Source organism: Danaus plexippus (genome assembly GCF_018135715.1).
Source record: "Danaus plexippus chromosome 3 unlocalized genomic scaffold, MEX_DaPlex mxdp_34, whole genome shotgun sequence".
Taxonomy (NCBI): domain Eukaryota; kingdom Metazoa; phylum Arthropoda; class Insecta; order Lepidoptera; family Nymphalidae; genus Danaus; species Danaus plexippus.
In genome coordinates, this window is record NW_026869846.1 from 2,255,232 (window position 1) to 2,399,410 (window position 144,179).

Consider the following 144,179-nt stretch of genomic DNA (forward strand, 5'->3'; position numbering starts at 1 on the left):
AATCCTAAATATTAATGGCGGGCGAAGGTGTTGAAGATGATCCCAATTTAAAAGGATTTTCTCGATATTTTAATAGTCAAACAAATAGAGGACGAGCAAACGTAAGTCAACATTTTCCTATCTTAATAATTTCTTAGTCTTCTACTTTTTCCAACATCTCAATAAAATATTTTATGTAGACAAAAAAAATGGTTATATTGTTGTTTTGTAGGCATCTATGGCCACTTTTGCGGGTATTGCCTTATATTACATATATCATAAATTCTTCAAAACTAAGAAAAAGAAAACGCAAACATGAAAAGCATCTGATAAAAATAAAATAAAATATAATACAATTTAATTTTAAAACAAGATTTACCTTATTCAAAACGCACTCTTATCGATCAAACTGTCAAAGTGACATTCCTTGATAACCGATTAGCAGATCTGTACTTGGCAGCGGTTGTCCGTCTTCGTTTTCTTGGTTCCATAAGTTATATAACTTGTTAACAGGTATTTTTTTACGTATCTATAAAATAATAATTTCTGAATAACTTTTATGTTTGTTTGAAGATTTCGTATAGACTGTGTTATCTTTAAAATTTAAGAATGGCTGGAGGCGACTCTGTAGATGAATCCCAGTTGAAAGGGCTGGCGAAATATTTCAACAGCACAACAAACCGCGGACGAGCTAATGTAAGTTTACATTTAAAATAATTTTAAATATATAAATAATCTTAAATATATAAATTTAGTTTTCAGTTCGCACCATTGCTTACGTCTTTTTGGAACTAAAATGTCACTACATATATGTTAAGGGTTATGATTGATATTACATTCGTGAATGTTACATGTATCTTACTTCTTATATGAAATTGTTTTAATTTCCAGACTGCAATGGCCACTTACGCAGTTATGGGTGCAGTAATATTATACTTCACATTGAAACCCAAATCAAAATCAAAATGAATATAAATTATTTATTCTAAGCATTTTATTTGTTTCAAAGTGTTTCTGTTAAAATGTAATTGTATAGCAAAAGGTAATAAATCTTTTAAATCAGGATTTGTTTTTTATTAACTAGGGATTTTCTTTGATGAGGTAAAATTATATAAAAGAAAGTCATATTAGAAATGTTTATTTTGTTTGACAGTAAAGGTGTAGAAAATAATGTGACAGATATTAATCAGATACATTCAGATCTAGAGTCAATAGTGTGAAATATTGTTACATTTGACAGACTAAACAATTTTAACAAATTGAAGATTTCCTCATCTACCAACTATATTATAACAGCGTAGTCCCTTTGTGCTGAACATCATTTATAAAAACTTATTCTAATTGAAGCACTAGCACCAACACTAATTTGAATGTGCAATAGTCTAAAGGACAAATCAGTTGCATACCACTTTTTTTTATTAAGATTGATTCTACAAAAATATTGTGTCCCGGTTGTCATTTTCAATACTCTATTATAAAACTATTGCAAAAATGTTCCTTATTTCTTAAGAGACCTAATAAGTTATATAAAAAAAAAAACATTAAAATGACTATTTCAGCGTAAGCATTAACTTGTGTGCTTTACTTTTGCAGATAAGCCCATAATACTGTAGATAGTAAGAAACTTATATAATATAGTTAAAATCAAGCCCATCTATGAATATCTATACCGTGACTAGCTTTCTTGTATGTCCTAACAAATGCACCTTCCTTTATAGTTCCTATCTACTATATTTTTAACATATAAAGGCAATCCAAGCTTCATCACAACATTAAAAGCTCTGATAATAAATAATCAATATATTATAACTCAAAAAGTTCTTATACATACAATACAATTGAAATTGTCACAAGCCCACTCTCATTCGGATACAATAGAATATATAAGAGTCAAATATTTCTTATGTCATAAACAGACAATATTGTTTTAGTAGCAGGCGTCTTTTGTTCTTGATAACATCACTATCGTTAGTCATTATTCTATTCATTAAGAAAATATACTTCTCGCATATAACTTGAAAAAAGTATACACTAAAAGCTAGAGATTACATCACTTTCATGCCAATAATGGAATATTTCATCGTTGTAAAGTTTAAAATCATTGAAGTATGTTAAGGCGTATACCAGTTACATAAGACATCAAGCACACTGTCATAAAGCAGTACCTATTTTATGGATGGAATGCTTCAGTGTAATTATCTTTGGGAATACCACAGACCTAGTGTTTCATTGGTTAAGCTATGAACAGTGTCATTTCTCTCCATGAATGATACTATAATGTTATTTTATTCGAGGGTTGCATCATAGTCATATAAATATTCGAGATTTAAATCTGTCAGAATCGTGAAAGTTTTGATTTTTCTTTCCATTATCATTGTATAAGCTGCGGTTAGTCTGTGTTTTGAGTTAGAGGAATGTTGGTCCTCTAGTGAGTGAGTAGAGAGCCGGGGGTGCGGTTGGTAAAGGAGTCGCGTCTTCCGAGTCTGATTCCTCCGAGGAAACCCTCTCGGCCGCACTGAGAGCTACTCGGGCGTACTCGTCTGTATCAATGCTCTTGCAGAAGTGGATTGCGTACCTTAGAAATTAATGTTTATTAATATTTTTTATTTACATTTAAAGCAATTAAATAATAAGGTTCTACCTGAGTTTCTCCCGCAGTACTGTTTTGCATGAATATCTTGGCATCTTGAGAAGGAAGAAGCACGTGTAACTCTCCGGTAAGAAGTGGTCTGGTGGCTGATATTTGTCAAGTACCTTAAGAAAAAATTTTAAATTTATATACATAGACATTTGTTTCTGCCACGCTAGATTATAACTCAATATTTTTTATATGTAAATCGTGAGTTTAATCCTCGTTTATATGATACCTGTAGTACAAAGTCTCTTTGGCGGGGATCCTGCGGCGCCCGCGGCAGCCTCGTTCGACCCCAAACAAAACGTAAAAACAGCGCACGTTCATTCCCAGACAACTCTTCCATCACCTCCCAGAACCACTGCACCAGAGGCGCATTTGGTTCTATACCTATAAATGTTGAAATAAAATAATAAAAAACGGGAATTTTTCCGAAAATCTTAGATTCATTTAAATGGGGACAAAAAATCTTATATATCATTATAAGCCTACGATAGTTGAGTAGTAGTAATAAATCAGTTACAGTACTAGATATATTGCTGAAGTTGAAATCTGTTAGCACTTTTAATACCTATTAATTGGATAGACCGTTTAATACAGTCAGTATATTTTTTTCCTAAAATAAATTTAAGTACCTTTATAAGTGGCGGAGGCTCGTAGCGCATGTACGGGTATATCCGGAGAGCCGCACACTAGCGTTTCCAGCTCTGCAGCGCTGAACAGCGCTAGCAGCGGTGCAGGGACCACACGCGACATACCGTCACGTACTGCGCGGACTTGTTCCTCGAATTCATGCAGTCTGTATATAGTTATTATGTTTATATTGTCTGTGACTTAATGGCCATGCGAACGAACAAAAATATCTTTTTTTTCAGGAGATCATCAAGTTATGTTCACATGACTGACATTAGTTAAAAAATGCTTAAAAATTTACTTCGACAAAATTAGGCAGCCGATTTGAGACGAAAAAATTTTTGTTTTTTTTTCTATTTCTATATAGATATATGTGTATGTATGTGTGTATTTATACCAAGTTACTCAAGTTATCTGTTACCTATAATGTAAGGCCAACTGCACATATTCATCCTTGTTGTCAGGAGTGACCCGCTTGTGTCTCGTTGAGAGAGGTACTTCGTGGCCAGCAGCAGATGGTATGGAGAACGGCAGCTCGAGATTCTGTAACTCCTTTATTAAGAAACAAGTAAATTAATATATTTTGCTAGATACGAGCCTTGATAGTGTAGAATTTTTACGTGAAGAAGGGTCTCAATACAAATAAAATAATGGAAATATAAGTAATTGTAAAATATTAGCTTATTTCCTATCATACTTTGAATGTGTACTCACATAAAACCTGTGCCACTTATTAACTTTCAAACAAACAAAGTATAGAATACCTCTGACGGTAGTTTGGAAAGCCCTACCAAAGGTATCTCAACTCCTCTCCTCCTAACTCCTTCCTTTACGAACCGATTTCGATGATTTTTTTTGTTGGGAAAGAGATATCCCGTAAATAATTCCTAGTTAACGAAACTGTTTAACGAAAATTTAATAATAGTGTCTAAGAGAAATAGAGGGGCACCTTCGAAAATTATATATCTTTCGTAAAACGTATAATACTCTCTGCTTTCCGCGTTTCCTGGATCCTAAACTATCTTCATCCGTCTTAAGGTCTTATATTGTCTCGTGTAAGTGGGTTTGGTTTAATTTTTATTATAATTATTTTTATTTTATTAACAGATTTAGTGATTTCTTTTAATACAATAGTTATCGTAATTTTCAATTAGTTTCGTAAATAATAAGTGTATCAAACTAGTGTATAGATTGTACTGCACGAGATTAGATCAACATTTTCTGAGCCGTTTAAAGGCCGCAGTACATATTAAAGTATTCCTATTTCAATTTCCCACCTTGTTAGTGGCGGTCATATCTCGTATACAGAGCAGTGCCGGCAGGAAGTCCTTGTCGACCTCCGCCAGGTCCTGAGGTCTCAGCGGCTGACCTGCCAACTGACGCCAGACGCCCTCCGCCAGCGACAGAGACAGAGGTGAACCCGTGCGGATCGCAATGCCCATAAGTACACCTGAAGTTATATGCATTTTATAGTTGACGATATGCGGAACTTGAACCATAGACTAAAAAAAAGCATAATTTCAAGTGACTATTATCATACATTTATGTATGTAACTGGATTTTGTAAAAAAATTTGCATCCATAATTCGAATACATAACACCGAACCGTCATAGGGATAAACTCGAATACTTTCCTCTTAATTATCATAAACAAGTTGATAGATGACAGCTGAACGAATACTGAGAAGAGCTATTCCGAATATAGATAACCAAGGATTGTATTCTAGAAGTTAAGGTATAAAGTCTCGGTGACGTCACACGTCTGTCGCCCATACGGTAGGGGAAAATCAATTATCTCACCCAAAAATCTAAAGCAATTGAGATGTAGCGGTGTGTTAGCTGTAGGGTTGAGCAGGAAGGCGTCTCTGGAGGCGCCGGCGTCCCCCCGGCCGTTGGGTGTCGCCATCAACAGCGGCAAGGAACCGTTCTGCAACTCCTCACACATCTCAGCGATACTCTCACTGTACCCACCGCCGCAGTCGTCTACACTCTCGCCTGTGAATCGATAAAAATATATAAAAGTTAATTTTTAATAACTAATACAACTAGTGCTTTATAAAGTTTTGTTAAAGGTTCAGAAGGTAGGTGGAACATCTTATTCGACTTTCCCTTATGACCACCAAATTAAATTAAATCGTTTAATTCACAACCGTAGTAAATATTTATCGCAACATATGGATAACTTCCTAATTTACCAGCTCCAGATCATGGAAAATTATTAATAAAGAGAAACTTATTTATTACCTCCAGGAATTTGACAATATGTGCACGTACCCACAAACTTGACTTTCCACACTCTATGCGGCAGTGCGAGCGCGTCCTGTGTGAGCGCGGGCAGACGGGCGACCATCTGTCCGAAGACGGATCTCATCCCGGCCGGTCCCGCCAGCCCGCTGCCGCCACGCCGGGCGCGACGTGCCGCCACGCGGGATAGCTCCACCACTGGACCGTGCTGACGCTCGCGGACCATGGTAGACATTATTGCCTGATTGACATATTTGAATGATTAATGAATATATTGCCAGCTGGCTGTGTGAATACATGGACGATTGTCATGTGCTATGGCCGACCAACAAGCGTTAGTTGAATGAGATGAAATAAAATGAAACAAGAAATAATAGTCATATTCTTCTGCTTATTGCAATCCCAACAAATTCACATTAACGTCTTTAAAGTTAATTTTTGTATTAAATATTGCGCTGTTATATTTTTGTAGCTAACCTTTTGTAGCTTTTAACAATTTTTTTTCTGTATTCCTGTTGTTTAACAATTCATTAAATTATTTTGTTTTATTGTGCATATAAAATTTGTGTGGTAATACATATTTTACCTTTCTAAAGGCAGCTTCCTTGACGCTGTAAAATAGTAAATTTCGCAGTTGGTCCAACGGCTCGTCCAGAACTAACAATGGAAGGTTAGGACAGACCAGCTCGGAGAATTGATGCAGGAGAACCTGCAAACATAATACATTACGAAGATTAATACAAATTTAAATGCATTTCTTTTCAAAAATACCAACTTGCTTCTAGTTTCAAACTGAATGACCAGAAATTTTCTACGTTTGTCAAAAAGTTTTTGAATGCTTTACTTTAATATTAAACACATATATATATATATATATATATATAAAACATCATACCAATCTATGACATATAATGTGGGGTGGTAGGTCTCTCAACAGATGACACTCTAGCGGAGGCTGCGGCGGAGGACGCGGGGCTCGGGGCGCCTCCACACACAGCGCTACCGTGTGAGCACTGCCGCAAGCCACGCGGGTCACACGTTTACCCTGCGTATTAAATGCATTAGGAACTCTTGACGCTTATTCTTCAGTGGCGTGCACACCATAGATGCAAATAAGCACTTACATAACTTAACCTTATAACAACTAAACCTATATTGTTTAATTCTTATTTACTCCCTTTTAATCATACATTACGAAATACAAACGTTTACAGATATTTAAAATGACATTTGGTTCACGATTTGTTAAAAGTGCCATCTATAAACTGGAAACGAAACGAGAAACAGAGCGGCGGTAAGCACGTCTACTGGGTGCTTATTTTCCATACGAATAATCTCAATCTATATACAAATCTACAAATTTCGTGTTTGTGTGTAAAACCTATGCATGTGTTGTATTCGAGAGACACTGCTTCCTTTTTTTCGTTTAAAATGTCATAGAAAGTGCGTGTCAAATGAAACGGGACTCTCTGATTGGTCGATAAACTGTTCATATATTTTTTCGCCATTTTATTGTTATTGAATATTGTCATTTGTCTTTCTAAGCACAAGTGAATAAGTTTAAATTAGCTAATTAGTAAATAGTGAATTAATTTATTAACGTTTTATGGAAAATAATAACTAGTGATGCGTGTTTAATGAAATTAATTACGAGTACATTTTTCGTCGCTTGAGTTTTGAATTTGTGGTTGTTGTTTGTTGTTATTTGATGATACAATTAAAATAATTACAAAGGGAAGGTGTGTGACCAGTTGAGACGTAACTAAAAGAAAGGTAATGTTATTCGTTTTAATAAAGAGTATTATGATAGTTTTAATTAGCTAGCAGGTTGTGTACTCACAAATAAGTTATTTTGATTTCCTTGTTTGTTGTTTTCAAATAATAATAATAAGAAGGTTTGGATCTCCACTGGATATTCCGATTTAAATAACTTTTATAAAGCGGTGATGAACAAATCGGAATTGTTTTAAGGTACAGTCGTGGCTCAGAGGTAGTTGAGAGATTAATAAAATATATACATGCTGGTTTTGATAGGACTACTGTAACTTTATGCGCGAATATTATCAATGTTGAAATGAAACTAATATGAGTTTCATTTAAATGAAAAATTGCGAAAGATCTCATTATTATTAATGGTTTAGAGGAGGAAATTATGATGAAAATTGATATTTTTTTTCAAACATATTCTGCTTACCCTATCCCCTATCTCTGTGCACGCCACTGTTATTCTTATTGATTGCCTTTCTATACTAAAAAGGAGTCATTGACACATGGCCACAGTAGTTCGTAGAGGTTAGTATACATTTTTTAACATGACGGTTGGGTTCCTTAAAAGTAAACACGGCACTGTACAACTCGTGTTCGAAACGAAAAATATAATTCTACTTATAATCCAGTAGTCTAGTCCATTGAACTGTTAAACATATTTTTTTTTCGGATTTTGATATGGTTGAGATCATTAGTGAGAAGTTCTGTATATCTCATGGCGGCACAACTCACAATGTAACTCACGCCGAGTGGTTATAATATTAATATTAATAGCATGCCATCAACGCTTGGATGTTTACTCAAAAGACAAGTAATTGTGCACGTAACTATATCATTTTTACACTTTAAAATGCCGATTAAAATCATAATTTTCTATATTCTATTAAATTGACATAAAACAAACTGTTTTATAGGGTCGGAATAATATTTACCTGTAAGGCCATGAGCAGTCTCGGTCTCTGTGCGGCGAGGGTGGTCCCGTCACCAAGTTGCCCTTCGTCGTTGTCACCCCAAGTGTAAACCTCGCCGGTGTCAGTGCACGCCACACAGTGCAAGCTTCCTATAATATAATCATTAGAAATGTACATACATCATAACAATTTAATATGAAAAATACTAGACTGATTTACTATCCTTTACATCAATATATTCCAAATTTGTAAATAATCTTTAATATATAATATAAGAACATGAGATCGGAAAACAAATAAAAATCTAGCTGAGTTTTTAAGGAATTAACTCCCGGATGACATGGAACGTAATTAATCACTATCAGGTCTAAAAACATTACTTTTTTATATTATACTTATTAATAAACAGAAATTCCCCGGCTTCTGTTTGCAAAAAGGTACCAAAATAATGCATAAGAGGGCCAGTCGATCTAGTTATACATATGGCCCACTGTATACTCACCAGTAGCAATAGACACTATCATCTTTCCTTGCATTCCTGTGACACGCATCGGACGTCTCACGTGTTCGTAACTCCCGTGACCTAATCTATGGTAATCGCCTTTTCCCCTAAAATGTACGAAGGATTTAGTTATATTTATAGTATATAAAATAAAATTTTAATATTCCTTCATACCAAGTATAAACGCTGCCACACTGACAGAGAGCGACGGAGAACTGCGAGCCGCATTCCACTTTAATGACTCTCAGTCCTTTCAAACAGTCAATTCTCATCGGCAATTTACAACCTTCTGAACCACCTCGACCTGTAGCAGCCAAGTAAGCACGGATTAGAGTCACATATTAACAAAAACTATTAATATAATTAATACGTTTTTAAAGGACTATTTGTCGCAAAAACATTTTAAGGGATTCTAGTGAAAAGTTACCATGTTGGCATAGACAATTTATTCTGGTATACATTATTAAGCCATCGCTTCAGAAACGTTGCAGTGACAAATTTTTGTAAGCTTATTATGAAGTGATTATATAACATATTATATTTAATAATTGACCTAATTTTCCATAATCTCCGTCGCCCCAGGACCATACATTGTCATCATCCGTAATACACAGCGTCTGAGCATCGCCGGAACCGCAGGCAACGTCTATGACACGGAAAGATGATAAAGCTTCCACCTACAAAGGAAATTCTTCCGTAAGGTCCTGATCAATACTTATGTCCACCTTTACTGGCATTATATTATAAATTATTTCGTCTTATTCAACATTATACATGAAGAAATAAAAACAAAATTTATTTAATATTATATAAGAACTCATTCATATTGCCTCAGATTCTGTCTTTTTAAATACGGTAACTATAACAGAAGGTCATAAACAATAGTTTTCTAAAAAACTAAATGTGCTTTGAAGATAACATAAAAAAAAAAATAACGAAACTTCACTGTGCGGCAAAATATGTTGACAAATATTGTTCTTATTTATCTTTTAATTGACAGTAAAGCAAGATTTATATATATATGTATTTCTATATTAACATATAATATACCAGTTTAGGTATGAGTTGGTCCTCTGAGTCTCCATGACCCAATCTTCCGTATCGTCCTTTGCCCCACGTATAGATTCTTCCACGAGCAGTCAGACAGGCGGAATGGGCGCCACCACAAGCGATGCAAACAACTTCCAGGCCGGACAGAGCTGTTATTAACTTTGGACGGTCGTAGCTCCTGGAGAAGTAATATAAATAAAATAAAGTCTGGAATATAGGGTAAAGCGATAATCAACTACATGTTTGTGCTGATTTATTCAAGGTATTCCCACTGATGGGTGCTGTGAAGTGGCTGTCCTAATCGATTAAAGTAAATTGTAGCTCCCATCTATTCAGATCACAAATTTTCCTTAACATTGTTATTAAACTACAACCCAAAAGGAGTGGACATACAAAACACCAAAAAAATTTGAATTATCCGATTCTTATATTTTATATTTTGAAATCGAAATTGTTTGTAGAGACATACTAGAGTTGCTGGCGTTCTGCTCTTATCGATTAAAATTTCTTTCTCTATCAACTTTTTGTATTTTAATTCAATCATTAAAAAGTTAGTACACTTACACTCTGTTACCGTGGCCTAGTTTACCATCCTCCCCCTCCCCCCAGCTGTACACCTCACCGTCCGCAGATAACGCCAGACAATGTTTACCGCCGGAATTACAAGCCACCTGATAATAAATTATGTTGAAATACACAGAGCACAGAAAGAGAAATAAATGTATAGTATATTCACCTTGGTAATAAACACGTGCTGTATGGACGCTAAAAGAGTTGGCTGAGACACTGAATCTATTCCGCCAATACCAAGTCTACCACCGGCGCCGTAGCCTGAAAATGAAATAATGAAAACCGTAATAATATATATAGCGTCACCTGCGACTGTAGACCTCATTTAATTTATATTTATGACGTAGAAGATATCAATATCTACCGGTAGCATAAACCTTCCCGTCCGGTGTTACGGCAAACAGTGTTTGCTCTCCACCAACCAGCTGGACGGGGTTCAAGGCCGCCAAAGCGTGACACGGCGTAGGGGTCCGTACTTTAGCCCCTTCCACTCCTCCCAATTGTCCACGATGGTTGTGACCCCAGCCGTACACAGCACAACCACGGGAACCACCATTCCACCACCCCGACCAATCCTCGGGACGCCTGTTTGATATTGTTACATCATTACTTAACTGATTACGAAAAAGAAAATAGTAAATAAAAAAATATGACGTCACTTACCTATTCACCCAATGAAGTAGTTGTTCGTCGTGTTGTCTTGTTAGCCTACTGTTGTCCTCCCAAAGGTTTTGACACTCCGTGCCACTTTCTTCCGTATTATATACTCCTAAATCAGCTAATCGTTTACGAACATCGGCTAGGAACGGCGTGGGTAAAGGTTGCCGTCGTATGAGCGCGTCTGCCGTGCGAATACAAAGACAATATCGCTTGAACCACGACCAACGAGCCGCGTCCAGACCGCTGCAAACTCGACTGTCGATGCGGAGACCACACGCTAACCAAGCTAGCTCCTATATTATTGAACAATTTTATTATAATTATTCAAAACACCACACAATGATTAACTATGACTTAAGTTTTCGACAAAAACCTTAAGATAGTGAGAGTGCAGCAAGTGTGTGCCCGTGCGCAGCGCTGGCTCTTCATGCTCGTACTGCGCTTGAAGCAGCTGTGGCAGCGCTTGGAGGGCTACAGGCGGTGCAACATCACCCGCCGCACCACCCACGCCACAAACAACACCGCGCAGTCTCCTCACGCACCACACACGACCTCGCCATGCTGATAGTTGGAGCCACGGTTGATCAAATATTCGTGTCAATGCTCTGACAATAGTAAATATTAATCGATTGCACACTTACATAGTGTAGGCATTTGTGCACATATAGCCAAAGCCTGGGCCAAACGCGGCGCCAACTGGTGGTCGTTCGATATCGCCGTGAGTAGGGGACCGTCTAATAACCTCCAGGCCAATTCTACAGACGGACACGACAGTACATATCGGTCTGAACCACTTTCCTGTCAACCAAGGCCATTAAGAAATACCATGGAACAGTGTATGAAAAGAAATGAATTAGGTTTATTAATACCCTAGTATTCTTACCATATTAGAATGTGACGGTAGTATTGGATGCACGGTGAACCTCCACCCCCAGCCATTCACCGATCCATCACTCGTAAATCTCCATCGCAATTCGTCACCTGCAATAATAAGTACATTTAAAAACCATTACTGACACTTACTTCATGGCAAAGTTGAGTAAAAAACAACGTTACTCAGAACCTCTGTATCGAAACAGATAGTCTAAATTATATTAAGTGTAATATTAAGTAAAAAAAAAAATAGAATGAGAGCATTAAAATAGAAAGACTTTTTTCATTAATTCCAGGGTCTAGTTTTTTTTACTGAAATAAGCAAACAATACTGGCTTCTTAATATAATAGAACAGTCGAATTAGTCTTAACATGACAGTCCTTTGACAAAATGTGGGCTCTACCATCATTATAAATCACTATTTAAACCATTAAAACAAGTGGCTCTACTTCTGTCCTACCCTCCAGTACTTACTGCAAAATAATTTTAAATTCGTATTAGGACAACAAAAAATTTATTAAAGTGTAATTATATCAATGCATTTCATAATTATCTTAATGATAATATTAATCATACCATTAACGATGATCTCCTGCGCCCAGTCAGTGGGTTCCCTACCAGATCTCGTGGCCAGCACTCGACCAGCGCTGTCCGAGATCGTGAGAGGATCGTTTCTTCTCTCCGTGGAACAGCCCTGCTCGAACGACACACGCAGGGACTGAGCGCCGGGGATTTTAACTACGCCTGGAATATAATTCACAATTATTATTATAGCCCACCTATGATTTATTAAAATCATATATTGAACAGAAACTAAAGAAACAATATCCTACAAACTGTACGACAAAATACATTGTCTATTAATTGTATGACTACTACTTACTAATATATGTGCTCAAAATAAATTGATGACGTCAAAGGATAATGATCTCTCTCGTTATCTCACTACGCCCACATTTAGAGGAACCACGCCCCAACCATTCTTTTCCAAATAAGACTGCCTACTTAACTTTTAATGTTGGAAGAATAAAAATGACGCTTTGTTCAGGCGAGTTTGTTAGCATATACTTTAAATTGTATTTTGGTGACGGAAAAGTAAGAGATAGTTTTTTTATGTAAAGATGCGGTAAACGAACGTGTATGTTGTCACGTGATTTTACACAAAATACAGTGGCCTTGATACCGCGAGGATACAGCAAGTCCTTATATTCGGTTTTTCTGAACTCTAGGCTAGATCACTGAAAACTTTAATTCAATACGTACTGTAGTTATTCTGTAAGCGCAGCTTACATACTACTGTCAAGTTCAGAACGTAAATAACTAAATATACATATAGTTAAGTATATCTGGTACACACTGACCGGATATATCAGTATCATCAGCGTACGGATGCGGACTGTCCACAGTGACAGGGTGTGGAGGGGCGCGCGCTCCCCCCGCCGCCGCCTCCTCCAGCTCACACACGCACACCTCGACAACCATGTCTGCGACCGCCGGCTTGCTGGCACACAACGCTGAGAACATATATATGAATATTTAATTTACATTTTGCTCACAAGTCACAGCTCAATTGTTATAATAATGATAACAAGTGGTCCTATACCCATTAGAACATCAGTAATAATTTTAACTGCATTGGCCGAATCAGGTACTCGTCCGGCAGCGGCTAGTTTTAGCAGATCTACGAGGGCTCTGGCATCAGATTCTCCGAGGTGTGAAGTGAAATCATCCAAGGCCAACTAAAATGACATATGATTTTTTTTATTTCATAGCAATAAAGTTTTGTGATATGGCTATTAATTATCAAATATAGTTGAACTCAAAATTGTCAAAATTAATATGTATACATAATAAAATTACTTTTGGTGCCTCAGCTTGCTGCACGGTCATAGTTGCTGCAGCCACAGAGACAGCGCTGGACGACATCACAGCTGAGTGACGAGACGATATAGATCCGCTCAAAGGACTGCTAGCACCGCTCTGGAATGTTAAAATTCGCTATAAAAAATATGTTACAGACTAATAGTTAGGGAACGTATGTAATAATTAACTTTTTATTTTTGCTTTTATACCAAAAAAACAAATTCAAGATGATGTTGAATGTTGATACAGCATAGGAACAATGTCTCAGAAAAAAGTACTTAAAAAGTAAAAGTGGAATAATAAAGATCATAGGACATACAATTTTCAGGGAAACCCTACCTTTTTACGTATGGAATTGAATCACCAAAATAAGTTTTGTAAAATATAAGCTTAGGTTACTACTGTTAAAATGTTATCAAAATATTAAAAAAACAAAAATCTTGTGTATGGTCTATGTGTGAACGTGACGAAGAAATTAGTCTGTTTGAAACCGCCTACTAACGATTTTTATTAATAACCATCAATACTAACTGGTAATGTAGCTCTGTCGGCGGGCGCCTCACCCCCGCCGGTACGAGCGTCCGCTTCGCCGTCATCGTCCTCCGAGTCCAGCCCCACAATCACAGGAGCTGAAGTAGAACACGCTTCATGAGCACGGAGCGCTTCTACGAGGAGACTGCGAGCCTGTTATCATAAAAAAATATATGGTTACCTCAGTTTTTATGCATTTTTTTTACTTATAAGTAAGAATTCAGCTTTCAGATGGTTGAGTGATAAGAATATTTTTTTTGCACCAGTATGAAACAAACTAAAACAAATCTAGTTGTAAAAAAATATATTTAAAAGAAAATAATAAGCCTGCTGTTTTTTATGCTAGGTGTAAAGTAGGTGTAAGCCAACCTGTGTTATATGCAGGGCTAGTAGAATCAGAGCGAGTGCATGTTGTACGGCGACTGGTGGTTCCAGTGTGAGCGCTGCCGCCGCCAGGGACGCACGTGTTCCACTCGTTTCCTCACACACAGGCTCATCCAAGTACAAACCTGGACAAGAACGATATTAGATAACTTATTAGTAAATATATAAATTAGAGTTATTATATATATTGATAAATCGAAATCATAAAACTCCGTTTAAATATACGAATGTGACAGACCAAAGGTAAGCGATAATTACAGAAGTCCGTTTCAAAGTAGAGCACGAAAACTTGTAGCTCTAAATATTTCTTTCTAAACAAGTACATTTTTACCAAACAAGTCACGTTATTGGCGTCATCAAACGACAAAAAGTAAGGATAATTCGTTATAAATCCACACGTATTAGATGTTTGAATTACCAAGGCTATTGGCTCCCAATGGATCCTTTAGAGCGGGGAATGGTAGAGGTGTGACATGCGGTGCTGGGACATCATTGTGCTGTGCCGGTCTCAGCGCCCAGGCGGCTGAGTGTGAGGAGCCGGCGGCGGCTCGCTGCACTCCTTCCACTCCCGCCACCAAGGCCGGCCTACGGTTCACACACGTGGTACCATTGCCCTGCTGGCCGTGGTCATTATCACCCCAAGCCCATACCTGCATCAGATTAACGTGTGATTTATAGAGTACAAATACTTTATCAGTATTTTTATATATTACTAGCGAAACCAATAGATATTGTCAGATTACTAGGCGTTGTTTTATTATTATTATTTAAAATTTTCTCATTCTTCTTTTTGTCTGCCCGTTATCACGGTTGCTGCAAAGAAACTGAAACGTGTGTAGTATGTAGTTAAAAAAATAACTCGTAATCCGAAATGTTACTTCCATTTAAATGAATACTCGCGAAAGTCTTAGATCACATTAGACATTGTCAGGTTATTTTAAAGTTATAATTCCTACAAGGGAGTAATTTATAAATAAATTTTGGTTTTATTTTGACAATTTTTTTTTAGATTATTCCTAAATCTCTTTACTATACGTCACCTGGTTTTCACTAGTGACAGCCAAACAGTGTAACGCCCCCACAGCCACGTGTATGACACGACGACCGCGTAAAGCTTCCACTAGAGTGGGACGGCGAACGTGCGCGTCGCAACCGTGACCGAGACGAAAATAGTCTCCCTTGCCCCAAGTCCAAACCTATAAGAAAAAATAATCTATTAAATATCAAACAAGACGTGATACTCTATAGCATGGCAAGGTACGAAGCGATACAAATAATATATCAGCTGTAACATAGTAAAGGGAAGCATTTATTATATGACAAGTACATGTACCTCTCCGTCTCTAGTTAAAGCCAAGCTGAATTGCGCGCCACATTCGACCTGAGTCACTCCTAGCGAGTTAAGTCTTTCGACGTTCATCGGTATCGCGCACCCGTCGGAACCTCCTCTGCCTGTTTTTTAATCCACACATTACATATCATAGTGACTGTCCCTATTTTTTAATTTTAAAGCGAAACATTGTCAGTTTTTAATTTATGTACGTTAACGTCCTCGTTACCTAATTTACCAAAATCACCGTCTCCCCACGAGAACACCTTGCCGCATGCTGTGAGGGCTAAAGTTTGAGCGTCTCGTGACCCGCATGCGACTTGAATCACTCTGTAATTGGCCAATGCTTCGACCTGAAAATTAAACTCTTATAGATTATGTCACCAGACATTATAATAAACTGTTGGTATAAAGCTAACCATTTTCGGTACTAGTTGTATGTTATCATCTCCATGTCCCAATCTTCCGTACTCTCCCAACCCCCAAGTATACAAGTGACCTCTTGCGGTCACACAGGCGCTATGTGCGGAACCGCACGCTATACTGATGACACGTTCTCCGGCCAGTGACTCTATGAGGCGGGGAGCTTCCAATGTAATGCGATTACCGTGACCCAGCTTACCGTCTTCGCCTTCACCCCAAGAATACACCTGGAGTACACACAGAATGAAACAAAAATATAAATAATTGTATTGAATTAACAAAGGTTGTGATACATTATTACCAAAAAGTATTTAGAGCTTCCTCTGGTAATGGACATCTAAACATTCATCACGGTTAAATCGAAGAAGAATATACCTTTCCATCAGCGGTGAGGGCCAGCGCGTGTTTCCCACCGGAGTGTACCGCTACGCGTCTAACAAGAACGTGGGAGAGGTATGGGTTGGCGCGAGGCGTGGACACGTTGTTGCTGTGGCCGAGACCAAGGCGACCATTCGTGCCTTCACCACAAGCAAACAGCTACACAAAATGTAATAACATTAAGTACAATATCTTGAAACTTCCATGTTAAATTTAGTCATGCCTCTACTCTATATTGCCATTCAAATAACAGCGATGGTTACATAACATATGTGGATTAATTAATATGTGGATTAATTTGAATACCTTTCCATCGTGAGATACGATAAACAATGTTTTAGATCCTCCTGCTATGTGGACCGGCCGCAACGCGCTAAGAGCTGGAGAAAATACTGGAACCTTCACCTTAGAACCTTTCACACCGCCCAGTTGGTCCTTGTCATTCAGGCCCCAAACAAATACCTGGAAATTATGTTTATTAAATCACTTTTAGTTACAAAAAAAAAATCGCCTCATTGATTTGGAGGCATTTTTACCTTTGGACAATCATTTGGCAGTGACGGAGGATTGTTGTCAACTGAGACTGCGCCTGTTGGATTATCTTTTTCAATCCAATCTTCAGCTATGAAATTCATACTCTAAAAAAATTTTATTAAAAAGCAGTCGTATAAATAAGTACAGCCAGTGTTAATTTAGATTATTTAATGTATAAATATACATTTACCGCTAAGATTTCCGAATACAATGGGTTTGGTCTGAAACCTGTTATGTAGAGGCCATGGACGCGACAATCAGCGTTGACGTTCCTATTTTGCTTGATACCAATTTCAATGCACGGATAGTACTGAAAACGATATCATTGGTTACAAAAAAGTCGTGTGTTATATTGATTATCAAGAAAAGTAATGTTGATACACTTAGTCTTAGAGCGCACTCGACGAAACTGTTAATTTTATCATCACTTTTAATAGATTTAATTAATTAAGAATTCAAGTGGTATTCCAAGCTTCATCTGATAACCTGTTTACAGTCCGCCAATAGCTGTATCTGTGCGAGATGCGTGGGCGGCCTGTCTCGTGAGGGGGGCGCGGGGGTGCAGGGCACAGCGGCGAGGGGGGCGAGGGCCGAGTCCTCGAAACTGTTCCCCGCGCGTACTGACAACGCCGCCGGTCCGTGAGCGCCGCCCGACACGCCCAGACCGAGGCGACGGATACGAACGCCGCACCGCATCTCAACACGGATCCAATGCTGAATGGAGAGAATATGTTTATTATCGCGTTAGTAACAAGTTAAGTTAATAGTGTCAGGGGTTTTTTTATTTTAGTTTCATTTTAATTGAGAGTTTAAAGTGTGTCCGCACTCGTTTTCTATCTCTACTATCGACTAACTCCAATAGAATAAGAGTCGTTCACTATTTCACTGAGCAGTGAAAGATTTTTTAATACAAATCACGAAATTTTACTTTTTTTATAATATAGTTTAATAGTCATAGGTTAAATTCTTGCGTCGGCCCAGGTTCGGCACATTTTAGGGGAGGATTACGTTTCGCAATAGACGACGTTAAGCTAACTCGATTTATCGAAATACCTGTCCAGTTCCGCTTGAGCTCTGCCAATTTGTATGTGGCTGTGAATCGAGGAGACGACGAGCTCCCGCACCCGGTCGGCAAGAAGATACACGGACCGCGCGCACCGCACCGCGCCAACCGACCGTACACCCACCAGCACTCTCGCCCCACTCAGCTGGGATAGAGCGAGTTCGTGGGTGAGTATTATATAGTTATATAATTTTAAGATCGTGTCCTTGCTATACATACATTGGTCCGTAACTAATTCCATCTCACTAACTTGTCCCGTCCAGCCGGGTTGTTGTGGAAAATCAACCGTCAAATCTCTGCCGTTACTTTGAATAGCTAAAAAATTCATAAATATAAAATGTAATTGCTTGTTCAAAATTGCCTTGGATGAATGCAATTATATAAAGAATATTTATAATGCCAAAAACCAGAACGCACCGGTGACGGTTCCCACGCTGGAGTGGTCGATGCAGCCCCACTTGTAGCGCGGCTGAGTGACCGCGGCCCGCACACGGACGCGGTCTCCGGGGGCGAAGGGCGGAGCACCCGACACTACCTCTGCATGGGTCGCTCTGACGCCCGCCACACGGCCCACGCCGCGCCACTCAACCTGAACCATGTTTCTTAAGTCGTACTTTGCATTATATTTACTGACATAGAATTTGCTTGCCTCCAATTAAAATTAAAACGCTCGTAATATAATTCGCTGTTTAAAGCATTTTTCTTTGGTAAATAAGGATTTCAAGTTTGCAATTACAATTTTTTGTTGCGAATTCACATCCAAGTACTGTAACGAGAACCATCAAACCAACGATAAAAATGATCGGAATGAGTGTAAGAATTCTCAATTTATAAAGCGTTGATCCAAAGCATGGCTTTGACTAGGATAAAATATCAAATTTTAAACTAGAGTGATAAATAATATAAGTGCAAAATTATCTTAATATTATATATTTTTAAAATCTATAATATCTACAATCTTAGACACATGTACAGGGTGTTAAGACTCATCGATTGCTATATTAATTTGAATTTGGTGAGGGGATAGTATGAAAATATCAAATATCTAAATAAAAAATACTACTCACGTGCAAGAAAACATTCTGCTTTATATCACGCTCTACTTTTTGGACCTGTCCAACATCCCCTAGAGCGATCTAGAATAAAAACAAAATGATCTATGTTCAAAGAAAAATTACCTAATTAGGGATAAAATTGGCAAACACTTACATTTTCATACGCCTTGCAGCACCTGACGGTCATGCCCGGTGTTATGATGTCGGATAGGTATTGTGCGTATTCGTCTTCCGACGCAAAACAGCTCCGCCAACGGTAGGGAGTCTGTTTCTTTTCCTGCTTCGAGGTGGTCGGCTTTATTTCGTACACCGTCTCATCCATGCCCTGCTGGGGCAACTCTAACAGATATGCAACTAGTGCCTCAACGGTCGGCAAACTTGTTCCACCTAAAATATTTTGGAAAATATTTTTATAGCACATCTCGAAATGGTTGAATTTAATGTAAAACTAATAAGGCTGTGTTACATTAGAGTGCGAGTTTCTTTTTTAATCAAGACGGCTTTTAAAAATAACTATAGGTTATAGAACGTAGCTTCAGTATTAATAATGTGTTCAGAATTCCAAGTAGTTAAAAAACAGATTGTTAAATATATTATCATTGTTCAGTTGTCAAATCAAACTCCCCTATAGGTACAGAGTTACATACATTTGCTAATAGATTGTCGTGAATCTTGTGGTATTATTCTCTCACAAAATATTGGCCCTAAGATATCGTAACATCTGATATTCCTTTCAGAGTTCTTAGCAGAAACAACGGACAATTCGTCTACGTTGTTATCGCAAAATAAAAAACATTTTAAAATGGATACCTAAAGTCTGGATAGCTCCATAAACAGCGTGTCTAGAAAATCCCATTTCAATAACCTTTTGTACTTGTGAAGAATTTGCCCACGTGTTCAGATCTTTCCTCGCTGAAATATAAATTTAATAGACATTACAAAAGTCTATTAACAAGAGTCTTAACGACACACATAAATGTCTAACACTGACAAAGTGACGCGGTGCTGGTCGACGGTCCCATAGACACTTGCATGATATTGCTCTTGTCTATGATCGGCAATTCTGGCGGAGAGTCAAAGTCTTTTTCGTCCCCTGTGAATACAGTAATTAAGATAACTTTTTTCATCAACATAAATTGAAAGACGTTCTTAATACTATTGTATACATTCAATGTTTTGTTAGAGATTAGGATTGTTTCATTAAATTTTAATGTAAGCTTATTAGTTTTGACTTGCCATAACAATACTACCAATACTTCTATTATATGTGATTATACCTGCAACATGTGCGGCCAGCTGCTGTACTATAGTGAGTGCGGCTGACGCCAGGTCTTTGGGTGAGTGTGAGGCGGCCAGCGGACTGGGACGAGTTGCCAGAGATAACAAACGACGCAGCAATGTACCCTCAGTGCCAGCAGTCCCGCGATCTGCCGCTCCTGGGTGTATTACATATAAATAGTATATAAAAATTATAGGTACTACGGATTGCTTCACTTCCTAACAAATTCTAAAAAACGTTACTGTTGAAACGATACAGGTTTTATAAAAGTCCTGCCATCTATATTACAATATAAATGTAAACAAACATACTTTTTAATAATTTTACTTCATTGTAATGTATATATAGTTTTTTTCTACAACTCACCACTGTGATCTGGAGGTTGCAATAGAACCTTCCTTAATCTGGTCCTGGTCGTTAGCAGGCCCCTCACGGCACATAATGTGAGCAATTCCATTTGTTGGCGTCGAAGTCCGTATACGTCGACTTCAGCTAAACAAACATCACAACTGTTAGTACTATAGAAAAATAACGTTGAGAGGAATAATTCTGGAAAGTGATCGGTTTTTTGTTATCACAAAAATGTAACAATCGGATATAAAAAGAATAATATAAATTAGGACGTTTAGCACAAAATAAAATTATTGATAATTGAACTACAAAAAAATTATATTTGTTTTAGTGCCTCAAAGAAAAATAAGTCGATAACTTATAATAGAATAAACATAGGTAGTATGTACCTGGCAAATGATGAGGATGCATCGGTGAAGCCTGAGGTCCGGCTCCGAGGAGTGCGGCACAAACCCTCAGAGCACTTTCACCACCACCCAGGACCTGACTGAGACGTTCACACTCCGCGCTTTGTACACTCGTTAAATCCACCTGAGGGATATCTAGCATTTAACGCTTCATATAGAATACAGATCTTGGAAAAACCTAAAACTTCCATAAGCTCTTAGTAATATAAAAAGATAGACTTATACTGGGAGCTGCTTGGTCTTTGCGAAAGACGTAAAATATATGACTTAATGTGATATAGTTTTGATAGAATTTTATTTGTTAGAATCTTAGTCGTGAGCTTGTAGGTACAATTATAATAATAAACTCAATGTATAGGTAAAATATTCATATATATATGTGTGTAATAAATTTGATAGATTTGTGTAATAAATATCAAATAATTATTATCTTCTAAGCCGACTTTATGAACAAATTAACGCGGCTCAGAACTAAAATGACCAAAGAAATTATTTTAATGCATTGTACCTTCGACAAAGTGTTGTCATCATGTACAAGAGTTATTTTGGCTCGTGACGACAACTGTGTCACAATAGCGTTCCTCGGGGGTGAACCAGCGAATACGCGCTGCCCTAATCTTATTCTCCACTCCATCCCGCCCACGACACCTAAAGCTCCAGCTAGCACCAAAGTTATAATAGATATAATTATTTGATTACAACGAAGAACATTAAAAAAATATTTTTTTACATACCTATTAGGCACGTGTTGAGTGAGGGGGGCGCAGGTTTTAAAGTCTGATTTAAATCTTGACTAGTATGCGGCCACCAATGCCAGTCACTTGTTATCTGGAAAAAAAAATCCACTCTAAAACACGATGATATAAGTTTCATATATTATATAAACCTATACATAATACTAGCAATACCAGCGATCTCGGAAAAGTTTGGAAAAACCGTGAGTTCATTGCAATCACTTAAACATTTTCGATACATTTAAAAAATTTGTCATTCTCGCTACCATCAGTCAAATCGAAAAAAAAATTGATTGAAAAAATTTGTACTTCTATGAACACTTTTTGTAGCAAAAGCATACAAACAACTTATTTGTGTGTCATTTTTCATCATATTTATAGGTTAATATTTTACTCCTTTGTCAAAAATCAGCTCAATCGCGAAGATTCAGATAAAGTCTAGTTAAAAGGTATCATTCCCTAATATATACTAGATTGGAATCTTTTACTACCCTATAATAATTGACCAGGGACCATATCAAAGTTTACAACTATAAAATGAGTAAATAATGAATATAAGTTTATTATAATATAAACAACGGAACATAAGGACTGACCATTTGTGCAGCAAGCTGTAGTTTCTCTAGCAGCAGTGCTGTAATAGGTCCGTGCCACTGCGGCGCGGCGTGTAACTGATGTACCAGCGACACTAGCGCCGCGCACGTTCCACCGGTGTAACTAGCGGTGGCTGGAGCGCGCCATCTGTTGTCTACACATATAAAACGTGTTACAATTCTGTTAAATTAATTTTAGTATTAAATGATATTATTCTTCGTTTCCCTCATTATGGATTTAAATTTTTCATATTCATTCAGTTCTGAGTGACTTGTTTTTTTTACAAAAGAATTCTTATTTATTTTTCTTTCTTTTACTATATTATCTATACAAATAATATAATAAAAATTTTACTAATACCTATCTCTTCCTCGTCGACTGGGGACGGACTGCCTCCAACGTTCTGTATATTTGCTCGTAACGTTGGATCAGCGGCATGGGTCTCGAGCCACAGCCGTCCAGCCAGCGCTATCAACTGAGCCGTCACTGTACGACGCCACTCCCCGGAGCCAGTATGCTCTTTCAGAACACGACGTAAAAGCCAGAGAGCCTGAATCTATATTTCGAACATGTTAGAAAAATATTATTCTCTAAATATTTACGTCATTTCGTATCAGTAAGAAATATACCTGCAGATACACAAGATCTTGTGTAATAGGCTTATCGTTAGACGATATAATACTATAGCAAAGCTCGAACCAGGCATCTGTACATAGAGCTGCCCTCATTTCCGGGCTCTGAGCGCTTGCTGAAACGTATATTCTATTAGACTTTGCGCTTCAAACAAAATTAAACCTTATGTAGTATATAATAAAGACCTCTTAGTAAAGCAAGTGCGGTATGCGTATGAGCGGCAAATGCCGTCGGCGGCGGGTGTAGGTGTACGTGCGACAACGCCAGCAGTCTTCGTTGTAGTGCGGCCACGTTCCTTCTCGCCACAATCGCACCGCTACCGCTACTGGTGATGCGGCCTGCGCCCGCGCACAGCGCACGCACCGCACACGTGCACGCTGAACGGACTTCACTGACCGGCCACCACTCTACACTGTTCTCGATCGCTGTGCGTGAACAAAATATAACTTATAATTTTTTATCAGTGTGTATCGTATCCTCGAAGATAGTAATTCCCTGAGCTTAACCAAACCAATTATGTTATGTGTGAAACTAAATATTTACTCTTTGGTAGCGGCTTTGTTTACGCTTTTTTTTAAATAAGATTACAGTTTAATTTATAAATAGTGATATATGCACATCTTAAAAATTATTATTCTTCTCATACAGTCTGTACCAGAAATTAACGAAGACGAGCAACAACAGATAACAAAATAAAAATTGTTTTTATACCTAGTACATAATACGTACCGTTTCCTTGCACTGTTTCGTCAACAGATGGCGGTGGTGAGGGTGATCGTGCCAGCTTAAGGTCGTACTTGCCCTCTTTGCCCATCCTGTAGGAGTTGGTCCCTCCGGCGTCCCACGCGACCCTCACCCACCCGTCCTCACCCAGCTCTCCGATCACGCGACCCTCCCCGCCAGGGATGCCATCCTAGTCAAGCATTAGAACATTAGCTGCAATTACGCCTTTTATTAACAGATATCATGAATTTGTCAACTAATTTACCTATATCATGATTTATATAATAATTCACGTATAATGAGATGGTTGCGAAAGATAAAAATCCTGACTAGGAAATTAATTTAATCAGAAATTGTATATAGCAATCTTTATAATGTTAAATCCCTTGTTTAAATAGTTTTAGAAAGGATAAAAAAATTGTGTTTGTAATGTGTATTGTATAAAGTCACCTGGTCACCCCACTTCCAATCTTTACCGCGAACAACCCTAGTGCCGATTTTCATAAGGGATGCCAGCTCTGGTCCTGATAAAGACGCACCCCTCGCGCGGGCTCCGAGTCTTTCATCTTCATAAATTATCAGACAGTCAACTGTAACACACGATTATATATTTGAAGCTTTATAAAATAAGTGTCGTTACATTCATATAAAGTTGCCATATATTACATTCAAGGCGGAAAAAATAATTAATTGAAAAATTCAATTCAAGCGAGAAAGACAATATATACATTTCGGTTTAGCTCCATTAACAATCAATGAAGCGTGTTGTGACGTGTCTCCACCAATTTGTTTCAGGAGTGTCAGACACGAGCTCAGCGCTCCACCGTTTATAAGTTGCTCTAGCTCGGGACCTTGACAGCCTTCAATAAGCAGTGACAGAAGAGTTATGAGGAACCTGAAATAGTAATTCCCCTTTATGAAGATATTTCTAACATTTACTTAGTACTTTCTAACCTCAAGTCTATTCTTGAATGTTATGTTACCTGGCTCTGGATGGTTTATTTAATAACGCATGCGCACCATAGTTAGCACTCATTTTCAAAGGTAACGGTTGGGTTTGTTCACCCTCCAGAACTTTCGCCTTTAGCTCGTTTAGAATAAAGTTCATAATTTTGGATCTTTCCAGAAGGACCATATATTTGAGGTAGGGTATAACAGACTCGATATTTTCTAGTGGTTTTGTCAATGGAATAGTCGGTTTAAGTGGCGCATTGGGGACAGAATCCGCCATAGAGGCTCCAATCAAACCACACAAAGCTGCATACTTAATACTTTCTGACAGAGTTTGAGATGAGTTCAGAATACTATTTATAACAGAGTACCCAGTCCTTCTTATATCTGCTCTTTGGACCTATAGAAAAACAAAGTGTAAGATAGGAATTTAATGGTGTATTTCTAATTTTAATATATGTTTAATATATATATATATATATATATCTGTATACCTGACAGTACAGTGCTCTCCTCAGAATATCAATATCACAGGGTTCCTCTGTCATGACGAAGTCAATTATAGCAGCGGTTAGACTTTGTTGTTCTGGCGTTACTTCCTCCAGCATCCAATATAAATCTACAAAACAAAACCAAACAATAATAGAAATAACCTATTCGTAGTTCCACAAAAAATGACTGTAAAGTATCAACAAATTTCAGTACTAATAAGGTTATCCCATGTAAACGGACCTTTTTCTCCACAAGCTAGTCTCGCCACCCAGGCGTTCACGAATTTGTTCCTTTCCGAGTTATCGTCATCTTTTTCTTCATCAGCAATAACAATTTCATTTTTCAAGTCGTCCGCCAAAAGCAGTACCTGCTTCTCGCTTTCCAGCGACTCTTTGAACACCGAGTTATCCGTCATTTCATTGATCGAGCTTATAGATATTTCATTGGTTGGCGTCTTGTCGTCACAATCCTTGTCTAAGACTTCGTCCCTTTCTAAAAGTTTGAGCTCACCGCGACTGTCGTGTCGCATGTCGTCGAAATTGGAAGCGTTCTTTAAATCTTTTTCAAGTGGTTTATCTTTCATTTTGAGCTTCGTTTTGGCTTGAACAAGGGAAGCGTCTCTTACGATTGTATCGCTGGAACCTTCTAAATTTACATAGCTTCTAGGAGGTTCAACGATTACCGTTTGAGCGTCGTCCTGTTTACTACACTGGCCGCCGATAGTGGATTTGATAAGCAAAGCATCGCCCTGAAGCAGAGTACCGGTAGCTTTTAACATACTTTTACTCAAACTATTCTGCCTGTTTCTTAGATCTTTAGTAGTTTCGAAGCTGTGAAAATAAATAACATTTTATTAAATTCAATTATAACAAAAATAACACAACTATGTCAAAAAAAAAGATATAATTTTTTTTCAGTAACTATGAAACTAATTTACTAGCAGAAAAATAGGTTTCAATGACAAGCAAATTAAATTTAATGAAGGGAATAATAATTCGTTTCACTCCTAATAATAACACACCATTTATTGAAGCTAGGTTCCCGAGCCATCTTCAACACTTTTCTGAACACCCTGTGTGAGGCGGGTGCGGTTCGCGGAGGTCGCGTCCCCAGCGCTGTGAGGGCAGGGGATAGAGCAGCGCGGACTTCATGGAGAAGGAAACGAGCGCGCTCTAGTGGAGCGGCGCACACCTGGAATATATACATATGAGTACTGCGAGTACCGTTTCACATTCAAATGTTACTTCAAAACAAATAACTGTTTTAATGACTTCGTATGGTGAATTTAATGTACTCGTATATTATTTTATAATATATTTATTTTTTCTTTGCACTGAAGTGATTGTGAACAAAACATATAATTAAAATAGATGAGGTTACGAATTTTAACCGTATTTTCTTATGAATATATGTAATTATATTTTTTATAAAACTGACCTCTTTGTAACCCCTTGACAGCTGTTGTCTTGTCCTCATAAGCGTCCATTTACTCTGCTGCACAGCTTTTACTATCTCAGACATAGCCGGAGATAATTTCACTTCCCCTTTATCCATTTCTGAATAATAAAAAAAAATTACAAATAAATGTCAATTGCTCATTATAATAATATAGTGGTATTGAGGGATTAGTACCAGCTGTTGCAGTAGCTAGGGCATGCTCCTTAAGACCGGCGTGAAACAAGAGAGCAGCTAATAGTGCCCTGCGGAGTTCTTCCAGAGGATGTTCCGGAGGGAAATGAGGAGCACAACCCTCGCGACGCTCGCAGGCCCACCATAAATGTAACGCCAAGGGATCCTAAACATACAGTTTCGTTTAGAATATTTCTTAATTAGACTTCTGCAACCAATGTATGAAGAAACATAATGACAATTATTTAAAACTAGTATTTGCCCGCGGCTTCGTCTGCTTTAGTTTCAGAAATAGAAATGTATAGCTGACCGGGCGAAATCTGTTCCTCATTAAAGACAGTAAATTTTATTTATATTTTATCAACTTATTATTTATCGATCTTGACGAAAAGTATCCTATGTCCTTTTCCTGGTTCTAAGCTATCTCTCCCCCATTTTCCCCAATTTTCAGCCAGACCGTACAGCCGTTCTTGAGTTATAAATAGTGCAACTAACACGACTTTCTTTTATATATAAAGATTGTAACGGTAACAAAAGAGCTTCGAAAACTTTATAAAAAAATATATAAATACTCGTACAGAGTATCCTTGTTGGATGAATTATAATCTTACATGTAACTTGGGCTCGGCCAGTGCAAACAATAAAGCATCCGCCCTTTGTGGGGAGGCGGTCACGTTCACTTTAGGAGTACGCAGGCGTGTTTGTGGCGGGTGCAGTACATTGGACGTCTGCAGGTGAACGTGTGGCGCGTCACTAGCGGGACTGTTCCCGCCAGTTGATGAACCGCTTCTGGCTTCAGCTTTCTCCTCTTCGAACGGGTTCGTTGGTTTTGATGTCTGTTCATCATTAATAAGTTGTGTTATTGTAATTTACGTCTATTTCGGATTTAAATTTGAGTATCTTCAACATCCATAAGAAGTTTTGAAGCTAATGTACGGACAATTAGAAAAAAATATTAATTTTCGCTTTTCATTTATGAGCTTTTGGGTGTCTGACCTGCAATCCACCTCTCAGGAAGACGGCTGCGGCGAAAGCTGCATCTCTTTCAGCTTGCTGTTCGGGCAAAGATTTTGCAAGACGAGCGCCTATTGAAGACACGCCTAACGCCAGGTGGAACGCACAGGAGGATAGTACGTGATGCGTTCGGATACTGGATGTACTGTCCTATGGGTCAAGTAAGCATGGTGATGAAGAACTAAGGACCTAGAATACTAGTCGAGTACTAACTTATTTGGTAGTGGGTAATATAAACTAGAAAACTAAGAAAGACTAAAAAAAACTAAACGCCTGCAACTTAAAGAACTTAGAAAGCTCATGGTCTATATAAGATGTTGGCATATATAGATGTCATATTAACAGACTTTAATTGAAATTATCTTTGAATTTTAGTAATTTTATTAGTGTTAGAACAATATCATTTTGGTTCAATTTATATAACCCTACATTAATTCACACACCTGACATTTGTGACTGTGTATCTGACTGGCGAACATGCCGACACACTTTTCTGTTATTCGCGACAGATGAGCCGCATGCGGCTCAACACTCAAAGCGGCTGTGGCATCGCAGCCGCGTAACTTTCGAACCAACTCTACGGTACTGGCGTTGTCGCATTCAAAATTGTCTACGTCGAAAACATGACCAGAGACAACGATCCAAGATCCTCCTTCCTTTGTATGATTCTGGAGATCGCACCTGTAGTAAGAGTAAAACGCCATACAAAATGTTGTAAACTATCAAAACAGAGGTGTGATAGAATTTTGCTCACTTTCTTATTATACTGGTATTCAATGGTGGCCGTCTAGAGGTCAGGCCGGGCCAGCCGAGTAGATCAGCGTCCAACTTGTCAGCGAAGGGTAATGAGCGAGCAGCGTAGTCACAAGCTCTGACTATCTTAACCAATGCAGCGCTACTGTCTGATAAAGCTAGCGCTGACCGCGCTGCGCATGCGCATACCCATACTGCCAGCTCACTCATCACTCGACCTCAAGAAATATATATATTTGTTATTATTTTAATTTATTCATTTCGTAATTTTTATACCGTGAAAGAAGTCAATTAATGTAATCATTTGAATTTTTTTTTGCTGCCTATGAAAGTTATTTAAATTTTTATTTCTGGTCATTAATTTTCATATCTCAAAATATATATTTCCTAATAAAAGTTAGGAAGGGAATAGTATAATATCGCAGCAAAAGATTTCTTTGATATACAGCTTTAAACATATGTCAAATTTTTACACTTACCAACGATGTCAGCACTTATGAGATCACATAGGGCGACCAGCTGGTCATTATTAGCTCTGTGTACAGCTCTGGTGAAACAACACAGTGTGGAGTGTACGTGTTCTGAGAGCAATGCGGTGTACTGTGTGAGGAGGGAGGTAACGCCGCCGCGAGTGCTACGACCTCCTCGGGACCACATCGCCTCGCTGAATAGCAGCCTTATAACACAATATAATGTCTATACATACTATGTACAACAACTTTACTGTCATTGGTGTATGAACCACATAGCAATAGCAGCATTTGCTATAGGTCCCTATATTAAAATCTTTCTTTGCTAAACCTAATAGGGTCATTTTACAACATAAAGACCTTGATGTCACGAAATCGTGAGACTCTACTTTGAACTTCTACTTAAAGTCGTTCATGTAAATGTTCTTAAAACCTAAGGCGATTCAAAAATCCTTAAAAAGAAATTGGTACCGGCCCCCACGCTTGCTATAGCTTGGCCTTTTATATTGATCACCAACAATACCGAGTGTTTAGAGTTAGACACTTACTATTAGATTATCAAATCCTAGTTATAAACAAATTCTTTTTTTTTACCAAAAACGTTGGGTTATTTTGCAATGTTTTTATTGTCTTATATTTTCGTTTTTCATTGTATATTATCTGTGACACAGATATAAATTTTTTTTTCGTAGTAGCGTTAGCTTGGAATCAATTTTTTTTACTGCGGTAGGCCACTATACGAGCGACTGCGATAGGCCACTATACGAGAAACTATTAGAAAAAAGTTTCGAGCAGAAAAAGAGCTACTCGAAATCGCTATAGGGATTTTTTTGATGTCTAGTTGTATGAAAATTTTGTTTAAATATTAACAGTTGAAATTACCTCTGGAAACGTATAAGGAGATCGCAACTGGGACTAATGGTGTCATGTCCCTTTAAATCATCCGTCTTGCTTGTGTCGCCGTTCATTATAGCATTTATGTACATTTGTGTCTGACAACTGGTATTACGTATTAAATGTTTCACCTGCAATATTCACATTATTTTAAAACAACATAAATTTAATGTATGTATTTAAAAATGTACGCGTGCACGTATATATGCCCAAACCATAACTAGAACATTGTTTTACGTACCAAATGCATCAAAGGCACGGAGGAGCCGTTTTCGCAGGCAGTGGAGTTGTTGATTATTTGATATTCGTTGACGCACCTCGCTGTGACAACGCTTTATTGTAACATTAAACTCTTAAATAAACAGTATATTATATATATTTCTAATTACCTTGAACCGTTTCGCTGTCATCAGACATGGTGGTTGCTGGTACACCGCGTTGCCCAGTGACTATGTCTATTTGATCGTATTCACTAAAAAAAATGCATTTTATATAACATCTATATAAATTTTCTCTTTTTTTTTCTTGTATTAAAACCATTATTTCTTTATTCATTCACAAAAATGGTTAATTAATGATAACATTTGGACAACACCCAAACTTAACTTATAGGCGATGTCTCAAACGTCAAACGTAGTTTTACTCATACTATCGTTAATGAACAAGGCTTAAGTATTATCCCATACTCATCTAGCTGTAGATGGTTGTAGGTGTCGTTGGAGTGAACTAGCAGTGCGTTCCTGAGAGCATCTCTCAAGCCACCACCTCCTAACAGAGACCAAACAAGCAATTCCGTCATGAACCGCGCGCCCGCACTGGCTGGAGACGAACCTGATACAGAACAAAAAAATATATACTGTATAATCAAATTAACATATATAGGAACTTCTGAGTATAAATTAATTTGATTTACAACGCCAACGTGGGTCGCGAAGAATGTGCTCAGGAAGATTCCATTGCACAGAAATTGAACTTAATGATTAGCTATGTAAAATCTTGTGTGTTCGTGATATACAATAGCCTATAGCCATCATGTTTATCAACAACCACAGAGAACACGGGCAACTGAAACATTGCCAATTATGATCTCTTATCTTTTGTCATGGCCTTGACGTTAGAAACGTAAATATTTTTCATAATTTTTTTTAACCATTATTTATAGATTTTATATTATATTCCAGAATTTTCTGGCGTTTAATTCAGTAATTAGACGAAGAAATAACGTATAAACTAAGCGTAGCTCTCACTCTTTTTCAAAATTGACAAAATGTCTACCCTTGTTAAAATTTATCAAAACTGCTGGAACTCGACTCTGTCAGCACCACAAAAACCCACCAATTTTTCTGACTCCCTTTGCATTATTATCCGCATCTGATATAATGAACATTAATGAATATCTGAAAAAATTACAAACCTTGAGGCAATAGAGCAATAAGGTGCTGCGCTCGTATCTGCGGAGTTGGCAACAGTATAGGCCAAGCTGCTGCTAATGCTTTCCTGGCAGCCGCTGCAGCTGAAGCCCCAGCTCTACCCTCGACTAAGGCCACTAACGCAGTATGAACTCCAGAACACCAGGATCTACTCTCAGGGTCTACTTCGTCGACTTCGTTTCCCCGAGCACATTGCCAAGCATGTACCTAATGAAAAATTTAAGATTATTAATGTAATTTAGATAATGGTATCTTCAAGTGTAAAAAAACTTACTTGCAACCTAAGGAGGTTCAAACACGAGATCGCTAAACATTCATTATCCTTTATGTTTGTTAGTCCGCTTTGTTCCACTACTATTCTTAACAGTCTTTCTAAGGCTCTGCAAAAATATAGGAATCGTTACATTGGAAGTCATCAACAAACCAATTATTAGTTAGCTTATGATGGACTCACTTGAAAGTGTTATCTGACAAGTCAATAACAAATGGTAGAGACGAAGGTAAATCTCTTGGATTTTCTTCACTCCACGCAAAGATTTGTGTGGGACCACTAGACACACCTATAAAACAGGTTAGGCTATAAGATATATTACCATAACATTATCTAAGTGTGCTTAAAAAAATTATTAATATGCAAGTAGTATTTGGAAGATTTAAATGTTTTAAACATACCATTGGCCTTAAATGATGGATTAAAAGCTTTAACAGGCTGTGGTACGGGGTTAGATATTTGTGTTCTTTCATGGGTCCCCCACACAAACAATACTCCTTCAGATGACAATGCAATCCCATGTGAAGCTCCAAGAGACAAATCCACAATTTTAATACCTAAAACAACAAATATATTGAAATGTAGCATTCTAAAACCATTTGTAATATGACAAGGTTGAAATACCTTGAAGTGCTTCTACTAATTTAGGAATTTTAGTTGATTCCATATTCCCGTGTCCTAATCTGTAGCCATCACCTTTACCCCAGGTGTAAACTTGACCTCTGAAAAAAATATATATTTTTGATGTGTATTTTAAGGTCTATTGAAATCCAACATTGATGTTTTAGTATATAAAGAGCCATTTTGTTTCCTTTTTTAAATAAAAGATAAAAAATATACTTTTATTTTGTTTGAATTATAATCTTATGAGATTGAGAAGACAAGAAGTATGCTTCTTAGCCTATATAGATCAGTTCATATTTTTTTGCAAAGAATATTAAATACTCCTAATTTCCTTAAATATTTCCTCAGAGATACAAGTATAGATATTCACTATTCACATTATCAGTTCCAGATGTTTTAATATTATGTTTTAATATATCTGGGAACTTGATTTAGATGTTGCAGTGGTATATCAAATGTATATAAGTACCCATCAGTAAGTGCTGCATGCCAGTGTTCCCCTGTATACACCCTGGTGACCCTGAACATGGCGAGTGCGGAGAGAGCTCGTGGCGTACCAGCCTCCCCCTCACCGAAAACCTGCACTGCGCCTTCCCAAGTACAACAGAGAGTAGAACCTTCCCCCCAACCTGAGAATCAAATATCAGATGCTGGTACAGAAAAAAGACACCGAAGTTGCTTAACGTAAATTATATTTGTTACGATAAATATTTATTTTTATTTTTGAAATAAAATCATTGGCAATCAACATCCATTAATTTCGTTACATTATTGTTACATTTATACATATTGTCCCCTCACCAAGCGCCACGTCAATGATACGTTCAATGTTGTGCGCGTTGAAAGAAACGGGTTGAGGCGTGAGGCAGTTTTCTATAGTACCATGTCCGAGTCGACCTTGAGCCCCGCGACCCCAAGTGTACAGAGCTCCGCGAGATGTTATCACAGCACTGATAAAGATTTCAAAATTAAAACAGAAATTAATATTTTCACTCGCTTACATAAACCTCAAAACTTATCTATCAGCAATCATAGTCAATACAGTATTAATACGTGTAAAATACATGTGTAAGTAACATTAGTGTAGCTATTAATGTCTACTAGAATACAGACCTGCAAGCTAGACCTGCCGCGACTCTGACGACCTCATGGTGTGCGAGATGATGCAGAGGTTGTGGAGCATCCCTTGCAGCGGTATCTCCATGTCCAAGCCGACCATCTTCGCCAACACCCCAAGACCAGGCGCCTCCACACGACGACCGACAAAGATAGTGCCGCCCCAACGAATGACAGGATACTTGGGTTATTGTTTTGCTCTCCAGACCTGGAAATAATTAATTTATTGATGAATTGTTTGCTAAGTTTTGTCTATCATTTAAGACTTCAATAAACAAAAAGTTAAATAATCTAAATTGGGATATAAAATATATATAAATGTGTATACTAATCAAAAGATATACTACCAGGGACTAGATGTGGCGTCATAGTGTCGTATGGCAGTGTGTATACAGCGCCATCGTGAGTCAATAGCAGAGCCAGTTTCTCTGCACATGCTATTTGTTGAATTCTTATACTTCCGAGTTGTAGTGGTTCTGACCCAATGGAGACGACTTCCTGAGCAGACTCAGTACACTGCAAAAATGATCATTATAGTAAAAGTAAAGTAAAATCACACATCAATACTAAAACCACAAGGATAACACAGTATGTTATAAATATCACTTAAATATCTCAAAGTTAGTATTTACAGTGACAAATCCTTTTAATGGTGGCAACAACGGTGCACCCAATCTATCTAAATGGCACAGTAGAGCAATTCCAGCTTTTTTAACGCTCATTAGTCCATCACCACTTGGTATATTCAATTCTCTAAAAGCAAAAACAATATTATTAATATGGTTAAAAATTGTATAATTCATTTTGAAGATAGTTGCGAGTCTCACTTCAGATAGACTTCTGTTAAGTTGCCTTCAGTATTATGTTCAGAGTTAACAATGGGATTTGGAGCCGACACTTTGGCCATTCGTCTTAAAAATGGTCCCAAAGGTGCTGTGCATTCCTCTAACACTATCCTGCAAATATGTTTTATTGAAAAATATACTACTAAGAAGATTAATTTAGATGATTGTGTTTGTGAAAATTAAATTAAAGGAACATTTATTGCATTTGTCCTAAATGCAACTTACCTATTATCAGGTTGGCGTTTTTGTTTAGGGGGTAATGTTACAAGCACATCGGCAGCTCTTAAGAGAGCCGGCAGTTCTGCTCTTCTAGCACAAAGTTCTACCCATACACATAATGAAGTCCTCCAGTCTCCTTGTGGCACATTGCATCCAACTTCTCTGCAAAGATAAAAAAAAAAAAAATTGTTTTATAAAATTAAATATTTATTTTATATTATAAGATAGGTTCAAAACATTTATAAAGATTTTTTTCTTTAATATTATACATCAGTTATTTGTCACACAATTGAAAATAAGAAAAAAAAAAACAAAATAATAATAATAATGATATAAACTAAGTGCAACAAAAGCAGTTAGTTGTCTTTAAGAGATCTTCCAGACATTCTCTGTGTTAGGGCTTAATACTATGACTTACCCAGCAACAACCTGATGTAAGAATTTCGCAGCACTATCTACTACTTCTGCCCAGATTTTTTGAGATCGCGGTGTCTGAACTGATAGCTGGCCACTGCCAGCGTACAAGGCTGCGTCGGGTAAAGCTCGCACGGCATCTAACGCATCTCTCAGCAATGCGGAGCACACATCAGCATCCTCACCACAACGCCATGCTCGACGCACTAATGATAGGGCGAGGCGTAATGCTGCCCTTGCACCTACTCTGGCTAAGCCAAACGCACTTGAAAAGAGTAAAGTTACATGTATTATCATTAGTTAATTATTTTCTTTAGTGGTCCTTTGAATGGAATCACAAAAATATAGAAGATTACAGTGCTATGTTGATATATAGAAAGTTTTTGGATTGAAGTGCAAAAATTTCCTGTGTTACTGAATTTTCAATGTTTTTGAAAATTATTGATGTGATCAAATAATTGATATAATTATACCTTTCAGAATCATCAGGTTGTTCTTCACACTCTTCAGTTGCGTCTGAATTAAACTCTACTGGTTTATTTAATACAACATTACTCAGCGCCCTATTACTAACACCATGCATAAGTTTCTTGTCAGATTTAGTTTTCCTAACTTCTTTGTGATTATTCTGCTCCCTTTAAAATTAACATAATTTATGTTTATAATATAGTTCAGTTAATATTTTATATATTTTTTTATATTGTTACCTTATAACAGCAACAAGATGTCGGTGACAGAGTACTATTAAACGGCGTATTTGTGATATAAAGGGACAACTAACAGCAGTATTAATGGCTCTAACTCGCTGCTCCCAAACAAGAGCATCAATCAAATTTTGTAAACATTCTGGACCTGAGACAATTATATGATTTTTTTTGAGAATGAAAAATGTTTGTTACTTTTTAAATAAATTTGCTACAGCTAAGTAAATATGTTAAGAAAATAATTACCTGGATCTTGTTTCCATTTAATTTCATCTATTACTTGGAGAGGTGGTGGTGGTGCTACTATTTTAGATTGGATAGAGGCCCGAAGTTCTTCCTCAGTGGAAAGAGCAGTGCAAGGAGTGCATGCACATCCAGAATGGGGACCACAGAGACCATCACAACAAGTACAAGTTAAGATCTAAAAAGAGGTGCTCTTAGAAAATATTGTTTGTAAATTTACGATAAATTATAGAAGTATTTTTTTATCAGAGAACTTACCCTTAAACCGCAGTAGTACTTTCCACTATCCCCAAGTTTAGCAGTTATTCCAGCACCATTAACTAGCCCATTTCCGGCGTCAAAATATATTTCTCGGTCTTGTATGAGGCTATTAAAAAGAGAACATAAGGCTTCAGGATCATGAAGTGCTTCTTGTAAGTCAGGATTTAACCATTTTGAATCTAAGTGTTGCTGAGGCCGAAATATAAAGTCGTCCTGTTCCTCCGGAACAGACATATTTTCGACCTGTTTTAATAACTATTTTGTGACAACATGACGCCTTTTCATTTAGAACAGCATCTTCCAACATACATTATCTCATTTAGATTTCTGTAAAAACATATTTGAACAGCTAATAGAAAAACAGCAATGAAAATCAAGCTTGATATAATACAATCAATCGAAGTCGAAACTAATCATTCTTGATTATATGCATAGAAGTCTGTCGGCTGTCAAAAATTGCAACATTCCATTTTATGCTCGTTATCGACTACAGCTGTTAATAGTAAACAATAATATCATATTTGTAAATATTAAGAAAATATTTAAAAAAGAATCTTTTTTAATTTCTGGGCTATTATTTTATAATAATTAAAATAATATTTTACATTCGAAACTGAAATAAGTTATTAAGATACGAATTTACAATTTTATTTTTGTTTCCGCACACAACTCACACTGTCCGATCTCTGACATCTCAGGACACAGATTATTAAAAAACGTAAATAAACTGCATTTGCATTGATACGTAATGAATTGTTAAAAAAATAAGTGAATTAACTATTTTATATAAAAATTAAACTTGATAATAAACAAGTTTCATGGATTCCGATATACGCCTCGATAGTAAAGACTGTTTATACGGTAAGTAAGTTATTTCGTGTATGCGAAATCCGGCTGATTATGAAAACAAATCGCAATGTGCACGCTTACAATTCATATTGAAACAATAATGTTGCTGACCTTCCGGTTTACAAATTTTTTGAAGTAAGACAATTTATGCTACTCATATATTATTGCAGTCCTTGAGAATACTTTCAATTTTTATTGTTGATATTAGAATTTAACTTAACTTGTGTGAGGTTACAATAGAGATTTAATAACTTTCTGCGCAATTTAAGAAGCGCAATTGAATACATACTATTTATAAAACAGACAATTGTTTCTTCAACTGTATATTCTTTGTTTTAGGTGAAGATTTTTTGGAACATCTTACCAATGATTATCATTGGCCCTCTGTATTAGATGTGACTGATGCTACTCCCAGCGAAATATTAGCTGATGCAGCACCAATTCTAGTCCCTGCTATATCACCAGATCTAAGTATCAAATCTTCTCCCAATGAGAGCAGTAATTCCGATTCTAGCAGTGATGATGACTCAAAAAAGTAAAAATTGTACCTAATTATACTTCTACTATACTTTTAAATAAAATAATGTCATACATTTAAAAAACATTTTAATATTTTAGTGGGTATTACAAATTTACTACAAGACCCATGCCCCAATCTCCATCAGATTATTCTATTAATGATGAACCTACAAATCAGCTAAAGCTTGAAGATGTAGAGTTATTTCTTCAAAAATCAGGTAAGGTCAACATAAAGAAGGTTTATGTTCAATATCAAAATTATCTGTATTATTTGTGTAAGCCAGTAGTTATTATTTTATAGTACCAACAAGTCCACCAGTTCTTGATATATCACCTACAACAAGGCCACCAGAACAAGCCAGTCCTGTTATGTCTATTGAAAATGGTGTGATAAAGGTAGTCTTAATGAAATCATGTGTGAAAAATGTTTTCACAATATCATTTAACTAGCTATTAAATAAATTTCCAGGGTGTTAAAAAGGAACTTGAAGGTGATGAAATTACTACTACACATTCAAAAATGTCTACTGGTAAAACATATTTTTTAATATTCTGTAATAAATTCCTTTTCCTACATATGTTATTAAAAAAAAAAACCTTAATTTTCTAAATAATATTATGAAACATATTTTTTATATAATTTAGCTGCAATTAAACTATTTTTTTAATATTCCAGCTGTGGATATACATCTTACAAATTCTATTTTCAAAGTTGTGAATGAGAATTCGCAGAATATGTTAAAATTTGATGAAAATATTCAATTTTCAATTGACAACCAGGGCAGACTGAAACCGAATGTAAAAACAAATGCAAATTTTTTAATTTCATCAGAGACTACAAATGGTAAAATTGCTATCACACCGGTTACTGTAAATAAACACTTCCAAGTAACAAACAATAATAGTTACCATATAAAGGTGAGTTAAGAAAAACACTACTATACCAGCTATTATAAAATTAATTCAATATAGTTTTAATATTGACCTTTAATATTATAATGATAATACATACATTTAATTTTAATTAGTACATTAAAGGAATAAAGTAAAACAAGCGAGTCAAACTTATAACATCTGTGTATGCAATAATTAAGGCTTAAAAGTAAATTGAAATTAATATTCTTATTTTAATTTAGATACAGTATGCATTAAATACTTAGACTTAATAATATAATGGACTTTTTTAGGCGCATTCACCAAAAAGTATAATCATCAATCCCAATTTAGATGTCAATAAAAAAAGTAACTATACAAATAATGTCAATGGAGATGAGACTGACCTTGATTTCATAGATTTCTCAAAGCTTACCGACATTGAGATCAGGGCTATCAAAAAACAACAAAGAATGATTAAAAATAGGTAAGTGAAAAAATTTCCTCTGGGAATTCCATGCGATGCTATTTTGGGTCTTATGTATGACTGTGTACATACAATACGCAATTTAATGATAACTCGTAAATGCAATAAAATTCTTGGCAAAATCACAACTATTCCTTATTAAGAACTACTCACCTAAAAATGTTAGCATTATTATAAAAGCCATTAAGTAAAAATAATGTACTCAAAGTAATGTCTTGGTGGTGAAAAATTTTACTATAAGTGTTGGCATTAATTATCATAAAATTTAAAGATTGCACTACATGTGTATGATACATGGTATCAAAATTTAGTTTAGATTATCAAACTACTTGGGTTACTTGTAGAAAATATGGCTTAGAAGAATTAATGTATACATTTGAATTTTGTAGGGAATCAGCATGTCAGTCACGGCAAAAGAAGAAAGAATATGTGACAGCTTTAGAAAACCAACTATTAGAAGCACATCAAGAAATAAGAAGATTACAAATAGAGAATAAACAACTACGGGAACAGCTCATACTAAATGGGAGAAGTAGAAAGGTTGCTATTATTGTGATAATAGTTAATATTTAGTATATAACATGACAACATAAAACTAAAATTATGTGTATGGATGGGTAAGAAAATGTTTGAGTGAATTTTTCTTACTTCTTCATACAAAATCACCAGAAGGAACATCTTATGGTAGATATTATAAGATACTTGAAAATAAAATATGTCCTTTGATTCTTAATTAAATCATTTGTTTCTGTTAGCCATTTTAAGCCATTGTAATTATTGTGTTCCGTTCACAGATACCAAAGCTCGATTCAACAATCTCAATACCTAAAAGGAACATTGCTGTTATTTTTGCAATGGTATTCATGGTGTCATTAAATTTCAATATTTTAGGGTAAGATAGTATCATCCAAATCATCATTATGCTATAACTGTTGTTTACTTATTTATCCGATTAATCTCATGCAGATGGAATTCAAGAACATTTTCCGGACAGACATCCGTGCATGTTAATTCGAGACACCTTTTGTGGTCAGAGGATAGTAAGGACATAGTTACAGATGGTAAAATCTCTTTATACATATACTTGATATAATTAGAAATGATCACTGTTAGTTAGGGGACATCCGTAAAGGACGTCACACGAATTTTAGGACTTTTGAACCCTTCCCCCTGTCTTTGTCACAGGTTTTCACATTTTAATAACCCCCCCCTTGTGATGGAACGTCACAAATTATTTTTTACATTAGATTTACTCGAACTTCCTTAAAACTATTTAATTCCTCACCATTCAAAATTCTCGTGAATTTGAGTGTCTCGCTTACATTACAACGCCACGCTGCTCTAGAAGTTAAATAAATGAAAGGCATGGGAGATTATCTCATAGCCAGAATGTAAAATTTTTGATAAATATAGATCAAGTTCGTATTTTTTTTTTATTTTCAATACACATCTAAACTTTGCGTTTTAGTGTTTTAAATTTTGATATATGACGTCACACGATGTCACACTTCTGTGATAGCCTCCCCCCCCCCTCCATTATCGTGTGAAGTACTTTATGGATGGCTCCTTAATACATTTATTATTTTTAGACTATGATCAGTATCTCAACCGTAGTAATGAAGGTATGGACTGTAGGAACACAACATTAAGTGATTTCCTTAAGATTAATCAGACAGAGAGTATAAGGATAGCTGGTGAATTGAAAAGGTGGATAGGAGGAGGGAAAACCTTGAACTTAACAAAGGCACTGAAAAAAAATAAGGTCTATTTAAATGAACAGCATATTTCAGGTAGAATTATAGGTACATTCTTTTAATATCTAGATACTCATTATAAATATGCTAATAAGATATGTATTTCGTTTTCTTCAGGAGGATTTCTGGACAGCTATGAATTAATCAGCAAATTAAATCTGCATAATTTAATCGACATTCCCATTACACCCAAACAAGCGAGGAATGCCAGAGAAAAGTCACGTTTAAGGAAATTAAGGAGGCATACGTCGAAAGATATAGATTTCGCTGACAGTTCGTTATACTATGAAAAATTATATAACAAACCTATTAGGAAATCGGTAGATTTTAATTTGGACGATTTTGGGGAATGGAACGCGTTGCTTCAAGCTCTTCATAGACGGGATGACACATTTTACGTAGTAGGCGTGGGGAAGGGAGAGCATTTGTTGTTACCGGCTGTCACTCACAACGTCACTCGTCCACCCAAGATGGCGTTAATATTGCCCGCACGTTCCGGAAATGGTATGAATATAGAAACTACTGATTGTATTATTATCTGTATGCTGAAGTTTATGTTATATGTTACTGAATGTATACTTAGGAATCTATAAAAACTTATACTACAATCTATGTGCGCATTTTCCTGATAGCAGGAATATGTTGTTATGAATGAATGAAAATCAAATATTTTGTATCAGTATTGTCCTAATTTCACTAAATTAATGTTTTGATATATTTATTTTCCTATAAGAGATATTATGGTAGTTATGAAGAACATTGAGGTTCGTCTTAGTCACAGAAAATCCCTTTACACGTTCCATCAACAACTAATCTGGCTACCTAGAAACTGGCTTGTATGCGGAGTGATTCAAAGGTATGTATAATTTTTGTTTCAGATTCATTGATGAATGGTCATGTGACACTCATGCAAATTGATTGCTCAGTCGTCAACACAACCCTAGTCAAACTGAAGTCGGAAGCGTTGCCGGAGAGTTTAAGGAAAGTCAATTTCGATGGTAATCCCTCAATTGATACGAAACGAGAAAATGCAAAAATACAGAGATTCAAAGTTGATACTAGTCAAGAAGATGTACATAATAATAGCTTAGAGTATAGAAAACCCTATTTAAATGTCGATAAAAATGATTTGTTTACGCAGTATTTGCTGTCGAAGTCGAATATAAAAAATACCTCTAATGAAATAAAATATTCAGAAAAAAATGATTTAAGAGATAGTAAGAAATCTGATAATGAGAGATAATTTTTAAACTATTATTTAATGGCAACAAATTATTTTCTGGTACAAACATTTTAAATGCACCTCATACTGTCAGTATGTTTGAAATGTTCCAAAAGAGCATGACAAGAGTAGAAATTTGTGATGTGATGTACTGTGTACTGTGTATGTGATGAACTCGGTACTGTGTATATGATGAAGTGTGTACTGTGTATGTGATGTACTGTGTACTGTATAATAAAGTCACATACATACCTTTTAAGTAAATATGTTGATCACTTTACATAATGGGTTGTATTCATGTCAAAAAAATTTATTTACTTAAGATTCTATCAAATTGAAAGCATTTTAATTCCATGTTAGCCACTTAAAAAATATTATGTTTTAAATTATTATACATGTAACTAGAATTTAAGTATTGTATTTCCTAAGTATAGCTATTGTGACCATATCTCTTTACATATATCCTTGAAAAAATAATGTACCACAAACTAAAATTCTGACTATCCATCATTTAACTTGTCCAAAAAATCAGAAGTGTATGTTAAAATAATTGTCATAGAAAAGTATTTGTTAAGTAAGTTTTTTGTGGTCAGTCAAAAGTTCAATACCATGACAGGTTCATAATATGTACCGTTTTAGAGTTTTGATGTATTCCAATAATTTAAGGCGCTGTGCTTTTAACTTTGTACCTAAATCTATTTTATCTGTATTGTCGGGATGGTTCCGCAGCATTGCAATGGCTCGAATCTTGATTATGGCACGTTAAGTTTAATCACATGGTTGTAAGTGAGGCCAAAATAAAGTTATATGAGACTGAGATTTTAAAGCTTTCATGAAATTTGTGTGCTATACGATAGATTTATAAATGGGAAAATAATAAGTGAAGGATACGGATTTGTACATTTTGTTACCATTTTAACAGCTAATTGTTTCCTATTATTTTATACACTTTTTGTCAAATTTGAATAGCTCCTTATAAGAAAACTATTATTTCTGACAGTGTTATAAAAAATTTAAAGTGATGAAATGATTGTTTACGTGTCAATATGTCCTAATTGTATTATTATAAATGATATTCTAAGTTTCAGAAATATCACAAAATTATATTGTGTTTGTTATAGTTTTACCATATAAGTTATTGTTTTTTTGTTACAAAAATATTAATGTTTACATTATTTTTTATTTTGTATTATTTAGTGTATTAAAAAACTATCAATAAAAGTCATAAATATAACTAATAATTGTAGTGTAATTATTTTATAAACGAGATAGATGAATTCCAAACTTGATTCAATATTTTGATTGAGTAATTAAAATATGAATATAAAAATTATTTGAATAAATTGTAATGTCTTTGCGAAAATGAATATACTGACAAGCGCTTTTCTACTTAGTAAAAGTTTTTTTGTTTTAAAATGTGATTTTAAATATTTTATTTATATATTCGACATTGTTTATTTTTATTTTCATTACAGATTAACATATATATTACTTGTTATGCGAGTAAACAACCTTAATAGATTTTCTCATTTCACAATATTACACTATATGAAAGCACAGACAATCTCCGAACCTTTTATTTATGGTTTCAACTTTTATATAATACTGGAAGTAAATGAAAATATAACAGTTTATTATAACAATTACTCACAAGACTTTCCTGTTTTTTGACTACCTATCGCTATGAAGTAGTTTAGTTCTTATGCCACCACAGTCACTTCAAACTATTTATTCCATTATTAACTTTGAAATAATGCTGTATCGTTTGTCATATAAACCATTTGTCAAATTTATGAGATAAAATTAAAATCCGTATTTACAATAAATGCTGATAATATTTCATTTAATTAAATATTGAACGTTACTTTAAAACTTAAATTTTTGACAACTGCAAAATGTCACTTTCAGATGTAAACAGTTGCATAACCTATAAGTAATACTAAAATAAAATAAATAAATTGACTTGAATAGTAATTTTCATACAAGTTAAGATTTAAACGGCTCAAAAATATGAATTGCCTTCGTCTCATTCGGCTAAATCCTCTACATATGACATTATCAAGATTAGGCACTGTGAAATTTATATCCCATCATCCATTCAAATTTACGGAAAGTCAAGATAAATGGAGACAAATAGATCAAATGTCAGACAGATGGGACCTCGTATATAAAGCGCCTATGGGGACTGTCCTTAATTTTTCATCGGCATATTTGACAGCGTCGTCGTCAATTCTATCAGCTGGCGCAGTTTATTACTCTTTGTTTATGTTTGATATTACAAAACTTAACGATCCGATAATAATCGGAGACGACGTCGTTATTGCCAACAATATGTATGAAAGTTTAATATATGTCGGTGCTTACATTATGTTCCATGTTGCTCTGAAGATCTTATTGTCAAAATTTGTTGTACGTCTATATAAAAATGGTGATGAATATACAGCTGTTTATAGAGGAAATTGGTATAATAGTATATCAAAACACAAATTCCATCTAAACGAATTCAAGAAGTTGAATCCAACATTGGTAGTATCCTGGGGTGAATCGAGATATGCACTTGGAAAAAGACATGGAATTCTACTGGACAACTATTTCAAATCACCAGAATATTTAAACTACTTAATTACTAAAAATAAAATAGGATAATGTGTACAGAGTGATACATCTAGTATCTAGGATTATATATATTATATGTATTTATATTTTATCAAAATTGTTTATAATGAAACAATTAAAATTCAGTTAATAAGTCTATTTTTTATTTTCTACTTTCACTTATTCATTTGTTTAAAATCCACCAGTGAATGCATTATTCCATTTAAACCTGGTATCCCTCTTAATTGTTTCTGAATCCATTTTCCTTGGGTTCTTTTCAAAAGATTCTAAAGCCTCTAATTGTTTCTCATTGGGCTGTAAAGTCTTTGTTACAATGCATTCCCCGTTTTCTCTCAGTTTAGTATACTTTATATCCTCCTCTTTTGGTTCACCATATGGGAAAGTGATAGGTGTTACTTTGATTAAATGTTTAACTTTCCATAACTTGGCATTCATTTCGGGTATATTTTTGACAATAGCTACTTTACTCTGAAACTAAAAGGACAACATAGTCATGATTTTGCAACACTTAATACCACTATGCAATAGAGGAATTAATTTAAGATGAGTGCTTATATACGCAGACTACATTGATCTTTAATAAAATACAATAATCTTCTTACCATATCCACTTTCAGTTCTTCTAAGATTTTTTTCTCCCACCATGGATGAAATTTACTAGATTTTATCTGTTCTACTCGAAATAGCTTTGTTGGTGTATATTCAGGGTCCTTGTGGTTTGGATGTCTGATAAAAACTTAGTTATTTAGATATGAATTAAAACTTAAAGCATTAAGGTAAAAAATAAGTGAAATTAATACCTCGGATAAAAAGTAATTCCGCCTGGATATCTAATTCCTCCTGGAGGCTTATAACCTCTTGATCTAGATAGAGATATAAGTGGAGTGATTGGTTTAAGCAGTTGCTTGTTCATTTTGTTTTTAATTCCTTCAAAATATATTAAGCTTCTATAACATCTATATAAATAAAACAACTTTTAAATTGTTTGATTTTTGTAATGTATGGTTAATTCTGTCAAAAATTGACAATGTTTTCCTAGATAAAAATGTCAAGATTTGTAATTAGACTTTTGACGTTCCTTTTGGTATTTGGATATTTTAATATTATTAATATGTTATGAAACTTTTCTGAAACTTGGTTTTTTAGAATAATGTACAATTATAATTTTTTATACTGTTTTAAATATGTTAATGCTAATCTTGTTTTTCTGTTATATGTGAAATAAATTTATTAACATGTGATTAAAATTTATTTAATAGTATTGTATATTTTTTCAACGAATAAAAGAGCATCCATACTCTAATCTAATAGGTTCTCACAAAGTGGCAACATTATTTTAATTGTCATACGAAAGTTCATTTTTGAATTTTTCTAAACACTGAATTTTTGTAACGGTCCTATATACAGTAGTTGTGTTTGAACATAGTTTTGGTATATAAATAGTTTTGTAAATAAGGTTTCATTAATAGCTAAACATATTATTAACCTTACGCTTTTGTGATATTTTGGTTCTTACTATTGTTATGATGATTGTTCGATTTATATCTTCTTTCTATTTACATTTGTTTTGGAATAGAAGCTTTGTTTATTGATATCTTAATGAAGAAAGTGCGTTTCGAATCTCCATTAAAAACTGTTAAAATGAACTCGTTCAATGATTCCGAATGTCATACACCTCGACCGTATATCGAGAAGCACCTTAAATCGCCTCCAGACTTGGACATATTACAATACAGAATACCATTCACAAATGATCCTGTTCAAAGATTCGAGTATGGGGATTCATCTCCATATCCAACTCTTAGTAAGACAAGCTTGACTAATGGACCAAAAGATGAAAATAGGTGGTCACCTTCTCATGAACTGGATTTAAGTATTCTCGACTGTTCACACGGCGATTCTAGGAAAGGTTTAAAAATATCAAATGGTGTGCTAGATGCTCCACCTTCATATCATAACAAACAAAATATTTTATCCGAAAGAAGACCTATGCAACCTCCATATTCAGATAAAATCAAACAGATTACTCCACCAAATATTTTAATGAAAAATGATGACTTTTTTCTAAAGAAGGAAAATTTACAAGGGATAAACAGTTTACACAAACAAATGAACAAATTATATCTAGGGAAAGAGAATGATCCAATGCTCAAGAAAACTGAACTTATGAATTTGGGAGCCCTAAAAACACCATGTGCTAAACCTAATACAATATCTTCTCCTATTTGTCAGACAGAAATCTTTGACTGCAAATGTTACCACTGTGTAAAAAATTGTCACACACAGCATTATCCACAGCGGTTTGTGAATCATTCTAGAAAACCAGTGCATAATTATAATTGCAATGTATGTGAATGTGTTGTAAATGGACCCCAAAACCATTTCCATTGTCCGTGTAATATTCAGTCTGTAACTCATTCAACACCAACATGTAGTTGTAACAATTCACAAAAAGCAATAGCTAAAACTTCAAACCCACAGCCATCATTGAATGCCGTGGACAAGAAGACATGGCTCATTGAAAAATATGGTCAAAACAATAAAACGGACTGCCAGGATTTGCAAACACAAAACAGTATCGTCAAAGACAAAAGAGAACCGACGGTAGCAGATTTATTTAAAATAATCAAGTTGCAAAACGAGCAGTTACAGTTGCTGCAGGAAAAGGTCGACAAATTCATATCAACCAATAAAAATGAACATCAGAACATAAATCAACCAATGCAGAACTATGTGACTGAGCACGTGGCTCTGGAATCAGTGGGAACGGTGTCAACTGAACAAAAGATATCCATAGGTGTTATGACGAGCTTTGAAATGGTACGAACATCTACTATTATAAATAAAGAAATTGTCACACAAAACGAAGCTCAAATACAATGCAATAGATCACAGATTAGTATCAAGGAGGTTGTAGCAAAACAACCAGTTAATCAAAATTTTTTAGAAGGATTAAAACCGATGGTGAATGATAACACTCAGTCACCACCAGTGTATAAACTTCATGGCGACATAGAAAATGGGCAATTAAAGGGCACATACAATAAACATGATGAGAAGACCCTAAACGAAATGAGTCTATACAATGTTCAAGTTGACAATGCTATCACTCCAAATATGTCGCCTGAACAAAGTCTTTATTTAGACGTTCGAGACTATAGTGAGTAAGTAACAAAAATTTATATGCTTTAAATTATTACATATTCTTATGATAATTTTTTTTTCAGTTCTGATGCCAGCAGTGACGATCAGTCGAATGTTGGGTGGACATATTACAACAAAGTTATGGTAAGTTACTCTAGTAACTAGTTGTTGAAGAAACTTATGATCCTAAAGTACTTTTGCAACTGTTATTATTACAGACACATGTGAACGGAATGCTTCAAGATTCGGACATGCCTTCCTCAGCTAGCGCATTATACAGAAATGCAAGACAGAAATGTTTGCAGATGCAAATTGATAAGACGAATGTTAGTGTGGCTAAAAGGTATGAGGCATACGTAATGTTGTGTATTACTTATACTAGCTCGGTAAGGAAATAAAGCTAAGATTTTCGGATATAAAACGAGTTTTTTTTATTATTTTGAAACTACATACTCCCGCCGCTCCGGTTCCTTTGCAGCAGCCGTGATGAAATGACATTTTCAGTTCGGCTGACCGTGATCCGTCTGCGCGTAGTATATCCGAAAATATTAGTTTTATTTTATTGAATACACATGGAAATCTTAGATATTATCATTGCTTGGTATTTTTAATGTTGATATATATTATATTAAGTTGATATATATTATATTAAGTTCTGTCATTATCTTGCCACTAAGCACTATACACATGTTACGAATTTAAGATTTTTTTATTTATCCACATCTAAGAAATCCAATAATATTTTTGACATATTAAAATACTTTTTGTGCTTATGTAATGTTTTTTCATCAGGGTGACGTTTGGTGAGGATGTAGCTCTAAATCAGGCGCAACTTCCGATTCCTACAACGGATACCAGTCTCAAGATGAACCAGCTGGCCGCTAAGTATCTTAAAAATAATTCAGCACCTCCGACAACTAGAAGACCAGATGGAACAACTGATATGTCTTTGGCTACCAGAAATTATATGGAGAAACACAATATACCTCAAGGTATACATTCTTTGTTGATACACCCTGTACACATGATATGGCACACTAAGTAGAATTTAATAAATAAATTATTAAAAAATTTTTTTTGCAGGTAAAAACAATTTAAAAATGACACAGCATATGGAGATGCCAAAATTTTTGGACATAACAGCTCTGAAACAGCAACCGAAATTTTTATGACATAGCTTTATTTTATATAGTTTGACTTGTATTTATTGAGATGCGACTCATTAATTGCACTTTGTATGAATTTAATTAATAAGTTAATTCAATATAAATATATAGAATTCTAATTATTGTCTTAATTTTTCTAGGTTTTAAAGCATGTTTTGAATTGAATTATTTATGAAATAAAATGTTTAAAGACGTTTGTTTTTTTTTTTTTGTTTTTTTCAAATAAAATATTTCTTATTGAACAGACATTTATTTAAACTTTACATAATATCGTAACAGAGTAAAACTTTAAGTCAGTAAATGTATTTTATAGAAACATTTGAGATTTTAACACATCAATAGTACATATGCTACTACAAACTTCAAAACAGATCATTGCAATTATTTTCAGTTATTTTAAGCTTTTTGAATTATATTTTTTTGCTATACAAACAAATAAATGCAATAATCCATATATATATATATATGTATCTTTAGATAAATATTTCTTGATTAAATACAGTAATATGAATTAAAATCCATACATAACATCCATAACATGGGACATCACTAGGCAGTAAAGCGTACTAAACAATATAATTTTTGAAACAATTTTATTGTTTATATACCATTTTAGTTCAAGGCATCAAGACATTACAAATTTCACACTTGTACTTAAGAATTTTCCTGCATAAAATACTTATTCTTAATTTAATATATCAATACATTCATATATCCATAGATTACATGTCTAGTAATTTTGATAATTTAATTTCCACATACAAACATTAATTTTAGTTTAAAAATAGTAGGCCCTAGCCAAAAGTATCTACTATCTATGAAGGTGACTAGTAACATCGAGTAAATTACTATAAGTAATTTATTGATCTGCAGACTGTAGAACTGCATACATATCACAATCTGAGTCATGATCAATCCAATATATTTTTGTTACAGCATGTTCACATTAATGTTTGCTAGTTGAATGGAATAATTATTAAAAAGCAAAACAAAAAAAGGGCTTACGGTGCAGAAATTCAAAATTGCTTAGTGGTTATTAATACGATTTTTTAAGTTTTCTAAAATATATACTATTTTTAATGTAGCTATGTCATAATTTCTTAAAAATGATTTTTATAGAGCGCTTCTATAGTTTGCTTCGCCAAACGAAACACTGACAGTGTCAGGGTAGTCATTCAGAATTCAATCTTTGTATGGAACTGTATCGTAGTGTGAAGAAAGAAAAATCTTGTAATCGTCGGTGATCACTCGATTCAAACGGGTACTAGGCTTGTAAAATACAAGATGGACGCCCACACATTCCACGAAATGTCGGCTTACGATGTTCATCTACATATTTGTAATACGACGATATCCAATAATATTTAGAACATTAAAATGTTTGTTTATCTGAACATATTTAACCTACATCTCTAACAAATATAAAAGACGTTTATCCAATTTTAGTTTGGTTCTTTGTATATGATACCTAAACACCGAAGGGTAATAGTTATTATATCTATACTATTATAACATTTACGAAATTAAAATATGTTATATATTTAAAAATTGTCCTCACATCGATATTTAGCATAACATTACATTGCCATTTAAAAACAGTGATGCTATTAAATAGCATCATTGTAGCATTTGGAGTTGTAGCTATACAAAACAATCTAACGAAAAGCTTACTTGTCGAGGGGATACATTTGGTAATGTAGGGTAACAATATTATATCACTCAGTTAAATCTGTGTCCGATGTGCTGATATTTAAACATGATAATTCACGAATTTTTGCCTGATGTTAAAAAATAATATATCAATTCTAAAATCTATTCAAAACATTAATTTTTTTTTTGGTATTTTACTGCTTAAAATCATGAAATCGATTTTTTATTCTTAGTAAGATAATAAGGTAAGGCTACTGTTTATTTTACACAGTTATGATTATTGAACAATTTTTACATTTTTCGAGTGCAGGATTGTAAATATTTTGAATTAACGAATCTCGCATAGCGTTTGGTGTTTTAAACAGTCGGTGAACTGCGTTAAGCCGTAGCGGATATACTTCTATGTCACATTAATATTATATTTACAAATGTATTTTAAATCTTAAACCATAATTCAATTCTCTTGCATCGCAAAAAGTTAAATTTACTTTAAATATATGAAATGATAATTAATTCACTGGATGGTACATACATGTGTTGTTTTTAAATGCATTGATTTCATATTTTTTTCCACTAAAAATATCTATTATACATCACTTTATGTCTTGCATGTCTTCAATTACATTATATGTACTAATTATTAACATCAAGAATAGCATGAAAATATATAGTAATGAATACATTTAAAAATATATTACTTATATTGTAATAGTAATGACTTCGTATTTACAAAAATAATGTATTTATACTTACGAAATAATAGTTTGAAAGCCGACTCCAAACTTAATATAAGATAAATATCAGTATTTTGTATTTATTTTTATATAATACTGCTTGGTAACATACAATTTCATTTAAACGAAAACAATATATTTCGGATATACTACCATAAACCTGGCCACTACATTCGGTTTGATAAACCACAAATCCTCGCTTGTGAAGACAGGTACATACTGAGGTTAATCCGCGGGGCTATTAAAATTAAAAAACATCTGAATTTCAATAGAGAAGATGGCTGGAATCTATCCAACACCCGGGACCCCCTCCTTAAAAATATAAAATTCCATGTCCGTGATCACACCCCAGGACCTCGCGACACCGTAAGCGCATTATGCCGACATCCAGAGCGGTACGCCAGAAAATTAAGAAATCGATGGCGGTAGATGATAAATAACAGGACCAACTGACAGACATTCACATCTCGCCTGCCCGTGATCACGGTTGTCGAAAAGTAACCGAAACGTAGGGATTATGTAGTTTTAAATAATAAAATTCGCATAGTATACACGAAATATATTAAATATATTAGCTTCATTTAAATGAATAAAACTCGCGTAAGTCTTAGATCTCAACATACAATTTCGTGCTTCTATTATCTAATATTGCATATCTCGTTCGTTTTAAATTATTAAGAAAATATATCGTCTGCATTACTGTGGATAAATAAATAGATATATGTAGATAAAGAAGGATAGTTATTTGATATTAAAAAATACAATAGTGTATACTTTAAGCCACTGACCTAGGGTGCGCTAGAAAATTAAAATAGCTTTAAAACTTTCTCTTTGGTAAAATTATCATATAAAAATAAATATTTTCCAAGAAATAATTAACTCTTCGTACATATTTAAATACAATGTTTTGAACATTTTTAGCAACATTTCAAATAATATTTCCATCACTTTTTATGTTATTAAGGTATATTTTGTGATTAAATATTAATTATTATATGTTTTTAAAAACTTATCCCTTTAAGGGTACGTATATACGTTTTACTGCCTTTTCAATTTGTTTAAAATAATTAAAAAGGCTATGGGAATAAAATGTAACAAATATGCTATGTGTCTCTACATAACATTTTAAGTTTCAAGTATTTTTCACGACATGATTTTTAAAATACTCTGTCGTCAAATATCAAAAGTGATTGAGAGGTACTTACTGGCTACATCCAATCTGTATTTTTGAAAACAAGAAGACCTTGTTTACCTTGTTTGGTACACCGTACTCTTCGATAAAGGGTTATGTTAACAAGGTTTTTTATTTTGCCATTATTTAAATTTTAATAAAGATTACATTCTTTTATTTAATCTCGATAACAATAATATAATCTGTACTAACAGATTATCACTTAATATGAATTAGAGAAGGTTTAAATACCTTGGACATAAATGTATGAATCAATCAAAACTGTATTATTTTAAATTATTAATAGATAATCAGTTTTAGGAAATATTATTTATCAAACAAACAAAAAAATTTAGTTGTATAATTTAGTAATTTATACTACCACAGTTATATTGTAATACCTGGTCCATTATATTATTTTTTTTAAATTCATTTACAGCATTAAAAATAAACGTGTTAGATAATAATTTTAAAATTGTGAAAAAGTTAGGCTATCTTTGTAAAAAATTTTTTTTGAGGGATGAGAAGGGTAGGAGAGTTTTTTTGTTTATAAATTTTTAAGGGTTATAGAAAATAACATAATGGACGGAGTATTAGAAGGAGAAAAGAGTGTCAGAATTTAACAAATACCAGTATTAGGGCATGGTCGGTTGATAATTTGAAATATCTAAAGACTCTTCGTCACCACCACCTCTTGACTTGCTGTCCAGTCTTAATTCTGCGAGTCTTTGTCTAATACTGTTTGGTCTGAAAAAAAGGGCTCCACCATTTTACGTCGTAATATTTAACCCCTATATTCCAGTGATTGCTTTATGCTGTATTCTAGTGTGAATGAAAGGACACATGTACTCGTTGAATATTACATTTAACCGTATTTTTATATCTAAATAATGTTGAATTTATAAAGAGTGACATAAAACTTTACTTTAAAGATTTCCTTTGCTTTAGGTTATCCAAAGAAAGATACCACAAAATCAAAATTATATTACATTTAAATTGAAATCAAATATATTGAACTTTGATCATAACATTATTACGTTATACTCAATACTCAACAGACCTGTCGGAGAAGTATGATGTGACGACCTGGTCAGCGGACACGGACTGTCGCTGGTAAGTGGCGGCGCTGAGATTGCTCTGCGGGATCTTGTATATACGAACGCACCGGCCGCTATTCTCAGGAAGTACTGTCAATGAAGAGGATCAAGTAACTTTAGTTATTGTAATGGCTATAGACAATTTCTACAAAAGTTTTGTCGTTTTGCTTTTCGGAAAATAGATTTTTACATAATAAATTGATTCCTATAACATTCATTGATATTGAAGTAACAAATAATAGATATGGATCAAAATTTTTTTCTCAATGAGAAGGTTCAGTTAGACTCGTCTCACCTTTTTGATCCAATAAAAAGCTTTAAATCTTAAGGAAGTTGCTACAGGAGTTAACAGTTTTTGTTTTATATACATATATTTTAGATGTCATCATTACCTTGTGGTGACGTCGGTGGAGAAATGGGAGTCATTCTCTGAAGTGGAGGACGAATATTCTCCTGTTCCGAGGAAATAGAGCTGCTGCGACTTGAAGCGGAGTTGTTTTCAGGGGTCCGATTGTTTAGGCTGGGATCGCACCTCGAAAAAGAGTTTGAAAATAAGCGAAAATTACAACGGAGTTTTTCTTTTTCTTCTTCCAAAGACAATCATAAATTTTTTAGCAGTTTTCTAAAATAAGTTCTTATAAATGTTTAGGTACACCCTGAGAGAAATCGGTTTTATATTATTATTGTTTAATGAAAGGTATTTCTGATTATAGCGTTTTCTGTACTTATTATAAAGTTATTTAGACAAATTAGTGGTAGTATCAACTTAAAAACAGTTTTCTGGGTGTAATTACTTCTCTGTGTCTTCGTCATCGATGGAGTATCCGGCTTTATTGATATGCCGCACCAGCTCGTAGCTGTCATGTAGCGAGAAGCAGGGATCCACTTCCCGGGATAAGGGAACGTACTCAGGGGCACAAGCCACGTAGAATATGTCCTATTAGTGAGAATATTTTCATATAAAAATTTAGTTTGCGGCCCTCTAGTGATACTTATTAATTATAAAACGTATAGTAAAAGTTGTAATTATAAAACAAATTTTTACCCATAGAAGCATGACTCTCTGTTGAGATATGATCGTTTAATATATTTTATATATTTGAGAGAGAAAATGAAAATACATAATTTACTTTTTTATTGATTTCATCTGTAAGATGTAAATAATATGAGATTAAATTATTTTTTAAATGAACTTACTCGTCGGCCGCAAAGGATTTTAAGTCCCGGTATGCAGGCAGCGTGTACCAATGATCCATTTGCTACCAATCGGATTTCTAACAAGTCTTCAGCAAATGCCATAATGTAAGGGAAAGCGCAGACTGTAATTTTAATAGAAAAATGTCTTTAGATTTGTTGAGAAAAAAAATAAAAAAAATTTATTACTGTTTTATACACCCTTACCAACAGCTGTAGGAACCGTCGTCCAGTGGAAGTCATATTCTATATCACTCTCTAGGCCCTTTGAAGTTAATCTCTCAAAGTGACATGTGTCTGGAAAGAGTTGTAATTAACATTCAATAAATTTTAATCAGAATCAAGCCATAAAATAAATAAAAAAATGATTAAAATATGTATATTCGTTATTTGTTAGGCTATCTATGGTAACTTACGATTATAACACAATATTATTTGTCCATCCCTATCATCACCAATGCGTAATGCGTTGACCAGCGTCCCGCGCTGTGGACCACAGTCTTCTGAGCCTTCGGCTCTTTTTATCGTCTGAAAAATGTGAAGTTTTTAATGTTTACAAATTTAAATAAAATCATACTTTTCGGTTTACTACGCGATTATTCTAGTGTACACAAAAAGGTGATAAAAGTTATATAATATGTAAGGAAATGTTTGTTTATTGTTAACATTTTGCTGCATTATATCCTACCTGTGTTGTATTCATTTCGAGAACGTCCCAATGGTGTTTATACCCAACAACCAAAACTCCGACCTCATTGTCAATTAATTTTATTAGTGTGGGAGATTCACCCAGTTGTATATCCTGAAAAAAGTTTACCCTTAAACTTCGATTGATTGATTGACTTTTCTTACTACTTTAAACAATTAGCTCGTTACGTAATTACCTTCACGTGGGTATATTCAAATCCCATCTCGTGATCGGGATTCGCTTCTTCTATCATCAAGAGAATTCTTCTTCCAATGGCCACGGCTAGAAAAGTTTTGCCACCCTCACCTGAGACAGTGTATGAGATCAAACTCAGCAACATTTCATATTCATAATAAAATTGTGCAAATATCATTATATCATAAGCTTAAAATAAAATTTATAGAAAAAGTCTTTTAGTCAACTGTGAGAATGAAAACAATAAAAAAAAATCTTCTGTTTTTTTATAATTTTCCTGTCTATAGTACATATCCTAAATGTAAATTATTGCAATTATAATTGGTTAATATAGGTATAAAATATGTAACACGTATGATTTATAAAACATGATCCCTTTTACACAGGAAGATCAATCATCATAACATTCTTGATATGTACCTATATCTATTATTAGAGATGAGTTTAAATCTTTAATAATTTTGTATTAATATACTTATTCATTCATGTATCTGGTATTCAATTTGTATACAACGTATGTGCACCTATCATGCACATAGCTTATAATACACTACTTTAAGGATCTGAAATGTTATTTTAAGCATAATAAATTAAAAAACTATATCAGCTATGACAGCGCAAAACGAACCTTGTTCAAGGACATCGAAGAAATGTGCAGTTTTAGTCCTGGGTAATCTCGCATGCTTGCAGTCCTGTAGTGGACGCATGGCCCAGGCTCCGGCACACAATTCTGGTAAGGGTAGCGCATACAACCCGGCTCCCCCGGCGCCGCCGGTCGCAGATCCGCCTCCTATCGACACCCGCGCCCCCACTCGGAACAGACCAGCACGCTCTGTTACCCTCGCAGAGCGCACGCACCCCTCCCAGCGGAGAACTACTTTTGTTGTTCCGCTTTCTGTGCACAAATCTGGCTTCAGTGTCGTTGTTTATTAGCGAATCTTCGAGATAATAATAAATAGGATTCTGAACGGTACATTTATAATGCCTATTTTAGTTTATATTCTCGATGAGTCAGAATGGTTCTGGAGTTTCTCTAGATTTCGCCAATGTCATGTGTGTATACTATACTGAACTATGTAAAGACTAAAGAGGAATTTGTGAATTAACAAGGTCTAGAGAGACAAGAGTCTTAAAACTGTGCTACTGCTGAGGAATCGGAGTTTGTATAAAGCGTAATATAATTAATTCATGACACGAAGATTTCGAAGCCATGACAGATGAGTTTTAATTAAAAGTTAATTGACTCACTTGGCAATTAAAAAAGTGGACAGAATGTTTTGCATATTAGTATAATAGTAACGAATGTAATGAAACTGTACAACATACAATTTATAGCAGATTTTTAGTGAAAACTTTTCTCGTTTTTATTATTCACCTTCTAATATGTAAGTATTTGATGTTGTGGAGAGTAGCAGCCGTCCCTCAGCAAGTTGCTCTGCACAGACCGGCGTGGCTGGCAATGGAGCCGCACGCCATAGACGACCTTCCCAAGGGGCACGACGAGAGCCTCCGCTCCCTAGGAACAGAGTTAGAACACTACTTTGAAGTTGCGCTTAAATAAAGCTACTACTACCTTATACAGTTTTAATGTAGACAGGTCTTCACATTTTCGCTGACTTGCAGTTTCGGTTTTCTAAATAGAAACACAACAAATCAACATTTTCTTTAATTTAGCCTTGAAGTAGTTGGTTAACATAGTTATGAACCCAAAAATACTAATGTTTGATCATCATCATATCACAATCATATTTTTTGTCAAAACTAACGAAGATATAAGATTTTCATCGCAGTAAAGTATTTTAATTTACGGAGTAAAGCTACTATAAATGTAAAGTCCTAGTATCAGGAAAATTGGTGACATCTGTTTCACCTACCGCTGGATACCAAGCTGGTTGGCGCGTCACCTCTCAACACTGCGTCTAGTTTAAGAGCTTGTCCAACATGAAGAAAACGTTCGGTGCGTGCTGCGCCCGCCCCGCCAGCACCAGCGCCGCCCGACCACACATCAGACAACGCGCGACGAGAGAGCATTGGCTTTAGAAGAAGATTGATATTGAGGAAGATTTAATTGATTTATTATACACGGTATTTTTCTAAGTTAAATACAATGAGTAAATTATGCGTTTATTGTATAAAACCTGACCAATCATGATAAGTTAGTATAATACTAAATTCACGTTGTAAAATCTCACCACTTTATGGTCCGAACAATGCTCTGCGTATATATCTCTTATCAATGTGTCTAGAGTCCTTTGCCGTTTCAAAGCAAATGTAGGTGTTTGAAATGCGGCCTTTTCACCGTTCATTAATTTTACCTAAAAAAATTAAAATATTAACATATTTAAATATTAACATATATATTAACCATAAAAAAATAGAGTAAGAAGTTTTAAAAGGAAACATCTGAGTTGTATTGCGTATAAGTTATGAAAAATTATATCTAAAAGAGCATAGAAAATTTCTGTTTTTGTTTAAATCCTAAATATCGTCTAACTTTAAAAAGCTAAACCAAATGTAACCGAGATTTCTTCCAAAATTTTATTAAGTCAGAAACGTCAGCACTTAACTCGTAATTTGATAAACACTGTCGCTGTTGGTAATAAAGTTGTCAAACGAAAATTCCCTAAGGCAATTATGAAGCAAAGACAGTTCCTAAGTTTCGTAAAAGATTTAAACAAGTCAATTATCTGGTATTCGAAAAGATTAACATGATAAGTAGTCCCTGAATAAATATAGTATATAATTAGATCAATAATAAGGATAATAGGTAATAAGAAAAAGAATATTTTCAATATTACTATATTAGGTACATTTTATTAAAAATTTCCCCGGTGGCTAAAACGCTTATGGATCACGAAGGCTTTCAACGGAGCTAAAGGAATTCCTAAAGAGGCCTTATATATAAAATACGTTACTCACTAGAAGAAATTCCCTGAACAACTGTGGGTCGTTGAAGATGGGCGGGCAAGGTAAGGACGGCCCAAACGGAGGCACAGTATCGTCTGTGTACACACTCAACCTGTACCCCTCCCCTTCAACCACAGATACCACTGCAAAAATGTCTGTACACGCTTAAAGAAATTACAGGATTTCACAAATATTTGCCACAAAATTAAATTTGTATCCAAGAAAATATGTTTGCTTTTGGTGCTGTATAATCCTCGGATTCCGTCGTGCTTGTAATTGAACAAACATTATTCGTTTCACTGGTTTGAACTGGACTTACGAAAAAAAAAAAAAACAAATAATATAGAATTACTTTGAACTACATAGTTTTTTGTATAGAGTTTTATACATACTTAGCATACCACTTGTTTAGTAATACAATTATGTACAATTCTTTTAAGAAATTACAAGAAAGTTGATTATGAAATAAAAATAAAAGCATTGTTTCCTCAGTATCATTTACAACACTTTTATTATTCTCGGAATTCAATTGTACCTGTTTATAGTTTTGTATAACTATAATTAATGATTGTCAAGGATACGAGTGAAATGGCTTTTCACACACTGGGGGTTGAACGTGTTGTGAGTTGAGTCTTCAGTGAAAATTATATTCACTATATCGTTGCCGATGTGACGTTTTCGTTCCAGCTGTGAGAATGGAAATATATTTTTAAGATATTTACAAACCACACTCAGTTGTAATTTAAGGCGTAACAGAACTGGAATATATATATATATATATAAATTTTGGTTCATTTGAGACCAAATTTTCCTAAATATTATAAAAACAGCAGACAAATTTAGAACAAGTGACTCATTATTTCCTAATGCAAACAGCTGAGTATTATTTGAGAATAATGTAAATTATTTATTCTTACTTATATAAAAATATATGTTAAATATGTACAAATATATTTTAAATACACACATTTAAACCTATTTCATCGCAATATAAATTATATATATATAAATTAAATAAATAATGTATATAATGATTACATCTAAATAATTAAAAACATGTATAACAAAAAGAATTTTAAAATATAGCATGTGTTATTTTGCCATTACACAGTCAAAGGGCTATAATTTGATATCTACAATTACTTCATGCAAATTGATGTGGCTATGCAACTAATTGATTTGTATATGTCGAAATTTCAACTCACTGTATGCAGATATATGTGTATGTAATTGATGGTATATGAATTTATAACTCTCCACTAGAATATATTATCAAAGCGAATTTTGTGTATAGATTTTAATAGTAACATGAAAACTGAGCATAGTAGTTATATGAGTCTAAATATAATTCTCATGAAATAAATTTGTAAGATAATTTAGTTGTATTTTGAGATCATTATTTAAGAGCGTGTAAGTTTAATTTTATACAAAATTATGTATGTACTTAATAATCAAGTGTAATTAATTCTGTTGTACTGTGTAATTTTTTTATTTTTGTAAATTTATAGTTAGAGTAATGAGTACACGTTGAATTAGTTTCTTGACATAAGTTGTTAGACTGTCTTAGTTGCTATTCAAAGACTTCGTATTGAAAGCTGGAGTTTATCGTACGACTTATATTAAACCGAGTTCCTGGGCTAGCGGAGCCCAAGAACTGTGTCATAGAAATATAATATAAGTTTCTGTACATAAAGTGAACATGAACGAAGTGAAGTGAATGAGAAATGAGATGTAAACGATGATTCAGATATCAAAATGGAAGATGCAGTCGATAAACAATTTTATTTCCTGATAAAAATTTCATCTGTTGTATTCTTGAAAACATTTCAAGCTGCTGGAGTACCTAACGTATTGCTTTCAATAAAAGTCTTATATTACATTACCTCGTATAGAGGTCATATATTTTGTTCTAGAAAGTTAAATTTTGAGTCACAAGTAATGGTACTTTAATATTTTATTTTAGAAAATTTGTTAAGAATATATATATTTTTTTTATATTAAATAATTCAAACAATTTAGTTGATTTTTTAACGCGTAATAAAATACATTCACTCACGTTTTTTATTAATAAATGTCATTATTTTATAAATTACCTTTATTTTAATATTCTTTATAAACTGTGCTGTATCACATTGATTTATATATTTGGAATAACTTAATTTTATCTTGATTATTATGCGTAATTAATACAGCAAGAAGGACAATTATAATCAAGTCAAATCACATGCAAATCTGTGTATATTATACTGAATTGGATTCATTGTAGTAAAATATATATCATAATATATGATGGATTTTTTCGATTTTATGATTGTCTCTAACCTTTAAGTAAGTAAGTACTCTGGCTCATAAATATATTATAGATTTTCCGAATGAATTGGATCAAGGAGGTATACCTATTTATTGCAAAAAAAAAAACAGTTACATTGTCTGTGATTCGCAATCGCTTGTCAAATATTCTGATTTTTAATTAAAAATGTCTTAAAGCAAGCATTTTAGAAATTTATTAAGCTGAAAGAAAAGGATAATTAAGTTTTTAATCAACGCATCGCGTAGCTCAAGAATTACTTGATAGAAGGCTGAATGTGACTTTTCTGACATTTTATTTAATATATATTTAAATTAAAAAAGGTATGAGATTAAAAAAAATATTTTTATTTTCGCTCACCTGTTGTTTGTTATCTTTTGAAAATGGCAACATTGTTGAAATATGGAACATTATTTCGTGTCCTTGGTGCATAGTGTAAATTGAATGGCTGCCGGTCATGTCGCCTGTAAGAAATATAAATCTTTATTACAGACATATTATTGTTTTACCAGCCAAATATATTTTTGTATTTGATAGAATATTTAATTTGCACTTTCTTCCTCGATTTCCTACATTTGTACTAACAGTATCATCGGTTTAATATTTTAAAATATGTTTTTTTTATATTGGTATATATTAAAAATATGTTAATTATTTAGTAATGCTACCTTTAACATCGAGACCACCACGAAAGCGATTCCAGCCTCTTAATCGAATCTTGTCTCCTAAAAGTGAAATGAATCGGTCCCATTTCTCGTCGCCCTTCTCTGGAAGACATGACCTTTATGTAATCGTTCATCGAGGTGCTTCAAATTTTATCAAAGGTTCACTTTTCATTCATTATAAGTTTATTGAACGGAAAAGATTTTTTAATTTTTTTATACACGATGAATTAGTTATAATTAAGTTAAATGAAAATGATATGTATATCAAAATAACTGTGTCTCATTTTTATAAATTGTCATCAATTATAGTCATTCTTTAGTAGTTGCGTTTTTTTAATGTTTACCGTTTGACAGCATTTCGTCATCAGTCTTCTGACCGGGCTTCATTATCATGACGCCTATTTTAAAATTCACGGAGCCTTCCTGTTCTTCGAGCAGCAAAATATCTTTTTGTAATTCCGGGCATGTTATCTAGACCAAAATAAGAATTATATGATTTTGCAAAACGTATCTCACTGTTACATAGTGTAGCAATGCTGTCTTAACACGCTTAACAATGATTACTTGTGTGTATAATATATTTTTGCAGGTTTTATAAGTTTTTAAATAACTTACCTCTCTAGGCATTTTGTCAATTCGTTCGATGGAAGTGAATTGTGCTAAAATCTGCTTGAGGGTAGGTCTGGTTGGAGTTTGACCGCCACCGCCGCTCCATGCGCTCGCAGGAAGATATATTTTGTGAGCACCCTTTACAATAACGTAATCAAGTAAATCATGAGGATAAACATCGAAGTGCCTAAATAAATATTTTCATATGTCAGTGTACATATCATATATATATATATATATATATATACACAAACATATTATATAGTATGTACATACATACTTTTTTATACTTTATATAAGTTCAAGTATCAATCTCCAGATAACTATCACGAGAGCATTTATTTCTTTAAAGTTAATTGGCTAAAGTTGAAAATAAAATATTTGCTAAAAATGTACACAAAATTTGATGAAGTTTTGAATTACGTGCATTCAATTTGTATGTGTATTGAAGTGGGTAAAGTAGAGCTGTATCCTACAACAAATACTCCATCTCATGAGTATGAAATGCGGCAATACTTTCAAAAGTACTCCAGTTGCTTTAAAACGTACTAGATCTTTGTACATGTGCACATATATAAATTACATTCTGTTGAAAATTGTACTTATTTTGTAAGCAAAATTGTGTACACGTTTGTTCAGATTTTAGACGTAACAAATGATCGTGATAACATTTTCTTTTGTGCTACGTTAACTAAAAATACATTTGATATCCATCTTAAATTAAAACAGGCTGATATTTATGTTAGTCAGCGGTCCGTAAGATTTGACGACCTATATATAAAAAGACATGGACTTAACTTTCAAGAATAGATATGTAATAAAAGGTGAAGTTATTTTTACTTTGGCAATAAACTCAATGAACTCGTAAATGTAGCGGTGCCAGTTAATTTTAGTTAATTGACCTTCGCGTCGAAGGCAAGAGGTTAATTATATCTCAAAGGCAGTCCTGCACATAACTTAATAGATTGCAACTCACCATTTTATTGAAGAGAATAGCTCGTAAAAGACCCGCGCCCTCCTGCACTACGCTCAAGAGGTACGGTTCTCTCGCGCCGTCCACTCCAATATAGTTTTGATGCACTGCAATAAAAACTTTTATTATACTCTATACAAACCTTGAAAGCGTTAAAACATAACGTTACTTATATTTACATAAATATAATACAAGGATTTTAGGTAAACCAAGATCGTTGAAATTGTTTTTTCAATTTTTATTTATGGACGCCACTAAATTTGGAGACGATAGCTATAAACTTCATCTATATATATATAGAAAGTCTCTAGTGTTTTTTTCTTTATGTGGTAACTATTAAACTGATAGGCTTAAGTTCGTAATTATCATAGTACTTAAGTATTTTCTAATGAGGAAATATTTATATTAATTTATTTATATTAATACTTTATATATTAATTTATTTATATTAATACTTTATATATTAATTTATTTATATTAATACTGTTTCGACAATGCTCTATACTCTAAACTGTATACATGTAGGTTTGCGGTGAGAAATATTCAGCGTAAAGTAATTTATTATAAATTAGAATATTTTGCAAGAATGACTTTATTAAATCCTACGGTTGTAACTAATCGCACAAAATATGGAAATATATAAATGTATTTTAGTTAAAAAATATATTTTCATTAGAGATATACATTTTGGGGTAATATAAGTTATCTAATATATGGCTAAAGAATATTTATTTATTCCTACCGAAATTTACATGCAACATAAGTGTGATCTAACATACAGTTATATATAAATATGAGTAACAACACCTTCTACAGAACAGATCTTTGCCTTAATTCTGTTATATTATACTGCGAATTCAACCCAGACCGTAAACCCAATAATGGTGAAAGACATTACCATAGTGAAGATCCCTTCAAGCTAGCCGAACTTGACAATAATGCCACTTAACTCCTCTCGCACGGAGGGGATTATAGATTTAGGGGCGGAGGTAAGAGCACTGGCTCTAAAGTGATTATAACAAAAGGATCACGGACTAGGCGACAGGAAATTCGGGCAAGGACGAGGTTGTCGCTAAAATAAAGACTTGTCCTGCTTAACGTATGTTCTAATTTTTTTTTATTATGGAGCTTATAATTGCACTTTAAAATGAGATTAATGTTAAAGCTTTTCATCATAGTTTTAGTTATGTAAGAAATCAACATTCCAGATTTATTTACTGTACATTTACACTCAATATTTTTGACATAGTGTCACTTAAATATTAGTATATAAATTCTTCTAACGTCTATAAATATCCCATTAAAATTGGTTCAGTCTTTCGAATCAACCTCTGTCAAATAAAAGACATACTTGTAAACAAGATATTTATGTTTCGTTGTCAATTTACTGTATAACATTATAGGATTTAAGTGACAAAAAGTTCTAAGTATCAATATCTTGTTTGCCAGATAAAGAGTAATAGATGAAAGATCGGTACATCGGTATATAAATATTTAATTTGTTGAGAATGAAAAAGGGGAGATTAATAATTTAACAATCACAACAGTAGACTATGGAGAGTTAGATTAAAAAATTCCAATACATGTTTTATACCGAACTCCTTTTATTCAGTGTAATTATTATCTGGCGTTATGTTTCATCTTGCCGTTTTTATTATTCAATTCCATTAGACGTTCAAGAAAATCTCATTTTAAATTGCGTCCTCAGTCAAGGTGACGGTCTCGTCATCGGTGGAGTTTTTCACGAAGATTGTTTTTACGAAGTATGGACTTGGACGACGAGGGCGTGTTTGTGGTTAACCCCGGGATGGACGAGGCAGACTCCGGTTTCGACTACGAAGTCCCTGGGGGTGGGGGTGAATTTCTTTTGGGTATATTTTTAAGTGATGCGACAGAGGGCAAATTTGAATCAGTCTTTTGCGTCGAAGGGAAGTACTGCTTTTCGCAGATACTTCACCAGAACCATGAGGTCCGGAAATGGGCACGTCTGGTTGAAAGCCGTTTTGCGAGTTCTTACCCAAGAAGGTAATGGCACCGACTTTAAAAAGGCGCTGCAATCACAGGTATTTAAAAAAAACAGGAAGACCGCAGAGGCCAGGAGGGCGCCGGGTTCCGAGATGGAATTTAAACCCTCAAATGTGCATCCTGGGCCGAAACCCATGGTAATGGGGGACAATGAGCACTTAATTTCGGCGGAGACCAAGTGGCCCACATTATAGAGGTTGGTAAGAAGACTGATAACCTCAAGGGGGCGTCGGTCAAAGTAATCAAAGGGACCTCGAGCTGCCTAATGTAGGTGACCGAGGCCCTTATCGGCTGAACGAATGGCGAAGAAACCAAAATTGACTTGATAAGAGACTCACATAGTCAACCCAATCATCGCGCCTGGCCAGGTGATATACAGTAAACCATTTTTTCAGCGATCAAAAATTGTAGGCTTTGATTACGAGTAAAGTAAAATTTTTCACTTTAATATATTATGTGTGTAATGGATAATAATTAAGAAATCAGTTTTAAAGTACTGTGTTTAATATCACCAAGGGTAAATTTTTTTTACTGTTCAATATATTTTTTTAATTCAGCATATGTTTTATGTTTACATACGACCATTTTATAAATTTTTACTTCTTATAGTACATACAGAAATAGGAATGAACTACATTAACTGCACGTTTAGTTTTGTATAGTCGAGTTTCAAGAAATTGCTTGTTTTCTTGCGATATTTATTGTGGTCCCCAGTCCAGGTTTAGACGATGTGCAACTTTGCTTGTCTCGCGTAATACTTAGCGATCCACGATTTAATGTTACTATATCTACAATGTACTTTTTATAAAACTTATAAAAAATTAAACAATGTAATTATATAATTTTCTTGAAATAAATTTTTTAATGATTTCTTTTATTCCAATACCATGAAGGATAATTCGCAAATACGTCAATGTCAATAATGATTAAAATGTGATTTATTGAATATATTAAATAATAACTTCGTATGTCATCCATCCATTATTATTAAAACGACAAATATTTATGAAAAATATTTTTTAAAATATACCCAAATGCCTAAGGGCTTGTGTTCGAGTAAGTGCGTACTTCTATTTCTGAACGATAGCTGGGAGCTTTAGGAATAGAAAATAACATATTATAACTTTTTTATACATTACAAAAAAGGTGTAATTCATAATGGCTAAATAAAAAAAATAATTTCAAGACGAAATATAAAAGTTAATACCATACTATCAGATACATGTATAATGTATGTACACAGTATATAATATACAATTAGTTTCTATGGTTATATTATTTTTAATTCATGTTGTTGTGTTTATTCTAAAACTATAGTTATGAATTATCGGACATAAGCAGTGACGAGAATTTAATGTTGGAGCTAAAGCAACGTGTTCACGCACTAATTAATGTTAATACATAGAATAATGGCGACTCTCCCTATTATTTAAAAACATACATAATAGTAACTGTTGGTGGCTTACATAATTTGATTGTTAATTTAATTTACTGTGATCGTAAGTGTTGAAGTCTCTTCTTCTTCCTTGCAATTTATCCCAGCATTAGCCAGGGTCTGCCTTCCTGCTCAAACTCCTCCACTTTTGTCACTGGTGCCACTGCCACTGCCACTCGTCTTTAGCATCGTAAGTGTTGGAGTCTAAGAGGGACCAATTAAAATTTTGGGTCCCCTACCTAATATTTAATCTGCTCGTGGTGCATCTTTTATATTATTACACGATTCATTGTTGTAAAGCATTTCTCCCCAATAACAGGTCACTTAGATATAAGTCCCACATTTCCTGGTAATCACATTACTAGAGGCAATAATAACAGCGTAATAGTTGTCGCTAAGAATATACAGGCTACGCTAGGCTCCTAAAAAATATTATGGATTTTAATTGATGCTATTTTTGAAAGAATATTTTGCCGAATTTGAAGTAGAGTTAAATCATATCGAGTAGGCGAGTCAAAAATTTGACAACTGGGCGAGGTTAGGATAACGCTAGAGTAGTGTGGATTTTCGGAATGAGAATTTAGTCAAGTATAATGTCATATAGGATGGCAGACTCTGGGCTAGGTCAATGTATTTTATCATAAAGGTAAGAAAAAGAAACTTTCTTTACGGTTATTCAAGTGAAGGTACGTCCAATAATCGAAATCTTTTACACCATTGTCGCGGGTGACTACAATTCCAAAATGTCAATAGGCGTAGATGGCAAATCGAGGATACATCTTGGAGAGCAGAAATTACCGGGACAAATCCGTCGTAAAACTTGCAAACATATGCTTGGTAACTTGAGGCTCGAGGACTGTTTTTAAGGAATTCCTTTTTCCATAAAAATTTACAACACAAATGGACTGAACCCAGGCAAGACCGAAGAAGGTATGCTTAGAACGAAGCTCGAGTATTTCATATGTCAAATATATATTTTCTTGCATTCTTAATTTAAACTATAAATGGTTGATAAATTGCACAATATAAATGTTTTTTTTTTAATATTTTGAACTTCTGAACTTAGTTAGATGTCATAATATGTTACTTATTTTTATATTTTCGACCTTTTTTATATAAAACAATTAATTCTCAATGAAATTTTCCACAATTGTTGGCCCAAGTAAATATCAACGTATCATATAAACGTGCACATTATTTAGATACCTTAGTAATAAAGGAACCGAACTAAGTTTTTGAACAGTCACTAATTTACAAATTCATATAATCGTATGTCACCTAAACATTCAACTGTTGAACAATTTTGACTGGGTAGTAATATCAAAATTGTATAACAGATTTTGGTATTTCCACACATTCTTTAAATTTAAATTTACATATATTAAAAATCATTTTCTAAATATGTGGTGTAATTTTATTTTACATTTTTTCTTTCCTAATTAATAGTCCAGTTCACTTTCATAATATATAAGTCAATGTTTATTTCAAAAGTTCGTTATACTTTAAATAGCTTAAAGAAATATACTTACTAGCATCGGAAAAATAGGTAAGGATAAATGTAAAAATTGTGAAAGTTAAAAGAATAGTCTAGTTTCTCGTCAATCACATGATTACGAACTACAATGGCTTTTGTTAGCCGTAAAATTTAACAACAACAAATTAATTCTACAACCAGTATTGAGACATATATATCGTTAATATTACTTTATTGCCTACAAAATAAGTAATGTTTATAATATAAATCTTATTTTGCAAATATCAGTAAAGGGTTAATATGAGAAATCAAATAATTAAATCTAATATATACCATATTACTCACTTTGAATACGATAAAAGGCGCCATTTAGAGTAAAGTGTATAAATTTCCATACCAAGTCATTATCTTTGTCGACTAAAACACATAAGGACAGTGAGTGCAATGTTGTGCTTGAGCCTACCACTATATAGTATAAAATCGATACATACTGCCGGCCACAGTACTAAGAACAATTGATATTTTTACATGAAAGTCAGCTTTTACCTTAAGAGCCAGGTTTTATTGGTTGTCTGATAAGAATTCTTTTACTTTGTCTGTGGTGAATCTTGTGCAAATAAAATATGTTAATGCCCTAGTTCCCTTAATGTGATGATTTGATTTTATACAATAAAATTAATGCTCTGCTGCCTAATAAGTCCAAACGAATGTAGTATTTTCTATTCTGTTTTTTTTTTTATATTCAAGGGTGTTATGAACAAGGGGCTCAAGATATTCCTTAAGAAAAAGTAAGATCTTTAAATAAAGTAACAAAATCTACGCACGTGTCGACCCTTTTTGGTTTATTAATTTAATAACACGCTGTCCTTATATCATTCAATGGTCGCCAAGGTCGGATCTAGGAAGTAAATAAGGTATAAGAAGTTGAAATTGCGTCTTATGCTGATAGTGCAGTAATCATTGGTTTTTTCAATTTACAATGAGCATAAGATGAATTATATAGAACTATCTAGGCGTGAAAGTGAAAAAAAAAGTTTATGATAATTTTCTTCCACAAATAACTTTTACGGAAGTATGACTTTTGCAAACTATTAGTTCTGTTTTTTACCTAATATATTAAACAAATTTCTTCTTTTTTTTAGAACTAATAGGCCTTCAGTCAACTAGATGGAACAATATCATGTTACAACAACAAGTTACAACTACAACTACATGTTACAACTACAAGTATCATGCACATAGATAGATAATAGCAAATAGTTAACATTCAGCGGACTGTCTGTTCTTTTGAAGCTCATTAAAGGAATAACATACAAACTCTTCAATATTTTCAATTATTCTATGACTTTTATAAGGTATATTTCTTTTTATCCAAATGGATTATTGCTGATGTTTTTTTTTTATCTTTGTGTCCAATCTGCATTCCAAATTAAGATGTTTAATTTTGATTAAGTATGGATATATAATAATTCAATTATTATATAACGCAAAAAAAATATTAAATAGAAGACGTGTTTTAAGAAAAGTTTATATTTTTTTTATAAGAGAAAAATAAATGTCTTACAAATACGTTAACTAAGTACAAAACTAAAAGTAAAAAATATATTGAAATGACGGATAAACTCAGAGTAAAGTAAAATAAATAAAAGCAAAAGCTTAAATTTAAAATTAAATTGCAAAAAACGTAAAGAGCTCATAAGAACTATAGATCCAAATTATTAGATTTGCCTCTGTGAGAGACTATCTAATGCCTTTTTTGCTTATGTTTAAGAAAAAGCTGAAATTATTCCGACTCAATATAGGACTTCGACTTAGGATATAGATTGAGAAACATAAAGGATTAACAAAATATACAAAATTATTTACAAATTCTTCTTACTTTTGATAATTTTACAAACTATAAGAGTCTGACTTATTGCAGTAGTACGTATTTCCTTTATATTTGTAAAGAAAATAAAATCAAATATGTTACGCGATCCAATTTAAGTTCTAATATAATGCTTATTTTACTAATTTCCATTGCTCATATATTTACCATCGACCCTCACATATTCCTGAATAATAATATTATATAAACAACTTTAATTTAACTTCTAATTATAATGGTAATTAATGAGGCTGACGCTTCTGAATATCGTGTGTATTAGGAACTCTTAAAATTGATGGCTATGACCCAGTTATTTTAAAAAAAGACAACGGTTGTTAAGAAGAAGTTTTTGATACCATAAAATTTTTGAAACAAATTATTATTTCCATGATCGAGATGTATAAGTCTATTTTGTTTGTTATTTACAAATATATATATATATATATATTATTTTTCCGATAATTCCGATTATTTTTCTCTTACTATAAAATGACCCCAAATATTCGACTATAAATATCTTAGACTAAAGAGTTTTATATTGGTGTTTTATACTTTGCCAAATCTAAAATTATTGATAAATTAAAAGTAATGGGATGGGTTAAATGTCCTTAAGTATTTCATAAGTATGAAATTTAAAATTCAATATTTTTATAAATCAGCGCCTCAGAATTGAAATAGGTCGTGACCCAGATAAATGGTTTGGTTGGAGTTTTGCAGGCCGCAAAAATCATATTTCCTTGACGAAGAACATCAACAGATAGGAAGTGTCTTTATCATCGACGAATCTTTCGTGTATAATTCCCAAGACTTAGCACAATTGAGACAAATACATATAAGATTTAATAACTTACTTTTGCCAAGAAAATACTTGAAGTACCATCGCGTTTGGAATTCTGGATTTTCTAGAACCGGAGCGCTGGGCGGCCCGAATAACTGTAATAAAAGTGAAAAGGTGAAATTGTGACAGTGACATATTAGAAACACGATAAAATATGTAGGTTGCTGCTTGCTTGATCACCCTGTCAAATATCATCATATCAAGTTTGATGAGGTAAGGATACATCATTCGCTTTCAGAAATCATTCGTTACGAACGTATAAGGTACCTCAACTCAATATACGCTAAAACCAAACGGATTTCATCCGAATCCAACGATCTCGTTACTCAATCTATTTCACCTGACGTTCCTTTATAGAATAAACATTATAATAAAGTAATACGATATTTTAACTTTAATATTTTATTTAAAAGTAAAAATTTTATATATTTATTTATTCGCATATTCTAGTGATAGTGATCTTCTATCTGTATAATTCAGACTACAGTTGTTTTACTAGAATAAATACGAATTGGATAAAAGTATCGTTGTAAAAATACTCTGTTAAGATATAAAACCCTTATTTTAAACGTAATATTAATATACTGTTAATTTTGCGAAATATTTACATATTAAAATATCCACAATGAAGAGAAACAACAAAGTATTAAGAAAAACACAAACATGTATTTCATTTATAAATCAATTATTTTATTAACTCTCTTTACTTGTGGTTCCATAAAGAAGATTCTACGAAACAATTTGGTAAGGATTTGTTTGAACTAAATTGCCAAAAAATATTTAAGTCTTACTTAGTTTTGTAGTGTAGTGTTAAGTTGTTTTTAGCTGATCTTGCGGCCGAGGTCCTCTAACAAAAAAAAATTAAAATTTTGACAATCAAAATATGGCCAAGTTGCAAATAATAAGTGTCGCTGACTTGAAACATTTAGATTAAAAATAATGATAACATGTCCGTCATTGTTTTATCCATTATAAATAAGACTTTGTCCTAAATAATTTATGATTGAATGAGAACTCAAAGTATGTAACGTATAGTTTATACCGCTCCATTCGACATTTAGTAGATACGATGGTCGAAGACAAATTGTGACCACGATTGCTAAATAAATTGTGCTTGAAATAAAGAATATTACATAAGAGAATTAAAAAGATAGTAATATTAACTTTATCATGAAATTACTGTATTAGATGTAATTTGAAAAATATGAAGTTAACGTCTGATTACGGCTTCAACAGCACTAAACTATCTTTTAATCTTTATTTATTGTTAAAGACTTATTAAAGTCTATTAAGCTAGTGACAAAATTTTCGATAAGTTACAAAGTTTATTAAACTATATATATATATACATATATAAATAATTTTGTAAAAGCTAACATTCTACAAACTAACAACGTTTATATCCAAGTCATCTGACTGAATCGTTTTGGACACACTCCACTGAAAAATCGTGAACGTTTTCCGCAACGCCAGTATTAAACTTGTACGTGAAATCAATCACTTGCTTGGCAGTTTCGATTACAACAAAATACATTTTACAAGAATTAATTTACGTTTATGAATATACGAGTATATATAACTTTATATTACGCATTGCTAAAAATAAGATCTCGAATCTTATGTGTTGGTTAGTTTGATCCCCACATAAAAAGATTTATAATTTTACAATATTTCTGTTTCCTTAGCGTAGTTTTAAAAATAAGGATTCTAAAACCGCGTTGTTCTATTAGTCCTTATCTTGAGTTGAATAACAATCTAAGTTATATTTTAAGAATATGAATAAATCTGTAAAAGCATGTGCGGTGTACATTATTCATAAGTCTGCTTTTAAATTGACCCACTTTTATAACTTAGAGAGAAATAAAAAAAGTGAGTATAATAGATTTATACAGTTGTAAAGTTACGATTAGTTTTATTTGATGATTGTAATGAAATTTGACAGATCGTTTATTTTTTATAGTAAAAACTAAATAAAATTTTTAATAGCTGTAAGTTTTTTATTGAGACATAAATTTTTCTTATATCGAAATTTTTCTTGGTCGATTGGATGTAATTAAGGACTTATGCAAATTTTTCTTAACCTTGATATCCACGTAGTTTTAATTATTGTATAAAATAAAGAGACGAAAACTCTTAGCAATCAATGGATTCACCTTGCGGGTGCCGGGTCCATCACGTTGCAGGGAGAGAGGCTTCAACAGGGACTGGGACTTGCGACCCAGGTGTAGGTTTAAGGGGCCTCTAGCTAACGTGCGTTAGACGCTCACCTCCACTGTCCAAGGTCCTCTCCCTACCTAACCAAATTTGAAAAGAACCTACTAGGGCTGCCTTTGAAGTACTTTCCAAGAATGAATTGATGTGAGTTCTGGACGGGCCCAAGTCTCTTAGTAGGTTGTACAGAGATTTAGCCGTTATACCTCTCGCTCCCAATTCTACCGCGTATAAATCCACGACGAACCTATTTCGAGTGAGTTCGTTTGTGAGCTCGTAATATTTGTTGACCTTAATGGTATGGTCTTTGGGGATGTTCGTTTCTCAAGGAACCGTAAACTCTATTATCACAAGGCGCTTTAAAATTCGCGAATACAAAAATATGTCTGGTTTGGAGGCCGACGCATAAATATCCTTGGAGATTTTGTATTGTTTTTCATGCGTATCCATCATTATAGTCCAATCCGAAGCCGCTTTAAGGAAAGTAAGGCTTGACATTTGATTTTATAGCCCTAGTGCCCTCTCTCACAAAACCTACTGATCTCTCTTTTGTAGTTATTTTCCGTTGCGCTCTGGCTACCGAAAGACTAACCGCTTCACGTATGATTTCGAGAACCCTATCGTGACGACGCGAGTATTAACCGCTATCCAGGAGTACCTCACATCCCACTAACAAATGCCTTGCAGTTCCAACTGCCTTCCCACAGATATAGCAAGTCTTTTCGGTACCTTTACCCCATCTTACTAAATTACTTTGATCTTGGAGAGTCATTTAGAAAACATTGAGATAGAATTTTAGCAATACTGGCGACCAATCATGGATTAAGGTGTGCCATTTTATTGCTAATGGGATGCAAAAATCTCCTATGTTTAACCACTCGTTCTGCATTGCATGGATCTTATATTTATCATTCTCGTCTTGCCGAATAAAAGACTTCAAAATATACGTATCTTGGACTTTCTTACTTGATCCTAGCCCCGCTCTGTTACTTTGTGCTCCTATCATAAACTGCTTGTGGAATTGAAGCCTTGACTCTAGCTCTTGGGCAACTTTGTCTTTTGGGAGCGATGTAACGACGTCATCATGGGATTTCCCCAGGATATATCTCTTGGAAACTCTCAGTTGTTTATAGAGCTCCGATGGCCTTTTTTAGACTCATCCCAAAACTATTGCGTTCCCAGAATAAAGCCGATGAATCAACTGTTAGCGCGAGCCCGAGCCACAACATCAACATCTTTATAACGCCTGCATCTAACTTTGACAAAAGGGTTTTATTAAAATCATAGACTAGGAAAGGCCAATTTAAACGTGAAGTTACGTAATTATCGTAGATCCAAGGTTTTTTAATGTTACTGATCTGTTGGCTATCTATTTATTTATTCATTTATGTACCAAGAGTTACAAAATAAGTTACAAAAGAAAAGCGATGTACAAAGGATAACTTATCTCTAAAAAGAGATCTCTACTAGAAACCCTATTAATAAAGGAAACTAGATGAGAAAGCGTGGTGTTGGTACAATAAAAATAGAGAAGGAAAAAAAAATAAAGAGATTTGTATATAAGCATACAAAAAATATATATAATAAAAGGAAATTTAGATATTGTACATACATAGATATATACATAAAATATATAATTATAAATATACACATAAATATATACAAATAGTATAAATAAATAAACATGACATATCAGATAGTGAAAGTGACAGAAGATGTCTCTTAAGTCGATGTTTAAATGCAGGTGCACTTGGACTCTCTTTGTAGACAGAAGATGGGAGTGAGCTCCAAAGTTGTGCACCCAGGACAGAGAAGGATTTACAGAAAAATTTTGTATTAAAGGAGGGGATATCAAGAGGATTTTGAAGGACACAAAAGCGATTAGGAAGGATTCTGGGGGAGGAAAATTTAAAACGCTCAAATAGATACGGGGGAGAAGAATGTTTGAACATATTGTACATTAGCGTTAAAACATGCATATTCCGACGGAAGCGAATGGGGAGCCATTTTAACTTACTGCGGAATTCAGAAATGTGGTCGTATTTACGCAAGTCGAAAATAAAACGGATGCATAAATTCAGAAGCCGATCTAATTTATCAAGCAGCTCATCAGTAGCATCTAGATAGCAAACATCACCATAATCGAGTAAGGAAAGAAGAAGTGATTGTACAAGAATAATTTTTGTTTTAAAAGGAAGGAAGTTTTGCAGACCTTTAAGAGAATGTAGAGTATGGTGAATACTTCATGGTGCTTACTTCGTTCACTTGAGCTGCCCACGACAAATGACAATCAATTAACAGTCCTAAGTTTTTAACTAGATCTAGAAATGGGATTCCTACCCCGTCGTACACTACTGTTTTGGCCTAAAATACGCGTCATTCTCGTTTCTAGAACTGAGAAAAGATTTTGGATATAGTATTTGTTAAGGCCATCGGTCTAGTATCTTTCGGATCTGTAACTCGATCTTTTTTGGGAATGAGGACAAAAATTATTAATATAATTACATAAAAATCTAAGAATATTGAAAGAATTTATATATGACAGTGCTGTGATAAAATCTAAAGTGATTAAAAAATATAATCCTGACGTTTTATTAATTTATTATCGCATTAGTTAAATAAAAAAAAAATTACATATAATTATTTGTATTTTGTTTGTATATAGTTAAATAATATCAACGATCATGTGGAGGTGGGTAGGATTACGTTAAGAGATTCATAAATTCTCACCTCGTCTTTCTCCCCCAGAGAATTTCCATTTTCAAGACGATATCGCCGTACTATAGCGTCCGCCGCTCCACCGTCCCCCGGCGCTGAGAGCTGCAACATTTTATTTAATTGTTACTCCACATCTATTAAAATATATTTAAAAAATAATTCATATATAAATGAAATAACAACATGCTCTAATTTTTGTTTAATATGGAAAAACATATTTTAGATGATTAGAAATTTATAGGGTTTCATTATATTGATAAAATATTATGATTTTGTCGAGATGGAATTGATGATATACATTTGAGATGAGACGAAAATAGCTTACATTTAAATAAGACAGAATTGAATTTGGAAGAAATTATTTCATGAACCAAAAATGCGAGTCGTTTCTAAAGTATTGATAAAAGCCTTTTAATTTTATAGATGTATTGACGACAAAAGTTTAATTTTAAATTATCAGAAATAAGCTATTTTTATTATATTTTAATAAAGTATTTTTTAAATATAAGTACATGTAGTATTTACAAGGAATTTACGGAGCAGAATAACTAATTTCCAAAGTACGTTAAAGACATTTGTCTAAAAGGTCCACGATATTCGTCGGCACTGGATCAATGGTTTTGCCCTCGATACTATGGCTGACCCTACGTGCTTTATGGTCCGGATTCACTTTTCTGACTTCAATAAGACCTTATACACAGTAAACTATATACGTATAGTAAAGTAATCATTCATTATCAGTCATTTTTTTATCATTAATTGAATTTGGGAAAAAAATTACGGTTTGTCTAAATTCCACAAATCATACAATTTATAAAGTCTAAATCTTATAATATATGTAAATTTCATGCTTTTCCATTATTGTAAGAGTGAATAGTATGATGTTCTTTATTGACTAGTGATTGGAATTATTAATGGGAGGGACAAACCGTTATGTAAATTAAACAGGGGATAAATCTAATGATGTCCCACATAGGGCATGTTTAGTCGTTGATAGATCCTCGAGATAAAGATTTTTATTATAGTCGTTATAAGACTCATGAAACCAGTATATTATCGCTAAGCTTTAAGAACTTTTGCCGTTAAGTAGTCCATTCTATACGGATATTAAACGTTTATATAAAGCTATGTGGGTTACTCCGTTGCAAACTTCAAGACTATTAGAAATTCCTGGATGTGATCCAGATTAATAAAGTTTGCCCAAAATATAAGCTGTTTCCTGAAATCGAAAATAGTGACATTTTGATTTTGTAAATGTTACATAGTTTATATCTCAGTGAATGTTTTCAACTTCATAGCATTCGACATAGTACTTGTGTACACAACTTAATTTATAAACTTTACAAATTTACGACCAAATAAGTGCCATTTGATTACTTTCTTTGTTATAATATTTGAACTTAAACAAAAAAATATAAATGGGAGTATTTTACTATTTAAGTACAAAAGTATTTTCGAACGACCCTTATACTTAATGAAAACAGCAACAAGAGATTTTTTTTATAGAAATTTTCTTCTTATTAAAAGACGGTGTCTCACCTGACGTTGGAGTTATTAAATTTTTCAGGAGTTTTAACATGATTTTAAGAATAACGACTGATATACATGTTTCAGTCAGTGTCATTAAAATGATTTAAGTAACGGGAACCTGGTAGTAATAATTTTTTGTCATATTTCGTTCGATTTTTAATTTAGTCCTATAAGTTTCAGATATTGTGAAACCTGTACTATGGTAAAAAACGTTGCTGAGAGGTCGAGCTAACTAAGCTGATAAGGCTTATCGGGTACATAAAAACAAATGTATGTCCACAATACGCTAATAAATACAGCTCAAGAAGAATGTTTAAGAATAAACGATTGTCTAACAAGTGATTAATTCTCTAGTGATCTTTGTTTGTCTTACTTTTTGTTTTTATTTAGGTAAAATATGAAGTCAATTTAAATGTATGTATTAGTGATAAGATGTCGTGAGCATCCAATTCGTGCTGAAGCCATATACTTTATGACTTTATATACTATTGTTTGAGGTCATATATATATATGCATTTTAAAATAATCAAAGTTCTCATAGAAAAACCATCTCTCCTATGATTTATTCCATTCTAGTTTCAATACCTTTTTTACTGTTACAGGACCCAGTAGAACCTTTTTTCAAATTACATATAATACTTTCCTATAAAAAACATACTTTAATACCATACTTGAGTCGTAAAAATGTGACCCTGAATTAAAAAGAATTTGTTTAGTCCAATACCATATTACCTATTTGCAATTTCTTTAAAGCCATAAAATTTTAAGTAAATAATAACTCAGTGCGTGCTACGATTAATAAAAAGGTTTTAAAAATCTTATGACAATATAATCATTTATTAAGGAGAATATTGCAAACTGCGTTCTTCATATAGCCCTGTGGTTGGACTCTGGTCAGTTTTGTCAACAATTAATTTTACATTTATTCAAGACTTAAAGTGATGTTTCTTCAAGGTCGTTGGGGTTGTGGCATATCAGGTCGTTTTATTTGCCTCAATATTAGTGAAGTGATACCTGGGAAATCCACCATACTTGACAGGAACCATCTTGGCTACAGGTACACCCTTGAAGGTGAGTTGAAGGTTGAGTTGAAGTTTGCAAAATCTAGTATGATTTAATTTTTTCTACAAAATTTGTTGTATAAAATGATAATGTTTTTAATTGTTTGATATTTCATAGATTAATTATTTATGTTCGAATGTCTTGGTAGAACACACTTTATAAGAATGTTCAGGCTGGTTCGACGATGATGTAACTTCAAGCATTTCTGACTTATCTGCTAAATATATGATTGGTCATACATTAAGTTTTTGTATGAAATTCCATCGTTCGTATCATGTATGATATAAGGTTTGCTATAAAAAATGTTAAATATTTTTTATTCAATATTTATAAGAGCACATTATGGTTTATATGTTTAAGAAAAACCATTAGTAAAATTACTATCGGCAATAATTTATTTTCAGGCAGATCAATATTGACGTTCCATTAAATTAATTTATTATTTTATAGAACAGATTTTCCTTATGGGCTATTATAATCAAAAATACATTTTTTTTACTCACAGTTTCGATGCGAGTAATATTAAATATTGTTTTGAAATAGTTCTTTTAAATAAATAAATTATTACTGATGATCCAACGATGTGTTGCTTACAAATAAAACCTAACGCACTCGAAAGTTAATTACTATCTAGATTGCTGGCTACCAACGTATCCAATTTTACACTTAAACAATTTTAAAACGTTTTAAAATATATAGCGAGATATTTATTTATAAAAAAAATTATATATATGAAGCAAATGTCTAAATAACTATTCAGAATGTTAAAGACCGAAGTTTAAAACCGAACTCTTCGTGAACTAACTGTTTTTTAACACGATAAAATGAGTATCATGAAAGCTATCACAAAGTAGGTTATTGCTGTGAACTGTATAACTTGTGGCTTACTAACCTTTTGGTGAAATATTCAGTAAAATAAAATATTTCAAACTAAAAGTTACACTCAACTACGCGATCTATTGGTTACGAACTGTAGCAAAAACTTTGTATTAAGGACCTCCTAACATCAAACTGCTCGGTAAGTAATTACCGAATCATAAGTGAAGGAATGTTACATGTATGTAGTTTTTGTTACTGCTTCATAATTATTCCTTATTTGTTAACAAAATTACTTTTTCTAGTAGAATCTGGAGAAACTTATGAAGTAGGGATTATGTGTATATAGATATTAATCGAATTACTGGTTATCTTCTGGTCAAAGAAATGTCAGAAGCCATTTCTTTGTCTGATCCTGACGTTTGTAGTAAGAGATCAAAGAAAAGTTTTGTTTATTATGTCTTTGCTATATATCCATTTATTGTTTAGTTATCTCAAACAATAAATTCGTTTCTTATATTGTCGTTTGGGTAATCTTAGTTGATAAATGCCCGCATTTTGTAGAATAAGAACCTATTGCGCATTACGCAATAACTTTTTAAAATTATATAGATGTACTTATTGTATATAGGTACTTTGCGGATAGCCATATTGAAACACCGTAGTCGTAAAAAGGCTAATTGCTTAATTAGTGAATATATCAATCGTCGGGGGCACACCTCAGACAATACATCACAGACACACGGACATTAATGTGTTGACAATCAATCACGGCTCACTGGCAACGATCATTATATTAAAATAGGTTAATCGAGCTTACATTGTGTGCTCTAGCCGATATTATTTATAGCATCTTTAATTATTATTTCATTTTTATTCACGTATTATTTTGATAACTGATAAAGAATAATTCGATCGATATTTTATTGCTATAATATAATGCTAAAATTTAAATGATTTATGTATAAATTTGACTTTCTTTTAATCAGGTTAAAAAATTAAAAAAAAATCTTTTCTTAAATTTTGGGACAGAAAACGGTTGTGTTATATAACGACCCGCAAAGCTGCCGATAATTGCCGGCTGTATTCGTCCGTGTATTCGCGGTTACAATATGTACCGACATCTAACGATGTGGCTGGGTCACCATTACCCATATCAATAGGGGGGATTCGATTTTCAAACACGCTGTAAATAAATAATTAAGTTCAATTTATTGAAGAACCTCATTTATAGGAGTGTAGGTCAATGCCATTATTTGGATACGAGTTTCGATTCTGTTTCGATTACCGTTCAATGACAAATACAAATTTACTTAAGCCATGCTTTAACTGTTTGAAACAATACGCGGTTATCGTTTTGATAATACTTGTTCTTACTTATAGATTTGGCACAATAGTTGAGGCCATAACATATAAAACAATTTAAGACATTAAGTAAACATGCTTGCCTTGTAACCATTATAATCTAATCGTTGAGAAATATTGACTGTTTTACAATAAGACACTAAAGTCTCTGTTGAATTTAAAGTTCTTAGGAAAACTTCGATTTGTTTAAAGTTTAAGCTTTCAGTAATACAAAAATGTTATTTAGCCTCTAAGGAGTTTTAGTATATAATTGATTAAGACATAAAAATGCATATTTATGATTTTTAATTTGTTTTTTTTTTAAGACTATCATTTAAAACGTAATCAGTTCAGTGGCAATATGTGTTGATGTAGGACAATATTGGGCCGCTTGTGACAACAATAGTACGTTTAATTGGTCTCCTATGTACTGCTTTCATATTTGCATACATTAAAGGGAGTTCTGAAAATGTTTAATTCATCTATATGCATTAACCAAGAATGATTAGGATACCCAGAATTAGGGCTGACTACAAAGGTTGTATTATTTGAGAGAACATATCATTAATATTGATTTTATGACAAAGTTACAAAACTCTTATCTTTTCCATGTTATTGTTTGTGAAATTCTTTTATAAGTAATGATATAACATAATGAAGATTTATATATTTTCGGTTATAAAACATAAATTTGTCGCATACAATAATCTTGCAATTCTATCAAGTATAATATTTTTAAATGCATTGCAAACACGTTGTGATTCTTTAAATTGTTCAAATCAATATAAAAAATCTCGAACTGTAATAATCGACAAGGTCATTCTTGTTACTTTGATTATTTTCATCATAGCTGTATACATTTAAAAATTGAACTGAAAAACTAACTTCGTCGTTTTTTTTAAGGAAACTTTTCGCACCGATTAAGTATAGAAACTATAAACAAAGAAAGGCTTCTGTAATAAAAACATCGGTCATCGGTACCTGTATAAGCTTTGTAACATAGGAAATACGAATTTCATTCAATAATTATTCCCATAATTCATATAGCTTGTACATTACGTTCAGCAAAGATTAGCAGGTTTTTTACATATATGGCCCAATGATGTGCGGGGCTCGTTGCAAATGCTATTGCTATATTTTTTATTTATGAAGACCGAACAAAATATTGAAATGACACCCTTTTTGTACAATTTTAATATGCACACACATAGATGACTCTGTTGTTAAAAGAAATATGAATATGATTTGCTAAAAAAACTACGTTTTAAAAATATTGTTTTCGCATAACAAAAAAGAAAAAAGAAACAAACGTGATTCTGACAATACGAGTCTTAGCAAAAATACAAACTATTGACGTCTGCTGACCTTCTTCTAACGGCTTATTAGGTTGAAATTGTTCCCGTCACTTCGTTCGAAGGGTATTCGGAATAGGTAATTTCGTGGTTCTTTGAATTACTTTTAGGTAAATTGTTATTTTTAAACGGTTCGAATTAGATATTAAATGACAATTTTTTTTTAAGAAATCTACCTCGATGTATCAGTAAAAACCCACCTCAAATTGGGTCATCTGTTCCTGAGATTATTCCTGACACTACAAAAAAGAGACAAAAAAAATTTTACAATTCCTACAATATGAAACAATTCCTATAATATGAAACAATTCCTATAATATGAAACAATTCCTATAATATGAAACAATTCCTACAATATGAAACTCGACTACTTAATTAAAGATGAATAAAAGCAGGTGGTCATTTTGAGATTGGATCAAGTATCAACCATTTTTTAGCGATGTTTTATGAAATAATTTCATTTCATAATTGCGTTTTGGTTATGAATAAATAATGAAGATTTAAGTTAATAGACAAATCTGGTGTTCCGGCTTAGATATTGTTTTTTTTCCGGAACCCCAAAAATTATGAAGCTTGCAAGCTGGTAGATTTTACTTCATTAAAAATTTTTAATTATCACTCTTTGAGGAGCTTAAACTTTTAATAACTTGATAGACAAATCTGGCACGCAAAATAATAACTTTTTTTGTCGTCGATCACTTAATTGAAATTTGTTCCTTTTCTTTTTAAAAATATTTCAATATACGTATAGTCTAAAGATGTATTTGCAGATAATAACTTGAAGTTTGTTTACTTTTATGTGATTAATTAGCGTTAACGAGACCCTTCAACAAAAGCGAATGTCATTCATTACCTACGAAACTGTTTATATAAAATTATTTCATGTGACAGTTTCGTGTAATTGTAATATTTAATTTGATATCATTCTGATTGTTACGAACAAAGGATTCCTTGTTATTTAAGTATTTTCTTATTATTAATCTATTTACATTCATAAACATTAATATCAGCTCTCTGGTGGTATTTTAACAAATGATTTATTGTATGGATGCGTATAAACCCTGTAGCGAGTGTGCCAGATATAATCCGGGTTGGAATTTTACTGGGATGAAAGCTTTTGTCATTTACCAGCCCTTCAGTTGTTGCGGTTCAATAAATCATTTCAATGCGTTGTTCCATAACGTTTTGATAGGAAACAAACAAACAAAAACATTTTCACATTTTCTTATTTACAATTTGTAAATTGATGTGATGTATGAATAAAAATCGTGAATCATTTTTAAATAAATCGTATTAAACGTACTTTTATTTTTCAAATAACAATACAAATTTTTATTTTTACTTTTTTTTTATTAGAATAATTTTTCTGCTTAATTTGTTTCAATAACAATGAATATTTTTAGTAATAGAGAAAGATTTTTGATTTCGACGATATTTCAATCTTCAAAGGCAGGTAACATAATGTCTCTTTGCCGTTCCACTGTGTTGATTTATTTCCACTCCAAAACAGTCGTTTCAAATCTTATTAATTATGTATATAAAAACAGTAAATTGTTCATTCCAAATGATACCCGACATTTTTATGTAGAGAAAGGTTCTGGGTCACTTTAAGAAAGCATTACCTTTTTATTGTTATAAATTTGTCTAAACGCATGACACTAAAAATAAAATACTAACGAAGGTGACGATTAGCTTATTTTTTTTTACTTGTTAAGACTTTTTGTCTTTAATGTGTTTATAAAAACTAGCAACAAGCATACAGCCCTGCTTGCTGTTGAGTGGTCACCTTCCCCTGTCGAGATTTGTAACATAAAGGAAATTCCGTATTCGTTGCAGCTCTTGATTTAGAAGAAACATTTTGTTTCTTTCAGTTGAAACAGGTTAAGGAGATGTAGCTAACTACTGATCTAGAGATGAGAACAATAATCCATGTGTGAGCGTCAAGAGGCCCTGGATATGAGTATGCAAGTTTAACCGCCAACAATGACTTAAAAAGAAACTGGCGACCTTAGTGCATAATACAGATGAAAAAACTTTTTGCTTTATTTAAAGGTGATCCTAATCTATATTCTTGGAAGTTATAATATGTTTCTAACTACCTTCGGTACTAACGCTGGTTTACAAAATATTTAACCGAACGACCAAGATTAGTATTCGTAATCCGCTTCCAGCCACATTGGTCTTCGAGAACACAGAGTATTGGCAAATTTTATAATTTGATCTAAGATTTTCGCGAGTATTCATTTAAATGAAACTAGTATTATTCGGATTTACTACGCGGATTTTATTATTTAAAAACTACATAATCCCGATGTTTCGGTTACTTTGCAGCAACCGTGATCACGGGCAGACGAGATGTGAATGTCTGTCAGTTGGTCCTTGTTATTTATCATGTACCGCCATCGATTTCTTAATTTTCTGGCGTACCCCTCTGGATGCCGGCAGAATGCGCTCACGGTGTCTTGAGGTCCTGCGGTGTGGTTACGGACATGGGATTTTATATTATTAAGAACGGGGTCCCAGGTGTTTGATAGATTCCAGCCATCTTCTCTATTGAAATTGGGATGTTTTTTAATTTCAATAGCTTCGCGAATTCTTTAGCTTTCCTTGATATACTTGTCGTTAGGAATCCTGACAATACCTTGGGACATACTGTTTATAGGAAACCCACACATACGGACAGGTACCTCAATGGTAACTCACACCACTACCCTATCCACTTAGCTACCGTTGGCAAATCATTGTTACAGAGAGCCCAACACCTTTGTGATGCTGACCACCTAGAGCCACCCACAGTTGAACGACAACCTGCGATACTAATATATGTGAAGGGAGTTACTGACAGAATAGGCAACATTTTGAAGAAAGTTTCCATTAAAACTATTTACAAACCACATAAGAAAGTGAGCCAATTCTTGAGACCAATCAAGAGTAACATTCCTTTGCAACAAGCGAGTGTATACAAACTCGATTGTGACTGTGACTTGTCATACATTGGACAGACGAAGAGGAGCATCGGTACAAGGGTTAAAGAACACATCTCAGACATCAAAAACAGGCGCGCGTCGAAGTCAGCAGTGTGTGAACACACAATGGACAAACCAGGCCACTACATTCGGTTTGATAAACCTCAAATCCTCGCTCGGGAAGACAAGTATATACCGAGATTAATTCGCGAGGCTATTGAAATTAAAAAACATCCCAATTTCAATAGAAAAGATGGCTGGAATCTATGAAACACCTGGGACCCCGTTCTTAAAAATATAAAATCCTATGTTCGTAACCACACCGCAGGACCTCAAGACACCGTGAGCGCATTCCGCCGGCATCCAGAGCGGTACGCCAGAAAATTAAGAAATCGATGGCGGTAGATGATAAATAACAAGGACCAACTGACAGACATTCACACCTCGCCTGCCCGTGATCACGGTTGCTGCAAAGTAACCGAAACATCGGGATTATGTAGTTTTTAAATAATAAAATCCGCGTAGTAAATCCGAATAATACTAGTTTCATTTAAATTTTATAATTATTTTATTGGCGGCTATAGTACATTCAAAGGTGCTTGAGCTATTTCATGATATCCCTCTGAACTCTGGTGCGATATACAATTTATTATCTGAGGATGGGAGAGGGTATTCAGATCTTTTACATTACAAACGAAATGCAGCAAAAACCTGTAGTTCACATTGACATACTTTGAGAGGATTGTACTTTCAAAGGCAAGTCGGAAGTTATAAAAACATAATTCAATACAGTAGATTTCGTCTCTAAAACCTCTTCTCTTTACCAAATATTATAAAATTAGTACTGTCTTCAGTTAAACAGTGTCTAAAACATAATATTTTTTGCTTAGAGAACTAAGTATTCCAATAGTTTGAATTTCTTCGCTCTAATTGTATATTAAGGTTTTTCTGAGTTTTGTCTCATATCATTTTGTTGTTCCTATTATATATTTTTTATATATTTACCGAATGGTTTCCTTTACAAAAAAGTACTGATAACATAGCTTTCCTTTTTAGAGAAAATTGCATTGCCCTTTCCTAGTTGTGTAATTCAATAAGTGTATTACATTGCCTTATTGATCCTAATACTTCGTCGTTGTTTCTAAAAACACCTTCATGAGATTTACTTCTTGTGTTTATAAAATTTGTGTAAAATAAACAAATTATTAATGTCATTTTAATATTATTAACTTTATCGAACACTTGCAATCAAAACTTTCAAACGTCACTCATTAAAAATTTATAAATGTAACTGTGAACTGCGAGTTGTAGACGAAATATTAACAAAAATACTAGTATCATTATTAAAATTTAAAATATTGTTCACTTTAATTTTAATACTACATAAAAAATAAAGTATGTTTTCTGTAACTTAAACAATATTATTTTTTGTGAGCAAATTGATATTACACTTCAATATGACTTTAAAACACTTTAGATCTGACGCTGAGAACACGTTTCAGATATAAAGGAAACCTTGAGAGATGATATGAAGGGCTTACCTGTTCCACGGAGCCATACTGTCTGCGAGAGAAGACGCCGCGTCGTGAGATGAGTTCACTCGCTGAAGAGCTGGGGACAATAACAAGAGCACTCTTAATGTGTTTATAAACCATCTCTCAATATTACAAGATACGGACGGACCTACGACCTCTATTGTTTTATATTACAGTATTTTTTATAACTAACATATATTTTCTTTATTGTTTTTTCAATTATTATTTAATTATTTTAACATTTTCGTATTGCTAGATTTATCGACTGAAATTTTAGACAATCATTTCGTAATTTTAATAAATTTTTTGTGGCCTCATAACGCGGGAACTACGTGTTACTGAATGTGAGCATAAAACCGTAAATACCACAGGCCTTTCAACCAAGTACATATCAGATAAATAGGTTCTAAAACATCAGAAATAAACCATATCTAATAATACTAATTAGTTATACACGAAAACAGTGTATCTAAAAGAAATATAATATAATTTTTATTTACTTTTGTATGTGAAATTTATTTTTAGGATTTTTTTCTATTAACATAACATAATGGTAATAAACCGTCTACAACATTAATCAAACGTAGACTCCATAAAACACATACGTACTTAAGGTCTATCATGGCGACAAAGTAAAGTGTAGAATACATTGTAACTTCATTTCGTCATAAAGTTCCATCGTTAACATTTTAGGAGCGAATGTAATCAACATATATATTCAAAAGGTGAGAGGATGAAGGTTATTGCTCATACGTCTATTAAGATGAAATCAAAACGTAAATATTGTTAACGCTCTGACAAATTTTTGCGAATTAATGTTGTTATAAAAAAAAATATATATAAATATTCTGGATTACTTTTTCTTTTAGGATAAATCCAATATGAAATTTTAATCATTAAATCATTTTTATCATATAAATGTCATCAATGGGCTTAAAATCTAAGGATAATTATTAACTTTTATTGAACTTACTGTATTGCTTTGAATATATCTATATTTTACTTTGCTTGTCATTCTATGATGGCCAACAAAGTTATTTATTTAGGGTCTTTATTATATTTTATATATAATACAGATATAACGAAAGCTAAACATAACCAGAATAATATTTTTAAATATTATATTTAATTAAATAAAAATCTTAACAGGCCCTGTTTCTTATAGAATAATAATATTTAATTAAGGTTAAATACTAAATTAATTAAGAATTAATAATAGTTTAAATATATTTCTAAAGGAAAATTATAATAATTATATGATAATTTCTTAAATTATAATTAGTATCAATAAATAAACAACTTACTATGAATTGGTAGTGTAACAAAACGACAAATTTCTACGCTGAAATTTATACATAATTTTGAACATTAAAAGTACTGCAACATATTTAGTTAGATGGCATAATTTATTGTACTTAAATAAAAAAAAATCTAAAAACACGTAGGTTTTTTTAAATCGTCATCACTTTCAGTTACATAATTTGCATGTAAAGTGATTATAACATATCGCAATTCATTGTTTGTTATCAAATTTCACGTAAAAAGAATATATTTACATTAAACAATTTATATGCAAGTAAAAAACATACAGAAACATAACACCACAAAGAGAAATTTCAAATAATGATATTAAAGATTTTCACGTGTATTCGTTTAAATACAACTCAGATATATATTTTCATCTGATCACGGTTACAGAAAGGGAATCGAAACGTTGGGAGCACCAATTTTAAAAATTGTATAAAAAAAAACACCTACAATACCGGAAATCTTATCTTAGTTTTATATAAATAAATTTTAAATGTTTCTGTAGATAGGTTTGAGGTAAATATAGGAAAGTGGTTCTAACTATTGACGTGTAACATCTGACAAAACCTATAGCAGAAATATAAACAAGTTGTTCAAACTGGAGCTGAACCTTGAACCAGCACGCTGAAAAGGTCGATAATTTTAATTGTGCTGCTATCGCCCGTACCATCAACAGACTTGGAGCCAATTTATACATACGCTGTACCCAGGTGTCACTTCAAAAACGATGAAGGTATTACAGTCAATAAATAGTATTTTGACTAGAAAATAACGGTTTTTGATTGGTACTTTAATTTTATATTACTTACATGATGCAAATTGCATGATACTTCATTTGAAATTTCGGCAGTGAGAATTGAGAATAGTTTTTCTTTTGATATTAAAATTGCTTACTTGAAGTGAATTTTAAGAAACCTATTTCGTGAGTATTTTTAAGTACGGTCCCCAGCGACCTTTTTGAGGATGGTTTTGAGATATCGCTTACCGAGCCCCTCAGTCACGACGGAGCTCTTGACGCTACTCAAATCCAATATGGACGACACTCAAAATGTTCGACTTTTGTAGGTACGTAACAAGTTTTCCGTGAAATCTCAATTTATGTATACTAACTATCAACGTATATCAACGTAAATGTGATTTTTAAATTTCTTATATATTTTCCTTTTAATCAAAATTAATTATATAGTGCGTGGAATACATGAACTAGGCATCAACAAAAAGCAACAGGCAATTTTTTTAATAGTGTAGTGAAAAAGTGCACTTTTAAATATAAAAAAATATTTTTCTTATCAAGTCGGCTTTGTACCTTGATTTGGTTACGATTTAAGCTAACTATAATAACAATAATTTATTTGACATTGATAAATTTTAAAATTGTATCCCACAACCGACTGAATCCATTCTGACGTTCAAGACTGGCATCTGGGATTTCGAAAAGGTTGACAATAAGGAATAAATTAAAACTTTTGTTTTTTCATGGTTAATTATAAATAAAATTTTAAAAATAACGAAAGTTGATTTCGTCTTTTTCCATAGACAACATTTTATTGACTTCCTGTATAGATGGTTTAAAATTGATGAATAACACAGAGCAACCAACAAATAACCAATTACGTTTTTATTGTTACAAAAACGTAACAAGGTTGTATTGATAATAATATAGTGTCACTGACGAAGTCTGATATTAAATTTTGGATGCATATTCATTTCAACCGTATTGAATAGCACGAGATAATCAAACAATAAGGTTCGTTTGCGCTCCGTCGGCACAGATTACGTGATCTTTATAGTCTAAAGTCTTCTTGTCGATGGTCAGAAACAGTTGATCAGAAAAATTTGTGTCCCAGCTATTTAGAACGTTTATTATATATAATTTGAAAATATCAGCAAATTACCATTTACTTATGATATTCATAAATTGATAAATATTAAAATAATTTATAAAAACGATAATATTAACTTTAATGTTTATTTTAGGCAACAAAATTTACGTTTGATCTTTCGTTTATGAACAAAGTTAAACAACTTATTGTTTGTGGTTTGCTATGAACACAAAATGTAAACTATATCCATAATTAAAGTTGAGAATAAAACAAATAAAACTTCTCATAATGTTTTAACGTGAATAATTGGCACTTATTATATATCCTTGTCAAAACATGATTTAAAAAGTTTTTGTTTAATTTGTGAATGTTCAAAGCTTAAAATATTATTTCTTTTTTATTATTATTTATTTAATTTATATCTATTTATATTGAAAACTTTCACTGGAACATTTATCGTGAGTTGCTCCGCTGAGTTGTTTGATTAGCAGTCTGTTTTGGTTACGTTAAAATATATATCTGCTTCAAATACCTAAATAAAATAATAGTATATACAATAAAATATTATTTTCAGCATTTAGTCACTGTCATAATGAACCTCAAATAAACTCTGTGCATTAAAAAATATAGTTTTAACCATACTATTAATTGACAGTTGTTTCTCAACTATACACTCTACTAATTAATTAAAGAATTTATAGATTTTGGATATAAATTACAAAGTAAATTAGAAAGGGATTCCACATAAATATCTAATTTACGAGCATGTTGATACAATAAACTTTTTATGTGATATTAAATGAAAAGAAAGAGCTTTTATCTAAGATACACAGATTTTATTTTATTACGATTTGCGACCAACAGTGCACACTGGGGATTCAATGTGCGATAAGTAACAAAGAATGTTGGGGATTGTACAATTTAATCGCAAATCTGTCAGGGGGTCTACGTTCGTTGATAATGTAATTGTATTCTTTATAGGGGGCAAGTTAAGGTTACAGTAAAGTTTTCTTTCACTTTTCAGGTCAGAAAATACAAAAAAGAAATGTATAATTATCGCATATTGCATTTTATAAACATTATATATTCAAATGGACCGCATCACGCATAATTTGACGAGTCTAATCACCCGCATTGTACATGACATGTGTCACTTTGACATTAGAAAGGATTAATGCATTAAAACTGTGCTGTCTTGGTTTATTTTTAAATAATTAACTTGACTTTAATGTGGTCTAAGGATGTTTGTTAGACGTCAAGAAGAGAAGTTTTGAAGTTTTATGCTAGAGTCGCAAACGTAGTTGGAATTGTATACAATGTCTCAACAGAAAATCAATAACTATTAAGCGGTCAACACGTGCTCAGCAAGAAAAGCAGTCTGTGTCAAAAAAGAAGAAATATTTGTATCAAATTTAATTTGTAGAAAATATTTTTCTCATAAAGAACATTTTTTTATAAAATAAAAACCTTAAATGTTCTGCAAAATAATACTCTCTTTAAATTAAAGATTATTTTAAACTGTATATAATTTATCTGCTTTGTTTCAGTTTATTAAAGACTTTACTATACTGACTTAGCAGTAGCTTAAATGTTCAACGCAGTAAGGATTTATGTCTGCAGGGTTGCTACAGTTATTGTCTATGTATGTGAAGGGACGAAGTATAAGTACCATATATTGTTGACGTTCTACATAATAATGTCATTTGTATGTCTATGGACACACGATTCCAAATGAAATGTTTATTTTATGGACTTGCAGTGGAATTGCGTAACGCTTTTACAAGTGCCTGTTTTAAAATTACGTTGTAAACAAAGTGAAGAGGTAAAAATTAAAAACAATATAATGGAATATTAAAAATTTGATTATTTCCAAAAGGATCCCATTTTCCATTTTATTCCATTGTTTAGATATTATTCAATAACAATTATTACCAATGATTTTTTATTTACGTGAGTTCGGTTTGATCTTGAGGATGCTAACATCTATTTTAAAGGGCTGGATCGATTTTATTTAAAAGGATTTTTATACAAAAAAAATTTGTTTGCAGTCGGTTTACCTTTAATGATTTATTAAGTCGGACAGTTTCAATGACAAACCTTAAGTACACAGAAGGGATTTTTACGTAACCTTATTCTTCCGTTAATAATTGGAATAATTGGAAAGGAAAGAAGATATTTTTATTTTAAGATGACTTTTGCTTTCACGACAATTTTGTTTATTAAATATTTTGTAGAGTCATGGATATATCTATAGTCTATATCCCTTAGGTAATATGATTTCTTTTTGATTTGTTCTTACATGACTTCAATGTTAAGAAACAAATGTTGATAATGTTCAATAACATAAGTCTAAAAAGAATTAAGTTCTTTTTATTGGTAGTCATGACCTTTTTTTTTTTGTATAAAATCTATTTCATAAAAACTATTGAAACTGAAGAGGTGCTCCGGCCGTGTATTGAAATTTTATTTTTCGGACACAAAAGTTGAATTTAGTCCACTGGTTAAAAAATTCCATACGAAAAATCTGGACACGTGTAAAAAGCGATTGGTTACTTCAGTTTTTTAAACATGTTTTCTCATCAAGCTCAAAACTAAAACAGAATCATCGAGTATATGTCGAAAGATTATTACGTGGTTCTCTTTTCCTAACCTTGTTATTTTGTTAGCCTAATAGCGATTTAAGAATTTATATTAAAAAAATAACACTAACCTACATGTAGAACAAGAAATGATCTGGTTACAAAATATGAAATGAGTTTCAAAGCGTCACCTTAGTAATGGTAAACTATCTTATTAGTATACGAGTACATAGTGCACGTATAAAAATTTATTTTACCATAATATTACTTCCCTAGTCAAACAGATACCGAAAGATACCTTTGTTTTCTAATACTTTTAACACAATCGGTAATAGAAATCAAAAATTGTCAGTAAGAGGTTCGAATATAAAAGATAGGCGCAAATCATACATTTTTTAATTAATACCAACTATACAATTTACTACAATTTACTACTATAGTAATAGTAGTCGACAACAGATGAAGCTTTCAGAGCGTTATATTGAATTAAGTAATCTCCTTCTAATCACTGGAAGTTGTTTTTCATTTGAGATTTACTTCATTGAGGTAATGAGTGAGAGGGAACTCAATTACTGCTCTAGTATATACTGCAGTCTTAAAATTAAAGGATTGAGTATCTATTGGAAACTTCCTATTGCTGCAAAAGTAAAACAAATTTTTAAATCGTTTCTGAATCCTGCTGATGAGAAATATATTTTCCTATTTCTTTAATTAAAATGAATGTAGCTTCTTTTAAAATTATTTCATATATTCTGTAATCTTGTTTCATAAAGCTTAATTTTTGACCCAAATTGACACTTATTAAATGCAATTTGCATTCTCGATAAAATTAATTTGCACACCGTTAAAAGTTACGGTAGGGTCAGTAGGGTTTTAATTACATTTGCTAGCAAGCATATTATGTGTCAATCAACGTGTTAATTGGAATATTTGTTTTTGAAATAAAAAATATATATTTTTTGTGAAGCAGTTTTATTGCTCACTGTGAAGATGAAAAATTGTCGAGCGATAGAACCATATATAGATATTGCCAACAAATATTTCAAAGCTTTTGTTTGTTTAGACAACACTTTTGTTGTAGAGAACTTTTTTGATTGCATAATTAAAAAAATTATAAAAACTTCAATAAATTTATTAGAATGGTAAAGGATCAGATGTTTTACCCAATTAAACGTAGTTCTTATTGCCCATTAGTATCTGTAGTATAAGAGTTGGTGCGCTATCTTTTTAAATATAGCATTGCGGTTTTACAAAGAAGAATAAAAACGGCTAAGACTATTAGTCGTCAAAAAAATAAAGCTATTAAACAGGTTCACATACATGCATAGATGTACATCTACCTAGTTCAGAACAGAATCTTTTTATTCTCACCAATCGTATGTGAACTTGCTATCACATACTTAACAATTTCTTATCTAGTCGAGTCCTTAACTGAACAAAAACTCACATCTAAAAAGGATCTGTGATATTTGGGAAGAAGGAAGACTTACACTTAAAGTTATCTAGGGTAACACGATTCATTTTAACATCATTTTCGTAGCTGACTTGATGGTAACAAGTAGCCATACTTACATTCCTATTAATAGGTAAATGTACAGCCGCTAATAAGTACATTTTATTTTGAAAAATAATCAACACAATCACTTATACTCTTGTTCTATTATTGTATAACAATAGGTTTGAAGTTGAAAAAAGTAATAATAACTTCCCTTCAATTTATAATAAGCCGTGGAAACAATCGTTTCGATATATTGAAAGCGATAATAAAGTCATATAATTCTCCTCTTCAATTTTATATTCAGGTTCGATATTTCACATTTTTTGTTAACAGAAAACGTTTTTATAGAATATATTTTAAACGAAATCACAAAAAAGGAAAGTAGACAATAATAACATGTAAAGCACAAATGTCGAAGCAAATCCCAGATGAGAGGGAATTAAGGTTTCATATCTTTCTAGTTACGTCTCAGTCACGCTTATGTATGTACAAACTGTATTACTTTATAAATATATATTCAATATATAATAAAATAGAATTACCCTTTATTAATACTTAGTATGGTTTTGATGTCATTTCATATAATATAAAACAAACAAAACGTTGCAAGCCAAATCCAGGATGATATTCTTTTATTTTGTTGCTTCCTTGTGGAAATAAATATTCAAACAGACCCAAAGAGAACTTGTTGTACATTTTAAATAACATCTCGAGCACATATATATTTTTGAGTGTCGGAAAGTTTTTAAACCTCCGAAGGAAAAAGCAGGGGTATTATAAGTTTCACGAGAATATCTCTCTCTCTCTCTCTCTCTCTTTCCGTTTGTGTCTGTACATGTGTGTATGCACGTATTTCGTAGCTCTCTAATAGACTTAATACTACTGAATATATATACAGATTTTAAAGCGTTTTTAATTTAACTTGAAAGCCAGTTTCTTTGCGATGGTTCTTAGCTTATTCTCAAATTGAAACATATTATTATACTTTTGTATACTCTGAAAGATTTATCTGAAAATGAAAATATATATTTTTTCATTCTGTAGACTAAACTTAATTAACGACTACGATTGGACACAAATTAATTAAGTAGACTGTTGTCCTCATTGTAATATTTAAATTATAAATTGATTTTGAACTTTAACAATATATTTCAGTAGAGATTTTCTGTTTTATATTTGTGTTCGTTAATGGTTCCAGAATCATAAATTATATTTAGGATCTACAGGCAGATATTAATAATGTACTATTACTTATTATTGCCTCGGTTTGTACAAATTATGTTCTCACTGCAATTAATATAATGTCGTCTACTCTCTCTCGTTGTGCAGCACTTAAAATATTGGTTTAAGACTTGTTGTATGTCGTATACTAAGGATATGTACAGTTGTTTTTTGTAGCATTCTGCCTCATTATTTTTCATTGGAATGAGTCTGATTATATTCAACGAATATCATTTTCCAATTATCTTTACTATCCTCCATTCTATCTGAGAATAGCGTGTCTTCAGAAGATACCCTGACGCTCCGATTTCGGCTAAAAAAGTCAAATTTTAATTGCAGCGGTCATAAAAAAAATTGTATATTAAAAATGGTATCATGACATTTTCTACAGAGAAATATTTGATACATACTGTCTATGTGGCCATCGGCTTGTTACGATGGTACATTTAAAACATGCAGTTATATTATACCGTGAATTTCTTACTTATTGACTTGGAATTATGTTTAAAATACCCGTATTTAGCAGTGTGTGAGTGTTTGCTTTTGTTCACAGACGGATTGACTAGGCTTGGTAAATATATTTATATGTATAATAGAAATATTACTAATTGGAGGAACGAGAATATCAATATCGAAGCAAAACGCTTCACTAAATTTCATTGAGGTTAAACGTTACTGTCAGACGAAACTAAACACTTAAATATTCAACAAATACTTAGCAACCAATAAATGGAAAAAACTTTGTAATATTAACTAGTGACAATAATACCGACTTCAGAGGCAATTTGTACTCTTAAAAAACCTATTACTTCTGACATGAATAGCCCCTAATTAATGATTATTTATCTCTAGTTAAAAAATTACTTGAGTGACGTTACCTTATTTACCCTTATTTAAACACAAAATATCCTACATATATATATATATATATATATAAAAGGAAATTATTACAATGTAAAAAATAAAAATCAAAAAGAAATAAAAATAAAAATGTCGATGAATTATAAGTTACAAAAAACGATCTACAATCACGATAACAAATAAATGTAGTCAATGGTCGTTCATTGTTACCTTTTTTCTATTATTAAGGATTTTCGAACCTCAACTCGGGCTAAGCTCTACATGTTTGTATAGAAACCCAACATAAAGAATAAAATAAGATCAAAGATTGCTTGGAAGTGCTTTTAAAGTTAGTTGAATGTCTACAATTTGTGAAATAGGAATAGGATTAATCATACGGCCTCTGCAATATTACGATTCAAAATATCTCATAACTCGGATTCAGAAAAGTTTTAAAAATTTATGTTCAACTCTCGACCCAACTGTGTCCAAAAGCTTCTATGTTTTAAATCAGGATTTTCATATCTCATTTTCCATCTGACACTATTTAAGTACTTTAATTTTTTGGTCAGTTTTAGCTTTGTCGATTCGTTTCAGATGAGCGGATATAAAATATCTAATATTCACAGAAAACCTTATCATGGGTTATTGTAATGAAAATAATGTGTTAATAAATTCAATACAAAATTTCAATTTCAGCTGTTACTTGGTCGGATTGACTTAAAATAACAAGTATTTTATAAGTTATCGATGAGGTAAGGATTTTATTACATGAATCTGATGATACTGTCACATTTCCAAATATCCAAAAAAATATTTTAATTACTTGAACATTAATTAAACAAGCATTCTTATGAGTACTATTATTACTGTCATGGTTATTGTTTCCGAAGGCTACTCCTAATACCGAAACAAATAGGAAATTGCTTTAAAAAACAAATTTAAATTCCTAATTGAAATATGAGATATGACAACAGCGAATTGTATCGACAATTGTAGAGTCTACCTGCCATCAATTGATTACGTCTAGTACCATTCAAATGGGGTGGCTCTCAAAGAGCAATAATACCCTCTCACAGAAGATTGTTTTTTTTACACAGTAAATAAAAATAGTAATGGCTTTAGTTTTTCTAACATTACGATAACGAATAAACTATACGAAAAACAGTTTTCGAAGAGATAACACCTTCAATTAAATATATTGCTTAATAAGGACACAAAAACATGTCTTACGCGTATTTTATTCTACAATCTGTAAAAAAATATTCTAAATTTCACTTTAAATAAAAAAAATTTAGCTCGTATTTCAGTTTGTTCGAATTGATTCAAATTCTTTAACGTTCACTGTAGTTATGTCAATGCAAGTACCGCAGATGTTAGACTGAATAGTTTTTATTTTTTAATTCAGTATCATTAAAATTGAGCTTTCATCTTTTAGGTTAGATAATAAGTTTATTGTTCATTAAATAGTAATAATAAACAAAGTGCAAATAAGAACACTGAAACTAGTACTTAAAATTTTATTGTTTTACAGCTTTCCTTGTAGTATCTCAAAACATCGCTAGAGTTTCATAATTTTAATTTTATATACGAAAAAAGAAGGTGAAAAAATTAAAAAGCCTGGATATGTATGAACCGAAATGGACCCTTCATTCCTCCTTAATAAAATTCTGTACCGATGAATAAACATTTCCAAACTGCTTAGAAGTATTTTGGTAAATTACTTTTCTAATTTTTCTTTTCAATATTGATATCCATTTATGTGGGCTGGATTTTGTTTACATATTTTATAATAATTTAATATTTTTATAATATTGAATATTACTTTGTCTAAAAAAAGAAATTATTTGAATAATTTAAGATTCATTGGATATTATTCTTTGTACGGAAACTTTTGAGAACGCCTTGTTATTGTTCAATATAGGATATTATATTACAATACTTATCACATATAAGCCATATAATGTGAGATTTGATTCAAGAAATACATATTGATTGATAAATTCAACAAAAAGTTATATTAATGATAATGATAATTACAAACAATGGAAACGTATTTGATACTCTTTTCAAAGATATTTCACAAGAAACGAGTACCTCGTGATTCAAATCACAATAAACTAAAATTACTTGTAGCACAAAAGCAAAACATAAATGAAAAATTGTAAAAATATATTTTTGTTAAAAACGATATCGTTTTGGCGTCGTCACAAACGGTTAGTATAAAATCGATAGTATTATTCTGCGTTCCAATAATGCAATCCGCGACTCTGCAAATATACGGCTGGTAACAACCAGTCCTCCCAGCTTAATCAACATTAGTTAAGGGTTTTACTGAGTATAAATCATATTGTCATTATAATAAAAAATATATATTGAACAAATTATATTGAGATGCAAAAATTTGTTCTAATGTTTTATTAGACTTTAAATTGTGAAGGTTTAAAAAACTGTTATTATAAATGTATATACTATAATATAAATTTAATTTTACCAGCAAAAAGTTTTAAATCCAAGTGCGTTCTGTAGTTTTCGATAATTGAATAGCAAATATAATGGCATACTAGTGCTTATTTGATTTGATAAATTAAGTCCAGTGTATTTTTATAACCAACTCAATTAAATATTAGATACAGCCGAACGTTTTGTTAAAATCTGAAGCAATTATTTGAACCGTTCGAAATTTATTCCTTAATTGTAACTCATTACAGAGGCTTTAACTCAGTTTAGAATTTAATGTAACTGTGATGTGGCCTGTAAAAATTATTCTTCCGTAAAATTATTTCCGGGAGGTATAATCCAATTTTAATCAATACAATATTTTTGCTTGTTTTATATTTGACGCCCTTTTTATATTATATAATTTCATTGGAACAAATTTTACTACATAATCCGTTTTATAAGGTACTTTTAAGAAACAAGTTTAGTTTAGTATTGTAATGTCAATAAGTATTTTTTTATTGTTTAGTGTTTGTTATTTGGTCAGAGTGAGGTATATATTTAAAATTTTTACTAATAAATAACTGACGGAACCATTGAGCGTTTTTCGTGTAATAAAATACGAAGGAATCTCGTAGCATCATGACATTCAAAAACATAGCTAAGAATCGATACTGCTTATGTTCCTCCTATAACTTCTCAAAGATTATTTTTTTTTTATTGAAAACTTAAAGTTGTGATGGTTGTGCAACTTAACGATTTAATGATTCACGAAAATTAATGTCTTTCAGAAACTAAATAACATTTTTCTCAAAGAATTAATTTAGAAATTTTTAATGTAATAAATAATTTTTATTCCAATAAGATGAGAAGCAATCAAACGGTCTATGTGGAGATAACTCGTTTAAGAGGCTCATAAACATCTACAACGCAAGGGGAAGTACAGATGCGTCACAGACATTTGTTAAAAGGTTTTGCACATATCGAAAATTTTGTAAAAGAACAAAAATATAATAAGTAAAACATCTCAATGAAAGGTTCCGATATTTTATTATATACGACAGCAACGTTTTTATTGCCTTCGCTAATGGGACCATAATTAACGTCACACTGGAAGTGATTGTTCGTCAAATTTTAATTTTCATATCTTCCTAACACTCACATAGCAATCTATAAACACTTACACTAAAATACAATAGAAAATGTTAGTATTATATTTTATAATGTTAAGGAAAAAATATGTGATATATTCCAAAAATTCTACGTTAATCTCTTCGATGTCAGGTTGCGAACTTTTGAATTCACCCATCTTCCACAAGGAGATTGTATATGCTGGATTGATTTTACTCCATAAAACTAAACAAGATTTCGCAAGTATTCATTTAAATGAAACTAATATTTTCGCATAATTCTACGCGATTTTTATTATTTATCAACTCAATAATCCCGGCGTTTTGGTTCCTTTGCAGCAATCGTGATCACGAGATAAAAGTGTTGATGAAGAGACAACGATCGTATTACTATGACGCATAGTACTATCCAAAAACCTTAGTTTTTTTTATTTAGGTAATTTATAAGTTCATTTGTAGAATATCCTTTAATTTTCAGGTAATTTCTAAGTAGCGCTTCACCTAATATATGTATGAAAACAATTTTATTTATAATTTATTCAAATAGCTTTCCGTGTTAAGTCTGTGTGTAAGTCATAAGAATGATATAGGACGTTTCATCATACAAACCTATTTTAAGTCTAAACAAATACATTAACTCCATTATTGTTTAATAAAATTGAAATATTTTTTTATATTTTATAATAATTAATATTAAAATAGAAGAGAAACATTTATATGTATATATAAAATATAAATTCAGTGCGTACCAAAACAGCTAAGCGACGCCAAGGCTCTATATCTGGGTGGCGTTAACCCAGTTTTAGTCTTTGAATGTTGGTATCAGTGTTGTGACCTGGCCAGAGGTTACTCTGTTACCCATAAACATACGCCATTGTTTTGTTATGTAAGCATTTTTGAATTCCTTTTATTATTACTAGAGTAATGATGAAACGGCTTTTACGTTATATCATATGTAAATACAGTTTTTTGTTTAAGCCTTCACTTCAAAGTTCTTAGTTTCGAATTTGTTGAAGGTTGTAAATGATAATCTACTTGCGTGTAATGTAGTATATGATATTTTTGAATAAAAAATTATTTTCCATAATATAACTCTAATTATGGGATAGTTTCATAGCAGTGAATGATATAAAAATATATTATATGTTATCACTACTCTGAGGTAGCGACTTAACCTTCATGTATTCAGGTCAAACATGCAATTCTCATACTATCAAACAATGTTAGCAAGCGTTTGTTACAAAAGATACAGGAAATATTTAAAAAATCTTTTGTATTATAATACCTCTGGACTGTAAATAAATACATAACTTCAATGTTGTGATGATCCATGTTCTTTCTAATAAAATTATTAGAAAGTATTTACATGGAAAATTCCCGGGTCTACTTTTGTACAAAGAAGTTATTTATAGCTAGGTAACCATACAAAGAATAGTAAACAAATTCGTTTCATACAAATTTCAAGATTCTATATGCAGAATATGTATATCAAAAAAATTTTAAATTCTTTAAATTGATTTTATTAAATCACTAAGTCATAGTAAACATGCAGAGAAATGTCGTACAGTTTTAAATTGACCCAGATCCTTGTAGGGTGAAAAAAATGTCACAGCATTTGACTTATCATATTATTTGAAATCTCGAAGTGACATTTTAAATTAGCTTCATTATGGTTACTCGGATAAACTGGAACTGAGCTATACGTAATAATTTTATTTCTTATATAAGTATGTACATATGTAGTTGTTCCAACTGAAAGGAACTTGGTTTTTAGGAACTTAAAAATTAAAAAAATAACCTAATGCTAATAGGACTAGATTATATGTAGTTTGTCTTATACATTAATGAAAATAAACTTAAATATTACCTTTAAACATGTGTTTGTGATGTTTAAGATACGTATAAATTTAATAGGTAGTTCCAAGTTTAAAGTTTGAGGGGCGTTACAGGGGATCATACTATGTCCTACATGATATTCGCTGTTATATTTGGAAAAAGAATGGTATTTGCTATATCAATATCAAATACAAACCTAAAATATTATAAAAGTGGGTGTCGTCTTTATAAATGACATCCAAATCGTTTACTATTTTTACATCTTTCAATTTATTTATACAACTGTATCAAAGGAATTACTGATACATATTTTTATAACAACAATACACACAGCTCAATAATGATATAGAATAGAAAATATAAACTTTACTTGATATCTTTAATAGTATAATCATATCTTTAGTTAATATATATAGTTCAAAATGAAATACATTCGAAAAAAGTTTTAAACATTTTCTCAGTAAGAGTAAGGAGTAGTATACATTGTATAGGTGGTAGATATAATATATTTATGTAAATCTTGTTTCATACTTTCAATGGATATTTTATATAAAAATAAATTGCCAGAAAGACATAACACGAGTTTCAGATGCCAGTGTTTACAGTTAAAAACAACAAATTGAATTAAATTTGCTTCACCGAAGTTCTAATGGCTTTAGATAGGCACTTGCATATATTTCCTATCAATTGGCTTCAGGGGGTTTCAATAGTTACACTGTAAACTTTACTTTAAAGTTTACTTTGATAATTCTCCATTAATTTTGATGTCGCTCTATAGTGCTTTAATGGACAGATTAGGCACCGACTTAGGGTATCTTCAATTAAGATTGACCTTTAATAATCTCTGGCCATTCTAAATAATGGATAACTGTTTTGTAAAACACTTTATTTTTATTTACATATTCTATAAATGTAAAAATCCACTAGAGGCATTCAAAATACTATACTTGCGAATCCAGTCTATAAGAAAATTATTGCAACTCAGTAAGAAAGCGGGCAGAGAGGCATAAAAATCAAAAATGTAATTTCAACATTCAAAAGCGCTCTTAAGACTTGTCTGGTTGAGACTTAAAGGGTAACGACAACTATATAAAAAATTCTTTCCAATCTATTTATAGCAGAGGGAGCACCTGCTTTTCTTCAATCATTTACTTTTCTAGTTCTTCTATAATATAAAATTTAAAAAGGTTCAATCAATAAACTAGACAAAGTTGACTAGTTTTTATAAGAATGGTCATATTATATTTTATGTTGACTAATCAAAATTCAATTAATCCCATTCATGTTGAATAAATTTCGAGTGAGAGCTTTCTCTTAAATACTGGATATTGCATCTCGTTTCCTATCTCTTTGAATGACCCAATTTGGAATTATTCTAAAAGTAGGGCGCAATTGTGACACGTCATTACATTGTTTTTGTATAAAACTTGTGTCCGAATATTTTGCAAAAAAATGTTGAATACTTTGGAAAGTGGACATTGCGTGCTATTCGGTGTGATTTATATTACTTTGGGCTTAAATTATTTGCGTTTCAGTAAAATATTAAAATGTATATATTATAATGTAAATTGTATATTAATAAATGTGATAAATAAGTGACGGAGATTAATTATATTTTTTTAAACGTTTACGCATAAGTTTTAGTATTCGCAACATTGTTATTTTAGATACGTTAACTGTTCCAACTGGAAGATGAATATGTGAGTAGAAGATAGATTTAAGGAGACGGATTCATTGTCCACGAGGTTTCTAGACGTTTTCTAGACATTTTTATCAAAATCAATATCTTTCAATATCAATTATAGATTTTAATCAGTACAATGTATACAAGAAACACTCACTTAAACAGGCACGTCTATATAATGCATATTTTAACAGGACTTTTTTGAATTATGTCGTTTGTTTGTCGTAACGTCCGCAAGCATAACTTTTACTAATTAAGTATGAACTATTAGAAAACAATGTTACTTTTCGTATTACGTATTACGCTAGCATGTTGGTTATTAATAAAACACGACGTGCCCCAACAGCAGATTTACAAGTATCATAAATAACGACCTACAGACCACACCGTCTGGTTACAATGAAATGAAAAGAATAATGAATCAAAACAGTTTTATTACTTTGATTAAGGTGCTCTATTATCAGATTGTGTAGCTGAATGTTTGAAACCCTGTTTACGATACGGCTTTAGGTTATATGAGATGTTTCGTCCCTAACACGATACGGGATATAAAGATAATGAACCGTCAGGAGCAATATTTCGATTTTATTAACCAATTTCAATTTAACCACACGGTAATCAATAGAGTCACCGGCATGTTGATTGTGACTAGTTCACGTTGTCTAAATGCATGTGTCATTAAAGAATTTTAAAATAAGATAGCGATGTTCAGGAAATTTCGAAGCAATAAATATCTATTCTTAATAAATAAGTTATATAACTCCATATTATAATTCAGACACTTGTGATATTCTATTTACCTTTATTTTATTTTTAAAGATATATTTCAGATTCATTTTGTTTTTTATTATTTTAAGTAGAGTTTTAATTACCGGTTTTTCTCGACGGCTCGGTAGCACCGCTAAGTGCTAATATGTTACTTACTAATAACTAAATTCCTCTGATTCACTAATGCGATGTAAAATTTAATTATATATATATCACTGTTACAAAAACATTTAAATCGAATTACAATAATCTTATTCTCTTCAATTTATTCAAAGCAATAATATCATTATGTACAGATTTTCACCTTTACCTTCAAAGTTGCGTGCAAAGTCCGATAATATCGATGCATAGAACGGTTTCAGTTTGCGAGCTTAGTGGAAAGTAATATTGCTATACGATCAACATTAAATGACTGTCCAATGTAACAATTTGTCTTGCGTTAACCAGGTCACCGAGAGTTTAAAGAACCTATAAATGTTTCGGTGCTGAAGAATTAATGGTTTGTAAAAAATATATATGCACAATGAAATTCAAAGAATTTTCTGTGTTCCTATTACTAAAATCTTTGTGTTGCATAAATTAAAAAAAGTTTAAATCCACATGTTAACATGAATCAGGTCACAGATTTATATAAGTGCTAACTTATAAAAATCAATGATTGCTGTATAAACAAAAACAAAACATTACATGTTTTCGAACGTTCCTTAATATTTATACTTTAAAAGTATGTATACTTTACTTTCCCGAAATCACTGATATATACATTGCACTACAATCTCTCTTTTGCAATGATAGTAATTAACACCAGAAGTGTCCTATTTTCAGCTTTGATTCCCACTATTATAAATTAGATGGTTGCATTAAATTGCTGATGAATTTATACAAAAATTGGTAATCAAAGAAGATCAACTTATAACGACATTTATTATATTCCAATCGAGGTATTTGGTCGAGCTCGTTACCATTATTCAGATGATCAAGTTTGTGACATTGCGGTTATTACTTACATAGCACTACTGGCTCTCCTGTGCAATAATTGTAAAAGGCTACCATCAGCCGCGGAGGAGCAGAGGCTTCGGGAGCGCGCACGCCGTTCGTCGCGCTCCCCTCGCTCGCGCCACCTCGTCATCAGGGACTCGAGGCACAGCATTGTGCCACCATCGCACACCATCCGCACAGATAACCACAATCCACGACCGTTAATCAAATGCCCAATACATCTAACGACTAAACATTATAGTATATATCCTCACAAACACAAATTAAAAGCTTCGAAGTTTTTTAACATATTTTTTCTTATTTTTAATTAACGTCTCGTCTTAATTACTTCTGATGGTAATGACACTTAGCTTAATTACATCCACGGATACCGAATATTCAGAGTGACAAACATTCCTTAAGCCACTAAAACATTTTCATCAATGCCTTCCTAGTTTGATGATGAAATTTAAATTTTAGAATTCACTTGTACTGTTAAAAGAAAGTAAAAAGAACATTATGAAATGATAAATATTCAACACTGAAGTACCAATTTCAATCTTTCAATAAAATCCTAACTTTTGAAAAATCGAAGTAGTGAAAACTTAATCGGTCATCAAGTAGAAAAGTTTCAACAGCACATTTATATTTGTTCAAGGAAGACGAAGTTTACAGAGCGTTAAAGAGGGGGAGTGATTTGATTGAATTTCCCGCGTTTCTAGAGAGGCGGTCGAAGGGATGCGGCGCAGTCGGGTGCCACTTCGCGACTGAAAACCGGTGCCGTAGCCGATACCTAACCTTATGACACCCTGCCCTTACTATATCGTATTATTATGCGCGCACTTTTATGTCAATGTCAGCCTTCTTCGAACTTCGAATGATAGATGACGAAGCTGCTCGTTAGCAGCATAACTCTTTTATGACATATAATCCTCGGTATATAAAAATTATTATCATTACTCCTTCTAAAAGAAAAGTGTTGCATATCATTGCAGACCTTCTTAGATTAATCTTAATTAAGTTTGGAATGTAACAATCATGTAACCCAGTCTTACAGAAGTAAAACGAATGAGATTGTTTTGGCGAATGTAAAATGTATTTTTATTTAAGCTAATGTAAGCCTTTCTTTCAAGTGAGAAGCTCCTGCTTTGATTTCCGGCCTTCTAAAAATGTCAGCTGAAATTCAACGGCACTTAACTGGCTTACCTGCTTTTTTATACCGAAACTAGAAATAAAACGTACGTATTTGTTCATAGAAACAATTTAAATTTTAGTATTCTATTAGTTAAATATATCTCAAACATTAGTTATTTAAGCCAAAAAAAATTAAAACTAAATGAATGAATTCGAAGATTCATAGAGAAAAATATTTTAAAGGTTTGCTTAACAATGTAAGGAGTGAATGAACACAGTTACCTTGACAATATATATAAACGACATATAAAATTTAAACAAATGGAGGAGGTAGGCTCAATTTTAACAAGTATTAAATCGTCTGTAGCACCCAAGATTCGTCGCTGGCTACAAATGAAATACGTGACTTCTTAGATGTCGTGTCAAGCTATTTTCAGATCTGTATTTAAGTGCTATTCTTTAGTTTATTTAATACAGCAATTTTACTCGTAAGCAAGATTACAATAATTATATATTATAATTTATACAGTAAAAATGGTCTCAATCTGAATATATAGATATACAAACTTAGGTATATATAACAAGTCCCTGTGACGATTACTTCAGTAAACAATTTACATAATTTAATATTACATTTTCAATGACCGACCAAATCTAATTTTCTAATATGAAGGGGGTACAAAGTTCCACGTTCGTCTGTTTCCATCAATACGGGTCAGTGGGTTTCTAACTTGGCCAGCTGTTTACTAATACTTTATATTAAAGTTCTAGAAGCTGCTAAGTACCGTCACTTCATTAATAGTTCAATAAAACGTACACGTCTCTAAGCATTATATCTAATTAGATGGAGAAATAAAATTAATAAATTCCTTATAATTTGCTACTCGACATGACGAAGTCAATAAAATTATAGGCACGTTATTCAAAGAGACGCGTCATATGTTACATTTAAATTCAAAATTGCAGCCTTATTCTGCATGGAGAAAAATGAACAATTTAATAAGAACATTGTCGACTTCATACTAAGCGAAGTCATAAGGTAAAATAAAATTAGCAGTCGGAGGCAGTGTGTTATTCATCTCCTTTTATTTACTTGCCGATATTGGCAGTCTCCACTAGGTATTGGTCAACTCTTAGATTTCGATATGTAATACAAATAAACATTGAATTCGATTGTATTTTAAATTCAACGTAAGACAAGCCCGGAACATATAACCGTGGCCAAAAAAAAATGCATTCTGTTTGCTGATTTTTCTTTTCCAACTGAAACCTGTTTAACAATTAATAAAACACTTAAAATAACTGTTCAACTTAATTTGTGTATATTTTTAGACAAACAAAATGTTTGTCATCGCAAATAGTTACACAACGTTGACAATTTGGTTAGTTGCCAAAACTGTATTACCATTTAACAGGGAAAAGCTATCGACTATATTCGATTACTCCAGTTCTAGTATCCGAGAGTGTTTGTTTGCAAATGCCTAAATCATTTATGCCGTATTTACGTCTTCAATAACATTCTTATAACATATAAATTGTTTTGTTTTGCTGGAGATGTCAGGGATTTAGTTTCTCCTTTTATCTTTATATACGATAATCCATACGAAAGTTATGTTTTGAAACTTTGGTTCTTTTACAAATTATATCGTTTTGGGAATAATGATTGAGACAGCGAGGGCGATTAATGCAAAAGATTAATCGATCCCCTGTTGTTTATAATTTTTTTGTTAGAAAGAAACATTTGTTTAATTTATGTGTAATATAATAAAGATACTGCGGTTATATAAAAAGATATTATTTGCGCAAGCATTCCTTCACAGGAATTTGTATCACAGAATTCTTATTCAACCAAAGACAAAACGAGTGTAGCCTGGAGAATGAACAATTATTTTGATAGCAGTTGTCGCTGGACATTGATCTTATCCTTTGAAATGATATCCGTAAAAGGTGCACATCCGAACGAAAACACAACGACATGCGTTCGCCTATTAACGTTCACGGGAAAGGTTTATGTGGTTCCAAATGAACCGTGAATTTTTCCGGAATATAAATTAGCCCATGTGTTTTCGTTCGGTCGGGTCATGACCTATATTTATATTAGTATGTTATGAAATGAAACAGTTTTTATGTCAGTATTATGAGAATGTTATACGATAGTCACCACAATATCCACAACAAGACCACAATAACCCTAACAGCTGCAGAGTATTGAAAAACTCCAAGTATTTAATTACTCATAAAACTATTATATTATAAGAATTTTGGAGTGTTTTAATTTAATTTATTTACTAGCTTTTAAAATACTCGCTTTTAAAATATAATATTTTAAATTTATATTTCGAAACTACGACATTCCCATTAATATTAACTGAGTTTTGTAGTTTCAATTCACCCATTAAACGAAAGAAGTTTTTAATCTTTTTATGTTAGTAAAACTATAAGTTTGAGCTTGTTTTTATTTAAGGATTTTTTTTTTGTTATTTCAAAATCAATTAAAAATATGCATATAATGCATAAAACTCGTCACATTTCAAAAGCTTTAATTGTTATTTCTTTTACCTCTGCGCTGTTAATTATAAATACAAGACATGGCGTCGCCGCTGACAAGTGATATTTAAATATTTTAAAGTTAACCTCCGTAAAATAAAATACTTTCGTCATTTTAACGTATTAAGCAAATCATTATTACTATGGTTAATTTCCAAAATTCTTAAAGTACTTGCAATTATACTGTAATCTGTTTTTTTTTTGATATTGATATACGAATTATTTTTGATAAACAATGTTGTTAAATACAAATACCTTAGATTCATTATCAGTATTTTAACACATTGCAATTTTACTTAAACATAATCTCCTCCTGTTTTGCAAACTTCAGCAAAAAATATGTGAAAAATATATTTTTTAATTACTGTGACATATAAATAGATATTAACAAATATGCGCAGAGATCCGTTGATGGGAGTAATACATATTTTATAAATAGTATAGTTTCAGTACTAATAATCCTCTCTTGTAAATATTATAACTGGTAGTCTTTTTATCGAAGAAAGTTATCTACGGTTATCCAACATATCACTATGATTGTAAAATTATGAATCAAACTGTATCGAATACGAGGGAAAATTATTCATCGTGAGAACATCTGTGAGAACAACAAATTGGTACTGATGAAAACGTGATGTTCCTTATACAGATCTATAAAGGCTTTATAATTTGAAACTCTGCACAAACCAAACGGCGAGCAGCAGATAGAATGTTTATAAAAAAAATTAAATAGAAAAGTGTGAAGAACATCTTTGTAGGATGCTAATGAAATTTCTTTTAGACTTAAACATGCGAAATGCAAATGTTTCAATGTTGATGGATCCATATTATGCTGGGTCGTATTCAGCATAAATGGTTAATTAAGAGAAAGTTTTCTTAAATTAAAAGTCAAGAGTGGTTGTATGTAAAAAAAAAAGAAGCCGAGGATCATTATTTATATAGAACGTTGAGAATAAAGGTTTCATGTTGCTTGTTATAAACTAGGATATCAGAGGTTGTTTCCGTTAAAGAAACTTTTTAGAACGATATAGTTCCCAAGTGGCGAAATGTTGAGGAGGATATTTATAGAAGAGGCAAATTAGAGGAAAGATGGACTAAACTCTTTCACAATATCTGATTTAAATACTCAATATTACACGTACGATAAAAAGATGACTTTATATTCACATACCATAATTTTGATTATTGCAGACATAAAACTATTATGTAATGAAAGTACTAAAGCTCTGACCAAATAATTAGCTTGGGTGGAATAAACTGTCAAATGCACAGACATGCTAATTTTGGGCCTGGCTCTATCGCCAGTCGTAGCAGTGACATGTATCGGTGGCTTAGAAATGATTTGTTTATTAATTACTTTTATTATTTATCAAAAAAAAAAAAATAATGGTAATTTTATTTGATTTTTAATTAAATAATTTAAGTTATTTAATGCTAATGGATATTTAGCTTTAGGTGCATATGTACATGTGCTTTCTAACACAAAAAATATAATTATAAATGTAATAAATTGGTTATGCCTCAAAAATAATAACTGGCAAGCTTTAAGTTTACATCACTACGCCACGTAGGGAGTTCGTGTTCAAATAATAGAAGCGATTTGAGCGTTGAAATATCGCTACAATTTTATGTCCCTAATGAGATCAAAGGTCAATCCTTTATTCTTTGATCCTTGTTTTAGGTTGCCATAGAAATGTATAATTTTTTTTTTATTTATTTGCATGATTACACGAAGTTTTACAAAATAATTTGTATTAGGAAAAAACCAATAGTTCATTTCTTCGTGATTATCATTAACGTTAAGACATTAAATCTACTAAAAGTGCTTTTAAAATTCTTGTATCATTCTCAACGTAGCCATGTCGTCAAAAAAAATGATTTCAACAATTGGTAAGTAAAATTAAATAAAGTTTATTTCCGCTTTCTGACTTTTCGTCTAATTTGGTCTTTTGTGAAAAAGTTTTGCGAACAGAGTTTTTTTTTATTAATATTGCTCGAAAGCTTTTAATACCTTCATATTATGACGTAACTAAACTGATAGTTATGTACAATAGCTATTGTTGGAATTCAACTTCTTATAAACTTCTCTTAGACAAGCTTTTAGATTACAAATATAAACACATATATTTATTTTCCAATTCCATTACCTAGGTACTCGTTATATTTATTCGAGTTAGTTTTTTTTTAAATATACATTTTCCTAAAGTCCTAAAAAGTTTTACAAATGTATAAAGAATGGTAGCACTGTGTACAAAAGTTATAGACATGACTCTGGCAGCCTTATATTTTTAAAATCTTTGAAAACCCCTTGAAATGAAAATAAAGTATGATACTTTCAATAAATACATAAATACCTTAATCTAATAGCTAAAAACATCTCGGAAAAACATCCTCCTTTATCAAGGGATACCACAATAACGATTACAAATTCTAAAAACACTTTTAGTGTAATAACTCGAAATCGCTTTCATAACGGAGCCGTTATTCTCTTATTGACATGAAGAATCCATATTGCATTTCAAAAATGTCTTTCCAACTACCGTCGGCAGACAATAGATTTTATTTATTATATTTAATGCTCTACAATCATCTTCGTATGGATTGAATAGAATGTGACTATAATATGTAATGAAAATTAAATTTCATAGATGGTAAAACTAAATATAAATTATTAGATGATGGAAAGTGGTAGAAAGGTAATTTTATAAATAGTAAGAGTCTGGGACCCCGTGTCTAGTCTTATTGCTGCATCTCTTTTTTTAATCTTTATAATCCCGAGGACGTTAAACTCAGTATTTTTTCTTCTTAAAGTCACCTTAATGTCAAAGCAATGAGATCCTAATTTAAACATAAATAGTACGTTAGAAAAACCATATCACGAAGCATATCCTCCTCATTTTGCAAAAAGTATTCTCTGAAACCTATTGTTTCAGACAGTACCAGCTATATAAAAGCGAACCATTCGCAAGATAAGTTAAAGTAATGAGACTTAAACTTCAACTAGAAGATTATTCAGCGAATAATTCATTAAAAATATCTATAATGAATCTGTCAGTTACACTTTGAATGGCATTATCCAAGTTACTATAAAATGTCACATCCCTGACGAGCTTAGATTTTTTTTGAACGTCAAGACGGTTTATAATGTTTACCAGTGCCTTATCTGTTCCCTTTTAACGTATGTATTTATTTGATTATTAAATATTAAGTGAATTTATTAGTAATAATTAATAAAATATAAAGTGATTTTTGAAATTTTTGATTATTTTATTAAATTAAATTCGTTTGACTTTCTACATACATATTTAAAAATGAAGCGGGATCATCGTTTAGCAAATGGGAATATGGAAAAAGAGCAAAAAACCTCCTCAACAAAATGTATATATACAGGGATAATTCAAGGTTTACATTGGTATATACGAGAAATGAAATCTGATATACTAAGGGTTTGTTTCCTTTTGATGTTCAAAATGCACTATATATGTAAATTAGTTGATAATAAAGGACATCCATACTGAAATAGACCTAGTTTCATATTGAATATATTAATATTTATTGCTTTTACCAATATATTGGATCATATGAATCACTTTATTTTTATTTTTAGAAGACACATCATTCTTCTTTAATATTTTTTGAAGGTACTTGCGAATTTTTCATATTAATCTCCTAAAATGTCTGATAAGATACGTATTTATTTCACGAAATAGTTCCTATCTGCGAAAATTTCTCTCCGTCTCTATGTCAAGTACATAATTTTTCCCCAAACCAAAAAGGAAATAAAAAAAAAGCAATCAAAACAAATAGTCTTGAATATAATTAAACTTTCAGTTCCAGTGATGTGATTTTCTTTGGAAGTTTCTATATGGTGTTCTACAGTTTATTAATTTGAATAAGGAATAGGTGTAAATATGTGTAGTTCGTTCAGAGCATGAACATAAGTTGAAGCAATAAACTAGCATAGTACGTACAGCGCTTGTGTAATGGGTTGTAAAGACTTTTAAGTAGTTTTCTAGCTAAGCCCTGTTAGGAAGTGTAAATGTGCCATAGACTGTGTCTTCTCATGAGAATGTTGCACTAACTTCACTTAAACGTAACATGGTATGACGTTATAAAATAATGTCCAGAAATAAAAATGAGTATTGACGTTTTTAAAAAATAAATAAAAACATCTACATAAAATATAAATTATTGCTCATAGTGAAACCTTAAAAGTTTCTTTGTATATAATGCTGTTAGTATAAATATCAGAGAATAGAACATTAAATCTTTGTCAGTCAGACAAAAACTTAGAGCAAAGTTTTGTTCCGTTTGAAATCTGATTTATGTTAAGAAATTTGAATAATAAGGCATGTTTAGAAACTGGCAATCTCCCAAATTTGACTCCTGACGACGAGTGTTTGTCATGACTCTTTTGTCTTAAATCATATCATGCAAATTAAGTAAGTAACAAACAAGATAATTTCGACCAAACCGTACAGCCTTACAGATCAGTACCCTTTGCTTGATGACAATGCTCTTTTATAGATATATTTAAATAACTTAGTCTAACAAGACAGGACCAAAACGATACTGTATTTTACTATCAGGGTAACTTATTTACATATTTGTATATTGTGTTTGTATTTTGGTAGGTATAATTTTAGATTTCTCAGTGAGTTCTGTAATAAAAAAGGCAGTGGAGACCTCGAGTTCAATCACGGGTAAAAATCATAACAAACAACGGCCTTTTGACATGAGATGTGGAGAAGATGTGGTGACCTTGAGTTTGTGCTTTTGTTTACGTTTTTTTTAATCTTATAAAATAGATCGTACTCCATCTTAACAAGGAATAGTAGATTGCTTTTTAAACGATCTTAACAAGGTAGATAGCCAACAGATCAGTAACGTCAAAAAATCTTGGATCTACCATAATTACCTAACTTCACGTTTGAATTGACCTCTCCTCGTCTATGATTTTAATAAAACCTTTTAGTAAAAATTAGATGTAGGCGTCATAAAGATGTTGAAGTTGTGGCTCAGGCCCGAGCTAACAGCTGATTCATCAGCTTTATTTAGGGATCGCAATAGTTTTGGGATGAGTCTAAAAAGGCCATTGGAGCTCTATAAACACCTCAGACTTTCCAAGAAATATATCCTGGGGAAATCCCATGATGTAGTCGTTACATCGCTGTCAAAAGACAAAGATTCCCCAGAGCTAGAGTCACAGTTTAACATATTGAAAATGTATTGTCTGTCACATTGCAATTGTTATTTTAATCAAAACATTAATTGATCCAGACTGTCTTAATTACTTTCTAATTATATAAACAATCTGCGTTTACCAATAAATTATGAAAAGAATAAATATGAATTGAAGGACAAGATAAGACAACTTTAAAGTGTGTAACCCATGAAGACCCATGAAGAATCTAATATTTCAGGTAATGACAACTGGGTCTGCATAAACCTATTTCAAAATCTGGACTCAACAACAATTTCATACTATTTTTTCCCTTATTTAGATCTTGAAAAGTATAGAAGATAGAAGTCGAATCTTGTTAAAAATATTTTACGTACCTACTTAGTGGAAGTATGTTGTATAAGGAAATGTAATCAGAGAATTTTGGTTTACTGACGTTGGTAATTCAAGAAGGTTGCAAATTACGACTACATAATGACGTAGGTGGCCAACATTAGAATTTTTTAGAATTAACGTACAGGAAAATAAACACGACGTCAATTTTCATACTTTTTAAAATATTTGGTCAGTTAACTTCAGTTAACTTAACTTTATATTTTTATTTTTTAAACGTATTAGATGGTAATCTATAATATAAGGAGTTCCTATAATTAATATACGTAAGTAATTTCCAGCAGCTATTAAATATCAAACAGGACCTGTCACGAGCAAAGGTCAAATTTTCAATTGCCTTTTACCAAACAATATAACATTAAAGTTATGTTGGTTAGCTCAATTTATACGAGATTTTGGATTATATTTTGGATTTGGATATTTTATATTGTATCACAGAACTAACCATCATCTATATTCCAGCAATAAATACGGTGTACTTTTATGTAGTTTTCGAGTAGTCTTGCCTTTATCCTGATTTTCAGAGCATTAATAGAGTTTGAAAAATACATCAAATTACTTAATAGTTGACAGAGAAGAAGTTTAAAGACAATCGATGCTTTTTAAAATAACATTATCTTATTTAAGATTTATAATATTAAATATATTGGCTTTATATATTAAATTTAATGTCCCAGTAAAATAATTACCTTGCAAATTAATGAACACATAAGATTCAGATGGTTTACTGATCTTAATAACGAATAGACAAATAATTTAGATTTGTTATCAAAAAAATATATTTAAGATAAAAAAAACGTGGCAGCCGCAATGTTATAGAAAGTTTAAAAACTGGTTTTATAGGTAGTAAAAATTTTGTAGGTATTCTATGTGAACGTTAGGTGTATGTAGGAGATCTTACAAATAGCTCAGGCAACTTCGCTGTAATTCAATTTGCAAGGTTTTATAAACCTATTAAATTCACCTCATTGTATTGCAATTTGTACTCTCCTGCTGTATTTGTATGGCAAAATGTATGAAAATTTTCTCCTTTCAAGTGTAAAAGGTATTAGCTATTTTTATATTTTGTCTCGACAAACAGCTATAAAGATAAATTAGCTGTCACGAGGTGACCTAATTGCTTTTCTTTTTAAATTTTTCAATTACAAAGGGTATAGAAAGAAAACCATAAAAATTACTTAATGTGTTTTCTTGATTTTTCGTAATTAATTACTACTTAAGATATTACGATCCATTACATCACATTACACATGCCAGTATTGTATATTAGATCTATGCAAAACATTTATTAATCTATATATTTAGTGACTGAAAACAATTCAGTAAGATATTGACATAGCCGTTTTAGTAGCAGGAAATACAATGTCAAAATGTAAAAAGAATAACGTTTTTTCAAATATTAAAAATAATCATTTAAATCTTAGAAAGCTTTGGCGAAAGAGACATCTAGCGTGTATAACACAAACTATTTCTTTCACAACTTCGCGGAGTAACTTATTTTGCAAGTTCCTTATTATACTAATAGATGTCGTTACATTCGCAATGCGCAGTAAAGATTTTTATTTATTCATTTTAATTTGAAATTGACTGTTCACAATATATTTTTCATATCCATAAAGTAAATAAAATTTATTCTTAAATATTTTTCTAAAAATTTCTAGGAAAGTAGACATTTTTCTTTGACATTGACGTTTACCGTTGTACTTGGGGGTGCATTGTTATTAACAGTAATTTATAGTTAAGTGTTTAAATGCATTAAATAATTCCATAACTGAATTAAAGTTGATTACTCTACTACTTACCGAGTATTCCATCCCTCCAACGAAGTGCTACGAAATTCAGGTTTGCATTTTTTCTGTTGTACACTATTTAATTTGTTTTTCAGACGAACACTTAGTTTTTTTGGGCTGCCGGTAAACTTAGTACCCGACATATCAACTATTTTACTTTAAAGCATTTAGTAATCCATACTATAATTAAGTTTTTAAAAGTTATGGTTTTAATATTTACAGACATGGATTATTCTGATCAAGAGTTATCCGATAATGAAGGGGAATTTGCTTTCGAAACTGATCATTTAGCTATACGAGGAAACAAGGATTACTGTGACTTATTAAAATATATTGTGCAACTGGAAGCTCAGAAGATACAAGCACTCAAAGATATTGAAGAACTCGCTTTTACCAAATCTAAAGCTCTAAAGGATCCATTGAATTTTGTTCAAGATATTAAATCTGGTAATATAAAGTTTCCTTCTCGCCAAACCATTGCAGATCTGCCTGATATTGAATGGGATAAGTACGGTATTGATGTGACCATCGGGAATAATTCTAAATCAAGCAACGAAGAACTAGAGTCTAGTATGAAAGTAAGGGGCCGGATGTTCACTGATAATAAGCCTGAAACTTTCAATCAGCTGTGGTCATGCGAGGAACAAAAGAGACTTGAAGAACTTCTAGAAATATTCCCCGAAGAAGCGGTAGAATCAAGAAGATGTAAAAAAATTGCTGATGCTTTAGGCACTCGCACACCAGTGCAAGTAATGAGCCGAATTCAAAAATATTTCACGAAATTAGCTAAAGCGGGTCTACCCATACCGGGCAGAGCACCCAAAGGTGTGTATAAAGACAAGTATAGGGATAAGAGTTCATTCTATAAGAAATCTACATTCTTTCCTCAACTCCATGTTCCTGTGAAAATGGAAGATCCTCACAACAATAGCGATAGTATGGATAGTGCATTATTCTCAGAAACAACGAATGGTAATAAGAATATGTTAGAATTACTCAAAGCAGCCAAAGAACAACGACAGCTAGATGAAACCTCACCGGTGTATCAGACAAACACTATGTGTGTTGGATGCCAGAAAACAGGATTCCTGGGTGCAAGATGGACAGATAATGCCGGCACAGACTTCTGTACCGACTGTGTGGTGAAGCTACTACCCATAGAAAAATTAATTCCAGTTCGATAGCACCTTTAAGATATCTAATTTTGACAATTTTGTTAATCTAAATTAAGATCAATTATTTACTATATTTATTTTCCTGACTTTATATATATGTGTAAATCACTTAGGATACAAATTTATCAAAATGTTTATAGCTTTAATCCCTTTTTTTATTATACGAAATTTGTTTTAATTATTGTATTTTAATAAAGGAACACTTAAATATCGCGACAACTCACAAAATCTCACACTGGATATTTATTACTTTAGTAAATTTACTTTTCTCACTTGTGTGAAAGCAGTGATCACGTTTCTATGTGTGGTCACCATAGAGTTCAGCAAAAAATACATCTTAACAATGAAAAACTGCTCGGCATCCGTCACTGAATACCAATGCTTCGTAATAAATGTTTAATCACTGAACTTCGTCTATCCTACTTAATAACTCAAGGCACGTCTACACCCGCCAAGAGCGGCTAGCCACTGTCGCCCATTCATAACTAACGCAAAATCTCTGATAATTGTTTGAAAAAACTAGATTCCAATAAGCGATCGTGCATAGGTTATTCGCCGCGAGTGATGATGAACCACTGGACTGGAACACTGAACACGGCCCACATTCAACATCTACCCTCTGTAAACTGGGATATACACGGTCTATGACCAAGATATCTGTATAGATTATTCATATTATATGGGTGTAACACAACGGAATAAAGTACCTACATTTAAAAAAACATTCTCTTTTCTTCATTTGGCGTAATTTTTACATACATAGTACTTATGAATAAAATATTTACGGAGTCTCATTTGCTTTCCTTTTCAAGACAAATTATACATTTTGTAGGTACTTACAGCTAAATATGTTAATTAAACGCTTTAAAAAAAATCAAGAAATGTTTTTTAAATTATAAGGTAAGTTTTATCCCAATTCTTATTACATTTAAAAAGTGACGGGTTTTTTGATGTTTTTCCTATTAGGTACTTGAAGTAGATTAATGTTCTTGAGACGACAGTACCGAGTTTTTTTAAATTAATAGAATATGATAGCTGAAATATAATAGATTAAAGGTTGTTTTTCTCTAGAATATAAAAAATAATTCCTCTACTATAACAAGTTTTTAAAACAGTATAGATTAAGTTGCCAATTAGTGACATTATATTTGGTGAAAAGAAAAGAAATATTTGCCGTTTTACTAAATATTGCAAACTAATTTCATTAGTGAAAGGATAACCACAAACTATTTCGAATTAATCTCATAATTTTACCAGCAAATAACATTTGTATTTGAAAAATTCGATCGTGATATTTAATCGTGCTAATATTGCACGCCGCGCTATATTGGGCATAGTTTTAGAAAATACATTCTCGTCTACAACAGCATGTCGAAAATACGAGGCACCTATAAGTTGACTTACATAAAGGTGCACAAAAGCTCACCAGCAAGTGACAATAATTACCTAACTTGCTCAAGCATAGGTTTTCAATTGTTCTCCGTAAGCATTATTTCCATTGTAGGCATAATTTTATGCATCTAGGTGTTTTAATCATAGTCTTACGTGCAAGTGAATTTTATACACCTATACATACTAGTTATGTATCTATGCAAGCAAAACTACAGCATTTACGTTTGACTTGCTACTAGGTGAGTCTTAGACTTACCAAAGCCCGCTTTTGTTGTGGTACACTGAAAATATATTGTTTTTGTTAATGTTTTTCTAGCCACAACAGTAGGTATCAATACGAGCAATTGTTTATATAGCTATCACTAAAACATAACTCAGATATTTTTGTAGTTTTTGAATCGTGCTTTGCCAAAAAAAGGTCAAAAAGGTCTGGTTGTTTACGTATCTAAGCTTGAAAAAAGTATCAAATCATTACGCTGATTAAATAGCAAACACTATATGGTATAGTCTTTCTAATGTGTTATTTAACATGAAAGATCCTCTGGTATGAAGCAACGTATTTTCTTTGCTTATTATTTCTCTCGGGATTAATTAACACTTCATTGTATAACAAACGACACGTTGTTCAAAGCATGACGTGAAATAACCGGTGATTTATGAAACAAAGTGATTTTAATTTAGAATACGATTTTTTTTTTTTGGGAAATGACCTAATGTTATACATTAAAATCAGTGTTGTCATATAAAAAGAATCTAACGTCTCAATTGGTTAATAGACACGATGATGGTTTTGATGATACATATATATATATATATATATATATATATATATATATATATATATATATATATGTATATTCTTCTTTATATATCTTTAAACATTTTGTATAAGTTACGTATAAACATCATCTTATAACAAAAACGAGATAAGCTGTCATATCATATAATGCGTGGTAAGAACCTTATTTAATTTATACAAAATAAATTATTTTAATAAAACCGAATTAAATTTTAGAAACAATATTACAAATGGATCTGAAGCATTACTTGTTTAAGGCTATCTGGTTCTGTTGCTTAGTATACCAGCAAATTTATAGTTACTTTCAACATTGTATTACCTTTAGTCTCAATGTTGTTATATGAGTATTAGTGGTTTCGTTTATCACTAGACCGTGTTGGATTAACAGCCAAGACAAGAGGTTTAAGCTGGTGGGAACTTTCCAAACACTGATATACAAGCCCAACCATGCTTTGCACACGAATATTTTAATGAAATTATAAACATTTCAAACAGCTAGCAAATTATTATTTTTGTGTTTTCTATAAAGAAAATAGAGCAAAGAGACTAAAAAACCAGATGATGTTATTATTAATACTATCGAAAGTATTTTTTGTTGAATGTATTCGGGAAAATTCACTTATAATATTCTTCAAGTCTCGGTAATTAGGCTTTTTCATCTACAAATCCGTTGTTGTTCTCACAAATAGCATGATTTCTTTGGTTATTACATGTTATCTTCAGGCTACGTTGTCTTTATTCGTTTCATCTATTTAATGTAAGGCCTGAGGTCATGAGTTCGTTTGAAGGTCGTGAAATTATCACGAGGAGTAAGCTGAAAGCACCAAACGTAAGATACGCATGAATGAACAGCGAAGTGTGTAATAAAACAGTCATAAATAACATATTACACCATCAAAATGTATCATTTGTGCTTTTATTGACAATACAATTTTGCGTTTATCAAAATATAACAAAACATGTTACGAGTTTTGTATGATATATGAAAATGTTCTTTTTTAATATTCTGAATTTTATACGACTTGAAATTATTGTTAAAATATCTCTAAAGAGGCAACAAATTTTGTGTACAAATTAATATTCAATATCAAATTTTAGATTAAAAACCTACAAATTGAATATGTTTTAAATTTTGTTTTAGCGACTGAAATATTTTTGAATAATAAATGGTGAATAATCAATTCTACGTTTATTGTCACATACACGATACGTGCGATGTAATGTTCATAACATTAACAGGAATGTAATTGAGGGTAGAACATTCCAACAACATGTTGCTTGTGGAAAGCAAATTGTTCATTATCGCACAGTGTGCATGTTTCAGGCAGACAAAAACGTTAAAATTAATTTAATTTTGATGGAATCATATTTAAAAGATTAATGTTTTTTACCTTTTCCAAAAATTTTGTTCGGCCAAAAATATTTTTTTTTATGCAAACCAATCCAAATCCAAACTTATCCCTTTCACATCGTTTTCGCCTCTTATTATGATTACTTTACACATATCAGTCCAGTAATGGACTTACATCGGATCACTAGGGTTTAGTGCTCAAGGTGAAAAAAATTTTAGTGTGAGGAAAAAAACAAAGTTTGTAGAAAACTATAGACAACAACATATTTGAGAAATTACGAAGCTATTGTTTCAACGCAAATATTACTAAAGAAATAGTATATTTTTCAATAATAGCGTACGGCTATGCTATCCTTACGTACTAGTGTACGTATGTATCAAAAAAATCTAGGAGATATTATTTATCCAAACGAAATAAGAAAATCAATTAACCAGTACCTAAAGCAATAAACTGAGATTGTTTAACTTGAGCAAATTTTTATTGCATATTTTTTTCCAAAAAAGTGCCGGACCGGGCAGAAACTAGCATCATTTACCACCATATTATCAAGTAAGTTTGTATGAGAACGTATGTATGTGTTTTCTCGAACACATTGCATGTACCTGCAGGTGAACAAATTTACAGCAAAAGTATTGGAGACTTCGGGTTAAACAGTTAAAAAACATAGAAGTTAAATTTGAAAAATTATTTAAAAAAGAATTATGTTGTATACGTTAAAGTAATTATGAACATTGTTAAATGAATTAATGTATGAACTTTCTTAAAGGTAAAATAATATAAAAAACGCAAAAAGGTCACTGAATTCACTCAAACTTAGAGAGACTCTAAAAGTTTACTAGTAGTATAGTATGATCGTTAAGATATTATGTTACACATTTAACTACCAAGAAAATGGGGATAACGTACTCGTAATGGTCGCTTTTGATTGTAGGTTAACATCTAAGGATTAGGTTCAGTATACATTTTGACCTAATTCCGCATAAACCTTGACATGATGGATATATTAGGGGGCCTTATTATTCGTTACTATCTAGGCTTTCGAGATCAAAGCGTTAAGCTCATAACGGTCACGCGGTTACCGATTACACAGACACAATAGGTGTGATTTTGCTTATTATATTATATTGCTTCGATATTATAGGCTTTGCTACCTACAACGCCTCAGATTTTGACCACTTTCATGTAATAGCCCAACTAATTTATTTATTTATATATTTTTGTACATTTTTGTATGAACAAATGCATACAGATTCTGGTTTTTTTTCTATAATTTTAACGATTCTCACATAGGAATACAACGAAACAAAAATAGCAAAACACAAGTAAAGCAAATATTTATCAGTGTCAAAATTTATTTATTTTTATCACCCTTTAACAATGCAGAGAATTATCAAGTAAAAAGGTCATCTGTTGCAGTTTAAATTGTAATAATCACGCGTTCACTTATTTGTCAGGCCTTGACTTGGTAAGTTGATGCATCCGAGTCAAACCACCGGTTAGTGGGCTCGTGTATCGCTTTCAAATTGATGTGTTTCGATTTATTTTGAAGCAATTATTAAGGAGAAAACAATTAAAAAGTAGTTGAAACGTCTCTCATTCCAATTTTACTTATAAAATAATAAAAATGAATTGACGCTCAGACTAGTACTGCCAATTTTTTAGGGTAAATTTGATTCAGTGAAAATGTTTTCGATACTTAATCTCTTTAAATGTAATGGACTAGACTGAAGTTGGTCAACGGTTTATTATGGTTTTAAAACGAACTTATTTTAATTTGGGGGCTTAGACCAAATCGACGGAAAGATGTTATGAAGCAAAGTTTACCAAAAGGCTACAATATTGCTCCGTTATAACCTTTTGTTCGTTTGTGAGCTTTGAAAGATATTTATAGATCTATCATTAAATGACAAAAAAAAATCTGATTTTTTTTTAAATTTACACGTCACTTATTCCAGTTTCTTATAATTTTTGCAGATTTTATTTGAGTAAATTAATAATCCTTACTTCCTAAAAGCCCATTAGCCTTGAGACATTCGTATTTCAGATTTTTTTAAACGTGAAACAAGTTACAATAAGCGAATATAAAAGGCCGATTCTAATTTATGTTCGAGTATATTTTCTATTACTTGTAATTACGATTTTAACATTAAAGTAATGTGAAGGTTATACTTATATTAAAATTTAAATATTTTATTTAATGAATAACACATCGAACCTTCAAACCTTCAAATTCGAACCTTCAAACTCTATTAAATCCTTTTCCAGTTGGGGTTGGGCAATTTCATTCTATAGCAAGCTCATTCTATATAATTTAATTAAAATTTTCAGAGTAAGTATCAAACTAATGTTTTTTAAAACTTTCCCTTGTACTGATTTAAATGAAACTAAGTTATCGGATAGTACGCGTTTTTTATTATTTTATAATGTAAAGTAAAAATCGTGGTAAAGTAAATGTAGTGGTGGCCTGGAGGTTAAAGGCCCGCCTCTCATACGTGCCTCTCGTACGTGAGGGCGCGGGTTCGAAACCGGGCAAGTAGCAAAGTGATCTTTTCCGAGTCATATGTACTTTCTAAGAGTTTTTAGACGCCACTGACGTACGGTGAAAGAAAACATCGTGAAGAAACCTGGTCTTATAATATCAAATTTTAAGATTGAAATCGCCAACCCGTCTTGAGCAAGCGTGGTGATTAATGCTCTAACCTTCTCCATATGAGAAGAGGCCTTTGCTCAGCTGTGGGCTCCGATAGGCTGATGATGATGATGATCATGACTATTTTATAACTACATGATCCCGACTTTCTGGTTCGTTTATAGCAACCGAAGTGTTTGAGACTCACTTGCATCTCGTCTGCCCGTGATGACTGTTACTGTAAGTATTCGAAAACCTTTGTTTCATTCAAATATCGAAGTGTTAGAGATCCCAAAAATATAAAATTGTATATATTTCTGAAACTATTAATACACGGTTTACTTCTCACAATGTTACGGTACATCAGACTTTAACTTCCTGAGATTTTTTTTTTGAAAATTCTTGAAATATATTAAATAAAAATTAATACGATATTAATTCATAGCCATAGGTAATGTTTTTCAAGTTGCTATAACATGTATTCAAAAAAGAATAAAAACTTTAAACACTTATAAAACTTTTTAATTAACAGCTAATTTAAATAAAAGCTAATTTAAGAGCTGATGGATTAGTTACAAGATATTTATTTTTTTATACTCAGTAGACAGAAAATGAGATGATCGATCTCATATTACAAGGTTGATTCCTCCAGCTGCCCACAAAAAATTACTGGTGTTGAAAATGTTTACCAAATACGTGTAAAACATTAATATCTTACCCCGTGAGCATGACCATTTTAAATAACATAAACGAGTCAGCGGAGTATTAGTATATATAAAAATATACTTGCTGGAAGGAATTAAATAACAAATAAAAAGAAAATCACACTTCAATATTTTTATGAACAGCGATGCTTCATGTCATTAAAATACTTTGGCTTTGGTGGAATCTGGCTCCAGACGGTTATATGACGTGATCCATAATCTTATATGGAAAGGGCTAAGGATTTTAAAAACTCGCTTAAACGGCCTTAAAGGAACGAAACTCTAAAGTAAAATCTCTTGCTTTTTCGAGTTCCTATCAAAAGGTCATTCAAGGATGCTTAAATGATAGGCTTAACAATTTTTCATGTTCTAAAATACACATCAGTTCGAGCTGAGCTGGAATATAGTTCATAAAAATTTTACCCAATATATAACGGCGTAACATTTAATATCATGGTATAATTGTTATCAATCTTACAATTAGATCGAACACTAACTGGCTATCGACAGTTGTTAATGGCCTCGGAGTAAATAAATATTCTGCTTTAAGCAGTGAACTCTGCGCTAATAATTTCACAGAGTAATCGGATTTAAATTTTCTGAATAAATTAAGGTAAGCCGAATCTTGAATTTATCTTTTGCTCGTGGCTGTTCAATGTAACATAAATTCTTTGATTAAATGAATATTAAACTTGTTATTAACTTATTAAATACCATTTCATTATCTCCAGTGATTTTATAAAGTTTAATCTCATTTATTATAAAAAAAAAATTACCGTGAATTTTCTTACTGCTTTAATCTTTACTGTTTCAGTATGAAAATCGTTTTAAAAAAAATAATAAGATCTTACTATTAATACTTCATATAATAAGCAATTTTTTTTTCATATTTCCCCCAAATTAATCCGCTTTTTTTATAGTTATTATTTAATACATGATACTAAAAATAGTATAATGTAGAAAATAACTGATAATATTACCTTCTAAGGGAGAACCTTTTGAGGCTAGCTGAATCCTTAGTCTAAAGTGCAAAGATGTTGTGTGTATAAGTCTCACAATAAAACCTAACTGCTTTCAGCCCCCACTGACCATTAGGAGTCAACGAACTCCTCATATTTAACCGACCCTGAAGAAGGCTTGCTCTACCAATGAAATTTCATTCGTGTCTAATAATTCTGCATGTATCTTGTGAATGTTGCAAAATTAAACAAAGCCAGAAGTGGGAACAATATTGCATTTTTTAAATTATAATATCTCATTGTCGTAGGAATTTCATTAAATAAAATTTTTCGTCTCTACTTACAGTATACACTCAAACGATTTTTTCCCTTCAAATAACTTTTTATGTTAATTGACAATTTATTTCAGATTATGTCGTATTTGATGTTTTTCTTGTAATTTTTGGGTTTGGAAAAAAATATGTTTTACCTTTACCGGAGTCCTCGTTTTTGATTTAACCACATTAAGTAAGCTTTGGTCAACGTAGTAATTGTTATTATATAATGTTTACAGGCGAAAATATAATGAGATTAGATCTCATTATATTTTGGCCTGTAAAGTCTTAGGACTTTCACGAGTTTTCTTCACTTAAATGATACTAATATTTTTCGGATATACGTTATTTATTTTTGTAAAAAACTACATTCTCCAAACTTTTCGGTTACTTTTCAGCAACCGTGATCACGGGCAGACGAGACATGAATGTTTGTCGAATGACACGCGTAGTATATCCGAAAAATATTAGTTTCATTTAAACGATAGAAAATATACATAAAAGTTCATAATGTTACTCAGAAGCAATTTTAAATATTTTTCCTATAAACACGAAAATCGTAATTTGTTCATATTACATAAAGAATCACCCTAAAAAATAAAACTACATCGATTTATTGCTTCTAAAAATCTAATAAATTTTATCGATACCAATTCACAATTTCTTATATATTTACGTAAATATTCGCCCAATATTATTTTCTATATCATTTGTTTATCAATTATATAAACATATAAATGATATATATACGTATAACAATTTATCATTATCATCATCATCATCATGATCATCAACCTATCGGAGCCCACTGCTGAACAAAGGCCTCTTTCTCGCATGGAGAAAGTTAGAGCATTAATCACCACGCTTGCTCAAGACGGGTTGGCGATTTCAGTCTTATAATTTGAAACTATAAGACCAGGTTTCCTCACGATGTTTTCCTTCACCGTCTGTCAGTGGTATCTAAATACTCACAGAAAGTACATATGACTCGGAAAAGATCACATTTTATGTTCATTAATTTTTTTACAGTTAAAACAAATTAATGAAGTAATATCCTTTCATACTAACTTTACAATATATTTTGCCAACTCGTCTTTTGTATTTGAAGCCTGGGAAAGTTTGAGCGAATATTTGTTATAGAACGATGATTGAACTGTTTAGTAACTTTGCGTCCGGTCGCGTTACTAACTTCTACGAACAATTAAAACTTGGTTCTGGAACACAAATAATGGTATAAATATAAACTACGCAGAGACGATTAATTTTAAGCAACGGAAAATTGTTTAATATTAATAGAAAAGAGACGGACGATAAAACGAATTTCAGTGGTAATGTCTAACAGCTATAACTCGTAACATATTTTTGTCTCATATTTCAGTGTGATCTGTCGCTCTCTTGGACATTGAATAGTGGTATGGCGAGTTTCGTAGATGTCATGTTCGGCATGCGACCTTTATCACATCCTATTTTATATTATATTTTATTTCAGTATATCCTGGGACATCTTTCGTTTCAGTCTAAGCATTGTCGACTCTTCGTCCATTAAGACACTAGCTAAGCTGTTAGGATGTTTTTTGATTCTGTCTTTATAATTTCTTGCATGATGCAAAATTTCTTGTCTGACTGTTGCCATATGTAGGTCGTTATGTATTTATTCATATGTGACAAATTAATGAGCATGAGTTACTATTATCAGCATTATATTTTCAAATGTTTGCACAATTTCAATGTTGGAATGAGAGCCTGTTCTCCACAATTGGATACCGTTAGTCCAAATTGGTTTCAGTATTGTCTTATAGAGAAGCAGCTTGCTGTTTAAGGACAGTTAAGATCGACGACCAATGAACCATTACAAGTATCGTAATTGTAAACTTAATTATCTCCTTTTTGTAAATATATGTCTTTGCCAAGTGAGTGAAAGTGTAAAGCCAAATATCTAACATGGTCTGCTTGTGGGACTTGTAAGTTATTCAACTTGACTGGTGGGCAAGTGCCTCTTCTCAACGTAAAGGTAACATTCACTGATTTAGTTTCATTTGCCTTGATTCGCTACTTTTTGAACTAATCGGATATATCATCCAGGCCGTTTTGTAAAAATTGCGCTGCTTCATTTGGGTTTTCATGGAATGCTAGGATTGCGGTATCATCAGCAAATGTACCAGTCGTAATACGATCTGAATTTGGCAAGTCAGAGGTATATATGAGATACAGCGTTGGTTCCAATACGCTGCCCTGTGGGACACATGCGTTGATAGGGCATAGGCTTGAGAGTGCTTCACCATTTTGGACAATGAGATACATTCAAGAAAGCACTTGCGCAGTACTTTTTTGTTTCGAAGCACTATCGATTTCTTTCATTAGTCTGTGTAGTGGCATGCTTACGTCGGAATCCAAACTGGTGACTAGGAATCGTTTTGCGCTCATCTATTATTAGTGCCAGTAAAAGCTATATTCAAGATTCATATATTTTTGCAGGTATAGGTAACAAGCCGATTGGCCTATAGGATTTTACGGTCTTCCTGCTGCTTATCAGGTTAAAGCAACATAATTATTTTTGCAACTTTCCATTGAGGGGGGATGAAATGAAGTTTTGTGATAGCACTATAAATTGCTGTGAGTAGTGCTATTCCGTTGTTTGGCGATTCCTGCAAGATCTTTTTGGTTATGAGGTCATATCTAGGAGCTTTCTTAGACTTTACTTTTTATATTGTCCGAATTACTTCCTTTTTTGACAGTTGCTCTAGGACTGCTTTGCTGACGTTTACGATGGTTAACTTCCTGCCATTCAGCCTGTTCACTACAAATAGTAAGATTGGTTTTTACTTTTCCTGAATAATCATCTATCGTTTTATGTTTAGATATTTTTCCAACAGATGAAGATCTAGTCGTTAATATAAACATGGTCGGATGAAGCGCTTGTTGAATAAATTTCTTGTTTGTGCTTCCAGACGCATTTATTGACACAGAGGCCTGGTCGCCTAGTTCTGTGTAATCTTCGGTAACAGATTTAACACTCGCAGGCTCGGATACCTGCGAGCGCCGGTGCTTAGTCGAAGCGCATGACAAATCACTCTCATTAGTATTCGACATTTTCATATTTAGGGTTATAAAATTACATAAAGCACTTTGCCAAGCTGCCTTAGTCACTTTTTTGAAGACCATTTAAATTCTCCAGGTTGTTTAAATTTATGTATGTATATGGTGGAAAGTTTTAAACAAAATATATGACCGTTTCTCTGCTCACTCCGATATCCTTAAGTATTTTCAGACTTAGTTAGGATTTTCGCATTTACATTAATTTCGCATTTACATTTACTTAAACCTATTTAAGCAACATTATTTATCTCACGAAAAGAAATGTAAAGTAATATTTTTTTTTATTATAGTAATCAAAAATACATTTTTTAATGAAATTTTATATTTAATTAATTAAATTATTGATCTTATCTTAAATTGTAGCTGTATGGGTGGTTCTTCTATTCAGTATCTAAAAATGTTATGACTGGTTATTGTAGAAAATTATTTAAATAATAGTGTTTAAATAAGTAATGTTTCAGTTAAAAAAATTGTGAATCAATCAAAAAAAACGTTGCAATCTGTTAAAGAAAAATTTAAGCGTAATGAGTTTTGGAAACATTCCAAAATCCAATCAAAGCTCCTATAGTCAAAATTCTTGCTAAAGTAGAGTCTTCCATTGTCTACAAGTCGTTGTGGTATAAAACCATTAATCAGACATCATTTTTGTACCGTTAAAAGGTAAAAATAAGTTTATAATAAAGATTAATTAATAGCGTTTATGTTATATTAAAAATTGTTCTGACTTTTTAATTTTACATTTCACCAATTCCAGGATTTTGATAAAACACTTGATGGCATTGTAGTCTGAGATGAATATATTTATGCGAAAACAGAGGAGGACCGAATCATCAATATTTTCAGAAACAAAATCTCTGATCACAAATCCTTATATAAAATTGAACTTTTTATCATCGGGAAGACTATTTCTATCTCTTATATTTTAAGTATTCACAAGCTAGGGACGTGTCATCATAACATCATTATATTATAGTTTCCTCGATTAAACCTAAATCGTAAAGAAATATTTCTAAAATATCCTATACTATATTAGGAATATGACATACAATATTCCATATAAACATAAATCTTGAAATGTTTTATACTTGTGTATTTGGATATAATACATTTGCCCTGCCCCGTGTCAATCCTTATTCAATCATCATTCATCGTTACACCTTACTTTATTATATATAATGAATATTTTAGTATTACTACAGTCCAAGTTGATATATGTATATAAATAGTAACAAATTTAGATTTCCAGTTTCGTTTGTTTGCAATAATAATTATGATATATAACGTATAATATTTTTATCTCTTTGGAACGATATAATATTTATCATTTATTTTTATTTGACGTTTGACAAATGTCAAAAAGAAAGCTATTTGCATTTTTGAAGTTCCACTGAAACATTAAAATGGTATAGTCCGCAAGGTTTAAGCTGAACTTTGCATTAGTGTGAGTGACAGTAAAAGTAGAGTCAGACAAAAAACTTTCAGAATTAAATTTTAGTATTTTTTAATTAGATACATTTCATAAGTGGGGGAGCTATTCTATATTTAAAATAAAAAAAGCAAAGCTTGTTGAAGGCCAGGTGTAAATATTATGTGAAGAATATAGACTAATTTATGAATTCAAAATGTTAAAAAAATTATACTACTTCTTCCTCACTTTACATTTTTTTGTCATTAATGTCTTGAAAATAACTATTCAAATTACACAATTTTTTTTTACTTGTTTATTTAAATTTTCATTTCAGGAATAAATATAATACAAAAGCTGAATATTATGTACTAAATAACGTCACGCACATCAGTACAAAGGGTAAAGTGCGGAAAGTGCGGGGCGGAGTAAAAAAGTATAAACCGGTCCAAACTAGAAAAACACGTGGCACGTACAAATTTTACATCATAGCTACACTATCTGTGTGCACTCACACAAATGCAAAGCTCAGTTTATGTCTCACGCACTATATATCCTTTTTTTTTAACTAATACCAATAAAGTACTGATAACTCATAAGATTCAAAAAACTGATTAATTTATGAAACAAATGTTTAAAAGATTGATTTATCTAATGGTATGAAAATTAGTTTTAAATAGCTTTTGGTAAAAGGATGTTTAAGCAAAGTAAAAAAGCTTTCCGTCAAATTAAAAAATGGTAAAAGCTAACAAAAACCTAATAGCACACTTTTTGTAGAATTTGACTACATCATTTACATGGATTTGAGAAATTAACAAAATGGTTACATATGAATAAATAAATCACTTAAAAAGTTTCCAAAAAAAAGATCAATTGAAATAATGATCATAGTGTTTTTTGTGAAAGTAATGCTAATACAAAGGGTTTGGGTGAACCCTTTTAGTGCTTCTATCAAGGTTAGTGTAACTTCACGCGTAGATGCCTTCACTGAATGTCTATCAAGGAGAGCGGTGGAGCGTTATAACTGGATGCTGCAAGACAGATGTTCCAAACATATATCACGAACTTATATTCAATATATTTTTTTAATATTTACATTAAATATTACTTGATTTAAATATTATTGCGTAAAAAATATCTGAAATCAAGCTTAAAAAATACAGTTTGTTACAAAATCTGCAACATTAAATTTATGTACGTAAATTTGCATGAGAACTTTCTTCAACCAACATGAACATTTCCCGTATTTCTTTTATTATGATGAACGATAATAAAATAAAAAGGTCACTAAATAATTCAAATTACCTTCAGAGTTAGGACGGGAATATGATCGGAGTCTGTGTTTCAGACACTGTAAGGCAATAAATTACGATTAAAACAGACGAAGTTTCCTAAACGTGACATTATAGAAAATTTATATCATCTGAGCTGAATAGTATACTTTAATATTATCGGAAACAGTATGATATTGATTAACAACCTTTGTTATATACAGAGACCACAGTACTAACCTTCTTTGTTTAGGTGAAAAAGTATTTGTATTTTTAAATGGATACAATGTTCCGTAAGGCGAAGAACATTAAATTTCAGTTAAGTGAACGCTTTGTTGTTAATCTACTCGTCTATCAAGACCTTTTCGCGATAAGGCATGGAGGCATAATGCTTCGAGATATTAACAATTCCTTGAAGTTGTAAATAGTTAATGTTCAAATATACGAACGATTTGTATTATATTGTGAATACATTTACGTTTTACACGCTAATGAATCAGATATAAGCAATCCATAAGCAAATACCACATGAGTGTTTATGAATTTAATGTTAATTCTTTAGAAACTTGCATTTTTTTAACTTTAAACATCGTATGTGTTTTCTGATCTATGCAATCTATTACTTATATTAAAAATATACATTAACTTTCAACTTACATTCGGAGAAAATTTCACGAAGTAATGGTATTTGGTACAAATATTTTTGTTTGCTTTTCTCTTTGTTTCTTTGGTTCGGTCTTTTTTGTAAGTCTTATGTAATTTTGATATTTATTCTTACCTTACTAACCATTTTTGATATAGATGAAAATGCTTTCATCACATTTAAAAATTATTTAAATGTGTACTCTTGAGATATTCACGAAATATGTATATCCAGAACGAAACGTTAACGAGATGCATATTTGTAAAACTGTAATAAACGTTGGGATTTGCAATAGTATGTATGGTCACAAAATCTTATTAACATCTCGTCTTTGTTTAGTAAACATTAGTAAGTCTAGAAGTATACAAAGCATATGTAAATTATATATATATTACTTTTTCTTTCGTATTGTACCGACTATTTTTCAGTTTTATTAAAAAAATTGGAATCTTATTTTAAAACGCCAAAACTATCTTATAGAAACACTTTTGAAGTATTTTTTTTAAAGTCAAACAAGTGTTAATTGTCTTTATTATCTACCACAGATTGAGGCTAAACTTACAACGTCGGCAGTAATATATGTTTTGGTCTAAAAAAAAAATATTTGATATGTAAAAATTAAGTGACATCAAAAACATGTATTAAGGAAATAATATTTGAGAGTTTTTGCGAAATTAGTTTTACCGACGAACCAGAAACGTATCCATAATTCCTCAATTTGTTAATGATTTAAGGATTAAAGAATGCCCAAGTACTCTGTCAATAAATACCATTTTGAACGCCATTTCGAGATACATTCACAATATAAACTGAATTTTAATAGTAACACATACTTAGGAATGATATTTTACTTTAAGAAGTCGCAATTAATCAACAATAATATCTGCTGCTTTGTATCTATAACAATTTTATTAGGTTAAAATATTAGTGAACCTTCTTAACCCATCACGAACCAAAGTATTCTTCAAATGTACTTTTGTAAGTTTAAATGTCCAAACTCAGATCGTTGCAATGCTTTTTACCCATAAAGCATTTAAAATGCGGATGAATAGTTACTGGGTTTCATGATAAATGAATTTGAGAACTTTGAGTTCAATTCAATTCTTTAATATATGGCCTTCATCCGTTCAAAACGTGCACAATATATTTCACCAATCTCACGTACAATGGAGAGTAAAGTTTTGTATAAGTAAATCAATAAATTTATTTTTCAGTTACATTGTTCTTGCACATCCCAAAATAATATGAAAATCCCAACCTTATCATGTCTATATATAACTCAGAACTGTAAACAAAAAGATATTTTATTATTTTGGAATATTTCACCAACTCGTCTTTTGTATTTGAAGCCTGGGAAAGTTTAAGCCAATACAGAATTGAACTTTCTAGTAAGTTTGCGGCCGGTCGCGTTACTAACTTCTACGGACAATTAAAACTTGGTTCTGGATCACATGTGTGTCATGTATATAAAAGAAAATATTAACCTATATGTATTTTAGAAAGAATATTCATTGTTTTCCAACAAACATTTTCTAAATTAAAGGTATGTCGTTTGAAAACGGTACTGTTTAAATGTGCAAAATTTCCTTTACGTACCACACATAAATGCTCACTTATACTAAAAAGTTGAATGTGTTATTTATTCTTTATGAAACTTCTGGATAGTTGACTGAAAATATTACCATTGATATCTCAAATTGATGAAGTAATAGAGCCAATAGCCATATATATTATATATATTCCTGTATTGTTATAATTTTTGTTTGCCACTGATACTATTTGAAAACACTATATCTATTCCTGCGACTTACTCTTCTTTCTTCACTTCTATTATTTATTTATATTACTGTATATAAAAAAATGTTAGAATAAAAATTGTTTGATACTCAGTATTATGTTCTCTACCTGCCAGGCACAGTCGTATCAAAATCTGTCCTGCTCTTTCAGAGGTTAGACAGAACAAACAGATGAAGGAAAATGATTCAAAAGTCCTATTTTTTATATGAACCATGTATATAAATTTAGTGAAAAGCTTTAGCTTATTATAATAGATACAGAGAGTACAATATAAACTTGGTAAAATCCATTACAGTGATAAATATTTTACTGTTTTTATTTCTATAAATGTCAGTTTCATAATCCCCTAATGGAAGTTTTATAAATATAATAGTCTATATTTAGAGTAGAAATAGTATATATAACTATAACTATATATAGTTTTTTTCAAGAAGTGCGCCCTTATAATGGACTATATTATATCATAACCTTATAAATGTAGACCTATTTAATGTAAAAAAAAATATGATAAAGGGAGCAACCGAGCAGACGGTCTACCTATTGGAGGCAGTACGGGTCGCCCATGGACATTCGCAACATAGATTTGCAGATGTGTTGCCACCCTTGATTGGGGAAGAGGAGAGGAAAAAGTAGGAAAGGAAGGGAAAAGGGAAAGGGAAGGAAAGGGCAGGAAAAGGTGGGAAAATGTAAAGGACAACCGGCTCTCTCACTCATCGGACGAACCGCAGCCATTTAAGACGACTTCACGCCGATCTTCTGTGAGAGGGTGGTACTTCCCCGGTCGAGCTAGCGCAAGTTTGAACTGCAGTAACTTGAACACAGCTAGACCACCTCAAAAACGAGTTGAAATCAAAAAAATTAAAATAATCTTAAAAGTCCTGGTGCAATACTATTTAAATCGATTAAGTTAAAAAGCTAGATATATACAATATTATCTAAAATTATAATCTATAACAGGAATTAACATTATTCCAAAGTTTAAAATATTTCCCTTATTTGGTTTAACGATTCTTGGAATATAAACTCAAAATATATAAAGCGTGTATCATATATATTTTCTAGGATAGGCCTGTATAGGAAAAATTGTTATAGATACAAAGCGGCAGATATTGTTGTTGATTAATTGCGACTACTTAAAGTAAAATATCATTCCTAAGTATGTGTTACTATTAAAATTCAGTTTATATTGTGAATGTATCTTGAAATCTCTTTTTATGACGGAAATATTATGTCAAATCAGGCAAGAACTGTACTTGTGGACAGTCGTTAAATTCACTAAGAGGTCTTCAAGAATTTCAAATTTTCCAAATTTCAATTCAATTATTATAATTTAAACTCGAATGCTGGTTTAAAAAAGTAAATTATATACGAGTAACCTTATGTTAAAAAATTAAAACATACGCCTATTTCTTTCGTTATGTCTCACAAAGTCACAATCGTAATCAAAAACGGCGTTTGAGTTAAATTTTATCTTTCCTTTTTTTATTGTTTTTCTTAATTTAATTTCCGGTTAAATTAATATAAAATCTACAGAAAAATTCATTTAAGAAACCCATAGGTCTCAATTGTCATTTAACCATTATTCTGGCACTGGCACTGAATTTTGTAGTTGTAGGCCATAAATGCCATACATAATTTTGGAAGAGTTGAGACTCTTACACTGCTAAACCAATATTAACCAACCATAGCTAAGGAATACTGAGAGGATATTGGCGTTCAAATAAAAACTGTATTGAAATCAGTTGATTCGTTTGAGAGTTACTCACACACGCACACAAACACACATCGACGTCAAACTCTTTTGGCATCAGTGGTTAAAAATATATTATTCTGCAAAATTAAATTCAAATAAGCCGGACTACCAACTTAATTAACTGAAAACGATGTTCTTCCTAAAATAATATTTATATTACATCTTCATTTTAAATTATGTTTTAAGTGTTATCTGAATAAAATTCAATATTTTAATTACTGTCTAAACGAAGAGAAAAAGATATTAACGACTATTTTCTGCAGAATATTAATTACTACTACTTTTACTAGTATTATATTTTGCTATTGAAATAATATTTTACCTATATATTAAATAAACAGATATGAATTGCAACATAAAGTAATGGAAACAAACGGTAACAGTATGAGACAGTAACAGTAACCATAACAATGTATTAATAAATAAATTTACATTTAAGTTTCACTTACTGACTGTCGACGGTAAGAGCTCGTCTTGGCGGTGGTGCCAAAGCAACGGGCCACGCCGCTTGAACCAAAGACTCCCTCACAAATTGTTCCCAAGACGGCGATGTTCCTGAAAGACAATAATAAAATTTTATTAAACTCGAGAGAACAGGTATCAGGATATTAAAGTATATAGCCTCATTACAAGCGTATTTTTTATAAAGTAATTGTAAATCCGTGTAGTAATATCAATATGTAAATAAATTCCTTAATGTTTTGAAAAATATTTTCATTATTTTGATTCGTTGAATATTTATATGACTTGAATATCACATTGATATATAAATTAACACAAGAAGTATCATTTTCATTTAAATCAAACCAATTCGGTATTATTTATTGTTACAGCCATTGCAGTGTCGTAAATATTTTAATTAAAAATAATAAAGCGCGATAACGTTTTATTACTCTAATATTTCATGTACCGTAAGCTGTAATTTTAAATAAGGAACACATTAAAACAATTCAAAACGATTGTTACTAATATTAAGGTTTTACTTTGAGAATCTCAATTACAGAAAGATCCTACAGATTAAATTGTTACAAGCTAACGTCTACGGAGGCTAAAGAATATCTATTGATCTTCAATCGTTTTCTCCTTAGAATAGGTTTCATCCACTTACGGGAGACGTGTGCAGAATTTAAATTGTCTTGTTTAGGTCAAACGTTTATCCAACAGCTTAGGATCGACGTCGAATGAAGCGTCGTTTACATCAACAATAACGTTATATTTAAGCCTCAAAATGAATATAGAAGGTTCCAAAGAAAATTCTGACAAAATTCATTATTTGCTACTAAATAGCTTTTATAATTATTTTGGGTTTATTTATTTCTACTTATAAATTTAATACAAGAGTATTCCCTAATGTGCATAAAATTTGGAACATTTCAAATTTCTAATTCCTTGAATTTTAGCTTGATTAATTTACACTGCAGTTTCAGCTAACTGACCTTGACACGTCTCTTGCCTCCAAAATAACATTTTCAGAGCTAATCTAGTTATTGCCTCTATACAGCTTTTAAGCCAGCGGTTTGTAGCGGTAAATAATGATGAAATTTAAAATGATGCGACAAAATTGATGATGTGCTCTAATGCTTCACTATATTCTAAATTATTCGGCTCATTTTGGTTCTATTTAAATGAATAAAATTTTCGTTCTTAATTTTTATATAAGATTTTGTGAAGAAGTTTCATTTTGTGAAGAAATAAGCTAATTAATATTAAAGAAAAAATAGTAACATAAAATCTACTACATATGTATGTATAAATGATGACACGAGAAAAGACCGTGCAAAGTGGAGGAGTTTGAGCAGGAAGGTAGACCCTTGCTAAAGCTGGGATAATTGCCAGGAAGAAGAAGATGACTCGAGCGTATTTGTATGTGAACATTTTTTTTATTCTTACCTACATAATTTTTATAATGCTGTCCATATAATGTACCTCAAGTCTAATTTTACTTCAGAATTTTAACTATTTTCATCGAAATTATCTTGTCACACTTATCATAGTTTTAATGTCAAGTACTATGAGAGTAAACCAATTCAGTTTTAAACATATTTTCATCTGTCTATCATATTGAAAGAGTCGTCATTTAATCGTATTTGCTTATTTCATAAGATATTATTTTATGATTTAGAATATAATATAATATATAATACTTACATTTACTGGTTTACTCTCTGATTATTGTGTGACATATAACCTACATATGTGATTCAACATAGTTAACCGAAAACTAACCGTTTGATTAAAATTAAAGAGCTGACCGTGCAAATTTTATTATTCATCTCGATTTGCACTGTGGAAGGTTATTTTCAAACATTAATTTTTTTCCACCGAACTTTGATGTATTAGGACGAGATACGACCAGAAATAATAGTAAAAACCTCTTTTGACATTTCCTCTAATTAACCACGTATAACAATAAGTAGAAAGAAATATGAAGAAAATGATTTTACACAATTATGTTATGTCCTTAATACACAACTTCCTCCACCTAGTTATTACATTATACCATAGAATTATAATAACTATGGAGAGTGCGTGACTCAATTCATCAAAACTTTTTAAAATCACGAATACAAAATGATAAAAATATAAACGTATAAGCCTCAATTTTGTTACCATGTACGCATTTAAAAAATATAGTATGTATAAATTGAATATTAAAAATTAAACAAGCGCGAGTCGGACTCGCCCATGAAAGGTTCCGTAGCAGCAATTAGATGACATAATATAAAAGTTATTGTAGTGCTTTGTAACTTTGATCGATGTTTTATAAAAAAAAATAACTTGGTTTTACATAGTGTTTGTATGAACAACAAAGTTGTATATGCGTTTTTTGAAAATGTATTATTTCTTAAAAACTAATAATGATATCTCGTTCAAACCAATTTTCGTTGAAAATATCCATTGAAATCTACAGCATATATTTTTTTTAGTTTTCTCACTCTCTTATTTTAAAAGTTAGAGGGGGGGGGACACTTTGAAAGCAACTTTCTTTCAAACAATTGATTTTGTCGAAAAATGGTTCTACAAACCCATCACGTATAGGTTAGCTGAAAATTTTTTTTTTTGATTCAGTTTCATGTATGAAGTACCCCCTTTAACTTTTTAAATATATTAATTTTTATTCAAAATTCTAATAGTGGTTACCACAATACATCAATTTACAAAGTTTCAATTATGTAGGCCCAACAGTTTCGGAAATCAACAGCAGTGACATACGAACGGACGGACGGACAAACGGACAGACAGACATGACGAATCTATAAGGGTTCCGTTTTTTGTTATTTGGCTACAGAACCCTAAAAATTGATATACAAACACCAATTTAATAAAAATACTAGTTCACTACCATCGTAGTGTTTATCAAAAATTACATCTACACTTTTGTTTGGAAATTCTTGTCAAGTTAAAATGTGATAATAGCACATACTCATCAATATAATTCAGATAACATAAAATATATAAAACCAAAATAAAATATAGGTTTTTTATTATATAAATTTATATAAAGTTTAAAACTGTCATAAGAAAACTTTCATCTCAATTGAAACAGTACTTTTGTTTTAAATACATTGCTTAGACTTTGTAATGCAAATGATTTTGACATGGATTTTTTTTTAAATGAGTTATGTCTAAATGCCATTGATTTTGAGTAAACCTTGTCAAATATATCAAGCTCCCTGTCAAATTATCTACGAGTAACTACATAAACATGACGATGGAAATATCCTTGTAAAATTTCCAAATTATTATTTATTTTTAATATTGGTACAGAAAGACATTTAATATAGGCGGATTTTATTTGTACAACCGTCAAAGAAATGTTTATGCCAAGAAACTAGTAAATGAATTTTCAAATTAAAGAAACGAAATAGAGATGTAAAGACTGGTATTCAACTTAATAATGACTTTTACGTTGTATTTTTATTTTTTACTCAATTAAATCAATGTAAAATTTATAAAAATATAAATTATTATAATAATTTAATATATTGTTGACGTCATAAAATTCGATAAATCTGAAAAAATAAGATAAGAAAGTTTCAATGTACCAAGAATGACGGATATTTTCAATATTCCACAAGTTTCAGAGGAATGTCTCCGTCTTACCCTCGCGGGTCAAACATTTTAAGTAGTTCAAGTTCGTGGATGATGGATGTCACGTGTATATAACAAGGAAATACTATACATTAGCTATTACTAAAGAAATTCGGTATGAATTTCATTTCAAACTGAATGTATTGTGTTATTTCAATTGATATGAAAATAATGAGATCTGAGACTTTCGCGAGTTTTATTCATTTAAATGCAACCGTGATCACGGTTGCTGAAAAGTAACAGAAACGACAGGATTATGTAGTTTTAAAATAATAAAATCCGCGTAGTATATCCGAAATATATTAGTTTCATTTAAATGATATGAAAATAATAAATTCTTTCCCTCGTGTTACAGTTATTCTAATTTTAATAAATAATGTACAAGGAAGATTCATTCACACGAGAAACATTTACAACTTATATATTATCTATAGGATAAACGTATCCTGCCAGCTGCTTCCAGGTAAGTTGTGTTGAACTATTAAAATAATTGTGCTGTGTGTGTTAAAATAAAATACTGTTTCCTTAAACATTTTTACAAATTATAATACATTTGGGTCAAACAATATGTAATTTTCCCGGAAACTCTAAGATAAAAACCGAGTGATGAGTCGTAGAAGTGACTCGGTATTTTTGTAAAACTATCATACGTAAATTATAACACTAATATTATCTTGGTAACTTGTCTTATAGCATTTATTAGGGACTTAACTAGGCTAACATTGTAATGTAACTATCTGTTTAGTCTGGATGGCAAAATTTTATCTCTATACAAAAATTGGCGGTGCCTATTTCGTAATTAATGATGAGGAATAATGTAGGTATATATATTTATTTTAAGAAGTTTCTGTGATATTTACTATATAATATACTATGAGATAGGACTTAACAAATCTACATACCTCGTTAAATAATATAGCATTACAATTCCTCTAAGACGAAGCTTGCTCACAAAAAGACGAGATTCAAATGTAACTTTCATCACAACTTAAATATTATTATTTTTTTATCTTTAAACTGTGTATATGTAACAAAATCATAGTTTAAAAAACGAGAGTCCGCTCTTTTATACATCAAAATTTTAATAAGTCAAGATTTTGTCTAGTCCAGTTTGTAATGATAGTTTATTGTTTAGTGGGGATGGAATAATGTGCTTGTATAGTATTGCTTAGCAAAAATAGACACTTTTTCATTTGTAGTGCAATTAAAATAGACTTAAAATTGCACTCCTTGCATTTCTACATCATTAATCAAAGCAAATTTATGATTAGCAGTTACCTTGACATATTCCACTCCACTGGCATGCCATTGAAATTACATTTTCCGAGCTAATGTACTTATTGCCTTCATGCTGTACAGATTTTGAATTTGCTCGTTTTAATCGATAAATAGTGTGCATTATTATGATATTAATGAAACGAATTAATGAGAGCAACTTTATGTTAATTTACAAGTATACGATTTTTTAACGTATTCGTGTTTGTTTGACTTTTAATGAATATATTATATGATTATTTTTTTATTGAATGTCTATTGCTACAGTGTGTTCACCACAATCAGCTTTATTTTCATTTACCATCAGGTTGAATGCAAATCAATCGCTATCCAACTTGTATAAAACATTTTTTTTCTTATATTAAAGCAATGGTGAATTGACACTTCAATTATAATTCAAATATATAATACATAAAATAATATTATCGCTATGAGCAGGGTCGATGATTAAATCCTTCTAATCCGTCTTTACAATATTTCTTCTATGATGCAAAGTTAGACAGCGTTGACTAAAATTTTGGACAGAAAATGTCATAGATCTAACTTTCGCCTCGATATAAAGAATGTTTAATTCGAAACGAGGTAGCTTATGATAGTTTAATTGGTGAAGTAACTCGACGGTATATACAGGAGGTTACAGGTTCAAATATATTATTAAATAAATTATTCGCTTTTTTCATTCGATAAGAAATAAATAAACATGACATGTATGAAGTCATCATTTCTATCTAAGAGATTTTTGTAGCAAAGGCAGTATTAGAAAATGTAAGTATCCGTACTCAAATCAAATTCTGTTAAAAAGACGAATCCGGCTCTTAAAAAAGTATTCATAAGGATTGATTAAAAAAAAAATAAAAATATTTAAAATGTTACGTCATTTGATGTTACAAATCCAACCTTTTGGATTGTGCAATATAAAGCTGTATTACAATTACACTTGCATGTGTTACGTGATGCTCTCAAGACTCTTTTGTACTGTCTCTTGAGAAGTTCTTCAATACGAAAGTTTTATTCTCGGCCTCAGATTCTATTCTAAAACCCATTTTATGAGTATGTAATACAGGTCATGTGTAACGTTCCTACTGGGAATGTAAGTGATAACTGAAGTACTAATAATTTATTCTTGAATAATACGAGTATTGGAATTTCTGCATAATAATGTTATCACTATTACAGACAAGTATGTAAATCGTATCTAAAATCTGATTAAACTAGAGTTTATAGTATGGAGGAGAGAAATATATGATTATATTTTACTGTATTTTACACGTTTAAATCAAAGAGCGTTAATAATCTTAATATAATTTATCTTAACAAGAAAAGCTGTTGAGCAATACTAAATCCGAACATAAAAAATTTCTTCATACATATATAATTTTAGATCGCTGCTTTTAAAAAATATTGGATTTCATAAAACCTACTTGAATACTTAATATTAAAGATAGTCTGTGAAACTGTCTACTGTAATAGAAATCTTAATTTCAGTCAGGGTATATCCTTGAGAACGAGCGTTGGGAAATCTTGAATTTTAAAATTCAAGATGTTTTTCTATTGAAAATGAAAATTTATAACAAACAAAACTGTTAGGGAGCTGGCGGGACAAAACATCAGAAATATAAAGCATCAGACTCGATAATTTATTACAATCGAGTATAAAGAAAGATTAATTTAAATCCAAGTAATAATTTTACTGCGTAATTAAATATATCTGACACGGACTTATTAACGCAGTACAAAGTAAGAACCAGTCATCAAGACTGAAGAATATCCAATATACTATTTGTTGCTCGATAACAAGAAGCGAATGGCTGATAATAATGGTAACAATTAATTTGCACAATATCTCTTTGTCAACATGTGACAGTGAATAACGTAGGTGTTGGGTTCCGTATGAGAGATTGATCCATGCACCGAGACGCATCCGATTGAAATAACTACTGATGGCTTTAGTTTCGACTTGACTACAGCTGTTAGCCCTAATGGCTTTGACAGCGTCACAGGGAGGATTACTGATGGCCTGATTGCAAGGTGTTATATAGTAATTGAAAGCCTAGTGGGGATGACAATGGGACGGTGTCTAGTGCACGTTCCACTAGCGTCCGCAGAGCGCTGTGTCTGATAAACTGAACAGTCGCCGTTAGATCTATTATACTTGCTGTAACGTTGCCATCTTGCTTACTTGTTCTTAACAACAACAGAAGCAATATTTATTATATAATAAAAGTTTATTAATTTTCAAATAGATTACCCACCGTCAATTAAAAATTTTAAAGGCATGTCTTAAACAGAAACAAACATCAACTTTATAAAAAAAAATCTAATATTTCCTTCAATTTTATGAATACCATTTGAAACTAAAATTCATGGAGAAAATCCAATCTACATACAAGCCTTTAAATGTAATGTCGACTATAAGCCGTTTGTTGGCATGTCCTCTGAAAGCACGAGCTGACGAAATTTGCTACACGTGTTTTTACATAACGAAGCCGTGTATATTTTACTGCTAGCTCCGCATCCTCTTGACATTCAATAAAATATAAATAACAGCTGTTTATTTGTGGTTAAATTATCTTTTGCCATTTATCGATTTTTTTTTACCTTTTTTAAGCTATGGTTTCATTTCATTCGCACTGGAATCGTGGAATATTTCGCCAATGATAACGATTTTATTTGTTGCGCGATTTATATTCTTGAGTATTGTGTGGAGAAACACGAAATAGTTTGTCGAATGGAATAAAGGAGTTTTTTGATTTATTTGTTTATTATTGATATAACATCTTATTTTAATTTTAAAGAAGACTAGTAATATTTTTAGCAGCACATAATATAAAAAAAAGTAATTAGATAATAATCCAGACATCTTAGTTGGTATATAATAAATTGTTAAGAGAACTACTTTTTTACCTTTACGACAAGTTACACGGTATAAGATTTTGACGTTTCAAATCATAAAAATATATTTTAAAACAGTACATGTATATTATATTCGATGCATATGCATATATATATATATATATATACATTCATATTTAATTTTAATCATTAGCTTTGGACGAATAACGCAATATATGAAGAAATTGTTTGATTACAACGATAATAAGTATACTACCAATGAAAAAAAATTACGTCTTCAAATTTATTCTGTGTCAGTTTAATAGACCATTAACAAGACAAAGTGATGTTCAAAATCAATACCATGTGAGTAAATCCTTTTTATCTTTATTATTAAAGTTTAATGGATTTAATAAATAAATAAAGCGAATATTTCAAAACGTGTAATCTCATTTTGGTGAACCCCAACCAAAACTGCGGTCCTTACAAATATTCCTCTCAATTTTTTCACAAAGATAAGGCAATGTTACACCCGCCAAACATTGCGGATGCGAACATTTTTATGATGTAGATTTATATTATATATGTATGTATGTATGTGTAAAGTATAACGTGTATGTGATTTATTTTTATACTTAAAAAATCTTAAGGAAGATTTCGTATGTCATTATGACTTTAGTAAACGAACTAATAGCTTCTTTTATAATATTAAGAAAACATTTGTTGAACATAAAATGTTTGTATATATAAACATTTCTAGCGTTCTTATTATAAAAGTCTAATTTAATTTCAGCAATAAAAACAAGATTCCATGCAATAACATAGAATTGTGAAAATTACGGACACAATGAGGGGACCGGCAGTTGGTACCTGAATATCTAAGTACTTTTAAATAAAGAATCTAAAACGACTTTCAAGACATTTTTTTGTTACTTTTGAAAAATATATTTTTTTAAAGTAAACGATTACGAGCAGTCCTATTATATTAATAAAAACAGATTATCTTATGGACTCCGTTTATTTCCTACTGTAATCAAAGAACATTTAATTAAAATCGTTAAATTAGATTTTTAACTCGCCGAATAAAATAACAGACTAAAAATTTAATTAGTT

The 144,179-nt window shown here is 32.0% G+C and overlaps 7 protein-coding genes across 9 annotated transcripts; 4 read left to right on the top strand and 3 right to left on the bottom strand.

Moving 5' to 3' along the window:
- Positions 1 to 1,101: 1,101 nt before the first annotated feature.
- On the bottom strand, positions 1,102 to 36,834 carry LOC116774573 (probable E3 ubiquitin-protein ligase HERC2). Its single transcript, XM_061527059.1, has 89 exons — positions 36,432 to 36,834; positions 36,177 to 36,351; positions 35,934 to 36,078; positions 35,700 to 35,861; positions 35,231 to 35,491; positions 34,819 to 34,974; positions 34,576 to 34,704; positions 34,381 to 34,501; positions 34,096 to 34,264; positions 33,746 to 33,956; positions 33,434 to 33,582; positions 33,102 to 33,261; positions 32,633 to 32,730; positions 32,410 to 32,565; positions 32,192 to 32,297; positions 32,012 to 32,117; positions 31,722 to 31,944; positions 30,994 to 31,138; positions 30,697 to 30,779; positions 30,549 to 30,628; positions 30,296 to 30,438; positions 29,423 to 29,619; positions 28,945 to 29,161; positions 28,634 to 28,871; positions 28,173 to 28,340; positions 27,788 to 28,012; positions 27,180 to 27,342; positions 26,985 to 27,103; positions 26,569 to 26,738; positions 25,788 to 26,377; positions 25,550 to 25,674; positions 25,088 to 25,455; positions 24,833 to 24,999; positions 24,555 to 24,694; positions 24,111 to 24,294; positions 23,567 to 23,806; positions 23,378 to 23,496; positions 23,109 to 23,304; positions 22,751 to 22,902; positions 22,155 to 22,248; positions 21,929 to 22,080; positions 21,403 to 21,544; positions 21,029 to 21,154; positions 20,661 to 20,819; positions 20,375 to 20,476; positions 20,194 to 20,295; positions 19,538 to 19,770; positions 19,396 to 19,464; positions 18,746 to 18,917; positions 18,548 to 18,643; positions 18,319 to 18,473; positions 17,752 to 17,979; positions 17,456 to 17,575; positions 17,268 to 17,369; positions 17,038 to 17,193; positions 16,729 to 16,890; positions 16,350 to 16,580; positions 16,160 to 16,283; positions 15,934 to 16,052; positions 15,641 to 15,796; positions 15,019 to 15,250; positions 14,586 to 14,725; positions 14,217 to 14,369; positions 13,683 to 13,802; positions 13,426 to 13,561; positions 13,184 to 13,336; positions 12,399 to 12,566; positions 11,832 to 11,929; positions 11,590 to 11,746; positions 11,322 to 11,509; positions 10,952 to 11,241; positions 10,653 to 10,873; positions 10,455 to 10,549; positions 10,283 to 10,389; positions 9,719 to 9,896; positions 9,222 to 9,345; positions 8,843 to 8,972; positions 8,669 to 8,775; positions 8,188 to 8,315; positions 6,384 to 6,533; positions 6,075 to 6,197; positions 5,519 to 5,729; positions 5,045 to 5,239; positions 4,522 to 4,694; positions 3,666 to 3,796; positions 3,247 to 3,410; positions 2,847 to 3,001; positions 2,621 to 2,733; positions 1,102 to 2,554 (listed from the first exon to the last, which is right to left on the bottom strand). Exons 1-89 carry the CDS (start codon positions 36,666 to 36,668, stop codon positions 2,386 to 2,388), a joined length of 14,502 nt encoding a protein of 4,833 aa, XP_061383043.1. The 5' UTR covers positions 36,669 to 36,834; the 3' UTR covers positions 1,102 to 2,385.
- A 303-nt stretch (positions 36,835 to 37,137) lies between these two features.
- On the top strand, positions 37,138 to 43,379 carry LOC116767228 (uncharacterized). 3 transcript variants are annotated; one of them, XM_061527082.1, is made up of 13 exons: positions 37,138 to 37,295; positions 37,623 to 37,818; positions 37,902 to 38,020; positions 38,104 to 38,198; positions 38,272 to 38,332; positions 38,479 to 38,720; positions 38,990 to 39,162; positions 39,552 to 39,702; positions 39,957 to 40,054; positions 40,129 to 40,223; positions 40,752 to 40,952; positions 41,034 to 41,420; positions 41,795 to 43,379. In XM_061527082.1, exons 1-13 carry the CDS (start codon positions 37,253 to 37,255, stop codon positions 42,157 to 42,159), a joined length of 2,226 nt encoding a protein of 741 aa, XP_061383066.1. In that variant the 5' UTR covers positions 37,138 to 37,252; the 3' UTR covers positions 42,160 to 43,379. The 3 variants fall into 3 exon arrangements, with proteins under 3 accessions (XP_061383066.1, XP_061383068.1, XP_061383067.1); XM_061527084.1 differs by lacking the exon at positions 37,138 to 37,295 and adding an exon at positions 37,311 to 37,418 and having other exon boundaries at positions 37,623 to 37,827; XM_061527083.1 differs by lacking the exon at positions 37,138 to 37,295 and adding an exon at positions 37,311 to 37,418.
- A 645-nt stretch (positions 43,380 to 44,024) lies between these two features.
- Positions 44,025 to 44,887, top strand: LOC116768283 (uncharacterized). Its single transcript, XM_032658964.2, has one exon. It carries the CDS (start codon positions 44,149 to 44,151, stop codon positions 44,782 to 44,784), a length of 636 nt encoding a protein of 211 aa, XP_032514855.2. The 5' UTR covers positions 44,025 to 44,148; the 3' UTR covers positions 44,785 to 44,887.
- Positions 44,876 to 45,786, bottom strand: LOC116768292 (large ribosomal subunit protein uL30m). The gene is made up of 3 exons (XM_032658975.2): positions 45,555 to 45,786; positions 45,357 to 45,480; positions 44,876 to 45,228 (listed from the first exon to the last, which is right to left on the bottom strand). Exons 1-3 carry the CDS (start codon positions 45,665 to 45,667, stop codon positions 44,926 to 44,928), a joined length of 540 nt encoding a protein of 179 aa, XP_032514866.1. The 5' UTR covers positions 45,668 to 45,786; the 3' UTR covers positions 44,876 to 44,925.
- A 341-nt stretch (positions 45,787 to 46,127) lies between these two features.
- Positions 46,128 to 49,260, top strand: LOC116768412 (uncharacterized). The gene is made up of 5 exons (XM_032659128.2): positions 46,128 to 47,918; positions 47,982 to 48,042; positions 48,117 to 48,241; positions 48,691 to 48,890; positions 48,982 to 49,260. Exons 1-5 carry the CDS (start codon positions 46,354 to 46,356, stop codon positions 49,068 to 49,070), a joined length of 2,040 nt encoding a protein of 679 aa, XP_032515019.2. The 5' UTR covers positions 46,128 to 46,353; the 3' UTR covers positions 49,071 to 49,260.
- A 3,670-nt stretch (positions 49,261 to 52,930) lies between these two features.
- LOC116779663 (GTPase-activating Rap/Ran-GAP domain-like protein 3) lies at positions 52,931 to 86,548 on the bottom strand. The gene is made up of 23 exons (XM_032674067.2): positions 86,435 to 86,548; positions 75,836 to 75,925; positions 70,908 to 70,989; positions 63,259 to 63,362; positions 62,289 to 62,420; positions 62,018 to 62,144; positions 61,677 to 61,775; positions 61,369 to 61,472; positions 59,282 to 59,387; positions 58,713 to 58,855; positions 57,986 to 58,108; positions 57,668 to 57,827; positions 57,169 to 57,309; positions 56,422 to 56,688; positions 55,795 to 55,904; positions 55,599 to 55,712; positions 55,327 to 55,438; positions 55,118 to 55,207; positions 54,914 to 55,035; positions 54,511 to 54,653; positions 54,109 to 54,248; positions 53,680 to 53,806; positions 52,931 to 53,366 (listed from the first exon to the last, which is right to left on the bottom strand). Exons 1-23 carry the CDS (start codon positions 86,546 to 86,548, stop codon positions 53,255 to 53,257), a joined length of 2,862 nt encoding a protein of 953 aa, XP_032529958.2. The 3' UTR covers positions 52,931 to 53,254.
- A 28,907-nt stretch (positions 86,549 to 115,455) lies between these two features.
- LOC116779685 (ZZ-type zinc finger-containing protein 3) lies at positions 115,456 to 116,986 on the top strand. Its single transcript, XM_032674086.2, has 2 exons — positions 115,456 to 115,630; positions 115,801 to 116,986. Exon 2 carries the CDS (start codon positions 115,803 to 115,805, stop codon positions 116,760 to 116,762), a length of 960 nt encoding a protein of 319 aa, XP_032529977.1. The 5' UTR covers positions 115,456 to 115,630; positions 115,801 to 115,802; the 3' UTR covers positions 116,763 to 116,986.
- The last annotated feature ends 27,193 nt before the right edge of the window (positions 116,987 to 144,179 follow it).

Bases quoted from the DNA above. Each gene is read 5' to 3' on its own strand.
- LOC116774573 (XM_061527059.1), bottom strand. From the start codon at position 36,668: ATGTCTGTTCCGGAGGAACAGGACGACTTTATATTTCGGCCTCAGCAA. The intron at 23,807-24,110 runs GTACGTATTATG...GTTCACGCACAG, and splicing joins CGAAACAGTGCAAGGAAACG to CGATCGAGAACAGTGTAGAG. The intron at 5,240-5,518 runs GTACGTGCACAT...ATCGATTCACAG, and splicing joins GTGGAAAGTCAAGTTTGTGG to GCGAGAGTGTAGACGACTGC.
- LOC116767228 (XM_061527082.1), top strand. From the start codon at position 37,253: ATGGATTCCGATATACGCCTCGATAGTAAAGACTGTTTATACG. The intron at 37,819-37,901 runs GTAAAAATTGTA...TTAATATTTTAG, and splicing joins AGTGATGATGACTCAAAAAA to TGGGTATTACAAATTTACTA. The intron at 40,224-40,751 runs GTAAAATCTCTT...TATTATTTTTAG, and splicing joins TAAGGACATAGTTACAGATG to ACTATGATCAGTATCTCAAC.
- LOC116768283 (XM_032658964.2), top strand. From the start codon at position 44,149: ATGAATTGCCTTCGTCTCATTCGGCTAAATCCTCTACATATGACATTA.
- LOC116768292 (XM_032658975.2), bottom strand. From the start codon at position 45,667: ATGAACAAGCAACTGCTTAAACCAATCACTCCACTTATATCTCTATCT. The intron at 45,481-45,554 runs GTATTAATTTCA...AGTTTTTATCAG, and splicing joins GGAATTACTTTTTATCCGAG to ACATCCAAACCACAAGGACC. The intron at 45,229-45,356 runs GTAAGAAGATTA...TTGTCCTTTTAG, and splicing joins AAGAACTGAAAGTGGATATG to TTTCAGAGTAAAGTAGCTAT.
- LOC116768412 (XM_032659128.2), top strand. From the start codon at position 46,354: ATGAAGAAAGTGCGTTTCGAATCTCCATTAAAAACTGTTAAAATGAAC. The intron at 47,919-47,981 runs GTAAGTAACAAA...TTTTTTTTTCAG, and splicing joins GACGTTCGAGACTATAGTGA to TTCTGATGCCAGCAGTGACG. The intron at 48,043-48,116 runs GTAAGTTACTCT...TTATTATTACAG, and splicing joins CATATTACAACAAAGTTATG to ACACATGTGAACGGAATGCT.
- LOC116779663 (XM_032674067.2), bottom strand. From the start codon at position 86,548: ATGGTTTATAAACACATTAAGAGTGCTCTTGTTATTGTCCCCAGCTCT. The intron at 62,421-63,258 runs GTGAGTTGCAAT...GTTATTGTAAAG, and splicing joins CTATTCTCTTCAATAAAATG to GGTGCTCACAAAATATATCT. The intron at 62,145-62,288 runs GTAAGTTATTTA...ATTTTGGTCTAG, and splicing joins TTGACAAAATGCCTAGAGAG to ATAACATGCCCGGAATTACA.
- LOC116779685 (XM_032674086.2), top strand. From the start codon at position 115,803: ATGGATTATTCTGATCAAGAGTTATCCGATAATGAAGGGGAATTTGCT.